General features: G+C 40.8%; 1 protein-coding gene and 1 long non-coding RNA gene across 5 annotated transcripts; one reads left to right on the plus strand and one right to left on the minus strand.

The window, feature by feature from the left end:
• Nucleotides 1–15,490: 15,490 nt before the first annotated feature.
• BTBD3 (BTB domain containing 3) lies at nucleotides 15,491–50,913 on the plus strand. 3 transcript variants are annotated; one of them, XM_042931621.1, is made up of 5 exons: nucleotides 15,491–15,646; nucleotides 42,272–42,557; nucleotides 43,049–43,139; nucleotides 43,731–43,849; nucleotides 46,905–50,913. In XM_042931621.1, the coding sequence occupies exons 2-5, from the start codon at nucleotides 42,415–42,417 to the stop codon at nucleotides 47,935–47,937; spliced, it is 1,386 nt and encodes a 461-aa protein (XP_042787555.1). In that variant the 5' UTR covers nucleotides 15,491–15,646; nucleotides 42,272–42,414; the 3' UTR covers nucleotides 47,938–50,913. The 3 variants fall into 3 exon arrangements, with proteins under 3 accessions (XP_042787555.1, XP_042787554.1, XP_042787553.1); XM_042931620.1 differs by lacking the exon at nucleotides 15,491–15,646 and adding an exon at nucleotides 26,238–26,517; XM_042931619.1 differs by lacking the exon at nucleotides 15,491–15,646 and having other exon boundaries at nucleotides 41,601–42,557.
• Nucleotides 50,914–66,884: 15,971 nt separating this feature from the next.
• On the minus strand, nucleotides 66,885–113,668 carry LOC122214963. Of its 2 annotated transcripts, XR_006200169.1 has the most exons (5): nucleotides 113,481–113,668; nucleotides 110,926–111,065; nucleotides 77,191–77,291; nucleotides 73,758–73,885; nucleotides 66,885–66,935 (listed from the first exon to the last, which is right to left on the minus strand). It is a non-coding gene; the product is annotated as an uncharacterized LOC122214963 (long non-coding RNA). The 2 variants fall into 2 exon arrangements; XR_006200168.1 differs by lacking the exon at nucleotides 66,885–66,935 and having other exon boundaries at nucleotides 73,492–73,885.
• Between the last annotated feature and the right edge of the window lie 22,805 nt (nucleotides 113,669–136,473).

The raw sequence follows: 136,473 nt of genomic DNA on the forward strand, positions 1-136,473 counted from the left end.
GCGAAATATTCCGCTGACTGGCTGTTGCAACATTTGTACAATAATTCTCCTATAAAGAACATTTAAACTATAGCTTTTGCCTTAATGATTATGAACAGTCTATACTGTACTTCTTCAAGGTAGAATTGCTAAACCTAAGCAAGGGTAGGTGTCCGTATTTTTTAATTGGATAACATTATTGAACTGAGTTTCTGCAAGTTACACAAATTTATACTTCCTCTTTCAGGACAGAGAACCCATACTCCGAATTCACATCAAAGATGGGTATTTTCAATCTTCCTAACCTTTCCTAATCCAATAAGTAAAATGCTCTGTTGCATTTTTTTTTTTTATTGAATTCAATTTGTATTGTAGCAAAATAAGAAATCATGGCAAATTTCTATTTTACGTTAGGAAGTATACGTTTCTTAGGTCAGATAATTTAGAGACAGCCATATTCAAAGAGCCTTTTTTGGAGTTCTCCAAAGACTTTAACCATTGTATAACAATGTTACCTCCATCTTCAAAGACTAGAAAACAGAGGTTGCACAGATAGAGTACATGCTCTAGAGTCTGTTTTATTGCTCTTTTCATTGGTTTTCTGGCCACAGATGTTTAGATATTCATAACGGTCTTTGTGTGGACATCTTTGCATGCTAGAGATGCTTCTAACATTGGAATCCCCAGAAAATGAATTTTCAAATATTGGTTAAGGGATTGGTTTTATATCAGGAATTAACAAATATTGGTTAAGGGATTGGTTTTATATAAAAAATATAAACATAACACTCAAAATGAACAGGCATGAGAAAAAAATCAGCATTAAGTTAAAACTAAGCAAGAAATCAAATTTTTCTTTCTTTCCTTCTTTCTTTCTTTCTTTCTTTCTTTCTTTCTTTCTTTCTTTCTTTCTTTCTTTCTTAAGATTTTATTTTTAAGTAATCTGCACACCCAACATGGGGCTGGAACTCACAACCCGGAGATCAAGTTTCATGCTTCACCAACTAAGCCAGCCTGGCACCCCTCAAACTTATTTCAATATCAGAACGTTAAATTATAAACTTTAATATAATAATAACTGCAAAGTTAAGCAATAAGTTCATAGTTTATTCTGTTGTGAAATGATGTCCTTGCTATCTATGAAGCTTGGCTAGCATAGTAGTTTCTTAATAATCGACAAAACTTTAATATAGAAGTGTTCATACTTCCAATTTTTTTCTGAATCCTCGGAAGGCCTGATAACTTGAGACCTCTCATTCCCACATAGCAACTATAGAAAAGGGCTGAAAAAGTAGCAGGTTCCTTTACAAAGGGGCAAATTTAATAGTCTCTAGCTCACCTTCTTTATTCATTTATATTGCCTGCCTACCTTTGCTCAAGAAAGTAAATCAATCTTGAACTTCCTTATAAATTTATATTACTAGAGGAAAAGAAATGAAAACTTATTATGGATATGATTAGCATATCCATTATACTTGAAAGGGACAGCAAATAATTTTATCACTCTCTTCAGACATTTTATTCCAGGAAATTATTTTTTTCCTTAATATTGTTCTGTTAAGTTCTTTTGGACTACCTGTCCAAATAGATAACCTAATGCTGAAACACTGTGTGAGTTAATGCACCATTTAGGGGTTACATAGATTTCCACTGAATTTTCCACGGTCCTAATGGAAGCACTTATCAGACTTGGTGCCAGTGTGATCTTCTTTGTAGCTAAGAAATCTAGTGCTTTCATTTATCATCCCCACTAATTCCAAGCCACTTTTCTCTAAGAAAAGTGTATAATCTGTCTGAAGTCAGTCTCTGTTATTTTGTGGGCACATTTCAATGTCCTCTGAGAAGGGTTATATTCTTCTACTCTAACTGTAAATGATTTGCTTCAGGACAGATTTGGCTAACAACAAAATTCTCAAAATATATGTTTTAGATAAGCAAGTGAATTTACTTACTTACATGTCCTTCAAAACAACCGTCACCTAGCAAAGATGGGCACTGTGTTGGCTCAGCCACTTTTGTAAAGATCCTAAAAGAACTTTTTTGAGTCTTATTCATTTTCAAACATTAGAAAGAGAGAATGAAAGACATTTAGCTGGTTTCCCATTAAAGGAATAGGATCTATTATGGCAAAGAATAGAGACATGAACAATCCAAGCCTAGAATGATAATTGCCAGCTCCCTAAAATAAAAGCTGACTAATCAGGGTCATTCATCCTTATCTTGAGGGTATCATAGCACATTGACCTTTCCTTGATAGAAGTCTTTTTTTTTAAATTATTACTATTCTGTGACTTAATACAGCTATTTGGTCACTAATTGCCAGAGGTCTATATCTTCCTCATCTTTATAGATACACCACAGTGACTAGCTCCTTCATCTGCCCAAAGTAAGGGCTCAGTAAATGCCAATCTGTTGACTTACTCACACAGTGCCTGACTGAACACTTTTCATGCTCCTACTGTAGGTGGGTATATCCCTTTCACTCATCAAGTCAATCACAATATCCCATTAGCATTAGTTATTTTCTGTCATTTCCATCCTTCTCTTCATTCCTTCCTCTACAGACCAGGATCAGGGGCCGGTCATCTCTCACCTGGACTCTTGCAATATCATCCTTATTGTCCTCCCTGCCACTGTGGTCTTTCTAACACTAAATTCTGAATATATCGCTCCCCTTTAAACTCTTCAGTGCCATACTCTCCCTACAAAATTAAAATATTTGGGATAATATAAAAGGCCCTGCAGGAATGCTCTAATACCTGCCCACCTTCATTTCCCACTACACCTATGATCCTATTATAAATTCCAGTATTACTGGACTGTGTCCAAACATGCCATCTCTTTCAGACTCTTTCTTTACATAAACTGTTCCCTTGGCTTGGAATGTGTACCTTTTGCCTGTGGGCCTGGGCAACTCCCACTCATTCCTCTCAGATCCAAGGGCCTTCTCTGAAACTGGCTCTCACTTCTCTAAAAAGACTTCACCTCATTGGGCACATAACCCCCAATACAGTATTCCCCACATGGTAATAAAACTTATTTGGAAGGGTTTCTTACCCCTAAACTGTGAATTCCTCCAAGGAGGCAGCTGTCTCTATTCTTATTTGCATCCTGGTACTTGTTACTGACTAGTCATGGGAGGTGTACACAGAGAAGACACTCAATTCATTTTGATTGAATGCAAGAAAGGACAAGGTTGACTAGTCATTTCCTTGAAAACTTCATTCATTCATTCATTGGGTACTTCCTAAAAATGGATAGGCTATTGTAATGGAAACCCCTGGGAGGCTTAATAAAAAACAAGGCCAGGGGCACCTGGGTGGCTCAGTCAATTAAACTTCTGATTTTGGCTCAGGTCATGATCTTATGGTTCATGAGTTTGAGCTGCACATCGGGCTCCATGCTGACAGTTCAGAGCCTGGAGCCTGCTTCGGATTCTGTGTGTCTTTCTCTCTCTCTCACCCTCCCCTGCTCGCACTCTGTCTCTCAAAAATAAATAATAAACATTAAAAAAAAAAAGAAGGCCACTCCATTCATCAGGGCCAGAAGCATTGAAAGCCAAGTCAGAATTCTGCTAAGGGCCAACATATGCCAATGATTAGGGCCAACATGTAAACATAATAAAGAGAATAATGTCCACAATAATTATGTCTTCTTATATGTATACATCACTGAACAGTTTGTGAAGCACTTAGGTGTTTGCAAGCTATTTATCACATTTTAAATCATTACAAGTATTTGAGAGGAGGGTTCTGGGTTATAATCATCTCTAATTTATTGAGAAGGGAACTGAGGCTTAGAAAGATTAAGTGACTATCCACCCTGAGTAGTTCTGTGACTTCTCAGGGAGAGTGTAGAGATACTTCTTTTTATCATGAATGGCTCATGATTTTCTGACTTCCAAAGTGTCTTTCTTATGAAAAAAAATATTTTTATAGCACATTATCCAAGACCAAGCTAAACTGTGATGTGGAGACCAGTTGTGACTGGTCATGAGGGCACCCATTCATGGGAGGCAGGGGATTATGTTAGATTGAAATTGTTTGTGAGTTCCTGGGTCAGAAATGGGAAAGATGAAGAGATGTGTAGAAAGGTCAATGGGGGGATGTTTTTTCCAAGCTCTCTCTAGCAATCAAGTATAATGACCCCGAAGAGAAAGAGAGGAAAGCCATGAGACATGAGCTGGAATGTGGGATTGGGATGGGGATTGGCCAACTGGATCAAGGTAAGGGGATAGAAGCTGAGGCAGAGACAACGCTGTGAAGACCAGATAACAAAGACTTTTCTAGTGGAACGTGGAATAGTACTCCCATACAGGAAAAACAGAATGGAACGTAGCACATGCTCTTCAGCCGCACTGAACTTTCTGGCATCTGACATGCTGGGCAAAATCTCTCTCGGTGGAGACACAGCACTTACCTAAAGGGCTTGGTATCCATGGTACTGGTTAAACCATTTGCCACACACCTTGTGGGCACCAAACACTAATGAGTGGTCAGAGACAAAATCCAGAAGAAAGTCCCTCTGGGCTAAATGGACAGTTGGAAATAATTGGGTTGTTGTGAAGTGTGCTTAGGCCCTGCATTTATGTAGTTGGGGACACGGGAAAACAAAGCAAATTTCAGTGTTAAAATCAGTGTTTAGGGGCGCCTGGGTGGCTTAGTCGGTTAAGCGTCCAACTTCAGCTCAGGTCACGATCTCGCGGTCCGTGAGTTCGAGCCCTGCGTCGGGCTCTGGACTGATGGCTCAGAGCCTGGAGCCTGCTTCCGATTCTGTGTCTCCCTCTCTCTCTGCCCCTCCCCCGTTCATGCTCTGTCTCTCTCTGTCTCAAAAATAAATAAAAAACCTTCAAAAAAAATTAAAAAAAAAAAATCAGTGTTTAACCTACAGGTTAGTGATACCAAGAGGCTCAGGTTCCAACTATTAAAATTAAAATTGAGGGGCACCTGGGTGGCTCATTTGGTTAAGCATCCGACTTCGGCTCAGGTCATGATCCTACAATTTGAGAGATGGAGTCTCGCATTCGACCCTCTGCTGTCAGCACAGAGCCCGCTTCTGATCCTCTGTCCCTCTTTCTCTCTGCCCCTCCCCAGCTCGTCCTCCCTCTCCCTGCCCCCTCAAAATAAATAAAACTTTAAAAGAAATAAAATTAAAATTGAAATCTAGTATCTCGATGACATAATACCATACCTAAAAGAATGAGTAAGATGGAAAAGACAGCGTGAAGCTTTGGTGAGGATGAGAAATGACAACTCACATGATGCTGGTGGGATTGTAGATGTATACAACCACTGTTCGGAGATGTGTACCAGAGCAGAGTATATGCATATCCTCTGACCCAACAATCCTACATGTAGGTTTAAGTCCAACAGCAATATGTACCTGTGGCCATCAAAAGACATGTATAAGTAAATTCAGAGCACCACTGTTTGTAATAGGAAAAAAAAACTAGAAAGGACCAAAATGCCCATCAATGATCATATGGATGAATAAACTTTGAAACAGTCACACACAGGATACTATACAATGATGAGAAAGAACAACTTAACAACCACACTGAATAATCTGGATGGAGCTCACAAACTTAACATTGAGCAAAAGAAGACACAAAAGATACATACCATGATTTCACTTACACAAAGTTCAAAACAGGCAAAAATGAATGAATGCTGTCAGAATAAAGAATAGTGTTATCCTGGGTGAAATGGTTAGTAGTGTTCACAAGGTGCATGAAGTAAACTTTTGGGAAGAGGGAGGGTCTGAGTGCTGGTTACCTGGATGTTTTAAAATTGGGAAAATTCATTGAGTTGAATACTAATAATTTGCATGCTTTCTTACGTGTATGTTTTACTTTGATAAAACATTTAAATCTTGATATTAAACATCAAGTCAAAGTAATATAAAGTGATATATATATATATAATACAAATAGTGGATATTCTGTCTTCATAACTGAATCAATAAATTATGATCTCTGAGTTTTACCTTCCTCATTTTAAAAATAGGGAAAATGCTACCTGTTCATAGGGTTGATTTGAACATCAAGTGAGTTAGTGGGCATGAAAAGTAACTTTGTAAACTGTGAAAATGTATACACATGGAAGGTATTCTTGTTGGAACAAAGCAAAAGGAGGTTTTAATTCTAATTTTTAAATGATTTTGCACTGTTAAAGAATAACTCCCTTTGACAAATGATAGTAATTTTAAGTGTTTTGGGTCAAGTTTTAAAAAGCAGGTTTGTCAATTATATAATGGTCTTTAATGTACCCAGATTGTTGCTTTTGTTTCAGAAAACAGAAAATTACATGATAGCTTGTAAATGGCACATTCAATTTCACACACTGAGAATGTTTGAAAAGCAAAAGGTCCACGTATAATGCAGGAACTCAAATTTAATGGCATCAAATGATACATAATTTGATTCGTTCAACACATTCCCAGAAATTAATCACTGAGTGTCAGTATCTTTCCGTCCTTCATGACTTGGTTTGTCAAAAGAAAACTGCCCTTTTTGCCACAGCACTACTAATCAGTAGTAGTTGGTTCTCTGGGTTTAGCATTTCAATCTGTGGCTTAGCATCTGGAAACATTTTAAAAGGTCAGATTGCTACTCCCTTATTCAATTTAGCAAAATTTCAGGAAGCATAATGAGCTTCCTTTCTGTGCCTCCCAACATGCTTAGCAACACCTTTACAAATCAATGGAAACTTTGTCAGAGTAAAAATGGGGAGTAAAGATTAGGAAAGGAAATTGGAAAGCATGACCTATAGCGTCTTCCTTTCCCACTGATGTTTCTCTAGATCAAGTGTCTGAACAGCATCACAACAGAACTCTTAGGATAGCTAATTCCTTGTTGGGTGGAAGGGGTTATTTAGCAGCGTGGCTGACCTCCAACCACCTGAGGCCAACAGTACCCTCCCCCAAAGTGGTGACAAGCAAAAATGTCTCCAGCCACTGCCAAACATTTCCGAGGAGGGAAGTGGGTGGGGGGGTAAGATTAACTCCAGTTGAGAACTGAGCTTCAGATGGAATAGCTGCTAATGCTTCAGTCTTTGGGTCTTCTCCAAGATGTCTATGCCTTTATACAAGTTCTTCCAAACTTTCTAGATACAGTTTGGATGTAAGGTGCACCAAGGATGTGAAAATAGCCTGTGGGGTTGACAAACCCTATTGTCCTGCGGGCACAGTGGGTCACTGTGTGGTATGCATTTCTTTAGAGCATACCATTATTGAAGGTATTGAATTCTGAGAGGATCAGAGAGGACAAGAAAACAGAAAACATGGAAAAAGAGGTAATCGTTGAAGAGGATGGAGAGGATATTCAGGTCTGCCTGGGAAGGCATGATGCCACTTTGTGTCCCCCTGTACCTGGTGCATACTGGTGCTGCCATGCTCATATTTCTTTACATTCACTGGTGCAAGATGCCTTACAACTGGTAGCACTTGACATTCTTTGCCTTTTTTTCTGGCCACAAAACCACCTTCAGCTTATGAGCAAGGGCTAAATCAAAGTGCAGGGAAGGGTTTCCTTGGGAGCAGCCCTCAGTCTCTGATAGACTAGATGGGTAAATAATGATTCCAGCTCTCTCATCCCTTGATGAACGGGGGTTAGTAGATAATGATCCTAGCTCCCTGGTCCCTTGACTGGAATATCTCTGAGGTACGTGTTCCATGCTGGCTCCGAGTTTTCCCTGCGTGACTGAACTCCAGCCTGTACCTTGGCTGCCTCCCCTTCATTGTTTTCCTTTCCTACTTCACAACCAGTGCTTCCCTGGATCACCTCCAAGTAAACTACTTGTACCAAATCCTGTTTGGAAGTTTGATTCTAAGGAAAATCAGTGCAAGAGAGTCTGGTAAGATACAGCTTAATGCTGTCACATTAGGTTTCAGAATATTCCAAACCCACAAAGCCAACCTTGGGAAAATTAGAATCCATAAGGCTTCCCCTGGTCCAAGAAAGAATATATTCTCCAGCTTTATGAGGAGTTACATAGTAATCATCCTTTTTAAAAGGGCAAACAGCACAACATAAGTATGTGGTGTTTTCTTAGTCTATTTTTTGTCATTTACTCATGTAGGCACAAAATGTTGCATGGTAATTCAAAGCTCTATCAACTGTAATTTACTCTTACAAGGTTATAATCTAGTAACAAACAATTTATAATGCTTGTTTATAGGGAAAAATAAAAAAAAGGTTTCTATCGGACTCTGAACCTCCACCAAATAAGTAACCCCAGAGACAGAAATGTACTTGTTTTATTTCTTAAAACATAGCTTAGTCACATCCCCAACTGACAAAATATGATGGCTTTTATTTAATGTCTGGGTTTACGAAGCTCTCCATATATAACCCTTTAGTATATTTTCCTCAAAATTCAATCAGAATGGTTTTACATGATGAATTAAACCATCTATTGTAAAGAAATGCAGTGAAAAATGCATGCTGAAATACAAGTGTTAAGTCGACAATGGACAAGCAGGAAGTGAGCATCAATATTTTATTCATATGAACATTTTTTCACTTATTTAATTGTTCTGAAATCAGGTTTAGAACTTTGGCAAAATATAAAGCATTTAAAACTTTTTTTGATCTCAAGATAATGCATGAAGTCTTTTAAACACATTGTATCTATTTATTGATTGTCTACTTGATCAAAGATCATACTTATTTTCATTATTTATCTACACAATCAAATTTAAAAAGAGGCTTTAAAAGCATAAAAATGACTAAACCACAAAGGAAAGTTCCTAAAGGCAGATACTAAGTAAACTTTGAGAGAAAGATTTCATTTATAACAAGTAGAAATATTCAACACTGCAGCTAAGATAGTTTAAAAAAAACCAAAAAAACATTGCAGAGTAAGAACAACTGGCAATGAACAGAATAAACATGATAGGACGAATCAAATCAAACACCAGACATGGCAGACTGACTGCACTAATGCCTGTGCCCTTTGGTAGTACCCTCCTGCACTGACTCTGGGTTTGCCCCTGTGGCTTGCTTTGGCCAGTGAAACAGTGTCAACTTGATACAGAGGCTTGAAAATATGCTTGTGTAGTTTTACACCATCTCTGCAGGGCCACCACTGCTCTCAGAACAAACCTGTACTAGCCTGCTAGAGGATAAGAGACCACAAAGAGCAGAGCTGAACTGTTCTAGCTGAGACCATCCTAGATCGACCAGCCTCTAGGTACCCCACTAGCTAAATGTGGATGCTTGAGAGCTCAGAGAAGTTAGCCAAGCCTGGCCCAGACACAGAATGGCACAGTGGACCCACAGACTTAATGGAAGTAATAAAGGTTGTTATTTTATTTTTTTTTTTGCTGTTTAAAAAAATTTAACGTTTATTTTTGAGAGAGAGAGAGAGAGAGAGAGAGAGAGAGACAACGGCACAAGCAGGGGAGGGGCAGAGAGATAGAGGGATACACAGAATCCAAAGTAGACTCCAGGCTCTGAGCTCTCAGCAGAGAGCCTGACCCGGGGCTCAAACCCAAAGACTGCAAGATCATGCATGACCTGAGCCGAAGTTGGATATTTAACTGACTGAGCCACCCAGGCGCCCCTAAAGGTTGTTGTTTTAAAGCCACTAAGTCTTAGGATGGTTTGTCACTGAGAAATACTAATTGTACCAATATATTAAGTACAGATGGACAAAGACTGCTAGAATAGAAAACAAGAGGAGAAATATTTGTCATGGGTGTGGGTTAGCTCTTATACTAACAATAGGATACTGGACACAAGAGTTAAACATATGAAACAAATGTAGCCATTACAGAAAGTTTTTATGACCCCATTGTCAGAGGTGATTTCTCTATTAGGACATTTGCTAAACAAACACAAAGTAAAAAATTCAGAGAAGACATACAGAAATGCCACTATTCAACAAATCTCACTCAGTACTGAGATTAAATCCTCACCTGGAATCTTCATGTTAGATTTGAACTCCTGGCCAAATTAATCAAAGCTTTGGAATTTTACTAGCAATTATTAATTATATTTAGAAATAGTAGTAATGTAAATATGTCATCTATGCTATTATATATGTTACACCGTTAGTATGTTTCAGCATGATTTTTAAATGCTATTGATTTCAAGTAAAGTACAATTGCCATTGCTTTCATAATATTGTTTTGGTAATACTTAAAAAAAAATAAACAAGACTAGTAAATCTCAAACTTTGCTGTGTATTAGAATCACCTGAAGAGTTTTTTTTTTTTTTTAAATCCCAATGCCGAAGTGACACCCCAGAGCAAATACACTAGGATCATGGGACTGTGACCCAGACATCAAAAGTTTTTTCAGGCTTCTCAGGTGATTCCCATGTGGAGCCACGTTTGAGAACCAGTGACCTTAGTCCTAGATCCACGCTGTCCAATATGATAGCCACTAGTCACATGTGGCTACTAATTATTTGAAATTTGACTAGTTTAAATAGAGGTGAGCTGAAAGTGGAAAATACACACCAGATTTTGAAGACATAGTATTAAAACAAATGTAAAATATGTCATAAACAATTTTTATAGTTATTACATGCTGAAATGATAATATTTTGAACATGTGGATTAAGTAAAATATACTATTAAAGTTAATTTCACCTGTTTGGTTTTACTTTTTAAAATGCGACTACCAGGAAACTTAGTATTACATATGTATTTGCATTTGTGGCTTTTTTTTTCTGTTAGATAGCACTGACCTAGACTGTCCCACTAAACTAGACTATAAGGTATGGAAATAATTATTTTAATATTCATATGACTTTACAAAACCTTCCCTAATGAAGAATAGGTTTACATTTCACAAAACTGGATATAATGTTCTGTAGGAGTTTCATTTTTAAAGAAAAAAATCCTCTTTAACCCAATATTGCATTTATTACAGTGTTTTTATAATTGCTTATGCAAAATCATTTATATGCATTTAATTTTTATGATTATACTCAATTTTATATTAAATTTTTTTATGTTTTATTTATTTTTCAGAGAGAGAGAAAGAGAGACAGTGTGAGCAGGGGAGATACAGAGAGAGAGGGAGACACAGAATCTGAAGCAGGCTGTAGGCTCTGACCTGTCAGCACACAGCCCTATGTGGGGCTTGAATCCACAAACCACGAGATCATGACCTAAGCCAAACTCAGATGCTTAACCAACTAAGCCACCAAGGTGCCCCTCAATTTAATATTTTAAAGGGCATGCTGATATAAAGTTTATTAATATTCAAAAATAAACGTATAATTAAAATGTGCAAAAGTCAGCATATTGAAAAGTGTCAATTGATCACATTTTATCAGTGGCATAAAATATTAAAGAGGGAGGTAAAGCCTGTAAAGAATAACCAATATTGTGCCACATTATTAAATTCTGATTTCTCATGATCAAATATGCTTATAGGAAGAAACATTTATACTGCCATTCTCTCTACTGGGTGATCGACATTCTACTTGTGATACTGATCAAAATTGAATTCATTTGAATAGCGTTACTAAAAAATCGCATGGTGAGTGCTACATATGAATAGCACAGAGCTCATTGTGTTTTAAGTCTAATTTTAAACCATTTAATGCTAGCACACTGGTTAAATTTATAAGGCAACATTCCAGGGTTTGTAATTTAAAAAAAAAAAAATCTGGCCCAGGATGTATTTTAACTTATTTCACATCTCCTATTATCATCATTATTATTCATCAGATGATAATTAACATCCATGGCTGGAGGCCATTCCTTTCGATTTTATTAAAACTCTTCCTTTTCTAGTATAGGGTTTTCTTTAATCCCAGATTAATTTATTTCGCATTCACCGTGGCAAAGCTCCTGAAATGAATATATTCACAAACTCTCAAAATAAAATATCCTGAGTATTTAAATTTTTCTTTTTTAACATTTATTCATTTTTGAGAGGCACAGCATGAGCAGGGGAGAGGCAGAGAGGGAGGGAGACACAGAATCTGAAACAGGCTCCAGGCTCTAGCTGTCAGCACAGAGCCCGATGTGAGGCTCGAACCCACGAACCATGAGATCAAGACCTGACTCTTAACCCACTGAGCCACCCAGGCACTCCATCCTCAGTATTTAATGATTACTAAAATGCTAGGTAGTTTCCCCAGAATCATTACATTTTGTAAATCCTGGAGTTAGTTTACTCTCACCCATGGTGGAATATTTCATTTATAGCCAAAAGGAAAAAGGAGGTCACATTATGACAGGACTGTTATCGGACAAACAGTAGGGTCATCTTTGTCAACCTGTGTAATAGTTTCCAACTCAATCATTCCTTATCTTTTTATGAACCCAAACCCCACCTTTTGTTATTTTCATTTTAGGTTGTTTTTGTTTTTGTTTTTCCTCATAAATCTCCATTAGGCCAGGAAAAATTTATGTTTTTTTTTTTTAACTCCAAAGTTAAATTCTCACTTAAAGTTAAATTCTCCTTTAAACAAAATAACAGCCACAACAATACAGAGAAAACAAAGAGAACAGGAGCTCTCACAACCTGAATGAGTGATAATGTCTCTTCAACCCTACCACCTCTGACAGCTCAGAAGCAAGTGAGTCAGTGGAATGTGGAATGTTATTTTATTTGATATTTATCAACTTTGCTCAAAACAATTTTAAAAGATGCTTGCTGCTGTGCCCCTCTGGCTTGCGCCACAGGGAACAGCACAAAGCTGGGGGCCACAACGGAGGCAGGTTTAGGAGAGAGAGCCCCCAGCATCAATCTCTTGAACAAGGTAAGATTGACCCATTCATTTATGTTCCTCCTAAAGAATTTGCCACATTCGGCCTTTTAGTTATGATTATTCATTTTTTTCTGGGCTGTTTGATAAATTCCCTGAGGGCAGAGATGTTGCCTAGTACATAATAAGTGGCAATATTTGTAGATTAAATGGAATATTTTATCCATTTTTGCAAGCTCGCAACAGCTATGGGCCTGCCCCAAAAGGAATTCAATAATACACTCAATACTGTATCATGCACTACTCTGGGACTGGGAATTATTTCAAAAGTAAACTTTTCTTAGATTTCTCCTACCAAAGTAGCAAGTAGAGTGAATTGAACTGACACTTAAATTGGAATAAAATATTCAGATGTGAATTCATATCTCTGCTTTGCATGTCCAGTGTTTTAAAAGTATAACTAAAGTCTATCTTAATAGCTCATTTGGCATTTACTTGCAAATAATTAAAATATTCATATGTATCACTTTTTTAGCAGGTCAGAGTTAGGAAGACCAAAATTTTCTGTCATCTCTAAAGTCCGTTTATTAAATTTAAAATTATTACTCAGTGAACTGAGGAAATGCTATCACAGTGCCAATATCTACCTTTTCTCCTCTTTTGGTTTTGCCTCTGCTATTCATTTATAAGTAATTCAGACCCTAATATATGCTGCATGCTTTACCTATTTTCATTTAATTTTTCATAACCTCACAAATTAAAGATTATAATCTCTTTTTTTCAGATTCAGATGGTAATTAACTTACGTAATCTTTAGAGACTTGCAAGGGATATTAGTCAGGTTTCTGCAGAAAAACAGAACCAACATGGCTGTCTACCTATCTACCTGCCTACCTACCTATCAAAAGAGAGAGAGAGAGAGACTTATACTCACATGATTGTGGAGGTTGGCAAGTCCAAAATCTGGAGGGTGGGCTGGCAGACTGGACACCCAAGGGAAAGATTGCAGCTCACATCCACAGGCACTCTGCTGGCAGAATTCCTTCTTATTCAGGGGATGTCTGTCTTTTTCTATTAGGTCCTTCAACTGATTGTATGAGCCCTACCCACATCATGGAGAGCAATCTACCTCACTTGAAGTCCACTGATTTAAATGTTAATCTTACCTTGAAAAAATACCTGTTCACAGAAACATCTAGAATATACTTGACCGACTATCTGAGTACTGTGGCAGAGCCCAAGTAACACATTAAAATTAATGTGTTCCATTATTCCATTTAATTCCATATCCATCATAATTCCATTTTACAGATGAGCACAGTAAGACTCAGAGACACTAGTAATTTGCACAGTATCAGCAGTTTGTTATGAAACATTTGGGCTTTAGAAAAAGGGGTTTTTTTTCCCAAAGCCTATATATATATATATATATATATATATATATATATACCCACGTATATATACATATATATATATATATATATATACCCACGTATATATACACATATATGTATATATACACATACATATATGTATATACAATATGTATGTATACACATATGTATACATATATATACACAATATGTATGTATACACATATGTATACATATATACACATATATGCATACATGTGTGTGTGTGTATACACACACACACACACACACACATATGTTTTTCAACTGAGTAGAACTAAGTTTTTCCAGGGCTCAACTCATGTTAAAAGAAACATTTAGTAACTGTGGCTGTATATCTTAGAGGTCTAATTTATCCACTAATAAATACCTACCAAAGATGATGATCTAATTGAATGAAGTAGGTGTCTGTCATTATAAACAGCTCCGTATCCCCGAAAAGGCAGTGACAAAAGCTAGGGAATCTTGTTCTTCACAATCTCTGAAAACTTTTCCACGCTTTCCATTCCTGGTGCCAACACTAGAATTTAGGACACTACCACTTCGTACCAGAATATATACTACATTGTAGGTCTCCAGTCTTTATATATTTAAGTTAATCAGACCACCGCCTCCCCTCTCCCCCCATTTTTAACATTTTTCAAGTACTCACGAAAAAAAGCAAAATTTTGAGGTTAAGCGTTAAAAATGATTTCCAGAGGAGCTTCAACTACTCTTCCACCCATCGTTTCGGCTCTATGAATGATACATTCAGGTTTTAACCCCCAACAGGGTGTGCACGGTGTGTATGTGTGTGTGTGTGTATATACATATACACGTATATATATGTGTATACATATACATGTATACACATGTATACACACATATATAATTTTTTTCCACTTATTCCTTTGTATTCATTCACCTTTCTCTCCAGGTGAACTTCTGACTCCAGCTCTTATTCTTTCAGGCTTCTCAGTGAAGTTTTGTCATCACCCCGATCCAGCAGCAACTCTGCTTCCCCAAACTGCCGAAGAGTGTAGTGCACTTGCCTTATCTGTTCAAAGGGAAGGATGCAATCACTGCAGGAAAAGCAATCTCAAGCCAATGGTTCCCCCATTAATGGAGACCGCCCTAGTCCTGCACAAAGGGTCTGCCAAAGTAGGTGCTCAATAAATGTTTAACACATTTGATGAAGGCACCCGAGAAAAACACCTGCAGTCTGTGGGACAAGGGCGAATGCGCCTCACAGTGAGGAGGTCTCCTGGCCTTCTTCGCCTCTTCTCCCTTTCACTGGTCCAGGGTCACCAGTCTCCCAGAAACAGGACCCCAGGAAGGGACAGGCAGTGCGCATGCCCCTTATTTATCCAGGGCTGCCTCCAGGCGCGTGGCCAGCTTGGCCCCACCCCCTCCCGGCTCCCGGGCGCGCGCGCGCGGCCCCGCGGAGCGTGCCCTGCGTGCGGGTGCCCGCCAAGCCCTCCGGGCGCTGGATCCCCGAGTGCCCGGGCCGGGGCCTGAGGAGTGGGCACCGGGCCGGGGTGGCGAGCGGCGAGCAGCAAGCACCGCAGGCGGCGGCGACGCCAGAGGTGACGAAGAGCGCGGACGGTGAGTGAGGGCGCCGCGGGTGAGCGGGCGGGCGCCTCCGCGCGTGCGCACCACCGGACCGCCTGGCCAGGGGCGCGCTCCCGGCCCCGGGCCGAAGGGGCCGTGCGCTGCTGGGCTGGGACGGGTCCTCCGGTCGGCGTCGGGCTCCGGGATGCGGGGTGCCCGGATACCCCGCCTTCGCTCGGGAAACGCTGGCCGCGCGGCAAGCCTTCCCGGGGGGTTCCAGGCGGGATGGTGCCGGGCCCGAGAAGAGGTCCTGGCGCCGTGGCCCGAGGGGCTGGGCCAGCTGCAGCCGAGGGACGCGGGGGTTGGGGGGGCGAAGCGAGCCCACCCGGGCACCAGCCGGTCACACGGGAGCCCGCAGTGTGCGCGACCCGCGGAGGTGGCGGAGGTCCAGGGAGGGGGCGCGGCCGGAGAGCTTTGGCGCCGAGCAGGTGGCGGGGGCCGCGCCCCTGGCCCGGGGAGGCGCCTGCTTGGAAACGCGAACAAACTTCCCTGAGAAACTTTATTGAGGCGCTGCCAGCGGGGCCCGGATTGGGGGCTTCAGGGACCCACACCCCGTCCTTGCCCAGCCCTGGTCGCCGCAGAACCCCAGCGAATGATGGTGGGCTACTGGGGGTCTGGTTTTCTTCTGGTGCTGGAGCTCGTACTCCCAAGTTGTGAGCGTCATTCATGGCCGATTCGCTCTTAAAATAGGTGTATAAGTTTGGTGTTTGGGTAAGAACGGTGTTTGCTGTCTTGGGAAGAAACAGATTATGCTGCCTAGTCTTTTTATCTCAAAGAAAGTATTGTTAGAGCATTCTGGGGATTCCTATTTATCAAGAAACCTATTGTCCTGTGTGTGCTTGGGGAAAGCCAGTAATTCTATTATTAGCCTTAAAAAGACAAAGGGAGATAATTGTGCTTTCTTTTTCTTTTTTTCCCCTCTTTTAAAAATACTCTTTACCACCTACCTCACCAAATCACGGAGTACAGTAGTTCCCAAAATTGGCTGAAGAAGAGAACCACTGGAGAGTTTTAAAACTATGCTCAAGTAGCACACCCAAGACCAATTAAAACAACGTATATTTTAAAAGTCCCTAGGTGATTCCAATGTGCAAGCATAGTTTGGGAACCGGTGGTTTAATATAAGAAAGTCAAGATTTCAATTTTACGAAGTAGCATTCAGTTTGTAATGGAGGAGATTAAAGTCTAGCTTCATTTTCCAAACAGAGGAATCGACAAAGGGTGGTTTGTTTGCCACCGGGGAGGGAGGGAAGTGTCTCTAATGGTTCAAACTTAAACTTAACTATAATGTGACTGTAGCGTCCAGGACATTGTTCTAACTGATGTTTTGAGTTTCCTTTGGGGCTCCTCAGCCCTCCTTCTCAGACCCTGTCATACCCAAGGGGTTTCATTGTCTTTTAACCTCTCAACCCCCCCCCCCCCCATCTTTACCCTTTCTCCGTTCCCTTTTTTTTTAACCATCCCCCAATCCCTGGGAGGATCCCCCTCCCCCGGACTGTTCTGGCTCTGAAGGGTTACTGCGGGTTCCTATAGCAACGAGTCCTCCAGGGGAAGTGGGCGGGTCCTCCTACCTTTGGGTTTCAGAATAGGACTCTTCCTTTTCTGAAGAATTTGAATCACTCTTTCAGTTCTTGGCCTCAGCGCAGGTAAGGGTGAGCTCATACAGTTCCAGTTTTTCTTTCTAAGTAATTACATAACTATTAATGCTGTTGCTTGGCATTAATACTGCTAGCAGCTATGAGGAATATTCATTTTTCCCTGTTTTTGCGCTGAGAACTTGTTTAAGAAAGTCCCAAAATGAGGTGGAAACGATGTTTTCTGAAACAGTTTTTTCCTTTGGGGCACACAGACCTAAGAATTGCATACATCATTTCTCCAAAGTCCTAAGACATCTTACATTTAAGAAATTTTAAAAGTGAAATATAATCCTACAGTCATGCAAAAAATCTCTGGTAATTTGTGGCAAAAAAAAAAAAAAAAGTCATTATCAGCCTTTAAACAGTTTGGTTCCTAGAAAGTGCTTTGCCTAGATTCTTTACATAAATTAAACCAATTGTAGTGTTATACTTTAACAAAGGAAAGACACAGTTTGTTTACAAATTTGCCCACTGTTTTCCCTTCCCCAACACAGAAAACACATCCAAACAGATAATTTTATGCTCAAAACAGGTATCCTATAGCCATCGAATTCCAGTTTGCCTTTCAAGGAACTGTTAAAACAGTTCTGAACAAAAAAATATGGAAATAATATCATTTACATATCTTAGGCTTTTTGCTTTTTGAAACCTTTCAAACTTTACTGTGTAAATATCAGAATTCAATCCCATCAATTCCAAAATGCTTTTAGTAGGCCAGTGATTCTGAGCATGCGTTGAGAGTTGAAGAGGTTTTCTCTTGCAACTATCCCCTGTTCTATGTGGTAATTAAACTGTTAACTGGACTATCAAGCAGATTCTGAAAGGCTGATTTTTCCCATTTTACTCTGAGAAAATAATGATGGAAATCCCTCTCATTTGATGGACCTTGTAGTTCAACAGTAATGCTCTGCTAAGATAGTAACTTGTCACCTAATCTTTCCTTTTTGCATCACATGCTTCAAAATTGAGGGCTTCTAAGCAACTCCCATTTGAGAGGATCTATTGTTTCTATGGCTTTTAAACATTTTAAAATAAATTATTCTTGCTGTAGACATTTAGGGAATTAAAAAAAAAAAAAAAAACCAAAGAAAATAAAACTCAAAATCACATCATCCAGAAATAAAACTGTTCATGTGATGGTATGTTTCCATTTGTCCCTTTTTCTTTGTCTGCATATTTAAAAAAAAAAAGGCATTTCAGTTTCATCTGTAGTTTAAAATATGACCTTTTCGCTTAACCTTTTCTGTGCCTTTAAATCTTTGAACATAAGTTTTAAAAATATTTTTTTGTTTACTTATTTTGGAGAGAGAGGGCACCAGTGGGGGAGGGGCAGAGAGAGAGGGGGTCAGAGTATTGGAAGCTCTGCCCTGATAGCAGTGAGCCCTGTGCGGGGCTCAAACTCAGGAACCACGACATGATGACCTGATCCAAAGTCGAATGCTCAATCAACCGAGCCACCCAGGTGCCCCTGAACGTAAGATTTTCTAATGATGGATATGCCAAAGTTTATTTAATGAGTTTTCTGTTGTTTGACATATTTCCATTTTAGTGGTTGAAAATTTGGTATGAAATACTGGTTGCAAATCTGACCTTGATCACTTTGGGTTGGAGTGAACTTTATTAATTACCCAATTCTACCTAATAATGCCTACAGCATAGAGATTTGGAGAGATGGAATGAATCATAGAGGAAGGCCTTCAACAGAGTCTGTCTGGCAAAGGAAGTAGGCTCAGAAAGTAAGAACAGACTTGGAGGCAGAGCTGGGATAAAATGCCTATGCCTGAAAGTCTTGGGGTCTCTGACTTGCTTGGACTGGATTTATAGCAGAATTCCTGAGGCAGAGGTGAACTCTTTTATGACTCTTGAGGCACAGTGCCAAACTGCTTATGCTAAGACACATTGATTCCCTTATGCACCTAATGGTCTCCCACTGTGTCAGCATTCCAGTGCTTAATCTTTCCTAATTTTCTATAAAAATGTGATCTTATTTTAACTTATATTCTTTGGTAAGTAGTGAACTTGGTGATTTGCTTCTTGTTTACCTTTTCAAAGCTGTCTGTTCAGGTACTTTGCCCTCTTCACTCTTAGTTGTTGATTTAAAAAAATAATTTTGAATACCTGTTTTATATAGTATTCTGCCTTTATCATATTTGCAGTGATTTTTTTCCCCCCACAGCTCATTGTTTGTCTCTTAATTTACTTAATGGTGTTTTCCAAACAGCAAAATAGTTTTACTTTAATGTAGTCAAGCTTTGTCTTGTCTTTTATGATTTTTCTTTTACACATTTATGTTTGAAAAACCCAGAAGTGAGGTAAATGTAACTGAAATTTTGGAAATATATTAGATTTTTAGGTTTAATTCTGTATTAATGTATGTATATGAATTGTCTTATACCACCTCCTCCTTACCAGTTAGTTCTACCAACACCATTTTTTTTTATTTTTTTAAGGTTTTTTTTAAAATTTATTTTTGAGAGACCAGAGAGGCAGAGCATGAGTGGGGGAGGGGCAGAGAGCAAGGGAGACAGATTCCAAAGCAGGCTCCAGGCTCAGAGCTGTCAGCACAGAGCCCCAAGCTGGGCTTGAACTTAGTAACTACTAACTGCAAGATCATGACCTGAGCCAAAGTTGGATGCTTAACTGACTGAGCCACCCAGGCACCCCCCAACACCAATTCTTAAAAGTCCATCCTTTCCTCATTGGTTATGGTCTTTCCTTTAAGATCTTGACTTAATCTTGGGTCTGCTTCTGTTTTAGGTCTTACTCATCTATGCACTGATCTCTAAACTTAATGCCAAATATTTTGTACTGTGGATTTAGCATACATGAAAATACCTGGTAGAGCAAGTCACAATATTCTTTTAAAAATCAGAAGTACGGGGCGCTTGGGTGGCTCAGTCGGTTGGGCGGCCGACTTCGGCTCAGGTCATGATCTCGCGGTCCGTGAGTTCTAGCCCCGCGTCGGGCTCTGTGCTGACAGCTCAGAGCCTGGAGCCTGCTTCATATTCTGTGTCTCCCTCTCTCTGACCCTCCCCTGTTCATGCTCTGTCTCTCCCTATCTCAAAAATAAATAAACATTAAAAAAAAAATTTAAAAAAAAATCAGAAGTACATTCATCTGTCCTTTCAGATAAAGATTATCATCTTGCTGTCTTTAAGCTAATACAGGCACATAGTTTAAATCCAAAAGGCTTACTGTAAAATAAATGGTCCCTTGCCCCTCTCCCCAGCAGCCCCAATCCCCTGAGTCTTCCTCCCCAGTGGCAGCCTTTTGACTGTTTACTGTTTCTTCTGAGTTGTTCACTGGGGCCTACTGTAGGGTTTTTCCTCTGTAGGGTTTTTCCTCTTGGTCTGGTCAGAGGATTGTCTTCCAGCATCCTGAGCTGAGGAAAGGATCTAGCTGCTAGTGTTCCCAGAGGGATCTGTCAGAGGTTTCAGAATCCTCTTTGCATAGAGGTCACTTTGGGGAAGGTTCCTGTGGGTTTACAACCCAAAGACTTAACTGTTTCATCTACTTTGTCAGGAATCCATCTCCATTCTTGATGGGTTCTGGGACTGTCAGCCAGACCTTTGCAGCAAGTTAGGTTGGAAGGGCATCCGGGGATGTAGAGCTTCCTAAACAAACTTTATTAACCTAATTTTAGCTTGCCACCCTATGTCACTCTTCTAGGTCAGGTAAGTTGCTACTTGTCTTTCTGCTATCCACATTTGTGATTTTGTTGCAGTTTTCCACTACAGTTAGGTGCATTTTTGATTTTTGGTAAGGACTCTCATCTACATGTACAGTAGTCAGTGTCTCTGTTAAGGGACCTGAAAAGTTGTTATTCAGACCTTCTAGCTGTCCTAACAGGGTTTTTCTTTGTTTGTTTGTTTTTCACTGAAGTCCTGATATTTCTTGTTAATGTTTTTCTTCAGTATTTATCTTTCTGTTGCCACTGTGATGGATTCTTCAAATTGGTTATTGTTAGTATAAGATAGTTGTTGATTTTTGTGTATTTATTTATAGCTGGCTATTCTAAGAGCTTTTCATCTAAGAGCAGTTTATTCTCTTGGGTTTCCTCGTTATATAATCAGTTACCGATAATGATACGTGAGTCTACTTCTTTCTAATAATTATACCTTATATTTTGGTTTTATGGCATGCTGACTAATGTTAACATTCTGGAACATTATAAAATGCTTCTGGAGCATTCGTTATCAATAGTAATGGTGGTAATGTGCAAACCTGTGTTCTTTAATAGGAAAAACAGTAGTAAAATACTGGTTTTTGGTTTATCATAATTCCTCATCAGTAGAAATGAAATATATATCCTATTTCCAATTTGCCTAGAGGTTGCTTTCTTTTGTCTTGTTTTGTGAAGGGATAGGAATTATATATTAACAAATTACTGTTAGTAGTTAAAGATTATCACTGGTAGTTCTTTTTGTTTTTAATGTTTATTTTTGAGAGAGAGTGTGAGCAGGGAGGGGCAGAGAGAGAATCCTAAGCAGGCTCTGCACTGTCAGTACAGAGCCAGATGTGGGCTTGAATTCACAAGCCATGAGATCTTGGCCTTAGGCGAAATGAAGAGGTGGACTCTTAACCTGCTGAGCCACCCAGGTGCCCGTATCACTGGTATTTCTTAATGGATCAAGTGATTTGAGTCCCAAATATTAAATTGCAGTAAGTCCTTTTTTTTGGATAATTTTTTTGTTGTCGTTTATTTATTTTGTGGGAAAGAGACAGAGTGTGAGCGGGCGAGGGTCAGAGAGAGAGGGAGACACAGAATCCGAAGCAGGCTCCAGGCTCTGAGCTGTCAGCACAGAGCCCCATGCGGGACTCAAACCCACAAACCATGAGATCATGACCTGAGCTGAAGTCGGAGGCTCAACTGACTGAGCCCCCCAGGCTCCCCTCCTTTGGATAATTCTTTAGAAAAACAAATTCAATTCATGAGCAAATTGAACTATAACATCATATTCAATCTGTAATTGTCCTCTGGGGTGAGGGAGGATAGAGTCACTAGGACTTTTTCTAAAGAAACTATTCCAAGTTGCTAAATCCAGCAGTCAGTTCTCATCTTTACCTATTGCCTGCATTGATACAATTGGTCATCCCCTCTCTTTTGACATATGCCATCTGATTTTAAAGATTCCACATGCAGCTACTTTTCCTCTTTAAACTACTAGACCACTAGTTTCACTTTTTCTGTCATTTTTTAAAAGTTGCACTGGGTTTTCCTCACCAACCTATTAATTTGGAATGCTTCAGGGCTCAGTTCCTGTAGGACTCTTGTCATAAACAGTTGGGAGACTTCAATAAAATACCACGTAGCTGTTTAAGACTCCCCAGTGGATATCTCCAGCAGGGATAGTGCTCTGAAACTTCTGGAGCACATATCAACTACCTTTTTGACTTCTTAACTTGAATACATAAAAGGTACTTCTGTTTTAACAGGATTAAAACTGATTTTTTGTTTTTCTCTACACACCTACTCTCCTTGCAGCCTGCCCCATTTTGGTGGGTGGTAGGTACAGTTTTCAGATTATTCAAGCCAAAAACTTTGGAATCATCCTGACTCTTCTCTTTCTTTCCACATCAAGACTACCAGCAAATTCTACTTATCTTCAAATGTATCTAGAATGCTGTTTTCCAAGTAAATCCAGGATTTCAGCCCCTTTCCTCACCTTTATTGTTCGCATCTTTGTCTAAGTTTCCAGGCCTCTTGACTAGATTATTACAGTGACCTCTCTTTTCTCCTTCCCTGGCTTCCTTTGAACAAGTTATCCGAATAACAACCAGAGTGATCTTTTTTTTTTTTTTTTTAAGTTTATTTTATTTTGAGAGAGAGAGAGAGAGAGAGAATGAATGGGGGTTGGTGGAGAGAGAATCCCAAGCAGGCTCTGTGCTGTCAGTGCAGAGCCTGACATGGGGCTTAATCCCACAAACTGTGAGATCATGACCTGAGCCGAAGTCAAGAGTGTTTAACTGACTGAGCCACCCAGAGTGATTTTTTTTTTTTTAGCGTTTATTTATTTTGAGAGAGAGTGAGAGGGTGGCGAGTGCTAGTGAGGGAGGAGCAGAAAAGACAGAGAATCCCAAACAGGCTCTGTGCTGCCAGTGCAGAGCCAGACACAGGGCTCCATTTCACAGACCAGGAGATCATGTCAGGTGAACGTGATAACCTCTACACTTCGGAAACACACAGAAACCAGGAGATCATGACCTGAGCTGAAATTTTTAAGAGTCAGGTGCTTAACCGACTGAGCCACCCAGGCTCCCCCAGAGCGATCTTTTTAAAACAGAAGTCAGGTTACACTTAAAACCGTTCCATGGCATTCCATCTTACTTAGAATAAAAGATTTCCTCATAATGATTCACAAAGCCCAGTACAATCTGGCTAGCCCTAACTCTGACCTCTTCCCCACTTCCCTCCCTCTCTTGCTTTCCATGCTAGTCATCTTCACCTCCTTGCTGATCCTGAAACACATCCCACTTTCAAGTCTTTGTGTTGGGTTTTTCCTGTGCCAGTAATATTTTCTCCCCAGATACATTCATGGCCAGTTTCCTCACCTCCTTTGAGTGAGTCTTCACTAAAATATCACTTTAGCAGTGAGGTCTACCTTATATATAATTGCAAGTTATGGCCTGGATCCCTCTTACAGTGCTCTGCATTTCCTTTTTCTGTAGCATCTATTACCTTCTAAAATACAACCTGACTGACTGACTGATGATGAATTGTCTTTCCCCACTCCTGCTAGGCTGTAAGTTCTGTGTGGGCAAATATTTTATGTCTGTTCATTAAGGTGCCACACGCGTCCAGTACATGGAAGGTGTTCAGTAAATATTTTTGTATGAATGAATGCAGTCTGCCTTCTGGTTTGTTTTGTTTTTTTCTTTTTCAGTGATTTTCTTATAAAGTAGCATAGTCCTTGGCATTATTGGGTCCAACATTAATGATTTAACACCCTACCGGCAATGGAGAAGTTCCAGAACATGTATAATTTACAATGGATATAATACTACACTGGTTATGAGGATTAAGTAGGATACTGCCTGTTAAGTGCTAAATTGTGCCAATGTGTAGGGACAAGTCTCGTAATTGTCAGAAAAGCCTAGCCAACAGCCTTTATTCATTTTTGAATCAGGTGAATTATATTCTAGAACCTGCTCTCGGATTTCAGCTCTTAACCAAGGGTGGGCAGCAGCCTCACTTTTGGAACTTTTCAAATTACCTGTCTGAACTCCCTGGTAAATATCAGTGATTAACTGTTACTATATTTGTTTTTTAACCAATCTGTTAAAATGGAATGTAGCCATTTTTTGTTTTCTCCTTTTGTGCCTTCTTGCTGTTCAGGACATCTATCTCTTATGTCCCCTTTAAACTTTATTCCTTAAGGTTGAAATAAATTCTTTTATAAAGTGATTTTGAAACCACTCAGAGCCGCAGAGAAGCACATAATTGAACATGATATTGAATCCACAGAATCAAAGCATCTCAAGTCCTTTACCTTCAGCTTCCCGGACTACAATCCCCACAGCAATCATTATAGCAGTCATTTTAGAGTTTTGCTTACGGTGTTTCTAGAGCCTCCTTTTATGTCCTTCCAATTCCATAGTATCTCAAAAACGTCAGACTCCCTTCCCTTCTCTTTCGATAGAGCAGGAAGTGTTTGTATGGTTTATCCTGTTACATTTGCTGTGCAAATAAATGTCATGTGCAGGAAAAAGATGATTTTTTAGAGATCATATAAGCAACCAAAGAATAGACAGTAAACCAAAATGTATCTCCAGAAATGCATAAACCCAATAGCTGTTACCTAAATACAAAAATGTGCAATGTTTCTTCAGTCTTTACTTTCTTTTTCCCTAGGCATATCTAGTTCCTTGTATTTTATCTACCTAATTTTTCTGTAGTTATATGAGCAAGAGCAATCCCCATATTCAGTTAGAGGGCGTAAACGTTTTAGCCATGATTATCTTTACACATTAGAAATAAAATTTCTGAAGCAACACTGTTCTGAATGCATCTGCCTGATAAATTTGCTCTGCCTTTGAAACTCATATTAGCATCTGGGTTTTATTACAATTATTTTATTTTGAACCCCAAACAAGGTCTTATTGGCCAAGTCTGAATGGAGAGCATTGACCTGCCTTTCTGTTGCTGAATCACAAAATAACCCTAAATTTAGGCTATTTATTAATTGATAGCCCAGTTAGAAAACATGCCATGTTTTTAAAGTTCTACACTTGGTTTGAGAACATATGTAAACATTTGTTTTCTTTCTAAAGATTTTTTTTTTAATTGCCACCTTTTATATGCATTCAGTTTTGTTTTGTTTTGTTTTGTTTGGAAGTGGTGCTCTTGCCTACTCAGCACCAGCAAACATACCTACTCTATAGTGAGGGACTAATTATTTTACTTTAGGTCTCTGGACAGATAAGAGATTACCAAGACTCCCACCTATTTTCATATCCTTGTTCATGGAAAATGTAGTAAAAAGTCAAGTGTAATAGTCAAACTACATTTAGATGTCTTATTTGGGGAATGATCTATATTCCTGGAAAGTCTAGAAGATTTTCTAATATTTTAAGTTAGACCTACAGCAGGCTTCTTTTCCCAAAATCTTATTGTCAACATTAAAAATGGCGAGAATCTACCCAGAAGTACCTCCTGCTCAAGATTCAGGTTCAGGCTCCAAACAGCTATTGCTGAATGTTGCTATTTCTTGCATATAGCCTTACCCCCACCTCCCACGTGGGACATCCATTCTCCATGGGTGCATCCCAGAGTGCTCCCTCCCTTCCCATGATTTCTTCTGGGATCTTAGGAGACAGGGTAAGTAAGTGCTAGAAGCTAGCACATCTGTTGGAGAGCAGGCAATCAGCACTGGAGGGATAGTGTGCAGTGTGCAGTCAGTCACTTCCAGTCCCTGCTGGTCATTTCTTATGGTGGACTCCCCACCCTGTCCCCCACATGGCTTCACATCTTTCAGTAAGTGTTGTGGAACTTCTTTATGTGAATTAGTAGATTTTCTAGTTAACTTAATACTATTCAACAGTATTTCTCTGGGACCTACAAGATCAGCCCATGCTTACCTGAAATTCTAGGTTACTTTATTATCTACTTTCTCTTGTCAGTGCCATGAAAGACTCCTCAAAATGCCAAATTTGATCCTGAGTTCTTGCTAGCATACAGCTGCCGGCAGGTACTTAAAATCATCACCAGGCAGTGATATATTCTACCAGGTGAGTATTGGTTGGGGATGTTAATATATAATGGTATCTGTCTTAAGTTATAGGAAAAATCAGATGCTCAAGTTCAGGACAACCTGTATTCTGATTTTACAGTCTGTAATAACATATAATTGTTGGGTATAGAGTAATTATGAGGATCACAATTCTACCAACATACACAACCCCTGAAATCCTTTTATGAGTGAAGCTAAGAAGGTGTTTGAACACCAGCTCTTTAGTAAAAGGCTGGGTTTTTTTAAAGATTTTATTTTTAAGTAAGGTCTGCACCCAGCGTGGGGCTCGAACTCATAACCCTGAGATCAAGAGTCGCGTGCTTCACCAACTGAGCCAGCCAGGTGCCCTAGAAAAGGCTATTTTTAAATGAAAAGTTACTGATGGTAGATTACATATTTCCTTTTGACTTCATCAAAGTCCTAACCTAAATTTTATTTCCAACAACTTTTCTACTACTTAATACGTATACAGATTTTGATATTCTATAACCTCAAATACTGTAGTATATAGGAAGGTATTAAATTAATGTGAGAGAGGCATGTTGTAACTTAATGTGTCTGTCTTTAAATGAAGGTCAAAAGTGAACGGGGGGGCTCCTGTGTGGCCCACTTGGTTGAGTGGTGGACTTCAGCTCCGGTCATGATTTCATGGTTCGGTTTCTAAGTTCAAGCCCCGTATAGACCTGCTGCTGTCAGCATGAAGCCTGCTTCAGAGCCTCTGTCCCCTTCTCTCTGCCTCTCTTCCACTCCCCCTGTCTCCCAAAAATAAAATAAACATGGTTTAAAAAGTTGAACAGCAAATTCTCTTAACGTTGGCAGCCATGCTTCCCATCGGGAAACAGCAGAGGTTGCTACTTCTAATTCTCCTAAGGGAATGTAATATAGGAGAAAGTAGATTATTGGGGAGACATATCTGCATCTTTCTTACTGCTTTATGTGAAGTTTCTAGGGACAGTTGTCTGCTCAAAATCTATTTTTATTAGAAGATCTCAATTAATATCATGAAGGTGTCAATTAATAAATCATGCACTTCATGTTCTGTGAATTTTGGGAGGCTGGAGCAAAGCTAAGTTGCCAAACTGTCATAGAAAAAATAGAATAATAGTTCTTCGCTGTTAATTTTTGTGGCAGAGATTGTCATGTTATTCTTGCGTCCTCTATCTACAAAAAAATTTTTTTGGGGAGTGAGCAGTTGAGAATTCTGTTTCGAGGATTATTGTTTTCTAGAAGAGTAAAACCAAAAGATGGTATGTATAAACACCTTTTTAAAAGACTCTCTGTTAAAAACCTCTAATGACTGACCACATTATATGCTTACAGTAAAATCCAAATTCCTTAGGATGCTAGGCAGGCATCCATAGTTCTCATACTTTTTGGTCTCAGGATTCTTTTACTCTTATTTTGAGAAATCAGAGAACTTTTGTTTATAGGGGTTATATCTGTTGTTATTTATTGGTGCAGAAATGAAAGCAAAGATAAATTTTATATATTTACTTACATGTTTAAAAATAAATATTTTCTGGCACCTAGGTGGCTCAGTTGGTTAAGCATCCAGCTTTGGCTCAGGTCATGATCTCACAATTCATGGGTTCGGGCCCTGTGTCAGGCTCCTTTCTGACAACCTGGAGCCTACTTCAGAGTCTATGTCTCACTCTCTGCCCTTCCCGCATTCATGTGTGTGTGTGCTCTCTCTCTGTCTCTCTCTCCCTCCCTCAAAAATAAATAAACATTAAAAAAATAAAAATAAATATTTTGGTTTGAATCCTATGACAAAAATCTGGTCTTATAGATAGGTAACTGGAAAAGAAAAGACATTTTAATACCCTTTTCAGATTATTGTGAATGTTTGATACCTCATCAAAATTTGAATGGTAGATTTTTATTTTTATTTAAAAAAAGTTTTTTAAGTTTATTTACTTTGAGAGAGAGAGCATGAGTGGGGAAGAGGCAGAGAGAGAGAGAATTCTAAGCAGGCTCCGTGCTGTCAGCACAGAGCCTTATGGCAGGCTTGAACTCATAAACTGGGAGATCATGACCTGGACCAAGATCAAGAGTCAGACCCTCAACAAACTGACCCACTCAGGCCTCCCTGAATGGTAGTTTTAAAGGTTAATTGCCATGTGAAATGTAAAACCATCAGTGTACTCTTGTTATACTGAAATTCATTGGTCTTTTACTTTGAATGGACCATTTCCCCCCTGTGCATGATTCTTTACTGTAATTGCATTATTATTAGAAAACATTGGATCAGTGTGTTATGCAAATCCTTCAAATGTTATGTTTCATAATACAATATAAAAAAATTACATTCATTTAACAGCATCACCAATCTCATTAGAAACAATCTTTAAGTATTGGGAAGCTATCAAACTCAAACTCACCGTGGTGTAATCAAGATTTCCAAAATTTTAACTTTTGCTCAAACGTTTGAATTTTATCATTGGCAATAATTTTGTTTTGTTTGAAGTGACAGTCTCACTTCATTTTTGAGAAAATGTCTGCTAGATATTTAAATGTGAATAAGCATATTTGGCAAATTTTCTCAAGTTCATTGGTGTTCCATGGAAGAAGTGGTTGGTTCAGCTCTAACACAAACAATTGCAGGAGTATTTTTTTTTTTTTTCCTCAAGGCAACCATTCTATTTCAGTTTCACTAGAAATGCTTTAAGCATACTTCCCATTTCATCACACAGAATATTAAAAAGATGTGTGCTCAAGGGTTAAGGCGTAATTAAATCAACAGTTTTTACTGCTGCATCTCCCAGAGATTCCCCATGAAACTGCATTGATTAAGGCAAAGGTATGCACAGTAGCTAATCTGCATTTGCCCAAGCTGTTTCACCACTATTCCTAAATACTCCCATTCCCCAGGTTTGGGCAGGGAAGAATGGGGAAAGAAGGGTGATTTGACTTGTCCTTTGGCTGCTCAGGATTCACTGGACTGATCTTTAGGTGGCTTCAGAACTAACAGCATCAGTAGTGAAAAGAGTCACACAGCCAGGCTATGGACCAGTTCTTTGGAGCTTCTGGACAGAACCTTCCCTTTTCTAATTGGAGCAGATGGCTCCTCTCATGAGGGTTCTTGGTTATGCATCGCCACTACCAGATGTTTCTAGGGGGGTTCTGAGGGCTTCAGTCACTTGTACCTACTTCAAATACTTTCTTCACCAGTACATTTCAAAACCGCTTACAATGCTATTTAATACTTTAAAATCATGCATACTTACACAGCAGGCACAAAACAATATATTTACCTTATCCCACCTTCCAAAAAATACATTTTTATAACAAATTTAACTTATTTAGAAATCCACGTTGTTTTTTATTTTTTGCCAACACACAATTCAAGCCATTGGTTTATAACAGTTTTTTAATGTTGTCAACCCTACTAATGATTTTTAAAATCCTTGCTGGTGGTAAAAGTGTCCTTTATAAACATGCAGGAGCTTTTGCAGCCACAGTTAATATATTCAGTTGTTCCACTATTGATATTACTATCTCCATTTATTCTTACTCCAATATTGTAAGAGAATATATAGACGGAAGTTGAGAATTCTTTATTTTTTTGGGAAAAAAAACAAATACTTTTTTACCTAACACTTTGGTTCTTCTTTGTAAAGCATGGTGTGGAGACATGTGTAAGAAGTGTACTTTCCTACTTGTGCTCATGCTCCGCAGTAATCTTAATGTGACATTGCCCATCCCTGGCACTGTGTTTGTTTGCCATGTAGGCGTGAGTTTCCAGACTGTTCATATACCGAGCCCTGTACACACAAGCCTGTTTTATTACTTTGTTTGGAGATTGGGTGTGTCTAATGTAGTGGAAATTTATCCATTCAATGTTAAATATAGACGAAATACATTTCAAAGGAAAAGTCTCTTTAATTATCTGTTTTTTTAGATTATTCATATGACTGCTTTCTTCCTTTCATGTGAATTGCCGAGAATTTATTATCCTTTCCAGTTCATTAAATCACTAAAATTCTCTACTGGTGCTATAAATAAATATGCCAGACCATGAATTGAGACTAGTTGATAAAGGCAGCTTTGTCCTAGTAACTGGGTCTTGCCGTGGTTAACTCACACTTTGAATATGTGAATATCCTTACTGCAGTAAGTTTCACACTTCTGGTAAAGTAAAGCCTTGCTTTTTAAGCACATGTGGGGACATGCTTTAAGTTGAACTTTAGTATTGTCAGTTGGCCTAGCTGCAAGATGAATGTGATATTACAAAACCACATTTATGCTTAGACATGTTCAGGAGAGCCTGGGGACACATTTAATAGATGTCTAGGTTCTTTACCACTGTACCTAGCATAAGCCTGCAGCTCAGGCAGCTAGAAACATCATAGACCTTAGTTTCAGACCATTTTAAGCCCAGGACCAGTTGTACTCCACAAATGCCATCTAGGGTTCTAGATGGACTTGGATGTGTTGGACTAGGTCCTTCCTGTTACAAAGTGATTGAAAGCCTGGTGTGGGTGTGGTGCTGTTAGCTCTCTTTGGGAGGTGCAGAGATGCAGCCCTCAGAGAACGTCTTCTAATCAGACACCATAAGGCAAAATGGAATGTGAGAAAGTACAGCATGGATAGTCTCTAAGCACCAGAAAATCTGCCTTGTTGAGGTGTCTTTGGACTACATTGAAGGATAGATAGTCTTCTGATGGGTAGATTTGTAGGGAAGAAAGAGCAGTGAGGATGGCAGGAGACAATTAGTTCATCTGCAGTGTGGGAATAGTCTTGTTTGCAAAGTGAGCTCATGAAGAGGACAAGTTAGCTCACAGCCATGTCATGGCGATTCAGAATGCATTGCAAAACATGAGGCTTCCTCTCTCTGAGAAGACAGAATTTCTTCATTTCTTTCTGGAGAGATATTTGGTCTGCAGTCCTGACATGCACTTGGCCACATGCCACCTAATATTCCTTTTTGTTTCCTGTTTGATGCTATATTTTAAACTTTATGAGAGAATGTTACCTTAAATAGTGATATCAACCACGTTTCCTATTCTAAAGTCTTAGTGGATCACGGCTTCCCTATAGCTGGCTATTAGAATGCGTATGCAGAGACCTAACTCCTATAAATTGTGATCACCATTTTCAGAGACGGTCTGAAACCCATGTATGGGTCCATGTACCTCTGAATGATGGTGAACTGGCTGTTTCTCTGTTATTGAAACAACAACAACAGAACTAAACAGTTGAATTGCCACTTGTTGAGGATATATTTGGATTTGAATGTTCATTAATCTTTAATTGCACTATAGTTAACGTACACATGTAAACACTGTCTACCTGTTGTTTTGTGATGCAGAGATTCAGGAAACCCAAATTTAAAAACATATTCTTATGAATACTTTTGACTTTCTAAGTGAGACTCATTTGAGCATTATTTTATGAGAAATTAACTTCTTTTATTCTGTACCTCTGGGCAGTTCAAGTACTGACCTACTTATATAGTAGCTCTTAATTAAAAAAAGAAATGCTTGCTGAATATATATTACAATTGAATTTTTCTTTGAAATACCTTATTTTTCTACTTCTGGTGCATGCAGTGAAACTAAGTACAGAACCCTCTCAACTTTATTCCAATTACAGCAGCATGAGGGATGGAAACAACAAGGGAATACTTTATCAGTGCCAAATTATTATTTTCTGCAGCAAATGGGGGCAATTTCTGAATGTTACTTGGTGTTGATATAGTGAGGGTTTTGCCAACCTTTATAGGACAGTGTCCTTCACAACAGTCATGGAGAATTGTGTACTTAACAGCTAATTAAAAGTAGCATAAAACCTATTTTTTAAATTTGGGTTTAGGATAGATTTTACTGTGAGTTTTTGCCAGAAGCTGGTTTCAATAATCATCCTCTGTCACAGGCTTCTAATTCTACTTGAATTTTTTGTTAGGAAACATTTTTGTGGCTTAGTTTAGAATGTATGTGCCTTTTTCATTTTCATTTGGTGGTCCCTACTCTAGAAAAGATAGGTTAGAAATTGGGTGTGAAGATGCCTTGTGTAACTTCACATATGTTTGTATTTTCCCGTGACACAATTTATCTCAGTGGAGCAGATTTCTTATTTTTAGATCTTGCACTGTTTGCTTAAAATAACTATATTTCATTTCAGCCACATACATTGTAAAAGTGAAGGAAGGCATTTCATTAAATAGTAATTAATTGAGACCCTTGTCGATGTATTTATTATGATGACATAATCACCACATTGGTAACTAGTCTTTTTCTATGTGATTTTGTTAAAATAAGAAATAAAAGTCACGCTCACTTGCCAACCTCGGCCTTGCCTTTACCAAACCTAATTCTGTTCACTTTAGAGTGATAACAATTTTAAACCTAATATCATGTATATCATTACTTCAGGTGTTTTAGGAGGTAGTGGTAAATTGAATGATAGGAGAGCAGTGTTCATTTCTAAGCACCTTTTAGTGACTAAGGGCACAACACCTATTTAGATGACTGGTATTTGGTAATCTTTTTTTTTTTCATCTTGTAGAGCTTTTTTTACCAGTAGAATTGTGAATGTTAGGGAAATTGGTCTGCGATATTTACCCCATTAATAACCAGTATTGATATACAGTATCTGATGATTAGAGCATTGTCCCATTCCATGTGCTTATTGGAAAAGTGACTTTCCCAAATACAGCAAGACATTCTTTGGTTAAGTTTAGGTTAGGCCTTAATGAAGAAGGGCTTTGGATTTTATTTTAATGATCTGACTATGGAAATGTTTTTAGTTATTCCTAATATCAGGGAAAAAAAATCACCCACTGAAGTTAAAAAAAAAAAAACAACTAAGAAAAAATGTTTTTCTTTGACCAGCACATGATTTTCTTCCTGTGAGCCAACAACCAACCTACAGAAGGTCACAGCAAGATTGTTCCATTCCAGCATTTCTAGTAGGATTAATGTCCCCTGTTGGATCACTGTAGTCTTCTTTCTGGCCTTCTCAGAAGAGACTTCTTGAGGCCTGATTTTACTTTTCTTTGGATAAATTGTTTTTAGGTACCTAGGTGAAAGTAACACATAGAATAGAATCATTGTATTATAGTAACAATATGTCTCCCTCTTTAACATTTTAATGTAGATTCTATTTGTTTGAAAATAATGATTTCTAAGGACTCCTTTAGCTCCAGGTTTAATCTATGTGTAATGATGTTGTAAGTTAATCTTACATTGATTGGTAAAATATCTTTAGTAAACATTACCCAAAGAATTAATAGGCTTCTATTAACGAGGTTTGTGTACATGTATAGTTGTTGTGCCCTGAGAAAATAGGAGAAATGCATTGCATTAATGCTGGATCTCTTACCGATGGAAATTCTCATTTTGGAATTTCCATCTATACTCTCTGCATATTATCGGTTGTCAAAGTAGCAAACTCAATTGAGAATTGTGATTATAAACTTTAACAAAGGATTTCTTGATGAAAGCTCAGTTATTCTAGTGTAGTTGAGCCAGAATTTTGAGAGGCCATCTTGCCTGGTTGGGAGAATGATTAACCAGTCTAAAGAGAATCCTTTCTTTCCATTGACTTGTGTATCTTTTACCTTATTTCACTGATTATAAGGTGTCATCAGCCGTAAGACATGGTATTATTTTATGTACATATAAGAAAGGGAAGAAAAAGTCCTACTAGTTGTACTGTTAGCTGCCATCAATTATAAGATAAATTCAATTTCAGAGATGTTAAAACAGGGGAGGTCTTAATAATTAAACAATGGCACATTCAGTTGGGCGTCTGACTCAGGTCATGATCTCAAGTTTTGTGAGATCAAGCCCCGCATTGAGCTCTGTACTGACAGTAAGTGCAAAGCCTGGTTGGGATTCTCTCTCTCTCTCTCTCTCTCTCTCTCTCTCTCTCTCTAATAATAATGACATATGTATGTGCATAGTTTTTGTTGGGTACTGGTCATAATCATAATATTAAAATGTAAAGAAAATATATTAAATAAATCAGTATTTCTGCTAAACATACAGATTCTTTAATCCTAGAAATCTAGAATTGGGAAAAAATAAGAGATTAGGTAGTGAACACTTTTACACATGAGGAAATTTACTAGATCATCCAGAGTATATAAAAATAAGGAATTGATTACCTTGTTTACCAAAGTATCTTAAACTTACAAAAGAATTCATGATAGTAGTCCTTTAAATAGTTATCTTTAGGGGTGCCTGGGTGGCTCAGCTGGTTAAGCATCCGATTTCGGCTCAGGTCGTGATCTTACAGTCTGTGAGTTTGAGCCCTGCGTCGGGCTCTGTGCTGACAGCTCAGAACCTGGAGCCTGCTTTGGATTCTGTATCAACCTCTTTCTCTGCCCCTCCCCTGCTCATGCTCTGTCTCTCTCTGTCTCAAAAATAAATAAAAAAATTAAAAAAAAATAGTTATCTTTAGAGTATCTCATATGATAAATTTTATATACTGTTTCTTCTCAAGATCACCTCATTTAACATGATAGAGAATGACTTGGGATTTCAGTGAGGTGTTTAGTATTCCAAACAAGTGTATACAGACATAGCTTATATAAGCATCAAATATCATGTTAAATATCATAACAAAATTTTAAAAAGAAATCATTGTTCCTGCCTTCAGAGATAGTCACATTCTACCTTTGGGCATATTTTCTAAGTTTAAAGAACAAGTGAAGGTTAACTGGAGCTCTGTGGTGAGAAGGAAATAACTTAATGAAACTGTCCACGAGCCTTATCCTTCCAGCCACACTGAGGTATGCTTCGCCCAAATGCTTGTGTTCTCACCCTTGGTGCTATAATTCAAACTAGGTCATGGCTGAGAGAGGTCAAGTCGAGTTGCTAGTTCATACATGGGTAAGTTGTAGCTTTGGGCCCTCTCAGAAAAGGGGTCCAGCAGGGCATCTGCCAACAGGCGGTCTCACAGGCATGAACTCCAGGGGACATCTAGCCTGGAGTATGGGTTCCAGGTGTAGATTTAGGCATCAGGTGGGGACCTAATCACAGTGTACAACACAACCTCACCTGCAAAATCCCCACAAGAGCCTCAGCAACCCAGGACCTCTTGGCCTGTGAGTGAGGCTAGAGCAAGCCTGCAGATGGGGATGGAATGTCATTAGTTGTGAGGCCTGGAAGATTATAAGGGCAGGGAGCCAGATTAATTTTTGGGTTTTTGTTGTTTTGGAAGATTGTATCACAAATATTTCCTGCTTTGGGTACAGTTGTTACTAATAGTGAAAGCTTACCTTTTGGGAAGCGTTTTAGACTTTTATCAAAACGCTTTCACAAACATGTAATCTTGCCTTCACAGTAAACCTGAGAGGGCTGAATGGGTATAATTACCCCATTTAGCAGATGAATAAAATGAGACTTAAGGATATTCAGTACCTTAAGGTCACTTCTTGATGGCTCTTGCTTTTTTCACTATACCATGCTGACAATGCTTGGCTCCATATTTATTTCTAAATTTAGAAAGTATATCGTCTATTTTCCAGCAGCTGTTGCTATTTTTAGGAACTGCCAACATTTTGCTGCTTATCTTTTTTATCTCTTATATCACAAGCGTATTTTTTGCTCAGTATTGAAAAGTAAGCAAAAACAATACCCTGTTCCATTGTGACTTAATCAGGTTAGATTGAAATTTCTCTCCTCTGTGATGGTCTATCAGTAATTTTTAGAAGTGATCCTTTCCACAGTTTACCATGTTAACTTCACTTGTAGCTGTTCAGGTATCTTGTGGTAAACCAAATGCAAGTTCAGACAAGGAGTCCAGAGTTAGAGCAAGTTAAACAAGAGTTGCCAGCATTCTTGGTTGTTGACATAGGATTTGTTGGGGTAGACCACGAGTGCCTGGTTTTTCCAACTTTCGTTTTACCTGGAGAGCCTCTTCTGTGTGTTTCAGCAGCTTCCTCATGGCTGTTAGGCATTTATGTTCCTTCCTGTTAGAGTTCCTCTCCATTTTTTTCCAGAAAATGCCCTAGAATTCTTTCTGCAGGGTACGGAGTGTGTGTGTGTGTATGTATGTGTGTGTGTGTATGTGTGTGTGTATGTGTGTGTGTGTGTGGTGTATATATATATATAAAACCATGTTCATGGTTTTCATATCTGTAATTTTTGCATATATTTTTTCTTTCAAAGTAGATAAAAATATGAAAATAAAGCATTATGTAAAAATGTGGGGATAATTAACTGTGGATGGAAATTAGAGCGGAACAGACAACATTAGGCAAGCAGTCTGGAAATCTTTATTCTAGTCCAGACATTGCCCCCCCTCCCTAACTATTCACAACTCCCTTAATCTTCTGGACACCTAGTCACTTTATCTGTGGACAGAGTTGCATTAAATGTATTAATTTGTATTGTCCCTTTCTGTTCCAAATCTCATTCAGGTCCCAAACTGAATATACAGGTTTCTACTAAATAAAGAGGGATGTCTGGCAAACCTTCCAGTGGTGAAGAGGATGATCTAAGTGAACTTAAATTCTGTTGATAATTTTGTTATTATTGGGAATTGAATGAAAAGAGAGAAAGATGATTGAACTTTCTGACAATTGTAAAAATTATCTAAAATCCACTTTTACTAGCTAACTTGTTTGGTTCGTAATCCTGCTCACTATCGTATGCCAGTCATTTAACATGTTACATGATTAGCATGTTGTATTTTAAGAGCACATGTTTCCCCTACTATCCAGAAGTACAGTGTACCTGTGAAACCTTTCGTAGGCCAAAATGGCACAAAGAAGAAGCAATTACCATTAGTTTATTTGGAAAAAGTCTTGAGTGTTCCCAGACCCCCAAAAATAACCTCTCTTTGGCTTTTCTGATACTTTAGGACACATGTTGCTAATGGATGCACAAAATAAATCAAGGTGTAAAGCACAGATGCTCATAGAGTTCAGAGCTATGGAGCTTGATGCTGAGTAGAGTTCCTGGGGAGGCGGAGTGGTGGTGCCACTTTTCTCAAAATGTGTGCTGCCTCTGGAATGGCTCACTGCAAAACAAATGCTGAAGGCCTGTTGTGCTTTTTTTCATAAAAGCAAAATTTCTCTTCGTATTCCCTCTGGCTAGTGAAAACATGTATTAATGTAGGTCCTTCATAAGAGCGAAGTCCATAATGTGAACTTTTGAAAAGTGGGAGATACCTGCGTATACTTCATAAAAGATTGGTGGCTCCTTGACCAATATATTAGGGCGGATTAACCATGTCTCATAACAGCTTTAAAATTCAGGAGGTGTAACGCTAGTTGTTGTAAGGAAATTTTAGAGGTGGAATATGACCATAGATTTCGAGCTGATATCCTTGATTTATTCACTCTTCAACATAGTGGGTAATGTTTCTGGGTTGTAGATTCAACAGATGGAGTTTGAACTCTTTACATTTAATTTCAAGGGAGAAAAAGAAGCTATAATTTGTGTTTAATGAACTAGACTGTAGAAAAGAAAGCAGAGAGGAAAGTGATATAAATACTTTGTATATTCACATCAGTCTTAGATTTTCATAATATTTTATTGTGTTCTGGATCATGGATTACTCTGAAGGACAGATGATAACTATGGCTTCTCTTTCTAGAAAAATACATGCACACTCCCAGTTGTGCATGTTATTTGTTGAGCTGCCATATCCTCCTTCAAGTCCAAGCTCTTGATAGAAAAGAACCCTAGAATATGAAACCTTGAAAGCTATTAAAAATAAAGCTAGACCATTATTACTTAAACTGTGGTCATGAAATCAATGGAATGAATCAAGACCAACAATAAAAATAAAAGAGAAAAATAAGATAATATCTATACTGTCGTAACATGCTAAGAGTTTTTGTTTTGTGAACGGTCTTTCCATTTTTGTGTGTGTTTTCACACTTGTGCTAATACTGAGTCTGAATATAAAATGCATTTCTTACTAAAGTGGATTGAAGGTACAGATTGAAAAACAGTCATCTATTCTAGAGAACCTCTTCATATTGTAGCTGAGGAATTTGAGGCCCTTTAAGGCTAAATGATTTGTTCAGGCACCCCTCACCTTCAGCACACATACACACAGTCTTTTGTGGCTGCACCAGGACTGAACCACATTATTTGATTACTAGTTTTGCTGTGTCACAACACTAATTTTTTGAAACAGAATTATGAAGTAGATTATTGTATAAATATTAAGTCGTTCATCTTGGCATTCTTTAATCCTTAATGTTTCTGACTAAAATGGTCTCTGTCGTTGTCCTGTAAAATAATCGGGACATGAGCTTTTCCAGAGCATTGAAAAATATTTTGAAGCCTCTCAGTTGGCTGTGCACACACGTGAATCCTAGAATTTTGACATTTTGGGCCTAATCAGAAGAATTTCAGAGTAAGACATGAAGGTTAAGTTTTATGACCAACCCAAATTAAATCATTTTGTATTTTTTCTCCATTTACTTGATAATGGAATGCAAAACATGGCACCAGGTGTTGATACTGGATCTTTGGGAGACCCTGTAACCCTCTTATTTTAATCTTACATGAGGTGTTGTCAAACTTGAACATCATACTTATTACCTGGAGGGTCTTATTAAAATGCAGACTCTGGATTTCTAACAGGCTCCCAGGAGATGGTGTTGCTGCTGATGCTGCTGTTCTGTGGACCACACTTGTAGTAGCAAGGACTTTATACTACCTGTCTTTTAAACCGTGGTAGGAAAATGAAGCTCTTAAGAAGTTTTCCATGTCTTGATTTTATTATCATTTTCATGCTTTTCAGATTGGCCACAAAAATTGAAATGGCATTTTTATTTTTTAATTGGATTACTTTTTTGTAGTGAAGAACACATCTTTCACAGCCATGCTCATCAGCCCCCACACCTCATGAGGGGCAGCACCCTCTTTGCAGCACGGTTTTAGGGGACTCCAGTTTAGGACTGCTTCTTGTAACTAGTATATTCACAAAATATTTCCACGGAACTTAATTGTCCAAATACCTGAAGCCTTTAATTTCAGAAAGAGCAGTTTTTAAAATATTCTGTAATTTTCGCTCAAACTATTAGGTGCACTTTTTATTTTAGTGGTGTAAGAGCAGTGTTTGTTTGAGGCTTTCTTGGTAAAAGGTGTTGAACAACATGTGAAATGAGTAAAAACCACGAAGTCTTCTACTTTTTATGCTTTTCCTGTTTTTTTTTTTTTTTAAGTTTATTTATGTATTTTGAGAGAGAACATGCACAAGCAGGGCAGGGGCAGAGAGAAAGAGGGAGGGAGAGAGAGAATCCCAAGCAGACTCCACACTAGCAGCTTGGAGCCCACAAACCGTGAGATCATGAGTTGAGCCAAAAACCAAGAGTCAAATGCTTAACCAACTGAGCCACCCAGGTGCCCCTGTGCTTTTTCTATTTTGTCTGTCCAGTTAACAATTATTAGTCTGTCTTGTAACAGCTCGTTTCCCTTTCCATTCTAATTGGTTACTGTCAGACCTGAAAGCCAGGTATGTGTGGGACTATCCTGGTCAGAAGGACCAAGGACCTTCCTGTCATCCCGTCATGGGGGTTTTCCTAGGAGGTTGTTGTCAGGAAGTTCTGTAGCCGACCAGCAAGGAGAGAAATCCTTTGATTTTAACGTCAGTCTGGGAGTTAGTTCAAATAGGAGCTCATTTGTTCCTTCTTTATACCTTTCACCATGGGCTTTAAAAATGAGTCTCTAGAGCTCTCTTCCTGTAACGTTGTGTGATTTGAAAGTATGTGAAGTATGTGTGTATGTATATATATATATATATATATATATATATATATATGTATATATGTATGCTTGTGGTAGCCCTGTGATCGGGAACACAATAATTGTAATAAATAAGCAGCACTTCAGGGTCCATCTAAAATGGGGGTGAATAACCTGTGGTAAAGGCTGTGGTCCTACATACACAGTCTGCCTTGCACTGGCTTTGCAATAATGATGTAAGGGTTTTAAGGGTAATAATGATGACAGTACAGAGGATATTCCTTGGCTCAGTCTCATGACCGAGGGTCCCAGGGATTAAAGTTTGATTTCGGTGTGTTATCTGCAGCAGATTACTAGTTATAATCATCATCATAGCTCCATTCGTTGAGCCCTCACTCTGTCAGGTACTCATTATTCAGATGAATGCTGTGCAACAAGCAGGACCATGGCCATGAAGTCTGCGTTCTGGGGTCGAGGAGGCAGGGGGGGGTGGGGGGGGGGGGGAGTAGCAAATAGCAGCTGTACCTGGAACAAATGAGAGTAGTCCAGATAGCTAGGGGTGAGATTAAGTCTCCTCATTAGTCCCTCTTTAAAAATAAACAAACGTGTGGATCTTACAGCAGGTGTTTTGTTTTTTCTTGTTCAACAAAGCTAGAAATTGTTGAGGGGTTCACATCTATGAAAACCATATAGGTAGTAGTTTATGTTCTTCTGATTCCAGGCAGAGAGAACCTGTTTGCATTTTAACTAGGCGGCATCAGAACATGTATCATCTTGAATGGCCTTATTATTGTTTTGTGTTAGAAGATGTGGATTATATTCTTCAAAATTATGACAAATTAAATGTAGCCATAACATTTAGGCTGGATTTTGAGGTCCTGAACAGGGCCCCCCATCTGACATATTTTTAGTGAATTACAGCCTTTAAAAACTGATTAGCAGACTTGTCTCATTTGAATCTTATTTTTATTTGTCTGTAGTTTCAGTGCTGCTAAACCTACTGGTATAATCTTAGACTAATTTAAAAGTATTTTCTGACCTGAAACTCCTGTCAAAGATCATTATAGGAACTAGAAAATGTTGGGAGGTAAAATGAACACATGACCTCATCTCTCTTATTTTGCACTAGACTATAACTTGCATTCAAAGAGACTGGAAAAAGAAAAACAACATTCCTTTCCATTAAGCTGTAATAAATGTGTTGTTTAGTATGGTTTTGCTATTAATAATCCATTTTAGCTGGAAGAATGGAGGATTTTGTTTGAAGTATTTGAAACTAAGTGCTGCCGGGATGAAGATTTTACTAGAAATACAGAGTACATATCAGTCCCTACCCTTTGTTAATTGATCCTGCTTATTTAGCTAGGGAAATTAAAATGTATGTCTACTGAAGGGAAATCCGTGGGCACAAACTGTTCCTTTCCGGTTTGCAGCTATATTTCATAGGTTGTTTATCTTATTTAAATATGCAATAATACAGGAGGCAACAGAATGCAACTGCTGTTCCTTTAATATGAGAGCTATGCACGTTACAATAGGTGTCACTGTTTTGCTTGGTCCAATCATGATTGGTGACTTCAGCTATTGGCTCGGAGCACTGGCTGTCTGACTCCATCTGCAGGGCTGTAATACCTACTCTCCTCCGATCCATTCACCACACAACTTCAGCCGGCTGAACAGACTCGCGCGGCTCCAGCACATCTTGCTAACCTAATTCAGAGAACAAGCAGTGCGGCTCTCTGCCTGTCATCTTCGCTCACTGTAGCATTCGCAGGTGATCTAGGAAACTGGGTTATTTTTATGAGCAAATAAGAGAAATAGGAATCATGATGGAGATGTATTTAGCAGACCCAGTACTGGATAAAACTTAAAGGCAGTTTCTATTCAACATAGTGAAAAGGTCACCTTGTCCGGCTGAGAAAAGAAGCAAAGCATCAGCTTGTTGGTTTCTGTTAACATCTTGGCTCGTGCTAGCCTCCTTTCCTTGATGTTTACACCAATTTGGGATCTCTAGCCGTAAAGAGAGACACACTGTACTCATGGTAGATGACAAGGAAAAGAACATGAAATGTCTCACCTTCTTCTTGATGCTTCCAGAGACGGTAAAGAATAGGTCCAAGAAAAGCTCGAAGAAAACAAATAGCAGCAGCAGCAGTGGCAACAGCAGCGGCGGCAGCAACAGCAAGTTGCCCCCAGTTTGTTATGAAATAATTACCTTGAAGACTAAAAAGAAGAAGAAGATGGCTGCTGATATATTCCCTCGTAAAAAACCAGCCAGCTCCAGCAGCACCACTGTCCAGCAGTACCACCAGCAGAACCTCAGTAACAACAACCTTATTCCGGCCCCAAACTGGCAGGGTCTTTATCCTACCATTCGAGAAAGGTAAGTGCCGGGCCAGCACATTTACTTGCAAAGTTTTCCTGTGTTGAAGTTCCTGCTTTTGCACAACCTGTAATGGATTTTAACGTAAATCTGTGTTTCCTCTTTTCCCAGAAGCTTTACGGGTAATGGAAAACTGCCTTGTATCTTTTCCAAAACAGTACAGCTGTTTTCCTCTTAGATAAAAATGTTTTTGCAAGCTGTAACATTTAAGTGACAGGATTGTGTCTGTGGACCACAGAAGGTTTGAAGATAGAAACCTTTTATTTGTCCTTAGCCTGATGAAAAGTTTGTGTAACTTTTTTTTGTTGTTGTTACTTCCCATGTGTTTGCAATGATCACAGAGTTGTTTAGTTGGAATCTTTATTTGTAGTTTTACCCCGAAGTTACTAAACTGTTGCTTTAGCTTGTGACTCTTTTGTGGGCTTTGTATGTTGGGGAGGGGTTTTAAAAATGCCGGCTGCTGTGAATTAATGAATTGCCTCTGTTTATAGAAATGCAGTGATGTTCAATAATGATTTGATGGCAGATGTACATTTTGTGGTTGGGCCACCAGGTGGGACTCAGCGGTTGCCAGGACACAAAGTAAGCAACAGCTGCATTACTGGTTTAGTCCTGAGGTTTACAAAGAGGGACCCTTTCCATGAGCCTGAAATGAAACTTGGTTGGGGTGGGCAGCTTGCCGATGGCAGGCAGTGCGTGTTTCACCCATCACAGAGAAGGCACAGCCTCTCCAAAGGGTCTTGGCCACGCTTAATTTTTTTCTTTGTTTCTCTCTACCCTGCTTTACGTCCCACACAAAAACATGCCCTCTTAACTCTCCAGTCATGGAAAGTTGTTGGGACAGGTTAGGGAAGTCATGTTTATTACTCTTCCCTTAGAAATTGGTTAGATACGTTTTTATTTTATTTATGCATTTATTTATTTATTTTGTAATGAGGGAACTTGTCCATTAATCTCTTAAAGCCTTGAGGTAATTAGCAGCGTAAAGACTGGCTTGCGTGAACATCTATCATGCTTTCACGGCAAGATACACTGTACCTTGGCTTTGAAAAAAGAGCAGGTGTAGGTGCTCTATGTCCACTGAACCTGATTGCTTAGAGTTGTTTTTCTGGATTGATTTACTGAAAATGCTTGTAGTTTAGTGCATGAAATAAGATTTCCCTTTCTCCACAGTATGTTTTAGCTGTTGGGAGCTCTGTGTTCCATGCAATGTTCTACGGAGAACTTGCTGAGGACAAAGATGAAATCCGTATACCAGATGTCGAGCCTGCTGCTTTTCTCGCTATGCTGAAGTAAGCACCGTTCGTTTGTTTAGAGTTTGTTTATGCCATGTCTGTACTCCGCTGGTTTCACAGTTAAATGTAAGTTCTGTGTAACAGAAAGGGAGAATGATGAAGAAAGAGGGAGCTGCTTACCTTGTAAATGTTTTTGGAGAAAACTGCTGTGCATCTTTCGGTGGAAAGCATGTGGAATGGTGCAGGCATTTATAATAACACTTTGGCGTGAGATTTTTGGGAGCAAGTGGCATGTACAGTGATTTCATTTTTAATGACTTAAAGAAAAATAACTTCCTAGAGTAGGCATTGTCTAATAGAGCATATTATCTCTGACAGCATCATGTATGAAGAAGTCTTTAGAGACATATATTATATTTTTGTTTCACAGTTCCAGAAATTGTATACCTCATTTAAGTACCACCAGTTAGGAGATTTTTGAGTTTTCCAGGAGTTACTGTTTTCTGTCAACAAATGTAAAACTTACTGTGTTGAAATAATCTGATCTTTATATATACATGCATATACATACTCTTACATAAAATCACATACCATTTCTCAAGGATAAGAAGCATTTGCTTTTGGTAGCAGAGGAGACATTTTTGAGACAGATGAATAGTTTTCTATAGTTTTACATGTATTTAATGGGTAATATAAAAATGTAAAGCTGTAAGGTACATACTTCTTTAAAAAATAGTTTTTTTATGTCTCATGGTGCTTTTCAGAATCCAGTACATGTTCATCAGCTAAATAGAATCCGCTTCTTTGATGTGTATTGGCGCTAGACAGTGTGATTAAAATCTGATGATAATTTTAAATAATACTTAATGATTTGTGTTAAATCCTTATTCTAGCACACCAAGTATATCAGGAATTCAAGGATATCTGCTGCTGTAGGGATTTTGGTTCACTGGAATAAATAGGTTTGTTGAAAAAAAATATTCTGTGTGTCAACAAGTTGGACAATAATCCCACAAATAGTTAAAATGTTGCAATATATTTATTGTCTGCTTCTACTGAAAAATAAGTACTATAGTTCTAGCACTTGAAGTATTCAATTCTCTATTTATGTTGTAGTTTTGAAATCTAATTTCTTCTAACTGAAACTTTGACAATGGGAAATAGGGAAATTAAAGATAAGTGAGCATATGAAGTACCTACCAAAAGGTGAAACTAATTCACCACTTTTTAACAACCAACAGTTAGTGACGAGGGATGTGTACAGAAACCAGTTTTACCTGGAAAGGGTTTTGTTCTGTTTTGTTTTGTTTTGTTTTGTTTTTCCCCGTAAAGTCAGCTTTGTATATTTGACATTGTCTCTGGCGGAGGAGAACGGCAACACGAGTTCAGCGTTTTGACTGCACTGCAGTCCAGTAGTGTTGTGTTGTTGATTCAGCCACATGTATACATAATTAGGAAACATGAATAAGAAATTACAAAATTACATTTTACCTAAGTCATTTGCTAAGCATCTTTTCTTACAGATGTATTACCTAGAATATATCTCAATACAGCTTTTTAAAATTATACATGCAGTCCACCAAAAGTGGTAAGAATAAGAAATGTAGTAGGGTGCTGTTTGCCCTTGGGCCACTGTTGGATCAGTACTGCACTGTCTCCAGAGTAGTGGAGGCCAGGTCTTCCAGACAAGTGCACTGTGTGGCTGAGTAGCCAGTATTCCTAGAAAGGGAATTGTCAAGAAAAAGGGAACACTGCTTACTGCTCAGTGTTCAGGGTAAGAACTACAAAGTGCTGACTGTGTTCCAGATTCCTCCCCAAGGTCCTGGTTCTCAGGTCAGAGCATCACTAAGCTGCCGGTATTTTGTGAAATCTGTCTTGCCAGTGGTGGTACATGGCTTAGCCTGTCGGAAGAAAAAGAGCTTCCTGGGAGCAAAACTGGAGGTTTCATTTGTGGTTGTGGGCATTTTACTTATTGTCATTATTGTGGGTTTTTTTTTACTTTGTTCACAGAAGCCATTGCTAATCTTTTGTTAAAAGTGTTTCATGAAGTTAAAATATAGTAACGAAAGGAAAACTTCACAGCAAGTAGCTAAACACCTTAGCTAGAAAAATTTTAAAATTTAAGTGTTATCAGTTTGTATTTTTCACCCATACCTACTTCTCACTGACTCTTGTACTCAACCATAGCAATCTAAGAGAAGCAGATGATTTTTTTTTTTTACCTTTACATACCATTTAGAGAGACTGCCACCATCCCCCCCAAATCACCAAGAAGTGTTTTATCTCCTGACATAAGGATGCTTCACAGAATCCTAAAAATAGTGCATATTTGGGCCTTCTTGCTTTTGTCTTTTAATTAAATATATCTGGAAACAATATATTCTTTAATTCTGAAGGTAGAAGAAATGCGTGGGGGAGAGAGGAAAGAATTCAGGGTTTAAAAAAAGAAAAGCCAGATACAAAGTGTATGTTGGATTCTATGTAAAGGCAACTGGAAGATATTGTTGAAATCCATGTTTGATAATCTTTTGAGGTTAGAACTACTTGCAAAATATCTTGTTTAATTTCAGGTCTTATTTTGTGTTTAGGAAAAATTCAAGTCATACTTTGTTAATAGCATTAAGATGCAGTCATTGCCAACATTATAGTATTGAAGGCATTTGTTTCTATATGAATGCAGAAAATTATAAAATAAAACTATATATATAGCATCTAGAACATAGGGAGATTATTCTTTGATTAAATATAATATGATGTATATAACAGAAACTTTGCTGTTTTTCGCTAATATTAACTCTGACATGCAGTTCTTTTTCAAACAGTTCTAATATCTTCTATTTTTTTTTTTGAAGACATTGAATGCAGGTTATAAAATAGAGGCTAGAATGGTAACACAAAGTTAATGTCTTTAATTATACAAAGTTACTCCTGAGTTGAAACATTAATAATTTATGAACATATTTCAGAGGTTTCTTTAATCCCTAATCATTTTTGTAATAACGATCACATAAGACAATTTTCTTGGAACTAACTTGAAAGTAGTTGCATCTTTTCTTGCTGGACATGCTCATTTTGTGAAAATTCCATTTATCTGCTGTGCGCTGTCTTTCAGATATATCTATTGTGATGAAATTGACTTGGCTGCTGACACAGTGCTGGCCACTCTTTATGCTGCCAAAAAGTACATTGTCCCTCACCTCGCCAGAGCCTGCGTTAATTTCCTGGAGACCAGCCTGAGCGCCAAGAACGCCTGTGTGCTCCTCTCCCAGAGCTGCCTGTTTGAGGAGCCAGACCTGACCCAGCGTTGCTGGGAGGTGATCGATGCCCAGGCTGAGTTAGCTCTCAAGTCTGAGGGATTCTGCGATATTGACTTCCAAACTCTAGAAAGTATCCTCCGCAGGGAAACTCTGAATGCCAAAGAAATTGTGGTTTTTGAGGCAGCTCTCAACTGGGCTGAAGTGGAATGCCAGCGACAAGATCTAGCTTTGAGCATTGAAAATAAACGCAAGGTCCTCGGAAAGGCGCTTTACTTGATCCGCATACCCACGATGGCCCTGGATGATTTTGCAAATGGTGCTGCACAGTCTGGAGTTTTAACTCTCAATGAGACCAATGACATCTTCCTCTGGTACACTGCAGCCAAAAAGCCTGAGTTGCAGTTTGTGAGTAAAGCCCGCAAGGGCCTCGTGCCCCAGCGCTGTCACCGCTTCCAGTCATGTGCCTATCGGAGCAACCAGTGGCGTTACCGGGGCCGCTGCGACAGCATCCAGTTTGCAGTTGACAAGAGAGTGTTCATCGCCGGCTTTGGGCTGTACGGCTCCAGCTGTGGCTCTGCAGAGTACAGTGCCAAGATTGAACTCAAGCGGCAGGGCGTTGTTCTGGGGCAGAACTTGAGCAAGTACTTCTCAGATGGCTCCAGCAATACCTTCCCCGTGTGGTTTGAGTACCCAGTGCAGATTGAGCCAGACACCTTCTACACGGCCAGCGTGATACTGGATGGCAATGAACTCAGCTACTTCGGACAAGAAGGCATGACGGAAGTTCAGTGTGGCAAGGTGACTGTCCAGTTCCAGTGCTCCTCAGATAGCACCAATGGCACTGGGGTGCAGGGAGGGCAGATCCCTGAACTTATATTCTATGCTTGAAAACACCTCCTGAAGCAGTGTGAGCTCTGAGGTGCACATCTGGTTCCTACTTGCTTGATGCTTAGCTCATCTGCAGATACATGATCCACGCAGGTAGTTCATAATGAATGAAGCTGTAGGCAGTTTCTAATTTCTTTCAACCTTTTAATTATGTACAGGCAAAAATGCAGCATTCAGCTTTTAACTATATGCTTAAAAGAGCCAAGTTCTTATTAAGCCTTTGTGGTTTTTAGAGTTGCATCTATACACCTGGGGAGAATTTGTGCTCTTTTCCAGCTGCCCACTGACCTCCCAGCTTTGTCCCACTTAAAACGTTTGGATCACCTTGAATTTCCTCTAGGGCTTTATTTTGACAAATAGAAATAAATAGTCCAGAACAACAATGATAAGAGTTATTTTTAAGAGAACTCCCTCTCCCCCCCCCCCCGCAAAAATTATAGGTAAATCTCAGTGTACAATTTCTGAAAGAAGTTTTGCTTCATAATAAGTAACATTTAGAAAGTGGACAGTCATGTTTAGCTCTTATTTCATTTTAAATATTTTACTCTGGGCATTATTTTTTCTCAAATCCTAAATTCATAAGATTGTTAAATGTTAAACACTGCAAAGGAAATTGGATGTTTGCTTGGGCCATGACTTCTACAAGCAGTTTTTTATTCTTTTAGTTTAGGAGATAAACTATTATTTCTTTTAGAACTAACTAAATTACAAATTTTTATTGTCAGTAGGGAAGAAATCACAGGCCTATTAATTTAAACTAAAACAGCTTATAAAGTAAACCTAAAAAAGTCCCGTTCTACAGATAGTTTATTTGACGGCATGGTAGTCTGCACCATTTGAAAAAAGCCAGTCTTCTCCCCACTTTGCTTCTGATCGTCACCATATGCTTGTTTTTATAAATCACACTGTATAGAATCTTATTCCCCTTTTCCCATGAAAAGAGGACCAAAAGTTCTTCAAACGTATGGAGTAACAATTAGTTTTGTAGCACTACGTGTTAATGTAATAAGATACTTTTATTTGTTGATTTTCTTTTTTTTAATCTGAAATACATTTTATCTGATCTACTTTGACCACATACATACTATCTTCTTAGTTAGTTATAATTATGTCCTGTTCCTAGACTGCTAGAATTTGGCCTTTGGCCATCTTAAAGTGCCAATATATGCCTGCAGGGTTTTAAAAAAAAGGTTTGGAGTGATATACTTGATTGTACCTAATATTCATTGTATCAGCATCCCATCCAGCCCTCTTATTTGTACGTGGCTAATGTAAACAAAGGAGGGGAAAGCTCATCCAAAAATTCTCCTTCAGTGACGGCTTGTGATGGTTTAGTGCCTGTGACCCTGGGAGTGTCCAGTGTGTTCACTTCCAGCTAAAGTATCCATGTGTTTCTGAGCAGCTTTTCTGCTCAGTGTGATCCTGAGATGGCTTCCCCCACCACCCAGAGTGTGGTCCCTGGCCGCCTCCTTCTCCTGCTCTGTGAGCCCCATGCTGGCTTGTCTGGAGCCAGGGGTTAGTCCTGGGGTGGGTGGGCGTGTGCGCGTTGTGGGCGTCGGTGCGCGTCCGTGTGCATGCAGGTATGTCTGCCGACTCAGGAATTGTCTCCTCCCTGCCTGGCCAGTAAGAGGTGAGACACAAATGGTCCCCCTGCTGGCCTGAGGAAGGCCCCAGTGAGTGACTACCCTGATCTTATTCACTGTGCTTCTGGGCCACTTTTTCCCCTGTAGACGTGGGCTTGTTGCTTTTGGCCGGCTTCCCTGACGGAGGAGAACACTGGATTATGGGAAATGTTTTAATCATGTTTGCCATTACCTATGCCTGTTAGCATAGATGATCAGAAGCTGTTACTGGTGATTATAGATGAGTATTCCCAGGACAACTTTCCAAAATTATCTAACAATTATTTCTTATTAGGGAGATGACACACAGTAGTTTTGGCAAAGTATCTATGAAACAAAGGTATGTTTTCAATTTAAAAAATACTTCTATAAAGGACTTTGCTTTTAAATTATGGTTAAACATTTCAGTAACTCATAGCTACCATGCAAATTGGTAGACTATATGTACCTGTTTAGAAGGCACTCATTTTTAAGCCAGAGGAGAAAAAACTTGATTTAGCACTAATTTCATCATCTCAGATTGTTGAGGTGGGTGTGATAACCTCAGAGTGAAGATTGCTCATTTGGTAACGCTCACTGTCAGTGCTCCTGTTAGCAAGATGCCCTCCACGTGGCTAGGGAACAGCTGGTAGAGAGCAGAGGGAGATCCTGTACACTGGGGGTGTCAGCGCTTAATTTTATGTTAATTACTATTACTTAAAAAGAAAAGACACATCCACCACCTGATTGGCTGGTGTCAAGAGCTGTGGGTTAAATTTGAAAATTGTATTTAGACTGAGAAATTTTGTATTTTAAATCCTGTTCTCCCTTTTGCATTTTCAACAACATGGAATGAAAGCTAACGTGCTTGCTTTATTTTCTTTGGTAATCTCAAATTTTGTAGCTTTTACTGTTCTGACAAGGCAGGCAACTCTAGTGTATAAACACAACTTTATTAAACAGAATACTCTGTAGATGCTTTTCCCAATGTATCTGGCAGTCTTTGTTGTTGTTCATACTGGGGATAAAGGGGAACTAGGCTAGCAGTTCTAATGTAACATTCTTTAAGCATATCTTAATATAGTATTTAAGTAAATGGTCTAATTTCTACATAATTATTGCACTGAACTGTCTTTTTTGTTTTTTAAGGTGTTTAAATAAGCTCAGCTAATTCAAGACACTAGCCACTTGTGCATCAGAGTGCTTGAATTTAGTAGCTTACAGCATTATTTATGAAGGAAAAATATATAAATATGAAGTACCTCATGTTGAATGTTATTGTACTGTATTTTTAATGTAACAGTGCAGATCTTGTTAGACACATGAATGTGTATAATCATGTTAAATGCAAATAAAAATAAAATTGGTTCATAGATTTGTTTTCCTTAGCATTTTTGTAGGTCCCTTGAAACAGTAAAAAATCCATTCTGGCACTTTTGGTGCCACTCCATTTTACAGAGCTGGTTTTGCTGGGTCATTTGTTTGCTAAGTATTCAGATATCTTTGATCCCTAAAGAAGTAAGAATTTGAGGCAAAAGCGTAGGAGAACAATGGATATGTTAATCAATCTCATTGTTCAAAGCCTGACTGTTAAGTTAATGAGAGGAAGTGAATGGATGCATTTATATTCCCTATATGGAATTTGTGGTTTGCTGGCATTCTGATGCTATAGTTGCTCAAATGTCTGTGGGTCTGGCTATACTAAGGGGGTGTTGATACTGAATCACATCTAGCTTTAGATGTAACCAGTGCTGCTTGTTCTTGCTGCGTTATAATAGCTTAAGTCTCTGAATGAAAAAAATAAATGTCATGTGAGAATTTTGAATATAATTTTTACATGCTCAACTAGTTTTCAATTATATTTGTCCATATCAAGTAATATACACACACACACACATTCACACATAATTATATACACGTGTACTATATTTTTTCTCTGCAGCCTTCTTTTGCTCTTCTACTATAGTTGATTGTGAAATCCTATATATTTGCTTAATCACTTCATCTACTCAGGGTTCAATTGCTAAAGCATACCTCTTAAAAAATTTTTGGAATTATTCCAGAGAATAAAGAAACTGGAAATATTTGTTCTAATCAGATTTAATTACAGATACAACCTAAATTGCAAAGGTCTCTAATCCGGGAAAGTCATCTGTTTTCTCTGTCGCTATTTAAACATCCATATGGTTGTTTTCAATATCCCAAAACAATGGAAATGAGCTCCTTTGCTGGCACCCAGGATCAACATGTCACTGAAATTACACATTCTTCTCAGTGGACTCTATGGCTTGCCTACAAAAGGGAAGAAATAGGAAGGGAGAAAGCATTCTTGAGGACCTAAATCATGCCATGTAGAGGCTGAAACAAGCAAATGGCCCTGAAAATGTGTGGTTACCCTAAGTCTTTGTTAGAGGAGCACTTTGGGTGTCCTTGAGATGCCTCAATGGAAGTTGAGTGCACTTTTGATTTCTAATTAATACATTTCAGCCTTTTATTTCTGAGCCATTTACATTTATTGACCAGGTATTCCCTTTGTTCAGCATTTCCTCTTATTCTTCATTCATCTTCACTTTTAAAAATACAACAAAACTGAAACTGGGGAGATATTTCAAAAGAAATTCCGCATGTATTTCTATAAGCAATATAGACACTGGTGAGAAGACCTTCTCAAGATATGGTCAGGTTGGTGAGATGGAAGTATTTGTGAGGAAGAGATGAAGACAGTGGTTGACTCTGCCAAATACCAAGCAGCATAAGACACTAACCAGCAGCATAGATCAGTTGCTGAAGAACCTTTGGGTACATTTCCAACTTGGGCATCTCTCTCTTTTGCCTCTCTTGAGCCTTTTTTGAGGGAGAGTGGTGGGAGAGGTGTAATTCCCATCTATGCCAACCCTAACTGTCCTTATGACCCTTGTTTTCTATTTGCCTGTTTACTTAAATGTCCAATGGACAGCAGTTTCACTAGCAGATGCTGTTGTTTTATACTCTGTCTATAAAGTTCTTAACCTCAAGATAAATAGTTAAACAAAACATCTGCTCTTTACTTTGTCAAAGCTGTGCTTTAAACAGTTCTGTATACAGGGCACAATTATAGTTACCCATTCGACTACCAGAACTTCAATGTCCATTTACTCCAACTGATTTTCCTTTAAGCTGGCTTCGGTAGTAACCAGTCAGAGGCTATGAAGGAGGGGGAGGGGCTGTATTAGACTTCAAGAATGGTGTCCTTTTCCACTTTGTGGAGCAATAGTACAGAAAATTATTTCAAAATTTAAGGTACTTTTTTGTGTTTATGATGTTGGCAAGCAGTTCATATTTAATAGACCATCTCTTACATCGGTTTGTTTTAGAGGAGTGATATTGTACCCGAAAAACGTTTAAAAATAAGTCCTATTAGTGGCCTTCCTAATTTTAACATTAAGTGCTGCAGTAAAGCTTTCTGAGCACAGATAGCATAAGGACTGTTGTGAGAAACCAGAAGAGTCTATGAGATATTTTGATATGTAGCAGTCTTTACTGTAGCTGTACAATTTGCATTTTCCTTCCTAAACTATATTCAAAAAATAGTCTAAAGAAAGATGACTATTTAAGGAAAGCTGCAAATAATCTTTTAAAGCTTGAAGCAGAGGGGACCACCTTCTGCTGTACAGTAGAATACATAAAAATGTACTTTTGAGAGAGATTCTATACATTTTTGTGCTTGTCTTAACCAGCTCTAAAGTTTATTTCAGTGTCCTGTATAATAGTGCCAAAACAAACAATACACCTGAGCCTTAACCAATTTGAAATTAAAGACAAATTCCAACTCTAAGAACATTTGGCGGCATCAAGGGACTATTCAGTGTTTCTTAGATGAAAGACATAAGGTTTAATTAGTGAAAGGATTAGCCCAATGTTCATTCACTCATTGGTCATTTATTGATCCTTTGCTTCATCCCAGTCAGTAGAGAGACCCATTAAGACACGGTGTGTGCTCTCAAAAGGTCCAGGGCAGTGCTGCTCCGCCCTTAGCATGCACAAGAATTATCATGAATTGCCAGGCTCTGTCCCCAGAAGTTCTGATTTGCTAGGTCTTAAGTGGGGCCTAAGAAATTGCACATCCAACAGGCTTCCATATCTGCTGCTGCTGCTTCTGCTGCTGCTATCTGCAGTTCACACTTGGAGAGGCCTGTGCAGGGCAGGAGAGAAATGCCTTGGCTACGACAGGAGCACTGCAAAGGGCATCCACATCAGTGGAAGAAGAGGTGATGCTTGAGCTGGGTTTTGAAGGATGCATTAGAATTATCTAGTGAAGCTTGGTGTGATGCAAGTTGGAGGGAGCAGGGAGGGGGGGAGGGAATTCTAGAAAAACAGCAGAGCAGATAGAAGGGCAGACAGCTCCACGTGGCTTAAGAAAAGAGACATGTGGGAGAACGAAGCCACCTAACTGTGTGCCACGTATGGAGCCAGCTAATGAACTGGACCTGAACACACACTTCCATCTGCTAGGCTAAATTACCTGGCTTTTATCACAGAATGAAGCAGTGACATTAAAAAGATTTGAAATAGACCAGAACACAATTTTGTGTTTTCGAAACATCTTTCTGAGCTCTGGGAAGTACAGGCTAGCTCAGAATGAAAACAGAAGTACTTAGGGCTAGGCTGTGAGTAATGCAAATGAGGACCGAAGGGGGCCAGGGACTGGAGAGAATGACAAAGATTCTGGAAAGTGGAAGGGTGATCACCAGCGTGTGGTGGTTGTGACATCCACTTAAACGAGGGCTTGGTGAAGATGTCTTGCCTTACATTTATCCTAAAGGAGAAGAAGTGTTTGTTTTTTTTTGTTTTGACTCCACCATCCTGTGTAGATAATTGATTTATAGATACCCACTCTTGATTCTAAGATTCTTTTAGAAAGAGGGGAAAAGGAGGGCGCCTGGGTGGCTCAGTCGGTTAAATATCCGACATCAGCTCAGGTCATGATCTCACAGCTTGTGAGTTTGAGCCCCGCGTCGGGCTCTGTGCTGACAGCTCAGAGCCTGGAGCCTGCTTCGGATTCTGTGTCTCCTTCTCTCTCTGCCCCTCCCCTGCTCACACTGTCTCTCTCTCTCAAAAATAAAATAAACATTTAAAAAAAACAAAAGGAAGGGAAAAAAGTCAACAGACTGTACTGGTTAATAACACGCTGGAGCCAAGACTACCACGACTGTAAGCTGCATGTGACTCCAAGCCAGGCACTTAACCTCTTTGAACCTGTTTGCTCAAGAAAGATGGCGATAATAATAGTGCCTTCTTTAGATAATTATTATGATGATTAAGTAAATTAAAATTTCTAAAGCACTTATAACAGTACCTGGCATACAGGAAGTGTCATATGTTGATTAAGTAAAACAAAGTCTAAAGGGCCACAAATTAAACCTATGCATTTTCCTCATATGTGCCCTTATGAGAACCAGTTTACTTTCATTTTACACACACATAAGTTGTCAGTGCAGACAATTAAAAAAGCATCATTTTGGGGGTACCCGGCTGGCTCAGTCAGTTAAGCGTCTGACTCGGTTTTGGCTCAGGTCATGCATGATCTCGCAGTTTCATGGGTTCGAGCCCTGCTTCAGGTTCCGTGCTGACAGTGTAGAGCCCGCTTGGTATTCTCTGTCTCCCGCTCTCTCTGCTCCTCCCCCACTTGCACTGTCTCTGTCTCTTTCAAAATAAATTAAAAAAAATAATTTTGTTGTTCTTTCAAGTCATTGGTCAATAGATAAGGAGTATTTAGAGCTACAAAGAGCTGTATTGTTGAGGAATTCTCTTACTTTAACCAAATTTCTAATAAGTATTTCAACTTTGTCATGCTAATGAGAGACAAATGATGTAGATGGATTCTAGCACACCAGTTAGAATTACTCAAAACTGCTGTGTAAAAGCAGACTGGGAGTACATAACAGGTGTGTGAGAGACCCTTTGAAAACATTTTCCAAGAGGAGTCTGTTTGCTGGTAAAAAAAAAAAAAAAAAATCCCCTGTATTTGTTCTGCTAGAGTCAAAATATGCTCTTTATTCTTGGCTTACAATCTTAGACAATTTTGGATATCACCCCTTCTTCAAATATTTGGGGATTAAAATCATTTTTAGCATTGAAATTATTTGTCGCATGTTGAAAGGAGGTTTGACCTGATGAGTGATGTGAATGTCACAAGGAGTCACTAATTGTCTTTCTTCAGGTAAACACAGGTGTGCCAGGAGAATTTGAGTTTGCCTGCCTCCCCCCACAGTCTTGCTGGCACTTTACCTCCTTTCTACTGCCCTCCCTGTGAATGTCCCCCGTTCTGTGGGCTCACCTCCTGAGGCAGTGCTGGGGCCTCATTTGACAAGGGCCCTGACATCAGCTAATTTTTGGTCCCTGGTTTAGGGCTGGATTCTCTGTTTTGCAAAATATGCTTTTAGGAACCTCACCCTCCAGAGATTCTCATTCAGGGACCAGTCACTTTTATCTGAAGCTCAGAGCAGGTGTGTGGGGATCCTGATGCGCATGAAAATTTGGGAACCACTGGTATAAACAAGCCTCTTGGAACCTTTTCTTACACCCACATGGACATTTAGCTTCAGCACCCTGCTCTTTGCTGGGGACCCTGGCACCACAGACTCTCAGAAATCAGTCTCATGCATATGCCCTGAACTCAATGAATCTTGGAACTGGCCCCAAGCAAGGCCACAGTCAGCATTAGTGGATAAAGTAAACCAGGGGAATCGGAAGGCCTATTCTCTGACTGCTTGACACTGACCTCCGCTTGTTATTCTTGCTCTCATCAGTCTCCCTATGCCCCCCCAGCCCTCCATTTGCACCTCAAAAGCTCAAAGATCCAGTTTTTTCAGCAATGTCCTGGTCCCATCTCTAGTCCACTTGACCATGCCCCCTGCTTAAGTTCTAATCACCTTTATTAAGTGGTCTTGGTGCCCGCCCATGTTTGGAATCCCACTTCTGAGTCCTGTCTCTGTAACCATTCCACTTCCTTCAGGCATGTGCCAGCCTGTTCATTCAGCGTGCAGCGTCTCCTCTTCCAGGCTGATATTCCTAGCCACTGGTCCTGACAGAGCCCTGTGCCCAGCCTCTTCTGTAGTCCTCACTCTCTGTTCTCTTCTTCTCATCTTCCACCAGACCCCCACAATGGCATACTTAAAATAGATTTTTGGCAGCTTTGTGTTGCACAAGTGTCACATAACAAACACAAAACCTCAGGAGTGCACGGCAATACATTTATGCTCTGGTGCCTAAGAACGGCTGTGGGTTGTCTTGGCAGCGACACGTACTTGATTGGGTTCATTCACATTTGGGTACTGGCTGTCTTCCCTGGGGCAACTTTGCTCCGATTGTCTCTTATCCTCCAGCAAGCTGGTCTGGGTGGTTTCAGGCCAGTGGCCAAGGCACAAGAGAATTACCTACAACAGGAAGGAACGTGCCTGGCCTCTGGGGGCTTGGGCTCAGAATTTGTGCACCATCACTTCTGCGTTGTGTTGGCCAGAAGATGTCACAAGGCCACCCAGAAGCAAGGGGTGGTGAATTAGACTCTACTCTTTACTGAGAAGACCTGCAGAGTCATGTAGCAAGGGCTGTGGATAAAAAGATGAGTATCGTATTGGGCCATTTATGCCATCAGTGTTGGAGGTACCTACATGCAGACCCTGTGCTCCTTTCTAACCAGGACCTCAGAGTCAGTGCCACTTGAAGTTACCCACAGAGAATCCACAATCCCCAAAGGCATTAAGTGAACATGAGGATTTCATAGGGGAGAGGAGGAGGAATCTTTCTCATACTCATAGCATATACTTCCCAAATATCCATTTGGCAAGGGTCCTCACCACGTAGTTGGTTCTTCTAACGAGTTGCTTCTTGGCCTCAATTCCCCAGGCAAAACTGTCTTCTCATCAGACCACATCTCATCCCCTAGCTCCAGCTCCTCAAACTGGAGCCTTCAACACCTTGTTAGATGTAATATTGTCACTGAAATCACTTCCACTCTTGTATACTTCCCCATTAGCATTGCTGTACGATTTAACTCCGAAAACCAGGCCCTAGTAAAGCAAAAAAAGGTTGTGGAGGTGGAGAGGAAGGAGCCTTTCTCTTGTGTGTTTCTTCATTATCATTAACAGCAACACCCCTAGGAAACTTTAGATGGTTCATGAGCTTCTTCCAGGTACAGGTGGATGGAGAGAGACTGGGTAGGCCCTCAGGGTCAGGAAGAAAAGAGGAAGTCGTAGGTTGATACAACAGCTCAGCCATCCCTTGGGGCCAGAAGGAACTGGAGGGAGAGGGTTGGTTGGAGCAGGGAGCAAGGATGGGGTCTCACTCAGGTGAGCAGGAAACCTCACACAGCTTTTCTACCTGGAGCCTCTCTCCCATTTCTCAACTCTTTGGGAATCCCTGACCTGGGACCACACAGTGTTTGATCTGGGGAAGTTCAGCAGAAAGGACTGTTTAGGGTGAATCCACCAGCTGGTGGGATGGGCATATCACTTGTATTCCTCTAAGGTCTGTTTGCCAAGGGCTTGCTTAATCTTCTCTGCATATTGTGACCATATCACCAAGGCCTCATCAACAGAACATTTGCTTATCTTATCTTTCCAGCAGTGCTTTGTCACCTCACGTGAACATTCATAAGCCAGCTGTGTACTCTCTGGTCTTTGGGGGAATATGACAGTGCCCTTGACCCTACTTCCATTCCTTTCTTCTCTGAAGAACCCCTCCCTCACCAGTGCTCTTGGAGGAAAGCCCTGGCCACTTTGTATCTGTTTTTCTTTTGCAGGACAGAAAATTTTAACTACTGGAGTGTCCCAGATCTTTCATTCCCTACAGAGACAGTATACTTGGTTACTGCTAGTAACCAAAGTCTTGATTGCTGAAAGAGTTGCTAAATCGGTCCACTCCTTCCTCAAATTTCAGATTTACTTGACAAATAGGTTTATCAGAAACCTCATGCCATTCCTTTTGTTTAGGCTTATTTGCCTTAGATAAAGAAAGAATTACAGAAATAGAACAATTGTGATAGACTTTAAATATTTTCACATTCACCCAGTAAGAGTGTCATTACCCCTTGTAAAAATTCCAGACTATAGGCATAATTTGGGTTGGAGGTAACATTCAGTGTGAGTGGGAATCATGTCACCTGGTGGCTTCCCAGAGACTGACTCTGTCATTCACCCCAATCACAAAACTGGCTGAATTTGAGCACCTCTTGGGACAAACTTCTTCATGTTAAAGTATCTCATCCCCCTTTCCTCCCTTCTCAACTGCATTCAGGAAGAATGTACCTTCCAAGGGAGTATAGTCAAGCAGATTGAACTACTGCCATTTCCAGTAAGATTACAGTGCACAGACCAATGTGGTGTGCAAAAACACTCTGTTTGGGGTGTTTTGTAGATGTTCGTGGTAGGTTTTATTGCCATTCTTTAATGTTTCATTTATTCAGAGTTCAGAAGTCATGTGGGAAATGAACTAAGCCCTTCCTTACAAGGGCAAAGAAACACCTACCTACCTTTTCAGGTAAACAGTTGTTGGATTGATAACACCAAATCCTCCATATATGCAAGTCACCTTGGCCTCCAAGAAAGCTTCAGAAGTGAGCATGAATGGGACTAGAAACAAGATAGTACAGGGTCAGAATGGGGGGTGGGGGTGAGAGAAAGTACACTGGTGCCTCCCCATTTTCTCTGAGATGCAAACAAAGCCTTTGGATGAAGAAGGAAAGGAGTTCTTTGGGTGGAGTGAGTGAGTGATGTCCAGTAGTGACAGGTGGCCAGAGGGAGAGGAGGTGGCTCTGTTAGACCCCCCTCGTCTACCACCCACACTCTGTAACGAGTCTTTGTGGGTTTGCTAAGCTTTCTGTGAGAGCCCCATGGGTGACTTTCTCAGGTCTGTTTCTTAGAGGCTTTTTAGCTTCTGGGCCTCCAAATCGAGCCCAGAGTGCAGGCCAGACCCACCAACCATTCAGAGTAGAGGAGTGAGGCCAGAAACTAGGGCTTCCTTTGCATCACGTATTGCCCTCAGGCCATGTAGCAGCTGGAAAGATGTACAAGCTTTGTCCTTCACCAGGAAGAGCCACGTCTGGTTCATGGCAGCTTCAGACATACTTGGAATCCAGAAGATGGTGTTGAAGTTTCCTTACTGCTCTGCTGTGCCCAACCCTCAGGCTGGGTGGAGTCTGCCCTGCATGGGGAGCCAGAGGTCTTCTTGGCATGCATGTGTTCATCCTTCCTTTTCTATCCTTCTTGCCTCAAAGGCACCGTTCCTCTGCTGCTCACGGACTCCACCTATAGCTTTTGAACTTGAACAATCCATCTCATTTCCTGCCTGCTATCCCCACATTCATTCATGAAGATGTTAAAGGTGAGGGAGTTCTTTGCTACCAGAACTGTGTTCACCTCTCACAGCTAAAAGACCACTTAACAGGCGGTGGGGGAATAGGGAGGGACAAAGCAGGTGGAAGAGCCCAGAGGTGCCATGTTGTCACAGTAATGAAGATAGGTCGGAACAAAGAGGTGAATGTCACCAGACACCTAATCCCTGACCCATAGACAAGAAAAGACGAGTGGCTTCTTACAGCCTACATGTGCCAGTTGTCAGGCTTTGCCATGTGACTGCCATTTACACAAGGGCTGTGCAGTCTTCCCAAACTCCCACTAAGATTCCCTGGTTAGAAAAACAAATTACTGCATGCGTCCAGAATGCAGTCTTTCATAGGTCATTATCAGAGTGGGTCTCTTGTCAATACCATGCCTGATTGGGAGAGGCTCTCAGAATCATTTAGTTTCTGTCTCTTGTCAGGGGAAGCTTTTTAACTGCTTCCTGCTGTCCTGTCATTCTGTGCTAACCCCAAAAGGCAGTGTTAAATTGATGTCATCTTTCCAATTTCTTCCCAGAAGCATTTTCCTTTCTGGTTAACAATGGAAACATTTGTGCAATAATCAAGGGAGAAAAGTGGCCAAACACAAATGCTGTGAAAACCCCTCAGTGGGATGAATGCATTTATTTATCTGCGTATCCCATCATTCTGGATGACACAAAGAAGGATGAATCTCATTCAGGTACTAAGATAAGGAAAGAAAAATAAAGAAATAAAATGAAAAGCAAGTCCAAACCAAGAAGAAACCCATTGCCTTCAGTCAAAGAAAAGGATTTGATTTGAGGCTATTAGAGAATTACCACCAAACAAAAAACTGAAGAGAATGTTGATTATCATTGAACGAGGTGAGGAACACTTGGCTTTCATTGTGTTGTACAGTCTACATTTGTGTATGTTTGAGAATTCCCACAAGAAAAAATTATTTTAATTCAGGTAGGAATAGATCAATGAGCTCATACCTGTCAGGTAGGTCCTAGGCAGAGGCCCCTTTCCCCCTACATTTAAATCTGCAGTGCCAGCGGGACCCATTCCAATAACATACAGCTGAAAGCATGTTTGAAAGTCAACTTAGTTTGTTTTAGACATACATGTAGACAAAGGCTTCTCTGTGATCAGCCCACCTCTGGAGTCGTATAAACACAGACTAAGGTTTTCACAAATGCTGGATGTCCGAATTTTAAAACTTAAATTATGCATCTTCTTAGATGCAGGGATTGACAGTTATGTTTAGTTGCTTAAATGAAGACTCCTACTTCATAAGATTCCTAATTAAATGGGAAAGGCATTCTAAATTCTTGATCTTTGCTAATCATATCTGGGAGAAGCCTGGAAGTTTAGATCATGATTTAATTAGGGCATTCTTACAGTTCCCCTGGTGGCAACATGATCTAATTTTAGCAAATTTTAATTGCAAGTGCAGAAAGGATTTATGTGGATTGGAGTTGAGTATGAGATATTCTAGCTTCCTTAAGTAGCACCACTGTCCCCTACACCTCAGATCCTCCATTTAGCCATGCCTGACCGTAACAGTTATAGGGCCCAGGGCAATTGAAACAAAGTTACCTATGTATTCTATGTCTAAATATTAAAAGTTACGTATCAAACTAACACATGCTAAATAAGCATTCTATCTTGACAAATAGGACTTCATAGCAACCTGGAAGGCCAGGTTCAAATTTTAAATTCTTGGCCCCTCAGGGTACTGTACTGGGGAATGTGGTTATTAAGAGCTTATGGGTCCCTTCCCATAGTGTATTTCTTTTCTCTTATAAACCTTGATTGTATGTCTCCTCAGGCCCATACATGCAATGTTGTCTATCCCAATCCAACAGCAAAGAGCCACCCCTGGGGGCTAAAGGTACACATAATGGTGGTATATCTATCCTTGTGAGGAAGTGGCTTTGAGGCTGTGAAGACAGAGAATTCTAGGCTCCCAGGTACTGCATGATGCAGAGATTGAGGCATGGGTTTTAGGTAAGCATGTCCCCTGGATTGATTTGCAAAGAGTTAATGAAATCTATGGCAAAGAACTTTGTCTGCTTCTCCTCCATCAGGTCCTAAATGTTGGCTCCATAATCTTTCCTCTCATACCCAGGGCTCGGTAATCTTTCCTCTCATCCTTTATTCCTCAGTGATCTAATCTGGTTCCATGGCTTTATATTCCTCATTCATTCATCCAACAAATATTCATATTTCTAGGTACTGGGGATACAGTAGAATACAAAACAGAAGACAAAAATCTATGTCACAGAGCTCATTTTCTCATGAGTAAACAGTTGATAAGGAAGATGTGGCCATTTTAACCATGATCCTAAATTCTTTGGTATTCCATCCAATGCAAGGTAGAGTCAAATTCTGATCTCTTGAACTTGGGTGGTCCATAGAGCCTAATGAAAGGGATGCTGGGTGACTTCCGAGGATAGGTCATCCAAGGCCATGACACTGGTCACTGGAAATGCTCACTCCTGGAGCTCTGCATGGTCACATAAGAAATAGACCACCATGCTGGAGAGCCACATGTTGGTGTTCTGGTTGACATTCCCTGCTGAGTGAGTCCTTTAGCCCAGGCACGACACAGGAGTGGGAAAAGCTACCTTGGAAGTGGATCCTCCTGGTCCAGCTGTTTCAGCCTCAGCCACTTATGTCACTCCCAACGGAGGCCTGGACTTTAGGGAACAGCGAGGTTCTGTCCTCACTGTGCATTTTCCAGTACTGACCCACAATATCTGTGAGCGGAATGAAGTGGTTTTTGTTACTCCACTAAGATTTGGGTCAAGACATACAGTGACTTCTAAATGTATATCCCCAGTCCAGACCTGAGTTCCAGGTTTGTGTGTTCAGCTGCCTTCTCATAACTCCACTGGGATTTCTTTCCTTTCTTTTTTTTAAATTTTTTTTTAATGTTTATTTTTTGAAAGAGAGAAAAAGAGAGAGAGAGAGACAGAGTGTGAGTGGGGGAGGGGCAGAGACAGAGGGAGACGCAGAATCCGAAGCAGGCTCCAGGCTCCGAAGCAGGCTCCAGGCTCTGAGCTGTCAGCACAGAGCCCAACGCGGGGCTTGAACCCACGAACCGTGAGATCACGACCTGAGCCGAAGTCGGACGCTGAACCGACTGAGCCACCCAGGCGTCCCTCCACTGGGATTTCTAAGTGAGCATCTGAAAATGTCCACTTCCAAAATGAAAGTCTCGATTGTCACCACTGCCTCCCAGCAACAAACAAAAACAACTTGTCCATCTTCCCAGTATTAGTACAGGTCACGAGCTCCCATCTAAATACTTAAGACACAGTCATCCTAGATTCTTTTTGCATCATTTCCCACATCTAATCTGTTAAGAAATCTCGCTGTTTTGACATTGAAAATAGACCTCTCATCTAGTTTGCCTCAACTCCACTGCCCATAGGCTAGCCCTAATCACCACTGTCTTTCACCTGAAACAGCCCCCTAACACGTTCCTGGTATCCAAACCTAGCCACTCTAGAATGTTTTCCCAACAGCAACGAGGAACTTCTTTCAAAAACATAAATCAGGATTTCCAGGCAAAGGATGGTGTAGTAAGTGAAGACTTCAGTGCTTCCCAACCACCACTCTCTCCCCAACTACCCAATTCTCTAAACAAATAGTAATGAACGTATATATTACATGTGAAAAATTGAACAGCAAAGCTGGGATTAAATACAGAATAAACAAGTCCAGGAAAAGGAAATGGAATGAAACACACACTCACACACATGCACACGCACAGAGTGAATGGGATGTCAGCTCCAGTCTTGCAGTCAAAGCAAGCAGTAAGTAGGTCCTGGAAAGGCATATGGGCTCCATGAGCTATTTCTTCTGAGGAGACCCCTGCTTGAAGTATATAGACTGGGGGTTGTCTTCAGAGTCATAAAATGAGGTGGAAAAAGACCATCCCACTACTGCCACTGATTATAGCTCCTGCCAAGTAAAGGCATGGGAAAGTGGATGATACAGGCACATCCTTGAGACCAAAAGCTGAGCCAAGCCGCCACTGGCTCTGCACCACCATCTGAGATCTAGTTCTAACTGGTGGCAGTGGAGGTCCAGGTGCAGGCAACTGTAATAGTATTAGACAATGAGAGAGATACACAGAAGGAAAGAGGTGTGTACCGGGGGAGGATCTCCCATTAAAATAAACCTGTAAACTAAAAGTCCTATACATGTGAAATAATCTAGTGCTAAGAGAGACAATAAGGTAAAACATTAGAATGTAAATTCACTCTTAGAAGATTTGTGTATCAGTTAGTTATTGCTGTGTAATAACATGTCACCCCAAAACTCAGTTGCTTTAAACAATTTTATAAAATATTCCCACAAAAACTTTCAGTACTAAGATCTATCTGTCCAGTAGATAGATCTGTTTGCACTAGAAAGAGAGTAAGAATTTATGGACCACAATCAAGTTTCAAATACACAGAGACACATTTGATAGACTTGAAAGGTGGGACAGTTGAAGCCAGATTGCAGGAAGTGGCATTGGGGTCAGGAGTGGAAAACAAAATCACCATAAGTAAGGAAGGTTACTGTTCACTCTCAGTAATGGGACTGGGCTGGGAGAGGAGACCAGAAGTGTTAGGTTAGTATGAAAGCTCCAATAGGTGGGGTGTCCTCTGCACCATGGTTAGGAGCAAGATGTAGCTTAAAATGGGAAAATGTATTTCACTAAGGGACTGTGCAGTTTTTTCCAAATGCAAGTGTGGATACATGCATACACACACACACACACACACACACACACACACACACACGTGAGCAGAAGGAAAGTTCCTTCCAATCTGCCAGAGAGATGAACACACGAGTTTATGGATTGCCTGGTGCCTCTGATAACATGACCCACTGGAAGGCTTTTCAACACCAGGGCACCTGGGGGTATCTGGGGGTGGAAGTTCAGGTAGCAGTGACAGCAACAGCAGTAGCATCAGAGAGAAAAGGTGCCCAGGAGAGGTTCCTGCAGATACAGCTATGTGGACCAGTAAAGTAGGAGAGGCGTCTACAGATGTCTTCCATAACGGAAGAGGAGGTTACAACAAATTAAACATGAGACAAAGAAAACTAGCCTCTACCAACTCTGTTGACTGTTGGAGAGATATAAGGAAAGGGGTGGGATGAGATGCTACCCTTTGGCTGTGGTAGCCAATGAGTCCACGGATATTAGGAGAAACCACTGAAGTAGTATTCCCTTGGTGCTGCAAGCTGGGGAGGCCAAGAGGAAATTCAGGTAATACGAGAGACTGATCTGGAAAAAAATACACAGGTCTTTGAACACTAAATTGTAAATCTAATTCTGTAAAACCATTATGGCAGTCAGCCTCCAAGACGGCCTCCAATGATCCCCACATCTGGGTATTCAAACCGTTGTGGGATTCAGCACACACTGGATAGGCTGACCTGGGAAACCAGTAAGCTATCACACAAATAACGGTGTGTGATTTTAGCTGCTAGGCCGTAAAATACATCATAGCCTCTGAGCTACTCTTTTGGATCACTCAGTCTGTGGGCAGCCAGCAGTCATGTGGTAAGGACCCTCAGGCTATCCTACGGGAAGTTCCAAGTGGTGTGGAATTGAAGTTTCTTGGCAATAGCCTTGTACATGTGCCATCTTGGAAGCATATATTCCAGCCTCAGTCAAGTTTTCAGCTGACTATAGCTTCAGTCCACATCGTGACTTCAACCTCTTTGGAGACCCCAAACCAGAACTACCCTGTTAAGCTGCACCAAGGTTTCCGACCCACACAAAAACTGCATCGAATAATAAATATTCATTATTTTTAAGCCCTTACATGTTAGGTTACTTTGTTATGCCCCAAGAGATAGCTAGTACAGATTTTGGCACCAGAAATGAAGTCGGACAACAGATCCTTTAAGGATTTTAAGAATGAGTCTGTCTTCTCCTTGATTCTATGAGTATAATATTCTCATGGGTTCAAACCCCTCTAGGCTGCATTGACTCAGCCAGCTTCACATGGCTGCAGCAGGCTGGCCTGGACTTGCAAACATGAGGGTGACAGGAATCCAAGAGAGGAAGAGAAAATACACAAGCATTTTTCAAGCCTCTACTTGAGTGAAATTTGCTACTGTCCTGTTGGCCAAAGAATCACATGTCCAAGCACAGAGTCGCCTGGGAGGGTGGTACTCAAGGGCATGGATGAGGCAGTTGTTATAAACTGGGGCTGTTAATACAGTTAATGTACCACCACAATCCACTAAGGTTGCTTTAAATATGTCAAGTTATAGGAATATTTTCAAGATGGCAAACCCCTCATTCATGTGTCCCTGTTTTCTACAGCTCTTTAATCCAACCCAATTTTCCTTAAGTTTTAACAAATGATTTCTTAAATGTACACAGAATTGTTCTTGTTAAATCCTTTCCAGCATATTTGGACAGTTTCACACCAAAATCTCTTGGAGTTACCTTCTTTTGTTGGTTGCCAGAGGCTTCCCCTAAGCTTTAGTATGCTATCTAGTAATAAAAACCTGACTACTTCCAAATACTATTTTTAAAATGTCAATAAAATTGGTGTTTTGTTTTGTTTTTTTTAGAACTGTAGATGACTTTCCTCCTCACATACATTCCTTGGCTCTTTATCTTACAAAAGTAAAAGGGAGATTCAAAAAAGAAAATGCAGAGCATGGGATGTTTGTTACCAGAGACCCATGATTATCTTTACCCCTGATTGAAAAGGAAACACTACTCACTTTCCCTTTAGTAGTAGCTCTTTGCTCTTTGAAGTCCTACTGCCATTACTGATTTTGTATTAGATGATTCTTTTGCAACATTTATACCCATTGCTTAGTATCCTTCTATTGCATATGGTTTTTCTTTTTCTTTCTTTAAGGATGATTTTAATCCCTTTCCAGTTGCATTTCAAAAAGACTTAGAACATGGCATTTTAAAAGCATATTTAAGTAAAACCTGGTGTTGTAACTTACCTCCAAACAGAGTTACAAAGTGGCTCCATTGCACTAGATGTATTGCAGGAGGGATCCCTTGTTGCAAAGGGCACCTGGAGAAAATGATGTGTGAGTTATGGGCCTACAGTAGATACTCGTGGGGAAATGTGCCCTACTTAGTGCATCAGCTGTCTTCTTTGAAGGATTTCTGAGCTTAAAACCATGGGATTTGATCTATTTATATATTTTATGTGGAGTGGGAGAAACCATTAGTACTTAAAACATTGGCTTTGGTGGATTTGACGTGGTTTTAAAAATGTTCAAGAAATTTCAGGGAAGTTAGTGACTTGTAATTTTGCTGAAGCAGGCCATTTACTCTGAATGTGCTGTGAAGGGGAAGAGTGTGCACCCAGTGGGCCACCTCATCGCCCTTGCCTCATTCCATCATCACCCACCTGGGAATTCTTTTGCAGCGATGGTCGCAGTTGTTTGCTCATAATGCATTCATCCCCACCTTTCTCCTCTCTGCCTCCTGATCATTTTTATGTTCCTTCAGGTTTCCACTTCTACTTCCCCATTACAGGTTAAGGTGGGCCTTGATTGGATGAGAGCCAACCATCGTCATTGGTTTGGGAGTGACCATGTGGCTTAAAACAATGTAATTAATCAAGGCAACCTTAGAAAATCTGGGTATCATTTAGCTATTGCTGTGTAACACACCACCCAAAAACTCAGAGTTGCTTCCAACAATTTGTCATAGCTCTCCAAGTCAGCTGTGTGGTTCTGATCTCAGCTGAGCTTCTCTATGTGTCTGTAGTTAGCTGCAGGTCTGCGCGTGGCTCTGCTGTCCAGGTTAGGCTCTCCCATGTGTACGGAGGTCAGCTGGCTGGAGATTAGCATAGGTCGGGCTCAACTGAGATAGATTGCTTCTGCCTCATGTGGTCTTTCATTGCCCAGAAGGGCAGCCGAGGTTTGTTCTTTTAGCGGAGCCAGGCTTCCAAGTGAGAGTGAAAGGTGACCCTCTTCTGAGGCCCAGGCTCAGAACTGGCACCTTGTTACTTCCACCTTATTCCGTTGGCAAAAGAGGCGTGAGGCCAGCCCACATTCATGGGGTGGAGAAACAGACTCCACTTCATGATGAGGGGAACTACAAGCTCACATTGCCAAGGGCATGGTTTCTGGGATGTGGAGGTAAAGAATTGGAGCCATTTTTATAATCAGTCTACCAGGGTCAGAGTGAAATGTCTTTGCTCACTTCTGGATATGAATAAGGAAGTGGACGGAAGTCCCCAGAGCTCCTTGCAGCCTTCTTGCTATACAGGGGAAGCCAGCCTGAGGACAAGGACAGTATACAAGGGAAGACAGAACCAAAAGAATTGCAGAAGAACCATGTCACGGCTCTCAGGATCCTGAAGACATCTGCATCAAGCCAGCACCCCCGGACTTTAGAGACACATAAGCCAGTGAATTCTGATGTCATTCCAGCCTGTGTGATTGGAGTTTTCTCTCTGGAGAAACTCAACTGAGATTCAACAGAACAGTGCTTTGCTTCTCCCTTAAAATTGCACCTCATCCCAAAAATTCAGCTACTAGTGCTTCTAGGAAAAGAATGCATAGATATGTAGGAGACAGTTCTTAGTCAGAAAGTCAAAGTTTCCTATAAATTAAAGAGTGAAATGTCTTACTCAGCAGAAGTTTGCATCTGTGACTTTAATCCTATATTTATGGAATATTCAGGAGTCTGAATGGGTCACTTAAAATTTCCAGTTATAATTTACTGTCTCTTATGGAAAAAAAATTACATGTTTTAGTAGACAGTTACTCAGTCTGTTTTTTTTTAATTATATCTTTTGAAATACTCTCTCAGTTTACTTTCTATTTCTACCACAGTTTTATTGACCTTTGCACTCTATGGCTTATGTTAAAAATACTATCTATCGGTATGTTGAATTTGCTTTTCCTAAACTGTACACAATCCTTCATGATTCCAACAAAAAAATTTAATGGGGGGTATTGAGTTCATACCCTCCTTAGCCAGTTTGAGAATTATAGCTTTAATAGCATTTGAAGATTTGTAGATTTACGAAGGACCTTGGGACATAATCTTCCCCAAGTGTCGAATGTCTATTCTATTCATTCATTTAAACAGTTAAGTGAATATATGAAGCTTAATGTAGTCACCATTTGCTAGGTGATGTATCAATACTTTCAAATTCCAGTGGAAAGAACCCTGGGAAGAAGTCCAGGGATATAGCTTCTGGACCCAGTTATATTCCTGAATGGCTGTGAAGTACAGAAGTTTAGAGTACCAACAGAAGCAGTAAAGTCATGTGATCCAACTTGGAAGGTGCAGGGTGTCACTCCACTGTCATGGGAAATCAAACATTGATGGAAACACTCTCAAAAAGCATGGGAAATCATGTAGAAACTCAAATCTGCCCTAATTCTCAGGAAGAAAAAATGTTGCATCACATTTGTGTAAGGCCTAGTCTAGAGAAAGTTGCCACTGTTCCAAAGACAAAGGAATAAGATCTGAGAATTTCCACATTAGCTTAATAAGTTACAAGTTTCCACCTAAGCAGAGTCACATGTACAGCTGTGCAACTTGTACACTGCACAACATCAAAGATTGCTGTTCACAGTCTGTGGTATCAATAGCTCCTTCAGGCCTTATCCTCTGACATAATATACACTTTTGTATGTGACATCCCTGCACTCAAATCCCTTGTGTCATTTATTAATTGGGTTGATACAAGTCCGGTCTAATTTCAGAAGCTGTATATCTATTTTCTCTGGCTGTTTAGTGTTCCAGTGTAAGCTTTTCCCTATTAAGGAAAAAGTGGTCCTGGAATATCATTACCCCTTGGTTGCTCTGAGCCTAAGGACCCAATCCCTAAGTCTTTTCCTATTGGACCTCTCCTGGGAGCACGACAGTACAAAGGGAAAGAGCGGCCTCCATTTCAAATCAACCAGTCAGCTCATCAGCCAAATGCAGGCAGTTCTCCTTCTTGAGAGTGTTTCTTCATCCTAGTAAAGACTGTTGGCTTAAATATTCATCAAGTCCTTCCCACTGTCAATGAATCAGTTCCATTAAAACTTGTCACTGCTAATGAGGTGTCCTTGCCCCACTCTCTTTTCATTCCATCCACTCTTAAGGAACACTAGTTTTGTCTTCCCAGATAATAATGTGATCATTTACCTAGCACATACTCTGTGCCTGCCATTGTGCTTTTCTTCCCTCTTTTGTAATATGAGAGAATTGAACTTGAAGACACTGAGTAGGTTGGGTCAGAGCTGGCATAGGACCCATGTGGCCCTACCTTTCTTGAGGCTTTTCCTTGTTGAGTCTAGGACAGTATTTGCTTCTTAGGCTCCTGACAGTTGACTGGTATTTGCTGCCCTCTTGGCATAGGATTAAGGTTGTGCCTTGGAGCAAAGGTAAGCATCTTTGCTGAGGCACTCACTTTTGCTCCCTGCCTTGCCTCCAAGAACATATCTGTTCACCTGTGGACAAAGCCTCTGCCATGGTGAAGTCTTGTGAAACTGGCACTTTAGGCTTAAAGCCACCTGCCTGGGTCATGGCACTTAGGGCCCAATCACAGAATAGTAAAACCAAGCCCCAGGGCTAACATAAGCATCTGTAATTTGCTGGGTTCGCAACCCCACACTGTATCACAGACCCATCCTAAGCATCTCCATTTGTTATTGTGACCCACCAATCACACACCCTTGACATGCTTCCAGGTTCCTGGACCAGTTGCCCAGTTGCTGCAGGTTATTAGGGGGTGGAGGGTGCCAATAAAGGCTATCTCCCCACCTACATTCTGAACCAACTGAAAAGACTAAATAGATGGCAGATGGAGGTAAATGTTCTAAAATGCAGTTGGTGATGGAGACTTTGGCTTATACCTATGAGAAGGTGGGTTTCTGAACACTGAGCCTCACACTCAGGCAGGCTCAGTGCCCCTGATGTGGTAGAATGCACTGGGTAGGCTCCCTACTCAGGGGGCTGGACATTTCCTGTGTCTGGAAGGCATTTCTCCCATAACTGTTGTATGGATGGCTTTCTTGTCACTTACATCTTAGCCCCAAACTGACCTTCTGAGGGTGGTCTTCTCTGACTCCTTGGCCACTCTCTATCATCTCTGGCAGCTCTATGACATGTCTACACATTCTTAGACACTGCTTTCATCTGAGATGGGGCTTAAATCCCCACCCCTTGAATCTGAGCCAGTCTCAAAGACTCTGTTAAAACCAACAAACATAGCAGAAATGACACTGCATAACTCACAGTAATTTCTGGGGTCAAGTTATTAAAGGTGATAGAATTTACACAGTGTCTGCTGGGACACTTGCTTTTGGAGCTCTAAGCCAGCAGGAATAAAGGCCAGCTATCCTGAGGCTGCCGCCATGGTGGGAGGAAGCCCAAACCACATAGAAAGGCTATGGGCCAGGGTTCCAGTTGGCACTCACAGCCCATATCCTTGGTGACAACCAGCCTCAGCCACCAGACGTGCACAAGGTGCCTTCAGAGGGTTTAGCCTGCAGCAGCCAAGCACCCCAGTCTTAGAATCTTCCCAGATGAGGAGATATCATGACAGAAACAATCTATCTATATTGTGCCCTGTTAAATTCCTGAACTACCGAATCCACGAGCATACTCAAATGGTTTGTTTATTGCCATTTACTTTTGGGGGTGGTTTGTTATGATGAAGTAGTAACTGGAACACCCTGTTTAATATCTTTTCCATAGCAGTACTTATCATGGTTAGAAATTATATTGTTTACTTATGATTTATTTACCGATAGCCTATCATTCCTACAGAGTTGCAAGTTAGCTCTGTTAGTGCAAGGGCTTATCTGTCTTAGACCTAAAACAGTTGTGGCACATAGCAGGCCGTCAATAAATATTTGCTGAATGAGTGAATGAATAAAGATCTTTTCCCTTGTAGAACAGAAATAAGAGTTCCTGGGAGAGTATTTCAATCCTTTTATTCTTCATCTCCAGGCCCTGGGCAACAAAACCAAGGCTGTTAGTGTGAAATACAAAGTAGACTTCTTGTTATAACATTCAGGCAAACTACCCTGTCGAACACTCAATTATTCCTTCAATGCCATGGGCTGAGCACCTGCCCTCACCCTACAAACCTGCCACTGTAATTCTGACTGGGGACAGTGAGGTAGACACAACCTAGACAGTGTTCAAGGAGTCATTGTTTAGAGGGCACTGACAAATTAAATAATGGAGAAGCGTCATTAGCAGAACACAGCCTCAGTGGCAAGCCCCTTAAAAGTCAGGGGCAGTGACTGCCGTCTGCACACCACCCTATCCCCAGAGCCCTGCTCAGAGCCTGGCATGAAACAGGTGCTCAGAAGTATTTGTTGAGTAGAGGAAACAGAGATTGTTCTGAGCCAGGGCAAAAGTAAAGGCGTGGATCAGAAGAGAAGGAAAACTATGAGTAAAGGAACTATGAGTAAAGGAACTCTTGTGAAATGTTGAGGGAGCATTTCGTTCCCCAAACAGCATATTCTGCCATCATAAAGCATCCTTACAGAAGCCAATTTAAAATACCAAGGACCCTGGCACAAACACGCCACTGTTTTCTTAAAGCAAGTCTATTAAGATGACATGAAAAAATAATGGCATCTGCCTCAGGTTTCTGCTTGGAGATGGATTCATGCAATCTCAGCATTTTATCCTGAGCAGCTCCCCTGAGAAGATGCACTGGGGAAGCAATTTGTATATCTTTTAACTAAGACAGGAAGCCTTGAAGTCTGTGGGTTGTCCACTTCCGTAAGACTCCAAACCAGTCGCAGGGAAAGGTGTCAGATCTGAAGATCTTGTGTGCTGTTAACTGCATGCGGTTCCCCCTTTCCCCACCGCACCCCCGCCCCCCTGGTATTTACATCTAAGGCAATGCAAAGCCTTCGATTTTACAGCCAAGTTAGGATGCTGAGAATGTTCCTGAGTGGAATATGCCTGAAATTAATTAAGATATGTAGAAAATTTGGGCACATCACCAGGGACAGGGGATGTATTGAATTATTATTTGTTGAATGAATGAATGGATGGGATAACTGCTAAGATTGCTTTATGCTGTCGATGGTTTTACTAAACATATCAAATGCAGTCTCACCCAGACAGGTTTTACCAAGACAATTTCATGGAGGAGTAAAGGGAGTGTTTAAAAAATGCAACACCAAGAGCAGTCGCTCAGTGCAGAGGGATGCAGCACTTATTGACTCATTGAGTCCTTACACTTGGTGCTTTTTTGGCACATTGCACTTTGGTGGCTGCGTGGACCTTTCTCCACCTCTTTGTCCCCCTAAGCATCGCCATCAGAGAAGTCAAGGATGGGGCTCAGTCACAACACAGACAGAAGAAGACTCATTAGTGGGCAGCCTCGCCAGGAGAAAGTGTGAATATCAAAGTAATTAGTGATTGCTGAATATTGTCAGCATTTCAGCATTGCCCTCTCGTGCCATTGAATCCTCAAGCACTTGCCTAAAGTTCCTATGAGCACGCCTCATGTCCCTTCTAGGAAGTGGAATGATGTCTTGGGAAAAACACAGGTGTTTAACTCAGGAAGTTCTATGTTCCCAGACTCTGTAAGCCTCAGGTAACTGAGACTATTATGCCTATATTGTAATAAGTGTGAAGATCACATGTTATAATGTCTTATACATGGTCTGCCACATAGTGAGGCAAGCAAGCATTAGTAGCCTGTCCTTATTTTTAAGCCAGCGTATAAAATCCTTGAAGTCAGAAAGCTGGCACAGTGCCTTGCATATGAGAAGATTTTATGAATATTTATTGTATGAGTGAATGCATGAATAACCATGGGATGAAATAGTGTATTAATCAGGGTAACTCTAGCAGCAGAAATAAATATATTTCAGTGGCTTATCAGAATAGAATGCTATTGCTTACTCACCAAAGACTCCAATTTGGGTGTTCTAATCAGCAAATGGCTTTCGACCACATGTTGACTCATGGGCCCAGGCTCTGTCCAGCCGATATATGGCTTGGGCCTTGGCGTCTATGTAAATCAGCCCCAACTGCCTGAAAGGGAAGGGACATTCACCAACTTCCACTCACGTTCAGCTGGAGAGACCTGGTCATATGGCCACACTTCGACCCAAGGGAGGCCAGAAAGTAAGATCCCTCATTAGGCCCGGTGTGCCTTTCAACTCTACACACTTGCGTGAGGGGACTGATTGTTACTGTCAAAATAGTTTAAAAAAAAAAAAAAGAAGAAGAAGAAGAAGCCAGAAACTTAGAGATGAGTGAACACATAATGATAATTTGAGTAAAAGGTATTCCTATAATATTCTTTATAAGAGATAATAATTTAATAATTATTAAATTGTTATTAATAATAGTTGGCAAATGCAGGTGCCTATAGGAAACAGGCAAGAAATATAATGACTCAAGTAGGGCAACAGGATAAAGGGGGAACTGTGCTAATTTGGATTTTCTTAACTCTCTGAGGCTTCCAAAACAGGGAGTTAAATTCATTGCCTCCCTCTGTTCATGTTGTAGGCCTGGACTAAATGAGAGTGCTATTTTACCTTATTTCATTTTATTTCGACTTTTTTTTTAAAGTTTATTTATTTTGAGAGAGAGAGAGAGAGAGAGAGTGAGTGAGCAGGGGAGGGGCAGAGAGAGAGGGAGAGAGAGAGAAGAATCCCAAGTAGGACCCGCGCTGTTAGCACAGAACCTGATGTGGGGCTCAATCTCACGAACTGTGAGATCATGACCTGATCCGAGATCAAGAGTTGGACGCTTAACCAACTGAGCCACCCAGGTCCCCCCTTTATTTTGATTTTTAATTAAAGTTTAACAAATCTACAGAAAAGAGCAATATCTAAGTGTACAGCTTGATGAGTTTTTACAAACGAAACACCTGCAACCAGCACCCAGATCAAGAAACAGAATGTCCTCAGTGTTCCAGAAGGCCTCCTCATGCTCCCTTCCAGACTTCTCTTATAATATTTCCAAATAAGCCAGAAGTATGAAATTTAAAGTAAATTTTCTTCTGATTTTTACTGTATTGTGTGGTGGCCATGTAAGAGACATTTGCAAGGTGGACTTGGTTGAAAGTAACCAGAATGTAACCACCCTCCCTCCTCTCAGGATGGGTGTCTGTTGTCCACTGAGTCTAACAAACCACCCTAAAATGTACTGCCTGAACACAACAAACATTGATTATTTCTCATAAGTCTGGTTAGGCTCACACAAGCATTTACAGATATCTTGAAGGTCATCTGGAGGCTAACTGGTCTAGGATGACATCAGATGGCATGGCTCATTTCTACTCCTTGTGGCATCCCATCCTCCAGCAGGCTAGCCCAGAATTGTTCACATGGTGGCTAGGCAGAGTTTGAAGAGAGAGCGTGAGGCAGGAGTGAGGTGGTAGGGTCAGATGGGTTGTGAGATGTGATGATGGAAGCAGAGATCCGATTAATATGGCCATGGATGGAGGAATATGGGCAGCATTTGGAATCTGGAAAGGCAAGGAGTGGATCTCCCCTAGAGCTTCCTGAAAGGACACAGCATTTGACTTTAGCTGCCTAAGACACATTTCAGACTCAGGACCTCCAGAACTGTAATATCAATTTGTGTTGTATTAAGCTGCTAAATTTGTGGTCTCTTGTTACAGCAGCAATAGGGAACGGTTACACCAAGCTTTTGCCATGCTGCAGACTCTGCCTTTCATAAGTCCCTGAATGGCTGTGGACGTTCTTGCATGGCCAAGAACATTATCACTCAAGAGCCAGAAACCAGGCCTTGCTTTGGACTCTGTACTGCAGACACAGCCCCTTTCTGGCCACCCCCCACCTGTGCCCATCCCCATGGAGCCAGGAGTCTTGCAGGCCCATGCTACTCCAACTGGGTCTACACCACAGCAGTGGCAGCCTCACCTAGGCATTTGTTAGGTGTGCCAATTCATGACTCTCAGACCTATTGGATCAGAACCCCTGGGAGTGAGACACAGGAATTTGTTTTGTTTTAATTTTTTTAATGTTTATTTTTTTTTGAGAGAGAGAGAGAGAGCATGGGGGAGGGGCAGAGAAAGAGGGAGACACAGAATCCGAAGCAGGCTTCAGGCTCCAAGCTGTGAGCACAGAACACAACATGGGGCTTGAACTCATGAGCCACCAGATCATGACCTGAGCCAAAGTCAGACACTTAATCTACTGAGCCACCCAGGCGCCCCAGGAATTTGTATTTTAACAAGCCCTCCAGGGATTGTGAAGTAGGCTTATGACTGAGAACCATTGCTACCCAGGGTATGTGTGGGAGTCTTTTCCCAGGGTCTGTCCTTCTCAGCGTAGGCCATCCTAACATGAATGTAGTCTGGGGCCCAGGAGATGGTGGTTTGGAAGAGGGTTGAGAGGCTTCAGTTTAGTCTTATGGTCTGAGGTGTCTGTATTATTGCACAGGAAGTCCTGGTTTTGCTGGAAGTAGCCAGGGGAGGGGAGAGAAGAGGGGATGGACTGGTGTTTTCATTTAATATCTTGTTCCCAGAAGCATCTGGTCGTAACAATTAATGGAAACAGGGAAAAAGCAAAGTGCTTTGAAAGTGCTGATTTCTGTATACTTAGAGAAATGATGAGTATCACCTTATATAGAATCAAAATCACTTTGTATGGCATGACTGCAATAATAAAAATAGTAACAATAAAAATAAATCATCACCATCATCATTGTTACTGTCTTAGGTCTGATTCCCTGGAAGCAGAACCTGAAAGGATTCGTGAGTGAGTGATTTATTGGGGAGGTGCTCTCAGGAGGAACCTAGGAGTAGGGGAAGCAGGACAGAATAGTGGAGGAAGCCAAGGAAGGCAAAGCCCCAGGCTCAACCTGATCCTGAGTAAGGGCAGCTTTGGAGTGTGAGTTGCAACTCATCTTGTATCTGCCCAAAGGCAAGGGAACTGAGGCTTCTGAGTGTGGCCCCTGTGTAACTGTCTGCTTTGGACAACACCTGGCATGCAGGCTCCCTGCTTGTGCAGGGAAAGTGGCTCCAGGGCAAAGCATACAGGAGCTAGTGGGCAGGCACTGGAACCAGTACCCTGGTCCCTGAGCACTGGCGTGTCCAGTTCGGCTACCCTGAGCTCTTGTTTCATGCTGGGCACTGTTTTCAGGGCTTCTCTTGAATTCAGTCATCAAACCCTTACCAGGGAAGAACAGTTGCCATCCCCATTTTGCAAATGTAAACCTGAGGCACAGGAAGATTAAGTAATTAGACCAAGGATCCACCTGAGGTAGGAGGTAGCTGAACTGGGATTCAAACCCAGGCAGTGCAGTCCCCAAACATCCCTACTAATGGCCCCCTTTTGCCACCATTCTCCCATGGGCCTCACCTGCCCGCCCTGCTTCCAACTCCTTGCAGGGACAATACTTCATCGAGGGGGAGCAAGTAGGTGGTTTTCCAAGTCTCCTTCATCCAGGAATCAGAGTGAGGCTTGAGAAGAAAAGGGAATTTTTTATCAACCACAAGAGAAAATCTTAATCTATATGCTTAATTAGGTCAGATACCCATTTTCCTCTGAGTCTTTTCTAGTTCTTTGAAGTCAGAGGAAGCCCTGGGCGTTGGAGGGGGGAAAAAGTAGAAAGAGAATTGGGAGGAAACCTCCCACATACACACAGAGGAAAAAAAAAATCAATCGTCAATCTTTTTTAAGGATTGAATGCAGATAAAGTCGGCTATCAGCCCTATCAACATGGAAAAAAAAATGCTTAAAATAAAAACTAGGGCAATCCCCTGAAGGAGGAAAAGCTTGGCATCCATCTGAAGACTCTTCTACCTTGTCAAGAGCCCCCCTCCCCTTCTCTCTCACTAAGATACTGGAATTGTTTACAGTCAATCCAAGGACTCCTTGATGGTTTCGATGTTCCAGGTAAAACAGAAAACTCCAAACATAGATCTGAAATTTTCAGAGGGTATGTGAGGGGCATTTGCTATGGAGCAAGGTGTGCTGGGGGAGCAAGTGTAGACAAGGTGGGTCAAGAGGTCTGGTGCTACCATGGATGGCAGCATCTGATGCATACGTCTATGATTCTGGAAATGTTCTGTGCCTGTGCTGCCCCAGATGGTGGCCACTACCCACACGTGACTAGTGAGCACTTGAAATGTGGCTTGTGCAACTAAACAACTGAATTTTACTTTTATTTAATTTTATTTATTTTTTTAAATTTTTTTTAACGTTTTATTTATTTTTGAGACAGTGAGAGACAGAGCATGAACAGGGGAGGGTCAGAGAGAGGGAGACACAGAATCGGAAGCAGGCTCCAGGCTCTGAGCGGTCAGCACAGAGCCCGACGCGGGGCTCGAACTCACAGACTGTGAGATCATGACCTGAGCCGAAGTTGGCCGCTTAACCGACTGAGCCACCCAGGCGCCCCTATTTAATTTTAATTAATTGTTTAAATTTAAATAGCCATATGGGCCTAGTGGTTACCCTAATAGACAGATTAGTTCTAGGTGTTAACCTTTTATGGATTTGGTATTTCCAAAATCACCTAAAAAAAGAGCGATCTTTTTGTTCCAGCCTTTTTGTGCATTTGTGCAGATGAAGAAATCAAATACATCAGTTAACTTCTGCTGCATAACGAGACAGTGGCTTGAAATAACAGCCATTTATTTATTTCATGATACCCTCGGTCACAAATTGGGGATGGGCATAGTTGGATAGTTGTTATGGTCTCCTGATGCTAAATTTGTACATTTGTGGGCAGCTCCAGCTCAGCTGAGAACTGGCTGGTCTAGGATGGCCTAAGTTGGGGGCTCATTTAGCCTCCATGTGGTCTCTCATGCTCTCAAAGGCTAGCCTGAGATCTTGCACATGATGGCTGGATAGGGTTCCAAGAAAGGGAACCATAGTGTGCAGGGCCCCTGAGGCTTAGTCTTAGAACTTCTGTGACATTCTGTCGGCCAAAACAAATCACACGGCCAGCCCAGATTAAGGTGCCAGGAAATAGACTCCTCCTCTCGATGGGAGATACAGTAGAGTCACATGCAAAGAGTGTGGATATGGGGAAGCATAAATAATTGTGGCCATTTTTTAAATCAACCACACTAAGGCCCCAGGGGCACAGTGATTGGCCTGAGGTCACAAAAGGGAAACTTTGAGTAGGGCTGGGATTCAGGCCTGGGGCTCTTGACTCTCAGACCCCAGGGCTGACCTTAGTTTGGTTCTTGGAATCTCTGTATAACCCTTGCCTTTTTGGACCTCAGTTTCTGCATCTACAGAAAGATGGAGACAGGCAATGATTTCTCTGACTTCCCCAGGCTCATTTCCTATGTTGGACTTGGTGGATGCCCAGGGTGAGGCTCTGGGGTGGGGCGGAAGCCTGGGTGTGGGCAGATCTGGGGGAGCCCATGTGGAAATCCTGATGGCTGCCTCTTTTGCAGAGGGGCTCTTTGCAAGCCAGAAATTGTCACACTCCACAAACGTAAATTTACCGATGGGCTGGCTCAGCCTTTTGGAAAGAAGTTGGTAAAAGACTGAGTTTGGAAAGGATAGCATTTCTTTTTCCAGGTTTTTCTCATTTATAATCCACCCACTTCCTTTTTCTTTCATAAATATGATGTACGTGAGTGGAGCGATCTAAATATCTTCCCAGTTCCAGAAGCTTGACAGTATTTTCACATCGATCTCCCATTCCATACATCACGCCCTGCAGATCTGTGAACTGCAAGGCCAATAAAATGCCTCCGGTAAGAAAGAAGCCACGTGTGTGCTTCCACTTGGGGCCCTGAGTCTCCCAGGGCTTTGCTGCCCACTGCAGCGCCCAGGAGCAGCCACCTCACTATACAGGCAGTCCAGATTTGCGTGTTGTGCCGAATGTCTGGCCCACAGGGCTTTACTGGTGAAAACAGACAGACATTAGAAGGGCAGTTTTTCAGAGGGAAGGGATCATGGAGAAGCTGGCAGTCTTCTGAATATGATAGTGAAAATGGTGAGCTGGAGAGAGCAGGAGGGACGGGGGAGGGGAAGAGGGAAGGGGAGAAGAGGAGGAAGACAGAGAGGAAGCAGGAGGAAGGGCAGAAGGCAAGTAAAGAGAAAGAAAGAGGAGGAGAAGGGTAGGGATGGAAGGGGGTGAAGGAGGGGAGGGGCTGTGGGGTGGGAGGATCACAAGGGCAGGGCCACTTCTGAAGCCCCAGTTTCCCAGGATGCAGACATTTTTCTTTCTTGTTCTTCCTTCCTTCCTTCCTTCCTTCCTTCCTTCCTTCCTTCCTTCCTTCCATTCTTTCATTAGTTCTTAACTTCGTTCTTGCTCTCTTTCTCTTTCTCCTTTTTTAAAAAAATTTAAATATCTAATGGCTTTACTAAGTGACTTATGAACCAGAGAGCACCCCATCTTGCTAAGGTGCCCCTGTGGCTCTTCCCTGTGCACAATTATCTTCCCTTTCTCAAGGGGCCTGGACTCTCAGTGAATCCAGTGGGAGTCCCCAGTTTAGTATCATAAGAGAATGTGACTCAGGTCCAAGGAGCACTGAATTTCTTCTCTACCCCCAGGCTGTGTGCCTTCCAGCCAGTTGCTTCACTTCTTTGCCTGTTTGTCTTTTCACCTACATAAAAGGCTGGGCTGTTTGAGGTGGTTTTTATTTTAAACTCTCTTTGGCTGGGAAAATCTATCTTCTAGTGAACTTTTGTGAAGAAACACATACATTTCCCACAGATGTACAGGGCTGCTCTATGTTCAGTTTGAAGATGGTTGGGTCAGACCAGCTTTCTTAGGTTGGGATCTCTAGAAACACACCCTGAGACAAGCCAATGATCTCTCTCTCTCTCTCTCTCTCTCTCAAGTTTATTTATTTATTTATTTTGACAGAGACAGAGAGAGTTGGGGGGGAGGGTGTGGTGCGTGTGCGCAGAGGGAAAGGGAGAGAGAGAATCCCAAGCAGGCTCCACACTGCCAGTGCACAGCCCAATATGGGGCTCAAAACCACGAACCATGAGTTCATGACCCAAGCTGAGATAAAACATCAGACCCTCAACCCACTGAACCACTCAGGTGCCCCCAAGCGAATGATCTCATAAAGGAAGTGCTCCCATGAGGGAGTTTGGAAAGCAGGACAAGGGTAGGGAAGAGGATGAGAAAAGGTGCAGTTTCAGGCAAATTACCAGCCTCAGCCTGATCCTGTGAGGTTTCTAGAACATCGGTTAGGCCTCAAAGTTTATCTCCTTTGAAGTAAGGAGCTGGTTTTCATCCTCTGGACTAGAGGCTGGTCAGGAGGATATACCTCTCAGCAACTCCCAGCTCTCAGTGCTGGTAAGGAAGCAATAACCTAAGGACAACCCTCTGAAAGGGGTCACAGGGGCCACTCCTTAGCAGCAAAGCACTGCCAACCTGGGGGACAGGCACAAGGAACCAACAGAAGGGATCCTAGGGAATTTGGGCAGGGCACCAACAGTGTCTACCATGCCATCTTCATGAGCTTCTCCAAAAGCTAGTGGTCCACAGAAAGTGAGGCCAACCTAGACCAGTAAGCCCTTAGGCAACCTGCCTTCTGACCACATGGTAAAGTCACATGGTGGAGCCCAGCCCATGTCAGCAGAACCGTGGGGTCGGCCCAAAGAATTCTTGGCTAAATTAATGGTTGTCTTCTAAGCCATTAAGTGTTGGCATGCTTTGTATGCAGCAATAGCTTTCTGACACAGGGGGAAGGAAATTATCCGAATCCAGAGTCTAATTTCTATCCCAACAAATATCTGTAAGTAGAAACTAAAGGTGGGGTCAGTATTGGAGTCAGAATTGACCTATATACAATTTTTTATTTTACTTTACCTTACAGTGGCATTGAACTTCATGAGACACCAGATAGTTCTGCCTGGAAGGAGGCAATAAGAATAATGTCTCTCCAGTTATTACTGAATTAATACTAGACAATTGACCCTTTCTTTCAAATCATCCCCAGCATTTCAAGCTACTACTGAGTTTTAATCTACTGCCTTAAAATCCTCACGGTCACTGCTACAATGGAATTTGTTCTTGAAAGATAACTCTGCTTCTTTAAGAAGAAGGCAGCAAATAATATAAAGAAGGAAAGAATAAAATAAGATTACATGGCTAAGCAAAAAAATGAGGGGGAATAAAAGAATAATGAAGGAGAAATTAATTGAACTGTGCTTTGAATGATTGGCTTGGTGACCAGCTTCTTAAACAGTTAAGATTACAGTAGGGAGGTTAGGTTATATATATATATACACATATATACACATATATGTATATATATATGTATATATGTGTATATATATACACATATATACATATATATACGTATACATATATATACATATATATACATATATATATATAACATAATATATATACATATATACATATATATTTTTTTTAATGGCATCTCCCATGACTTTAATTGAAGTTATTTTTAAGCATCATAGAAGCCCAAATACAAAAGCTTGCTTCAACATGACCTTTCTGGAGATTTTGCAGATTGCACTTTACAGGTGTATCTTATTCTGGCTCAAGTGAGGTACCTATCACTTTGCTTGACATCATTCCTCCCTAAAATCACCACATTTGCATAAAAAATTAATATGAAAAGTGTGGTGAGCCACTAGGCAGATGGAAGCCTTTGACTAATTAGTTGAGAATGGTGACAACTTCAGAGACACGCTTCAGAACAGATTTAGCACTGACACTGCTCTGCAGATATGGGAACACAGTGTCACTTGCCCGGGAGATGGGGGAGGACGAGGTGCCAGCCTCAGAGAGCCTGGTGTCTTGGCTTTGGAGGAGGAGCAACCAAGAGTCTGTTCACAGGTGACAGTCCTGTTTGTGGAGCTCCACAATGCCTTATTGGGTCACATCCTTTGTCACACCCTTCCCTTTCCTCTTCCTCTTCCTGACCCAGAGGGCTGGATCCTTTCCGCAGCATCAGCCCCAGACCCTGTCCTTGACTCCTTGCACATACCTTGCACATCTGGTACTTGCTGCTTCTGGACCACTCATATCTTGATTCGTAAAAGAATCACCTGAAAGCCTTGTTAAACCCAGATACCTGGGTCATACTCCCAGAGATTTGGATTTAGGAATCTGGGGTGGGGCCAGAGATCTTGCATTTTCAACCATTTCCCACGTGATGTTGATGTCACTGGTGCAGGGACCACACTTGGAGTAGTTGTGCCTTAAGGAAATGATAACATTGATCTTAGCACAGTGTTGCAAACTAGCCTCCTGCAGACCAATTTCAGCCAAGAATCAGTTTTTCCTTCATAATATTTTAAAAGGAAATCACCCCCAAATATCTAAAGGTTTTGTCTTCTTTTGTAAAATAAAAGCATCCGTCACTGTCAACAATTGCCTTGATGTTAGTAGTAGTGTGTCCATTTAGAAGGGACATGTACTCTTCAATTTGCTATAGCCCTCAGCATCTGCTCTCACATGACACCAGGCTCACTCCATCATTTCCTTTATGTGTCTGGTCTCTGTTGGTCCCTAAGTTTGTGTCCCTTACTTTAAATTTGCATAATACAAATTAATTCATATTAACTTTCACAGGTAGTTTATCTGCATTTTTGCAAGGGCCTTCTGGCAATAGTGCCTTAGTTCAGAGGTGTGATACTGATGCTGGAAATCTTAGACTGGAGTGGTCATCTTTGTGGAGAATTGTGGGGGTTCTCCGAGGCCCTGGTAGAACAGTCCCCTTGCATGTCTCCGTGAGAAGATTAACCTGGTTTCCCAAAGGTTGCTGTCTAATAATGTGGCAATAGATGAGAGAAGACTATACATGCCCTCTTAGAAATGAAGATCATTTATAAAGCAGAATTTTGACTCAATGAGGCTGGGGTAATACAGCCTTAAGTTCAGAGAACAAAACGTTTACTAGGGTTCTGCTTATGAAAAATCCCATTTTCTCCTTCCATTTCTCCTTAATCAGTTCCTTGAAAGATGGCATGTATAGTTGACCACGGTTTCTGGAGTTTTGCCTGGATTCAAATTCTGGCCTGGCCATTTACTTTCTGCATTACCATGGTTACACTACTGATCACTGGGAGTGCCTTGGCTTCCCCATGCATAAATCACACCAACTTCACAGGGCTATATATGATGGTTAAATGGGCTTTAAAGGTCTTATAATAGCCAATGCCTAGTGAACGGTTGATAAATGTCATTAACACCTGCTTCCTGTTGTAGAAAGTACACAGGCAGAAGAATCAACCTAAACTCGAATTCCTGTCCTACTAGGTATTGGTCATGTGGCCTTGAGAAATGTTGCCCATTTCTTTTATTCATTCATTCAACAGATATTTATTAAACTTATATGACCTCACTGGTAAAATGGAGATAGGAGGTAATCTACTTCATAGAATTGTTGTAAAGATTAAATGAGATAATTCATATAAAATAATGCTAGACATGTGAGAAGTACTTAACAGTATTAGGTCGGCCCACATGAAATTGCTATTATTGTAAGTTAAAAATGATTGAATCCTAACAGTTTTCTGCAGTTCAAACCATACGAGTAGTACTCTTCTTGCTTTTAGTATGGTGGTTGTTGCAATTTTATTCCTACCAACTCTATAGGGAGTGCATCAGTTAGCTCTTGCTGTGAAAAAAAAAAAAAAAAAAAAAAAAAAAAAACAGCTCCAAACCCAGAGGGATGAAAGTATGAACCCTATTTTCATGAGTCTCATGAGCCTCTGGACCAGCTGGATGGTACTGCTTCTCTGGACCAGACCTGACTGATCTTGCCTGGACTCACTGAGGAGTCTTTGCCTCATTATGTGTATTATTTCTTTAACTTAAAGAATGATGTTTCCCAAGCAGTAAAATGTTCCTCTTCCTTTGATGATTAAGTATCTTTATCTTCCCATCCTTTGGTTTTCCTGGAGTTTTTGGAGGCTCTGACTAGGACACACACGGGCAGTCTTCTTTAGCACCATGAAGACTCTATTTCTCTACCTTAAAATACAAGAAGCAGAATCACCTCTGCAAGAAAACAAAGTAACTACGTACCAACTTGGTTGGTTTAACTCAGGTTTCTTGCTGATGAAATGCACAGTTGCTCTTGATATTCTTTTTTTTAAGCATCTTCTAAAATTTATTTTTGAGAGAGAGAGAGAGAGAGCAAGCAGGGGAGCAGCAGAGAGAGAGGGAGACAAAATTCCAAGCAGGCTTTGCGCGGTCAGCACAGAGCCCAATGTGGGGTTCAAACTCACAAACTACAAGAACATGACCTGAGACAAAATCAAGAGTTGGATGCTTAACCAAATGAGCCAGCCGGGTGCCCCATATTCTTTTTATCCAGCACCTCTAATCACCAGCGGCAAATTCAAAGATACTGCTAAATGAACTCTAGTCATATCATAAGGAGGTGAAAAAACTCTGACCTCTCCAATTTTGAAGACCTCAGTTACAAAGGACTTTATGAAGCCTTTACAAAGTCTTTATGTATTGAAATAATAAAAGCTAAAACTTCCATGTCACTCTGTACATGCATTAAATTGTTTTCTCCACTCACTATTCTGATAAATACTGATGGTACAAATACTATTCCCATTTTACAGATTTAGGAAAATCGAGGCACAAGTTAGTTAGAAGTTTGCTCAAAGTCACCCAGATAAGAAGTGGGGGAGTCAGGATTTGAACATAGAAACCCTTGGTTGGGACCTACACACTTAAGCATGATCAAATGTGCGCTAAAGGTAATGGTTGTCCTCTCTCTACCCAAATAATATTAAGAATATTAAGTCCTTTCCAATTCAACTGAAGATCCAGAAACTGTGACTAGGACCAGTGAATCGACAGAGGCAGATTGTAGCTCAGTATGAAAACAAAACCATAGTCTGATTTTTAAGAGCTGCTTAACAATAAAGTGCAATGTAAGGTATGGATTCCCAGATACAACTGAACATCACTGACACAAGAACTCAGGGACTGGGTTCAAATCCTGGCTCTTCGTTTTCTTCCTGTTAAAGTGTCCAAGGCACCTAAGTTATCTTAGCCTCAGCTTCATCATCTTGAGAAACAAAACAAAACAAAATAACAACGAAACAACTCTAAGTCACTCCATAAGTTATTGTGAGGATAAGGTAATATATTTAAAGCTTGTGATTCATTAGAGTTCACCAGCAAGGACTCATTTCCTTTCTTCTACCATCGTAGGACTTGCCCAATGGAGCTTCCAAGGAATCTTACAGGAATAGGAGACATGGGGCTACATCTTGTATCAGAAAAAGGGTTAGTCTAGCTACTCTGTACTAATAGCATCACCTGGGGCTTGTTAGACATGCAGATTCATGAGCTGTACCCCAACCTTCTGAGTCCAATTATCTTGAGGTGAAGCCCAGCAGTCTGTGCTCCCAGGTGATTCTCATGCTCCATAAAGTTTGCAATGCCCTGGCCCAGGTGACCTCTACAGACTCTTCCAGCTTTAATTCTATGGTTCCAGTTTATCCCTCCCTCTCCACCACCCATGTAGTAATTGCTACCTTGTGTTGAATACCTCGTCTGCTCAAACATGTGAGTAAATACTTGGCATGCATTTATTTAATCTTTGCACCAGTGAGGTTGCTGATATTATCTATCATCCACACTGTACAGATGAGGAAACTAAGAAGGAACCAGCATACTAAGATTCCCATCTGAATGCATTTGGAGCTCTGACTACTACTAAGCACTCTGCTTAACTAATCACACAGGGTCTGTTAATCTCCAAGAAGGACCTAGAGGGGAGTTATTTGTCTTTCAAATCCATTCATCCAATAATGCCATGGAATAAAGAAATTAATCTAATGATCCCAGACAAGTCCTAGAGAGTGCCTCTGTGGAAGGTCGTTGGCTGATCACCTGAGTTTTCTTAAGACTAGAAAATGCTGGGAGGTCACAGGGTTGTGTAGAAAGGGGTCAGGAGGTTCCCCCCAGGGATGTGCTCAGCAAGCAGGGACCTGGTGGGTAGAAGTGCTGCCTTAAGTGCCCTGCAACTGAGAAACACAGCTGTAGGTAATTATTTTTTTTCCTAGCTATAAATAAAATAATCCTAAGGAGAACGAGGTGGGGGAAGAGCAATCGGGGGAGCTTCACTTATGCTCTCCCCCGCGGTTGGCTGCTCTGGATGATAAAGCAATGAGTTGTTTTTAACCACTTACTGCCACCTGCTACCTTTTTTTGCTGGTGATGTCTCTCCAGGGAACAGGTCTTAAAGCAGAATTTATGGTCAGCCGAGCCTACACAAGAGGTGACCATGCCTATCTTTCTGTTCTGTGGTCCTGCCTGACACAGAAGAAACTAGCAGCAGAGGTCAGGTAGTTTATTGTGTGGAGGAAGAGAGACCTTGTGTCCTGTCATGCTGGGGCCCTTACCTCCCCTTTGCATCTGCTTCAGCCACACAGATAGCACTGGTTAGGCTAGGCTACACACTGCTCCCTACGGGGGCGCCTCAGGGTACAGACAATAGTCAGGATTTCTGATGATTTGAGCAGGGTGCCCTGCGCTTAACTCAGACCCGCTAGCACTAGAATTCCACAAGAATACTGTCACTTCTTTGGCAAAGTATTCTCAGTCCTCTAAAATGGAAAATGCTCCTGGGGATGGAAACACACCAAGGCTCCCCTCTCATTTGAACCTTCATGGTCCAAAGTCACTTCCAATGGTTAGATTTTGGTGGCTTGGAGGAGGCTTCTAGAAAGGTCTAGATAGTCGCTGTTGGACATGTAATTCTGGGTCCGTAGCACTTCACTCCCTGGGTGCCTGTTGGAAATGCAAAGTCTTAGCACTGTCTCAGAAATCCTGAATCAGATTCTGCATTTTAAAACACATCCAGGTGATTTGTGTGCATTTTAACATTTGAGAAGCACTGATCCAGATGTCTGAGACTCAAATGGGGCCACACAGCCGCCGTGTTGGGGGAGGGAAGAGGACCAGAAAGAGATAGTTTAGCCTGATGAGCAAAGCATACATATTCTGGAAGTGTATCAAATTGCTTAAAATGTGCATGGAGCAGAAAGCAGGTGAACGATGTAGGACTGATCTCTGACCACGAGTCAACTTTTAGATCAATAACAACATCTCTTGGTGGCCACATGGGGACAGAACCTTGGACCTCCAGTGGACAATAATGAGGGTAAGGATGATATTGCCTGGCTGGCACCTGCTAGGCAGTCTTCTACAACAAAATGCTGGTTAACAGAAAACTTCAAACTGTGATGCTCTGACAAATTGTCAGCCATCTACCCAGGGTACACTTTGGTTTGCAGCCCCTGTTGAATGTTGCTCACAAGGAGCTTGCTTTAGGTAGAGTCAACCTGTGAACTTCCTGGAACCTTGCTTTGATACATGAGGGTCAGGGGATCTCCAGGTTCTTGAATCTGAAGGTGAAGAATGATCACTGTTCTGGGTACCACATGCAGTGGAGGCATAGGAGGCCAGGACCTGTCCTGAGGCCTGGGGACCCGCTGTGAAGTTTCTTCTGATTAGTTCAGTCAAGCCTGTGCCCAACCCTTGAGAAAGCATACCATTGAGAAGTCTATATGGGCCATATTGCCTCTTGTGATGATGAACTGGAGATAAATGTTCAAATTAAATCACATTCTTGTTCCTAAAACATTGTGAATTATATTTTAGTAATTTCAGTGATATCTCATAGACTTAGACACTCTGAGAGCCTTTGTTATGTTCAGTGGACCTTAGGCTGACTCAGGTTCTCTGTCTCAGCTTCTCAGTCAGTGACTTTACAGCCATGATCTGGAATGTGCAGGGACAGGACCACGAGTCTGCAGGAATCCACAGTGCATTTGTACACGTACACGTATAGGGAGGCGACTTTGTAATCCATGCCGCCCTTAGGGTGGCTTGGCATTCCAGGTTAGGAAGCATCATCTTTCATGAAATGGAACACAGCTCTAGCATGATTAGCATAAATGGAAATGTCAAATCCTAATGAGATACACAGAGACTGGCCCAGTCCCTAGGACATCTTATTGCTAACCTGTGCCATGCTATCCTAGTATAAGATATAAAAATCATCACTAGCTTTGATTTGGTCCTCATGTATTTCATCTTGTTTAAAATTCTTGAAGATTATCCTCATATCCACATAGTGAGAACTGAGGACCCTGGTCAGGGTGGGGGGGCAGACAACAATTTATGAAATGAAAATAGATAAGCTTTAGATTAAATAAAATAGATATCAACTACTGAAATGAAATGAGAAAATTCAAATGAGGTAATTATCTGGAGTTCATTTCATCAGCTCTAGATTTTCAGGAGAGGCCACTTCTCTTGTTTACGGGCAAGGTTCTTATTGCACAAGATTTAATTGGGGATACTAACATGTGTACCTCTTTCCAACTGCAATGTCTCACCCACAGTAAACCCAAAGGTTGTATTTGAATCATGAGTATTTTGGAGCATGTGGAAGGGTCTGTCAAAAGGTGTGGAGGTCTTTCCTTTAATGCCTGCTTTTCACGTTTCCAGCAAATTAGATCTACCCCAGTGTTCACATTCCTTCATGCACTCATTTACTCAGGTGCTGTTCTAGAAATAGGGCAGATCCTGCTCTTCCTGGATTTACATTGTAGTGGAGGAGACAACAAAAATATATTCTATAAATACACAGTGTGTATATGAGAATAAAAAGGGTCCTAAGATGAAGTGTAATTAGGATAGATGGGCTACCTATTGTCGATGAGGGCCAGGGAGGGTGAACTCCAGACAGAACAGCAAGAGCAAAGGCCCTGAGGTAGAAATGAGCTCACATGTGTATTTTTCTTTTTAACAGACTTTTATAGCTCTTAGCATATACCAGGAATTGATCTACATTGCAAATAATACATTGTAAATAATACATCATTTAATCCTCATAGAAACCCTGTGAGGTAAATGCTAGTATTATTTGTAAAATACTACATTTTACAAATGAGACAGTCGAAACACGGAGAGTGTAAGTAGCTTTGCCAAAGTCACACAGCTGGTAAGTTGGGGAACAAAGATTCAAACTCAGATCTGACCCCAGGGTCTGTGCTTATAAGCACTTTGCTGGCAGTTCCCAAATTGCTGCACATGGGAACATTTAGGGGATCTTTAAAAACTACTCATGCCTGGCCCCCTCCTTCAGCTATTTGAATATAATTGGGATGAGCTGAGAGTTGGACACTGGGATTCTTGAGAGATCCCAGATGACTGGGATATGCAGCAGATTTGGAGACCAAAGGCACTGTGCCATGGCTTTTAGCATTTGTGTGTTTGAGAGCCAGAAAGAACACCAGCATGTTTAGGCTTAAACAAGGGAAGGAGTGGACTTCCCTCTTGTCTGTCCCCTGTTGGTTGACGTTTGCCTATTTACACATTTGCCAAAATCAACGGCATCCACATCAAAAGGAAATGGTCTAGTCTTGAATCAAGAGCACCCTGATCACACTAGTGGTACCATTCTCATCAGCAGTGCATACTCTGCTCTTCCTTCCTACAGAGTGCACAGCCACATTATCGCCTGACCTCAGAAGAGCACCCCACATAGGCCAGAGGCCAGCTCTGCTGAGGCAGGAGCAGGTCAAGCTGAGCTAAGCCCTGAACCCAATAATATCGTCCCATTATCTTTGAATGATACCATTTTATATTTTCTACGTACGTTGATGCTCAAAGTGGACCCTAGTTCTCATTCCCCATACTAATGGACTGGTTCACACTTGTGCTACAAATTGCTCTTCCATTCACCAGGAAGTCGGGTGAAGCCAGCTAGTGATTGACTCTAGGCAGGGAGGGAAAGTCTGCATTATATCTACATTGGGGTCACATTCAGCATGGACACTTAGGGAGGCACTAGATAATTTATTTTGTCTATAGGCCCTATGGAACTGGAAAGGGACAAGAATCATGTCATTGATTCCAATATTTGGTTCAGACACATTCCTAATATCTTACCAAGACAGGAACTAGGACTGTTTTCCTGGTGCCAAGGTCTGCTTGATAGAACTCAGAGCAGGTTAAGTGGTCACTATGTGACTTTGGCTTGAGTGTTGACTGGTGTGTGGGTCAGTTATTTTGAGCATCTATAATAGGCCTTCCAGAATATCCCATACCTGAAAGAGGGAAATGACTGCTCTAGAGATTGAGAGGAAATGCCTATTAAAAAAGAGCACAGGGAAGTTAAGAGAACTTCCTGAAACCACCTTTGGTGAGTTGTTGAACTGGAATTGGAACTGGAATTGGAAATGAGGGTGTCTTTGCCAGTCGTGACTGATTAAACTCCACACCCCTATTCATATGAAAGGAAGCCTTCCAAAGACTCCTAAGTGGGCAGTGAAGTGATGAGAAGAGATGATTATGGTACAGATGCCAAGAGCAGGCTCCATATTACATACAATCCTACAGCACATTTTACGTGATTATAATGTTTCACGAGGGTAGCAAAGGCTGTGCTGTAAAATGCCCCATCAAAGTCCCAGCTGGCAAGCGAGGGATTATGAAACAAAGCTGCAAGTTAGGAAGCCAGTGTCATCCACATTCTCCATTAATGTTGTGTACAATTAGCATTCACAAGTAAAGGTTCAGAGCTGACTGCCAGCGTAAGGATTTATGGGGCTTTCTACAGAACAGAGCGAAAAGTCAGATATGTGTTGAAGACACTTGATTAGAGTCTATCCCTCCAAGAGTCCTAAAATTATGACACACTGAGGACTACAATGAGTTGTATTTGCTCCTAATATCAAACACTTTAGAGATTTCATGAAAAGCAATATGCCAAGGTAAAGTTTTAAAATGTTGGTGATATGTGATTAAGTATTAACTAAATTAATTAAGTGACAGATGTCTATGGATTTCTGCATGTGGGTTGTGGAGAAAGGATTATGGTGAAGGGGCCGTGGGAGGACTCAAACTCTTGGCAGGATTGGAGAAGCAAGGCATCTAGTACTGGGAGTCTGTGTGTGTATGTGTATAAAGACTTGCATACAGACTCTAATACATATATTTTTTAATTGAATGTAGATGCTAGTCATTAAATATAAAGTTTACTTATTTCATATTAGCTTCGTGCCATTTCAATTTTCTTAATCAGCAAAGACTAGAATGTCAATAATAACTGCCCCACTCCTTTTCCTTGAAATATTAGGAGTTAATTCCTTGGGTTAATGATGTGGTTGTGCTGATGAATGCGTCAAGACAATATGAGAGAATGTACACCTGCCCTCTCTTCATCCTGGGTGGTAAATTTCCAAGTGGAAGAATTCTAGATCTGCCTCAAGATACTGGACCAAATCAGGCTATTGGGCAGAACAACAGGGCTGACAGGGCCAGGTCATGATGGGCTGATGCTGGAGAGATTGGAAAAAACTATTGTCATAAGACTTTGGAAGAACAAATCCAGAGAGGAAGAACGTTGCTAATGAAGGGTCGATGTCCAATGGGTCTGGCTAGGTGGGGAGTTAGCAGAGTTCAGAGAGGCAGGAGAGAGAAGACATTCAGGCAGATACTTTTTTTAATGCTAATTTATTTATTTTGAGAGAGAGAGAGGAGAAGGCGAAGAAGAAGAAAAAGAGAGAGAGAGAGAGAGAAGGAGAAGACGAAGAAGAGAGAGAGAGAGAGGGAGAGAGAGAGAATTTCAAGCAGGTTCCATTCTGCCAGCACAGAGCCTGATGCGGGGCTTGAACTCACAAACTGCGAGATCACAACCTGAGCAGAAACCAAGAGTCGGATGATCAACTGACTGAGCCACCCAGGCACTCCCAGGCAGTTACTTTAGATGTGAAATATTAAGAAGGACAAAAAACAGGAAATGGGACTTTAAATTTTCCTTAAAGTTAAAATGAACTAATGGAATCCACTTTCAAAAGATTTCAGGAAAGATTCAACTTCCATTATAGATACAGTTTGGCTGATGGATCATATTTCTTTGAATATAATGCCGTACAAGAATGAATTTTAGGGCTGCAACCATGGAAGGCCTTATCTTATATAGGTTGTAATGGTTCTGCAATATTCATACCTTTTCTCTTTTCCTTGTCTAACTGATACCCCATGAGACTGGGAAGGATAACTTGGCAGCTAAAAAAAGCTTTCTAAGCCTAAGGAGGCCAGAATCTCTGATATGGCAACTAGATTTGGACTTTGTCATTCCTTTTTTTTTTTTTTTTAATTTATTTTTGAGGGAGAGAGACAGACAGAGTGTGAGCCAGGGAGGGGCAGAGAGAGAGGGAGACTCAGAATCCGAAGCAGGCTCCAGGCTCTGGGCTGTCAGCACAGAGCCCAACGCAGGGCTTGAACTCACGAACCATGAGATCATGACCTGAGTCGAAGTCGAAAGCTTAACCAACTGAGCCACCCAGGCTCCCCTGGACTTTGTCGTTCTTAATGAATAAATACTAAAGGCCTTGGTGTTAATCAGGGTAATTTGCTGGTATAGCCAAGTCATAGTTCTAGGTAGCAGATCAACAAAAGAGGTCACAGGAGGAAGAAATTAGAGTATTATACTTGCTGTCATTTTTGAGCAAGGAGGAGAGTTGACTAGAATTTGGGAGGGAACAGCTTGCCATTGCAGATGGCCAGCACCATTATCAAGGGGAGCCAAGGGGCAAGAATGACATGAGGCAATCCAATATTAATTTGGAGTTATGGAAGTCCAGGACATGCTTGCCAACCATAAGCTCCATGCCATGCTCATCTTCCTGCCAAAGGAGCATGTGGCCATGAAACACCCAAGTGCACAGTAGTGGCCATGGTCAAGAGGAAGGCAAAGGACCATGAAGGAAACTTTTAATCCTCTTCCTCATCACAGACAAGGTTGAGTTTATATGAAACTAGAGGAAGTCACACAAAGTGCAGACCCCAATAGCCCAAGAGACTTGATTAGATTTTCCCCATTATTTGCTCTCAGACATCCTGTAATTTCCATTCTTAGCACTCCTGGCAATTATAACTAATTGTTAACTAGTTATTTATTAATGTCTTTCTCTTTAGAGTAGAAGTTTCATGTGAGCAGGGATGATCTTATTTGTGGATGTATCCCTAGTGCCCAGCATGATGTCTAGCTCACGGTAGGTGCTTAATGATTACTGGTTCATTGAATGAATAAAGTTAGTGTGCTCAAGGGTAGAACAAGAATGAATACCAATGTCTAGGGTATTGATGGTGAAGGAATGTGATCCAAAGGAGAGAGGTAAGAAGAAACAGTACATAAGTAGAGTTCTAGGAAAACAGTAAGCTCCTCCCATAGAGGGTTAGACTAGGTCTTGGAGAACATTGATAGGTAAAGTGTGGCATGGACCAGAAGCATCAACATCACCTGAGAGCTTGATGGGACTGGAGGATCTTGGCCCCACTTGCTGAAATAGAATCTGCATTTAAACAGATGCCCAGGTGATTTGTGTGCACACTGAAGTGTGAGAAGCATTGTTCTATGGCAGGAACAAATATCCTACTCTGAGGGTACTCAGAGCAACAGTGGCTAAGGAGAATGGAGGTAAGGGGGAAATCTGCCCCACTGAAACCATGACACAATAGGTGTGATGTTTGATCTTCAGATAGGGAAGTCTCTTGCTATTAACACAAGGACAAAGATGAAGCAACTTAATGTAGACTTACCATTGTTAGTCCTGAAGTTGGTCTCTGTGAGGTGACTAAAAGACAGCAAATCATGCCAAGTTCTTGTGCTTTAAAAATTATTGACTCACATGGGAAAAAGTCACACCATCCAAACAGGGAAATGGACGGGTTATAGTGTAGGGACTGTTTGTCCACAATATATTCTTACCAGCTGGCTGAATTTGAGTGACAGTAAAGAGAAAATGAGCATGAAGGAATGAGCCCTGGAGGTAAAGAGTTGATTATACCAATGGTATATGTCAGTGGTAGTCAGACTGTGTCTTATGGAATTTGCAGTTCTTGAGGGGTCCCTCATGGGATGACATAAGTGTAAGAAGGTGTTGAGGAGACAGAACAAGAGGCCATATTTAGCTATTTAGCTAGAAGAGCTGTTTTATATCTCTGGGTTATACCAAGTCCTGAGTGATACAGTGGGGACATGGATTGGCTTGCATGCCATGTCAGATAGATAACTAAAAGAGAGTTTGGGAGCGCCTGGGTGGCTCAGTCAGTTGAGCATCCAACTTCGGCTCAGGTCACGATCTCGTGGCCCATGGGTTCGAGCCCCGCGTCAGGCTCTGTGCTGACAGCTCGGAGCCTGGAGCCTGCTTCAGATTCTGTGTCTCCCTCTCTCTCTCTGCTCCTCCCCCATTCATGCTCTGTCTCTCTCTGTCTCAAAAATAAATAAACATTTAAAAAATTTTTTTAAAAATAAATAAAAGAGAGTTTGGTCAGTGTGAACGGCTTTAATCTAAACAATTGTAAAAGGTCATGGAGTATTTTCAGACCCTCCCCTCAGGAAAGGAGAGAAAACATAGAGACCTATTTTTGTAGGTACCTATTATTTAACTCAAATATGTAGCACACAGTGGCATCATAACAACCTGATCCCAGATCTCTTTCCAACTGAGCCTAGAATTCCTCTTAGCATGTAACTCTAGGCAGTCATTAACACTTGCCTGGAAATGGTACTGGAGATGAAATTCTTTTACCAATTTGAGTTTCAGGTATTAGGGAGACATGTCAGTAGTTTCTCTAATCATCTATATTTTAGTAATGTAATGATGATTTTATATGGGACAAGAAGTGAGCATTTGTCAGTTTTCCTAGCTGCTCAGCACCATTTGGACACCCTTCCTATTTCTGGGGTATTTCCTATCTTATAAATAACACCTCCCCAAGAATGGAGCCCACAACTCATTTTTTCCCATCTTCCCTTGCAGATAGACTCCAATAATTATATGCACCTGTATAAGACCTCTGACTGGAAGAAAGCAGAAAGATGAAGCTGGCATTTCACAGATTCCATTTTTTGGTGGGTGGGAAGCATGAAGGCATCCAGCTTTCCAGGATATTAATGGTGGAGATTCTGGTACCTGGCTACCAACTTCAATGTTGCAAGCTGAGATATCTTAATCCAGCTTCAGAGGAATGGGGTTCTGGCTGGAGCATGGGTACCCTATGCTCTGGGCATTGTTGTTACCTTTTTAGCTCTAGACCTGATACTCGGGCCCTCCTGTAGATACTTCAGTACCCTTTAATATGTTTCTTTTCTGCATAAACTAGCTAGAGTAGATTCTGTTTTTTGCACCTAGAATCCTGAACTGTGGTTAAAAATAAAAGCTCTAATTCTTCATCATTCCTTGTATTAGTTACTGATATGTGCAATGAACTATACCATAACTTGGTGGCTTACAACAGCAATAGAACTTTATTATCTATCACAATTCCTGTGGGTGAGAAATATTCAGGAATATCTTAGTTTTGCACTTGAGATGTGGGGTGGGACAGCAGTCATCTGAAAACTTGACTAGGGCCAGAGGATCCACCTTTAACATGATGGCAAGTTGGTTCTGATTGTTGGTAGTTCTTTTCCATGTAGATTTATCTACAGATCTGCTTGACTATCTTCATTACATTTGGTTGGCTTTTGCCAAAGTAAGAAATCCATGAAAAAGAAGGAGGGTGGGGAGGAAGGAAAGAGGGAGGGAGGGTGAAGAGAGAGAGAGAAAGAGAGAGAGAGAGAGAGAGAGAGAGAGAGAGAGAGAGATTGAGAACCAGGAAGAAGCTGTCCTTTTTATGACCCAGCCAGTGCAGTTACATCACTTCCACCACATTTTATTCATTAGAAGTGAGTCAAAGTCTAGCCCACATTAAGGGGAGGGGAAATAGGCCCTTCCTTTTGAATAGGTCAGTGCCAAAAAATCTGGGTACACATTTTAAAGCCACCAACCATGTTCTTTGCCATATAAATTTGCAGTGCCTTCCCGCAGTAGGTGAGCTAACCTGCCCTGCCCTACACTCTGAGCTGAGTCATTTGACTTAATTTGGCCAAAGGGATCTTTGGAGACATGTCATGCAAGTAGAGATTTGAAAATGCTTGCATGTCTTCACCAGCTCTCTTGCATCCCTGCTGTCACCATGAGAATGTATCCAGGGTAGCTTACTGAGTGGTGAGAGCTACATGGTATAGAGTCATGTATATTTGTTATCTGTGACTGCATAACAAATTATCCCTAAACTTAGCAGCTAAAGACAATAAGCATTTATTATCCATCCGAGTTTCTGTGGTTTAGGAATTTAGGAGTGGTTTAGCTGGTTGGTTCTGGCTCAGGATTCTGGCTCAAAGGTTATGGTCATTGGAGGGCTTGGCTGGGACTGATGAATACATGTCCAAGATGGCTCATGCGTGTGTCTGGCAAGTTGATGCTGGATGTTAAGGCCTTGGTTCCTCACCATATGAATCTCTCCATAGGGCTGATTATGTGTCTTCACCAACATGGTGTCTGGCTTCCACTTAGCCGAGTGGTCCAAATGAGCAAGGTAGAAGCCACAGTGTCTTTGGAAACCAAGCCTTGGAATGACTGTCATCCCTGCAGTATTCTATCAGTTACACAGGACAGCTCTATTTTATGTGGGAGGTGATCACACAAGGACATGGATACCAGGAAGCAAGCATTACTGGGGACCATCTTGGAGGATCGTAACCACATCAAATTGCCATAGTCATTCCAGTTCAGGCCCACTTATGTCAGCCAATAGCTAGCCTAACCCTAGGCATGGGAGCAAGCTGTGGAAGATCAGCAGAGCTGCCCAGCCACCCCTGGCTGACTCTAAATGCGTGAGCAATAAATGAAGTTTTGTGGGTATTTGGCAGCATTATTGTGCACAGCCACAATAATGTGCCGATACAAGCACATTAGTGACACCGGGAGACATTCAGAGGATTATGAATTAGAACTGCAGTGAGAATCACTAGGCTTGGTTTTCCAATTGGCTGGTACAAGATTCATATATAAATAGGATCTCTGTCTTTGAGGACTTATATTTTGATAATTCATATACATTTGAGCATTTGAGCCATTGATTTACTTGTTTCTCCTGCAAAATGAAGGACAGGAATAAATGCAGGCAGTTGCTTTTATTATTCTGAATTTGTTCTCAAACTGCTTTTGTGTGTAGAGAGTAGGATTCTTTTTCCTAAACTTTTTAAACTTTCTAAAAAATTGGCTTTATTAGGTATAATTTACATATGATAAAATTCACCCAACTTTAAGTCTACAGTTTGGTGAGACATTTAATGAATATCTATGGTCACATGATCGCCATCACAACTGAAATACAATACAGTGCATTTTCATCATGCCCCAAAGTTTGTTCATACCACAGACACCTTAAGTAAACTTTTTTACTGAAGTAAAATACAAGCAAGTACAAGCTTGATGAATTTTCACGAAGTGTATCCATCATTCTCATCAAGAAAGAGAACATGACAGACACTCCAGGGGTTCCCAAATGTTCCCTTTCTCCAGTGGTAGCTACTAATCTGGCTTTCATCACCATAAATTAGTTGCCTGCTTTTGAATGTTAATGGAAATGGAATCATCTAATAAGTATTCTGTTGCATCTGTTTTCTTTTGTTAAACACCGTGCTTGTGAGATTTTCTCCTATTGCTGCCCCTAGTTGTCGTTTGTTTATTCTTATTGCCAGTATTCCAGTGTAAGACTATGCCACAATTTATTTATCCATTCTATTCCTGATGAACGTTTGGGCTGTCTCCAGGTTTAGGCTGCTCTGAAAAGACCTGCTGTGAATATTCGGTCCGTGTTTGCATGCATTTTTTGGATGGCTTTGTCTGTTTTTAGGGGATATTAGGAATATAATATAATCAAAAACTGCCCATTCGTTTTGATTAAATTAACTAATTTGGACCACTCACCAAAACAAAACAAAACAAAACAAAACAAAACAAAAAAGAAAAAGCAACAGACTTTTCAGAGGACATTTTACCTGCTAGAAGATGAGGCCTTGGGTTTGTGTTTGCTCCATTTTATGAGAAAAAGAAAATAGAGTGTGTTTTGAAATTGGAGAGGCAGGTACAGATATTGTCAAATTGTACTTCATGTTCCAGGCTCTGTGTACCAAACTTTTCCCCCCTCCCTCCTTCCTATTTTCTTTTCCTTCTTCTCTCTACCTCCTTCCTTCTCTCCAGTCATTTTTAAGTAAAGAGGAATTTCAAAGATGGAGTTGAATTTCCCTCAGATGGGGATTTTTTTTTCCATGAAAGTGAAGATGAAGTCAACTGATTTTCAATTTACTCCAATGGCTTCTTTTTCTGGGAAATAGTTTTGGGCTTCCATAAACATTGAAACATTTTTGTTGTATCAGATTTTGTTCTGCTTATTACATCCTGCCAGACAGGTCTCAATAAGCCATGATGAAGGCCACGACAGACATCATAACCTGCATCCTCTCCATCACTGAGACCCTGGTAGTCCTGCCATTAGAGGCAACCTAACATTTCCATCTGCCATTGTTGATGGGCAAGTTTCAATTTGGGCTGGCCAGGCCCCAAAATGATCTACAAATGGCAGGTTGCAAGCTGTTATTTCATAGACTATAGGCTAGTGTGAAAGTCCTGTTCCTTTTAAGGAAGCTCATCTATTCAAAGTTGAAATTACTTTTGTGCAAGGACTGTTGGAGGACAATTCTATGTTCCACAGGCCGCATGTGTTTTAAGGGAAAAATTGCAAATTCTAGTTGTTTCTAGTTCTTGGGCAAGCCACCAGTTAACCCATTTTTGAGAAGTCCTTTCTACGCATGTGAGCATGTAGCAGATGTGTGGTTTCGGCATCCACTCCCCATTGATCCTTTCACAAGAACACTTAATGACCCCATTGATTGGATTGATCCCTACCCTGACTTCAGAGTGAGCTCTGATGGGCTAAGTCAACTGCACTTGAGCCTCTGATCTGGTCATCATTAGCCATACGTTATAAGTTAGGCCTTTGGTTTGTGCTATTAGGACAGCATACTGTCTCATTTTGTAGGATTTGAAACTGGAGATTGGGGTGCAGCTATCTTCTCTGCAAGGCTAGGGCCTGTTGTGAATGGAAGCAACACCAAAGAAGCAGTATTTGCCATATTTAGGCTCTATCATTGGTTCACTCTTAGTGAAGCTGGAAAAATGAGTTTTTTCTCCCTTCCTCCCAGTTGTGATCATTTCAGTAAACACAGACCCATTTTTGCCAACTGCACTAAGGACCTGTGAGTGGCCATAGAAGCTGAATATGCTTTCATTTAGGATAACTTCAAATTGAGTTTGAGAAAGAAGCCTCCCAGTAGAGACAAGGCTGGGGTTCGTGTGTCTCCCCCTTAATGCAGATTGGACTCTGACGTACACATGTGAGAGAGAAGGCATTCTTTTTTGAGGCAGAAAACTCACTCAATAGAAGTCGTTTGCATTTCTATTTGAGCAGCCTGGAGACAAATATAGTGAAATGAATAGCCTTTTAATTTAATTGGCTTCCCAGTGTGAATCCAAAAATAGAAGACACAATCCATCTTGGAGTTACTGTAGAAATCACTGAGATCCAAAGCCCAGCACATAACCGCCCCCCTCCCCACAGAGTGTAAGCATCTTTCCCACTGATGCCAGACCTCCCACAGAAACTGAGGCAAAGTGGGGGTTTTGTGGGGAGGAGTGTCTAGTCCCAAACAGACAATTGGGTCTATTTATTGGTGATTAGCTGCCATTGTCTTCTGTTCCTAAAATATAAACTACGCATTAAAGGAATGAGAAAAAGAAGTGCTATTACATGTTTGTGTACTTTTCAAAATCAAAATAGAGCCAATGAAGAGGAACAATGTAATACATTGTGACTTTTTAAAATGAAAATAGAAGAGGGTATCATAGCATGGCTAGAAGTAAAAGCCTGGTGTAAAGCTGTCGGAAAGTCCTTCTGACATCTCAGTCTTCTGCCTCTCAGAGGTAAGATCCTATTGGAAAGTCCTAGGGTGAATTTTGCCTTTGGGTTGAAAGTGAGGAAAAGGGGAGAGGTATATGCTGTCTGGGTTTCAGGCCAACGTTCTAAATTGTTTAGACAGTTGAAACGCGTTTAAGCAGAATATCGGCACCTCGTGGTCCCCCAGAGCAGGATTTGGATGAGAAGGCACATAGGAGGTGGCGCCTGATGCAGAGGGAAGGAGAAGCTGATGGGGAAGAACATTAACCTCTGAGGAGAGCAGGTGTTTTCTCCAAAAGGCCTTTCCCATGCTGTCTAACTAAAAGAGCCACTTGTGTCTGGCTTCTCTAAAACTTCAATTTTTCCGCTCTCAACTGACACGTGTGCTTTGGATTGACTATCACGTTCTTTGCTAGATGTCTGGTGGAATTCAAATGCTGAGGGAAAAAAAAATGATGGAAGCACCATCAAAATATATCCTTTTGTTGGAAATAAGAGAATAGATAGCATGATTTGGTGAACCAGAGGGTCCCAGGAAGAGAATAATCAGTGTCCTCTTCGTAGTTGTGAGCTGCCCACCTGATTCAACAACTCTCGTTGCAGTAGGAAATGTAGCAGAGCCCACCTCCACCTGACAGACCCGCCTGCACCTGTCCTCACTTGGGGCAGAGCGGGAACAGTTCCCACCAGGGAAGGATCGTTTTTTAACCCAGGTTGTATTAACCCCAACCTGGTCCTAGGCAAAACTGTATAGGAGTTTACAACCAAGGCAAATTTTGGTTTTGTAGCACACCTCCTTTCCCTCCCCAAGCTTCTTGGGTGTCTCTCTTTCCCCTTGGTCTCTCATCTGGTTCCTGGCCATCCTCACCTAACCCTCTACCTGTGTTCAGGTCATTAGTGCATCATCTAACTCTCACAACAACCTGATGAGGCAGGCCATACCATTGGCCGGCCCGATTTTGAGACTCACAAAAGTAACTGCCCCAAGGTCCTGCAGGGTTTACATTGTAGTTGGGATTTTCTGAAGACGGGCAACCTTTACACCTCTAAGGATTATATCTCCCGTTAGAGGAATTCTGGGGGCTGGGAGAGGCTGTGGACATTGATGTTCTTCAGGTACATCACTTAATGGCCCCGCCTGTGCATGCTTATTCTGCACTAGGTGTCTCTGGGTGATTCTATTTGCATTGGAAAAGTGGCAGGGAGCTTTGGAACACTAAAATGAAGGCTGATTCTTAGGCTTTGCAAACAATGAATCCCTTTATTTTAGAAAACACTTGTCCTCCCTGATGTCAAGTGTGACATTGATAGAGGCAGAGTTAGAGAACAGGACAGCAATAAAAAGAAGTATGTTTCACTGCTTTATCGTAACTCAAGGCAGGCAGTGTTTTGGGCTTCAGGTTTTGTCCATCTGTGGTATGAGGGCTTTTCATTAGATGATTGCCAAGGCCTCTATTTTAGCTAAACTTCTCCTGGCTCTTTGAGAAGAGGAATTAAATTCATTTAATATGCAACTTTTTTTTTTTCCCCACTAGTGCCTTTATCTCTCTCACCTTTGGGATCATTCCTGACTTCCTTCTTGGGCTGTTAATAATTAATAGCACTGGCGTTTATAAGCCAGTGGTAATATGTTTTGATTTTATCATTTCTTTTCATGAATTATGGATATTATTAAAAAGCAATTTTTTAAAAGTCCAGAAAGGGAATGGAAATTGAAGGGGGGGGCGGTCAGAGGCGATGAGAGGGCATACTATCCTGCTCCTCGTCGTCTGTCAGGTTTAATAAGTAGCTTACAACTTGAAGGAGCTCCTGCTCTTTCTCCACATCTCCCTTCGTGGGTGGGAAGACACAGCTGTAGCAGGAATATAAATTTATACTAGAGCCTTGAAATCTTCCACCTGCCAGATCACTACATAAAGCAGGTTTCTCTTAGATGCCATTCAAGATGGGAAACCCCTGAATTGCTGTGTGAACACACACAAATTCTGTACAGATCTAGAATCAGAAAACTGAAGGTTTCGTATTGACATTGTCTTTGATTGACCAGCTGTGTGACTTTGAACCCGGCAATGAAACTATGGGGCCTCTTATCTCTAAAATGTTAAAACAATACCAGGCTCACCTAGGTGATAAGACTCTTTGCGAGTAAGATGAAATTGTAAATGTTAAAAATAAAGTAAAGCAAAATGGCTGTTCCTTGAAAGACACCATTAAGATAATGAAAAGGCAAGCCACAAACTGGGGGAAAATATTTAAATATTTGCTAAACATATCTCTAACAAAAGATCTGTACCTAGACTATATAGAGAACTCTTACTGCTCAAAAAGAAGAGACAATTAGTAATTTTTAAATGGGTAAAAATATTTGAATAGATACTTTAAAAAAGAATATGTATGACTGGCCAATAAGCACATGAAAAGATGCTCAACATTTTTAGTCATCACAAAAATGCAAATTAAATCCATGAGGAACTATGACAGGATCATTAGAATGTCTAAAATTTTAAAAATGGGAAAGAAAGAAAGAAAGAAAGAAAGAAAGAAAGAAAGAAAGAAAGAAAGAAAGAAAGAAAGAAAGACTGATGATACCAAGTGCTGGCAGTGGTGTGAAATAGCTGCAGCTCTCATACATCCTGATAAGTATATAAAAGAGAATAGCCACTTTGGAAAACAGCTTGACAGTTTCTTATTAATATACACTGACTGTTGGACCTAACCATTGCATTCCTAGCTATTTACCCCCCAAAAGGGAAACTTTTTGACACAAGACCTGTATGTGAATGTTCAGAGCAACTTTATTCAAAATTATTCAAAACTGGAAACAACTCACGGGGCACCTGGGTGGCTCAGTGGGTTAAGCATCCGACTTCAGCTCAGGTCATGGTCTCATGGTTCATGAGTTCAAGCCCCATGTCAGGCTCTGTGTTGACAGGTCAGAGCCTGGAGCCTGCTTCGGATTCCGTGTCTCCCTCTCTCTCTGCCCCTTCCCCATCCATGCTCTGTCTCTCTGTCTCTCTCTTAATAATAAATAAACATTAAAAAAAAAAGTGGAAACAACCCAAATGTTCATCAGCTGGTGAATGGATAAACTAATAATGGCACATCCATACAGTTGTATACTACTCAGCCATAAAAAGGGGTATGCTTAAATAAAAGGGGCCAAACTCAGAGTACTTACTATATTATCTCATTTATATAAAACATAAGATGAGACAAACCTAGTATATACTGGCACTAGCAAAAAGCAAGTTAGGAGTTGCCTAGAAACAGACACTGTTGGGTGGGGTTGGTGATTGCATGGGAACTTTTGGGGATGATGGAAGTGTTCTATATCTTGACTGCAGTACTGATTACACAGGTGTATACATTTGCACAGATGTGTCAAAATATGCACATAAAATGAATGTATTTTCTCTCTGGGTTTCATCTTGAACAATTTCTACTTCTAAGTCCTCAAGTTTACTTATCTTCTATAGTATTTTTGTTGTTGTTGTTGTTGTTGCAAACATTGTGTTGCATTGTGTTTTTCATCTCTGGAGGCTCATTTGGGTCTTCTATTACCTCTGTGTCTTTCCTTATGTTCATGCTTTCCTCTACCTTCTTGAATATGTGGGATGCATTTATGATCCCATGTATTACTTGTATAAGGTCCTCGTATATTTACTTTTATCGTTTGTGTCATTACTCTATGATTGATTCTTCTTTTTATTATGGGGTCTCTTTCCCTACTTCTTTGCGTGCCTGATAATTGTTGATTGGATATCAGGCATTTTAATGTTTGTATTGTTGGGTGCTGGATTTTTTTCTTCTGGTATTCTTTTAAATACACATGAGTTTTACACTAGGAAATAATTTGATTCATTTGAGGCTTGCTTGTGAGCTTTGTTCGGCAGGACCAAAGCCTTCATTCTATGGCTAATTTGGTCACACTGCAGAGGCACTATCTTTCTGAGTACTCAACCAGATCTCAAATAAGCATATGCAAACAGGTGGGTAATCAGTACTCAACCAAATGTATATTATGATGTTTCTCCATTCTGCTGTGGGAAATGGTAAGTATTTTTAATTCTGAATGAGCTCTGAGTAATTTTCTACCTGCTCTTTTCCTGTGGTTCTTTCCTTGGCCTTGCATAGTTTCCTCACATGAAGAGTCTTATCAGTGCTCCGCCATGGACTTGATGGGTACCACATGCAGAACTCTGCAGCTCCCTCTCTCTATGCTTCTGTCTCTTTTCTGGTTTTCTGCCCTGCAAACTCTAGCTTCCCTGACTACCCCATCCCCCCTCCGACTCTGTGAGAGTTCCTCCTCCCTGTGTTGAAGCCTGAAAACTCCCCAGTTGGTAAGCTGGACCAATCTCAGATTCATGTTGCTCGTTTCTCCTCTCTTGTGGACCACTGTCCTGCTATGTTTGTTGTCCAGTCCCTGAAAACCATTGTTTCATATATTTTGTCCACTTTTTTTTAAGTAATCTCTATATCCAACATGGGGCTTAAACTCATGACCCTCAGAACAAGAGTCACCCGCTCTATCAAGTGAGGCAGCCTGGTACCCCTATTCTGTCCAGTTTTCTTAGTTGTTAGGAGAGCATTTCTGGTTTTTGTTACTTCATCATGATTGGAAGTGGAAAGTTCAAATGGGTGCATTTTACTTCATGTGATTTATACTTCAGCAGATGTCATGATGCATTCTTCTCCTTGAGGCTGCACCATAGACTGGATGTTCAGAGTAGCTTTGTGAGACTTTGCCATATTGTATAGGGGCTAGAATGTGGCAGGAGAGTCTGACTAGAAACTGCAGAGCAGTTTATCATTGACCCACTTGGCCACACCACACATACATCACCTATAATGTTACTGCAGCCCTTCAGGCTCTTACCTTTTCAGAGTTTACTGGCTAGGCCTCACTCTGCCTGGCTATGCTCACAGCAGGTTGGGCATACAGGAGAATCAGATCCTCCCAGAGCAGCTTTCAACAATGTCTGGGAGCACTTCATGTGTAGACACTGTAGCTACCTTGCCCTTCAGGAAGGTAACTCTGGGGTGCGTCTTCCACACTGTTTGCAGACATACCCAGCAAGATCAATCTTCGGCTGCTCACAGTGGTAACTTATTTGATAGCATACTCTTTATTATCTACCTCTCATACCCTGTCTTACTTCTTCTTTCTTCCACCCATACCCTACAATTAGTATGTCCTGAGATTACCTCCCAAATTAACCATTTATAAATGAATCCTTGTGTTAGGGTCTGCTTCTGGAGTGGCCCTAACTCTGACAGGAACCAACTATACCTTAAACAGAACCAGGCTGCCCAGTGGCCAGCCATTCCCCAGTGGAGAAGGAGCAGGGACCTGCAAGCCCAGTCAGTCCTCAATTCTCTGCTTATTGTTGCCTGCGATCTCACACGAGTGATGTAGCCCAGGCCTTTGGTGCTGCAAGTATCAAACGATAATCCATTTCTAGAGGACAATTTTGGCAGTAAATATAGTTTTAAAGATGCCTATCATTTTTGGTTTAGTGGTTGTATTTCTAGAAATGTTCTTAAAGAAAATAAATGAAGGTCTGTGCAGTATTTGGCTCTGAGACTTTGCATTGAAGCTCCGTCTATAATACCAAAGAAATGGAAGCAACCTGGATATCAACAACAGGGTATGTGACAATGACAACTCATTCATATAATGATATACTTTGTAGTCATTACAAATACTGTAAAAGATTAATATATTTTGGTAGAAGACATCCTAGTGTATCGTGAGGTACAAAAGGCAGGTTATAAAGCAATACATATAGTATGATCTTATTTACTTCACTTTTGTCATAAAGGAAATTTCTTTCCTTTCTATTTAATTTTTTTAATATTTATTTTTGAGAGTGAGAGAGACACAGAGTGTGAGTGGAGGAGGGTCAGAGAGAGAGGGAGACATAAAATCTGAAGCAGGCTCCAGTCTCTGAGCTGTTAGCACAGAGCCTGACGTGGGGCTCAAACTCACAAACCGTGAGATCGTGACCTGAGCCGAAGTCAGCCACTTAACCAACTGACTCCCAGGCACCCCTCATAAAGGAAATTTATGTTTGAACCTTGACCATTCACAGAAAACTTGATCCTCGTATAACCCAAAGCCAGCCTGAACCTCCAAGAACTCATACTGGACTCAGTTGAGAACTACACTCCAGTATTAAACTGGAGAAGCAGATAACACCATGCAGATGACATCATACAGTGATAATGACCAATCCCAATGGCACTTTTAAGTCCCTTTCTGTAACAATTGCAAAGTGCCATTTGGATCCTTCCTAATTTTTTTTTTTTTTTTTTATTACAAATTTTTATTTAAGTCCTAGTTAGTTAACATACAATGCAATATTGGTTTCAGGAGTAGAAATCAGTGATTCATCCCTTACATACAACACCCACTGCTCATCATAACAAGTGTCCTCCTTAATACCCATACCCATCTATCCCATCATCCACCAACCTCCCTCCATCAATCCTCAGTTTGTTCTCTATCTTTAAGAGGCTCTTACAATTTATTTCTCTCTCTCTCATTTTTTTCTGCCTCCCATATGTTTATCTGTTTTGTTTCTTAAGTTCCACATATAAGTTAAATCATATGATATTTGTCTTTGACTGACTTATTTTGCTTAACATAATGCCCTCTAATTCTATCCATGTTGTTGCAGATGGCAAAATTTCATTAGTTTTGATGGCTGAATAATATTCCATTCCATATACATACCACATATTCTTTTTTTTTTTTTTTTAATATATGGAATTTACTGTCAAATTGGTTTCCATACAACACCCAGTGCTCATCCCAAAAGGTGCCCTCCTCAATACCCATCACCCACCCTGCCCTCCCTCCCACCCTGCCCTCCCTCCCACCCCCCATCAACCCTCAGTTTGTTCTCAGTTTTTAACAGTCTCTTATGCTTTGGCTCTCTCCCACTCTAACCTCTTTTTTTTTTTTTTTTCCTTCCCCTCCCCCATGGGTTTCTGTTATGTTTCTCAGGTGGATCCTTCCTAATTTAGAAAATACTTTCTCCTACTTGCCCTCTGTTTGACTCTTACTACTTATTAGGAGAGGCCTGCTTTAACTCCTCACAGAAGAATCTAGCTTTCCTCGTCTAGCATACTAAGTTTGTCTTCAACAGAGACCATTTTGGGTCTTTGGTTATTCTTGGACATATTTGAATGAAGTTGATCAAAAGTTGTATTCAAATAAATATCATCTACAAGTCTTTTCTGAATATCTTTTGTGTGCCTTATACCTGTTCAATGTAAAACATAATAACTTTGAGTGACTGACCCATGGGGATAGAGGACCTTGAAGAAATCTGAATCAGAAATGAAAATTCTTCTATCTTCTACCTGCTCTCCTCTTTCTTCCCTCTTTTAATTTTCTTTTGCTCGCATTAGGTGCCTATTGAGCCATAGGGATGAGTCAAGGAGATGGCTCATCCATCTTCAAGGAGAGAATTTTGGGTAAGAACTTGGATATCAATGAAAATAAATAGTCCCTTGGGGCACCTGGGTGGCTCAGTCGGTTAAGTGTCCGACTTTGTCTCAGGTCATGATCTCATGGTTCATGAGTTCAAGCTTCACGTCGGGCTCTGTGCAGACAGCTTGGAGCCCGAAGCCTGCTTCAGACTCTGTGTCTCTCTCTCTCTCTGCCCCTTCCCCAGCTCACACACACACACACACTCTCTCTCTCAAAAATAAATAAACATTAGAAAAAAGAAAGAAAAGAAAAGAAATAGTCCAGAGCTTATTCCTGACTTGGTGTATAAGAGAGATATATAGTCAGAGAAGTTCTACCTAAGTTGATGTTACCAATTAACAGCTGAGGGATAAAACTCAAGAGAGATTAAATGATTTTCTAAAGTCTAACAGGTAACAAGTAATGAATAAGGTCAATTGAGTATATTTGCATTAAGTAGAACTTCAAATTGTTTCTATTTATTTATTCAAAGGAGAACCTGCCTCTCCTTGCACCACTTTCATCTAGAGGAGGTAAGGGCAGGTAAGTTTGCATTAAAGTCACTCATGGGCTTGAGTGGAGGCCATGGAGTTGGACTGCCTGAAGGACGTTTGCAAAATATGAAGCCCCATGTTTCATCCTTTGCAAGACCTGATTCAACTAGTGTGGGGTGGGCATTAGGGAGATTAGTTTTCAACTGCTACCCAGCTAATTCTCAAGCCTGCCAAATGTTACACTCTGGGCTTGACCAAGCCTCTGGCAGTCCGGGACCAGAAGGCAATAAAAGGTGGGAAAAGAAAATAGGAAATTGACCCATAGGATTTGGACCATTTTTTTCACCCAGAGCAAATTCCTTTGTCTCCCCTGGTTGCTGTCTCCCCTCAAGTGAACAAATGGAATCGGCACATTTACAAGGATTTGCCATCTTGGGTAGAGATGGATTTTGGGGCCTGGTAAACAGTCTTCCAGCTCCTCCAATGCAAAAATGAAAATACAACTAAGGGCTAAACCTCGTTCAGTCTCCATAAGCAGTGTGTGTGACTCTGCTCTGTCTTACTGCAGAACAGGGCTTTCACACTACACCATTTTATTTAAAAGCCGTTTCCCTTCCCTTCTTTCTAACATGAGCTTCAATCACAATATTTTGTCTCCTTTTCTAATAAAAAATGGGGCTTCACTATTTGGGAGGACTGACAGATTTTCCTCACCCTTTGTTTGATTAAAGACTCCGGAAACTTGTAGGAACTCTGCTGATGGTTTCTTCGCACATTTGAATGAAATGCAAAAATGAAAGGCTGGAAGCCCAGGAGCCTGCAGGTGTGTTTATATTGATGCTATCTGCAGCTGCTGTTTAGTTTGCTGTTAGGGAATGGGTTTCTTCTTGCTGCAAACTTTAATATTAAGGAACTTTAGGCTAATGTTAGGTCAAAATGCTCTTTTACTCTCTTCTCATCGTTCAACTTTGTCCACTTTGAACCTTGAGCAGGTCACATTCATGCAGTTATGGCGAGCCTCTATTAGAGGTCCCACCAATAACATGCAAGAGACCCTATGTATCCTGGAGAGCTTGTGGTTACTAGCAGAAGAAGGAAGCCCTCTGGGCCAGGGATTGGCAAACTTTCCACAAAAGGCCAGGTAGTAAATATTTTCAGTTTTGTCAGCCTCTGTCACAGTTATCCAACTCTGCCATTGTGTGAAAGCAGCCATAACTCAATAAGTGTGGCTGGGTTCCAGGAAAACTTTATGTGCAAAAACAGGTGGGTGGGCTGAATTTGGCCTTTGGCCATAGTTTGCTGACCTAGACCTCTGGTCTTGGACATTAGGAATCTACAAGGGGCAGCATAGTAAGTGTGGTCACCAGACAGGTCTGAGTTTGAATCCTGGACTATCCACTAACTAACAGTGTCACCTTGGAGTAGTCACTGAGACTGAGCTTTGCTGACCTTCAACAGTAAAATGGGAATAAAATCAGGGTGCCTGGGTGGCTCAGTCAGTTAAGCATCCGACTTTGGCTCAGGGCATGATCTCGTGTGGTCTGTGAGTTGGAGCCTTGAGTCAGGCTCTGTGCTGACACCTCAGAGCCCGGAGCCTGCTTCAGACTCTGTGTCTCCCTCTCTCTCTGCCCCTCCCATGCTTGTGCTCTCTTTCTCTCAAAAATAAAGATTAAAAAAAATTAAAAACAATGGGACTAAAATCACTACCTTGTAGGTATCCTGGAAAGAGGGCTGGAATAATTCTGAGATTGATCTTCAACCAGGTAGGAACCCGGCCCAGACTATCACATCACTTAATCTAGAGACCAAACTAGAAATCAGACTTCAGATGATGGGGCCCCAGGGGATGTTTTTAAGCCAACCGAGGAGTTTTATTTGGATCACACAGTGTTTTAAAGACTTTTGCAGTGTGAATGCTTTTAGATAAGATTGTATGTTTTCGATTCATCTGTAACTACTACTTTGCTGTCTTATGGCTGGATCAATTCTTATTTATTTATTTATTTATTTATTTATTTATTTATTTATTTTTATTTATGGATCGGTTCACTTTTAAAAAATCCTTCCTGGGGTCTTAATTTTCTTCCCGGGAGCATTTAAGTTTGTGATCTCTTAATTGGAAGATCTGAAGACTCTTCCAACTCAGAAATACCATGACTCTGCCACTCTCCAAGATTGATACATTCACATTTAGGAACAAATCACCCAAAACAGTGTTTTCTTTTTTTTATTAAACAACAACAACAACAACAACAACAACCATGCTTTACTTCTCCTGAGTCTAGGAGCTGCCCAGGCTATTCTGCTGTCTTAGGCTAGGTACAACTCACCTCACTGGCCTCTCTCATGCATTTGCTGTCAGCTGGGGGCTCAGCTGGAGAATGGCTGCGTTGGTCTGCCTCATCTTAGATAATGCCACTCTCCTCCATGTGCCTCTCATAAGTCTCCAACAGGACAGCTAAGGCAGGTCCTCAGAAAAGCAAGAGGAAAAACAGATAATATGCTTCTACAAGTCTCTGCTTGCATCAAGTTTGCTACTCTCCTGTTGGTCAAAACGAGCACACAGCCAAGTCTAAAGTGTGGGAGGTCACTACCAAAGTCATAGGAAAGAGTAGAGAACTAGAGCTACTAATGCAAGAAATCTATCACAAACTTTAAAGTGATGGTTGTGTGAGGGTAATGGAGCCATTATTCCCTTTGTCATTGCTGAAAAATGTGGTAACTTTATGAAAACAAAGAATGGGATCATGGTGAGGTAATGGTGAGTGCAGGTGACTCTGAGTATGTGTGTCTGTGTGTGGAGGGGTGATGTTTCTCATTCTTTTCTCTTTTTCCACCAAACCAAGAGCAAAAAAAACCAAAAACCCAGAGTTTTGTAGGCCTTTGCAAACGCTTCTGTCAATCCTCTTGGGAACTATAAAGGAAGATTTTAAGGACACTGTCTAGTGGGAGATCTTTCCAAACAAACACTGCTCTCGCTTTTGACATCATGAGCTGCTTGCATTCTTAGCTTGGGATTCATCTCTGGAAAGATGGTTACTTTTTTCTGACACAAATCAAGAAAAAGTAATTATTTTAAAAGTGACAGTGAATAGAAATGACAACAACAGCAAAACCCACCACTACCATCAGCAACACAACACGGATAGGTTATTTTTGCAAAGTAAAAGTTATGAATTTTCACAGACCCATGTTTAGTGAAGATAGTAAAAGATATAAACCAATACTGATTTTGTAAATCTTTTCCTTTGCATATAGGTGTTGCCAATAAAGTCCTACAGGTAAGCATTTGAAATAAAATAAGGAAGGCTGAAATGTTGAGACTACATATTACTTACATTAATTTCTGTATATGGTAGCTTAGAGTTCAATAAGAAAATAACCCATGTTTTTCCAAAGCATTGTCTTCAGGTTTGTTTTTTGTTTTGTTAGACAGTGTGAGTGGGGGAGGGGCAGAGAGAGAGGGAGACACAGAATCTGAAGCAGGTTGCAAGCTCTGAGCTGTCAGCACAGAGCCTGACATGGGGCTCGAAGTCATGAATCAGAAGATCATGACCTGAACTGAAATCAAGAGTTGGATGCTTAACCAACTGAGCCACCCAAGCACCCCTCAGGTTTTTAATGGAGATGAATGATTCCAAAGCACAGAACTCTCAGTCCATTTCACACTCACTACATTTGCTAAGTGCTTAGTAACACAAGGAAATAATAAGAAAAAAGCTAGAGCTGAGTAAACTGAATCCACAGAGGTGAGGCTGAGTTCCTTGATGCCTGAAGTGTGGCCCATGGGTAGACAGCATCATATCACCAAGGAGTTTGTCTTCCCTGGGACCTGCTGAATCAGTCTCCATTTTATCAAGCCCCTGAGCATTTGTATGCACGTTAGCATTTGAGAAGCACTGGTTTCTAGTTAATTATGTTATAAATTAGAGGCTACATCTGGATTTAATAGAAACATTGTATTACAAAACATTTATTCAGAGACCACTTTAATAAAGACCCCAGATCTATTATGATCTTTGGGCCTCAGTGTTTATATCTGTCAAATGGGGACTCATAACTCTCTTTCATGATTTTCAAAGGAGTTGAAGCAATCAAGCTATAGATATAATAAAGTGCTCTGGAACAAATAAAGAGATATATAAATATGGGGTCTTAATTAACAAAGTGCTTTGATTTAAATCTTTCAGCTAAGTACAGCTAAAATTTACAGTAAGGAAATCTTTTCAGCTAAGTACTTTCAGCTAAGTACTTTCCTAAACACTGAGGAAACTCATGAGATCAAGAAAATGCTATTGTGCCTTCATGCTCTTATGAATATCCAACCATCCACCCTGGGTAGCTGGCGTTCTGGCACATTGTGACATCTATGAATCTGTTCCATTCTGTCAATGAAGACCCATCACTTCAATGGAAGGTCTTAACACCTGGCACTAGATTCTAAGATTTTGTTGCTAGAAATGTCCTCTGGCCAGCAGCATCAGCCTCACCTGGAAGCTTCTTGGAAGTGCAAAACCTCCAGTCTGAACTCCAATCTACCAAACCAGAACTTTTTTTTTGATGAGATCCTCCCAGATTCTTGTGCAAATTAATCTTAAAGAAGCACTGATCTAAGTGAATACTTCTCAATTGTCCAGAAGGAAGAACTTCCTCTGCCTTATGGTCCTTCTATCTGGACCAAATTGACATGAGACAGATTAACAGGAGAAAATCAAATTTAATAGGTGTATGTGCAGGGAATTCACACAGACAGGGAAATTCCAAAGACAATGAGGCAACCTGAAGCTTATATGAGCTAAAGAGAGTGGTAAGGCTCTGAAGATACAAAGGGGAGTCAGGACATTAGCAGCAAGGTGAAAGGAGATGTTTTGAAAAACAAGGTTACCTTAATATGCAGATAAGTTTCTTAGGTAAAGGGGAATCTCTGCTATAGCTTTCTTCCTGGTACAGGCTGTCCTTTCCAATACAAATTAGGCTCTTGAGGGAGAGACAGAGAGCTTTTCCTGAATTTGCTGGGTTTGGATGACTTTTCATTGGAAATAATCTTTCTGCCAAAGTGGCCCATCTTGGGGCAGCCTGCCCTGGGCCCCTACAGAAACTTGGCTACACATTAGAATTCCATGGAATTCCAATACCAATGCCCCGCCCTACCCCCAAGCAATTAAATTAGAATCTTTAGGAGTGAGCCCAGGCATCTGTATGTATTTAAAACGCCTAGATGACACTTCAATATACTATTTGGAGGGGTGCGACTTGATCCAGAAAGAGTCAAGGGACAGAGGTCTTAGAGATCCTTGGCACATGAGAAGAATTGGAGTTTGGGTGTGAGAAGAGTAAGAAAATAAAGAGTGAAGGTAGAGGAAGAAGCCATGTGAAACCTCAGGTGTGGAATTGGCTGAGGTGCTTTGGGGGGAAGCTGGACCCCACACTTAATGTTAAGTTATATGTACTTCTGTGACATAAAGACTTCTATCTTCCCAGAACTGTAGTAAAAGCTACACATGCTTGGCACCTCTTATGGAAAATAAGGAATAAGGGCTGAGCCCAATGCCTGAGTTTATATAGAAAATGTACATTCAGAGTGGGGTGATGATACAGGTTGCCAGGTAAAATATGGGACACCTGATTAAATTTTAATTTCAGCTAAACAATGAAAACCTTTTTAGTACAAGTATACACTATGTGATATTTGAAATATCTGAAATTTACATTTAACTGGGTACTCTGTATTTTTATTTGCTCAATCCAGCAACTTTATGATGAACCCTAAATTGGTTCATGAGAAGCAGGAGCTGAGGTTCTGAGCCCTCATAAAACACAGTTCGTATTGACTTGGCAGAAATCTTGGCAAGGACATTGTACTTAGAATGAACTGAGGCATCTTACCTACCTTTGGTTTAAATCAGAACCTTTCTCTTTACTCTCCCAGTTCCAATTTTCTTGGGTCTCCCCACTTCCCCTCCCCCATCCTCCTTTCCCTTACCTTTGCTTAGCTTTTAAAATGAACTTTTCCTTGACTTGGTGTTTATTGTTTTCCTGGTACCCTCCACTTCTGGTAAAAGAGAAGCTCTATTCTTAAAGCCAATTCAAATTCACTGATATTTTTGGAACAGCTCTTATTTATTTACCATATTCTAGTGTGGCCACATCTTTGGAGACAGGTCCATAAATTTACATTTCTAAAGTGCTTCATTCTGCTCTACTGTGTGGTGGACAATTTCCTGAGGCCAGAACCAGAGTCAGCTCAGGGTGTGGGAGAAACCGATGAGGGTGGAGCTGAAAAACAACAGCAAAATGAAAACAAGAATTTTGTCTGAAACCAGCCCCCACCAACAACCCTGCCTCCCTGTGCTGAGTACAAAGAGCTTTTTCAGATGGGGTGCTGAATGGGCAGGGGACCTCTTTCAAAACCACCAAGTCTGTTTACGTAGATATTATTTTCTTTTGAAAACTGCCTGAATTGGAGTCTTGTGAAGCATTTCTCAAGAGCCACCCTAAACCATTCCCAAGCTGGGGTGGTGATGTTGTAGGATTTTTTTTTTTTTACCTCAACACCCAGGTTCGTTGTCTCACTGCTTTGAAGAATGAAGAGGTGGACACAAAATGAGCAGCACCCAAAAGTTTATTAGAGTAGAAGATCAGAAAGGAAGAAAGTATGGAAGCTCTCTTTACAGAGAGCGGGGAATACCTATGACAACAGGCAAGGGTCTTTGTTTTATAAGGTTCTGGTCAGCCCCCCATCCCTTCCCCTTGTTTCTTCTCAGGTCCTACCCTTATTGGCTTGATAGCTCTAGGTGCTGGGTTGTCCATCCTGATCGGCTCAATTCCATTGTGTGAGGGGTGGGCTGTGGCCATATCCTTCCTTGTGGGTCATACACGTTATGGTCTACTACTTATTCTTAGTTAAGTCTTTTGTCAAATTCCCAACAGGACCCTGAGGGAGAGTAGGTGGTGTCTGTTACATTCTTAAGAGGGACCTTAAGCCTGAGGGGTTTGCTGTGGTCCTCTGCTGGCTCCCAGCATTGTTCCAAAATATGTGTCTTTCCCCACCCAGGAACCACAAGTCCTAACCTTTCCTTCTCTGCCTATCTTATCCTATCTTTCCCTATCATAGTAATGGAGGCACAGAAAGAAGGAGAGATAGGCACTTCTTGCTTGCCTGACAGAAAGGAATGGGATAGAGCAGTGGTTCTCAAAGTATGGGCTTTAGACGAGCAGCATTGGCACCACCTGGGGACTTACTAGAAATACAGAATCTCAGGGTTTACCCCACACTTGCTCACCCACAAACTCCAAGGGTGGGTCCAGCAATCTATGGTGTAAAAAGCCTTCCAGGGGACTCCAATGTACAGTAAAGTTTTTGAGGACTACTGGGACTGACAATTGTACTTCCTCACCGTCAGTAAGAAACCCTCATATCTGTTGCCAAGCACCACTGGTTAGGAGGATGTGGATTGCCCAGGTGTGCAGGGCTGGGCTTTCCAGACAATGTTTGTGTGTGTGGGTAGGAGGGTGGGGAGTAGGTTCTTTTTCATGTAAGGAATACTTTTCTTTAGTAGGATGACAAAAAAGGACCAGGATAGCTAAGGACAGAAGGAATAACAGCTAGAAATGAAACTTACAAAGCTGACAGGGTCCTCCACAAGGGAGAATAAACTTTATATCCAGAGCAGAAATTTGTTGAAACAGAGTTTTAAGTTTTTATTTAAATATCACATGAACCCATAATAGTATAGCTACTATATTTCTGTTTAACATATGACATGCATTGTACTAAACATGATTCTATGATAGGGAAAGATAGGATAAGATAGGCAGAGAGGGAAAGGTTAGGACCTGTGGTTTTCCCCTGGGTGGGGAAAGACACATATTTTGGAACAATGCTGGGAGCCAGCAGAGGACCACAGCAAACCCCTCAGGCTTAAGGTCCCTCTTAAGAATGTAACAGACACAACCTACTCTCCCTCAGGTTCCCATCAGGAATTTGACAAAAGACTTAACTAAGAATAAGTAGTAGACCATAATGTGTATGACCCACAAGGAAGGATATGGCCACAGCCCACCCCTCACACAATGGAATTGAGCCTATCAGGATGGACAACCCAGCACCTAGAGCTACCAAGCCAATAAGGGTAGGACCTGAGAAGAAACAAGGGGAAGGGATGGGAGGACTGACCAGAACCTTATAAAAAAAAAGACCCTTGTCTAGAGTCCTCAGACATTCACTTTCGAATGCCCCCTCTCTGTAAAGAGAGCTTCCATATTTTCTTCCTTTCTGACCTTCTACTCTAATATACTTTTGGGTGCTGCTGCTCATTTTGTGTCCACCTCTTCATTCTTCAAAGCGGTGAGACAACAAAACCCGGGTATTGAGGAAAAAAATCCTGCAACAGGTCAAACTGATGCTACAGTTGGCCACATAAAAGTGATGGGGTGAGGTCCTTGCCTGTGAGACCACAGCCCCAGAACCAGGCTTTGGATTGGCAGCTCTGCAGTGGTGAACTCTCAGCTGAGTGGTTCTGGGCCTTTGCTGCATCCTGGACGCACCCAGGAAGCTTTAAGAAATGTGGATACTTGAGTCCTAGCTTCAGAGATCCTGATATATTAGCTCTGGGGTATACCTGAGCATCAGGAGTTTTAAGGTCTCCTAGGATTCTAGTGGGGAGCCAGGAATGAGGGGCCACTGTCTTATTAAGTCTGTAGCTAAGTGGTTCTCAACCTGGATGCAAATGAGAAGTACCAGTTCTCTCTTTAAACCATACTGGTGGTTAGGGCCTATCTCCTGAGGTTCCGATTTAATTGATCTGGGGTGGGGCCCAAGCATCACATTGTTCCAGTATATCCAGGATGGGGATCACTGCTCTAATTCTTTTCAATGTGGGTTTTTTTTTTTTTGAAGTTTATTTATTTTTGAGAGAGAGAGAGAGAGACAGAGTGCAAGCGGGGAAGGGCAGAGAAAGAGGGAGACACATAATCTGAAGCAGTCTCCAGGCTCTGAGCTGTCAGCACAGAGCCCGACAAGGGGCTCACACTTGGGAACTGTGAGATCATGACCTGAGCCAAAGTCGGATGCTTAACTGACTAAGCCACCCAGGTGTCCCTGCTCTAATTCTTAATGCTGCTGAGAGCTCCAGGAGATAGACAGCAGGGTTTGCAATATGGCCTTGACCCTGACTTATCACTGCTGATAAAGTCCTCACCCAGAATGACTTTGGGTTGTCTCAGAACAGCAGGAGTCAGTTTAGTTCAGGATTATTGAGGATTCAAATAAGAGCTGTGTGTGAGTGTGTGCATGCATGTGCGTGCAGGTTAAGTGCAGCTTAAAGACAAATATGAATTAAGAATAAAAGGCGTATTTTCCCTGTTGAAAATAAGGGAAGATATTCCCGTTTTCCTTTTTGTCAGAACATTAACCTTAGAACATTTACCTTCAGAAACCAGCTTTATGACCCAGGAGTGTCTTTCTTAAGGACCTGGGAGCCATCTCCTTGAAAAGTAGACAGCATCCCCTACCCCCCGGGTCTCTGAGGGAGGTAGGAGCCTAACTTGGTGGGCACCTCCTTTTGAGTTGTAAAATTACCGCCTGTCACAGAGACAGGAGTTTATTTTTTTTTCCTTTGGATAAAGTCAATTAGCTAAGTTGCAAAGTTAGGGTGAACTATGTGTGACCCACAGTGCAGTCAAGTCCTCTCGTCTGAGGCCTTGTTAGTGTTTATCTTGAAACTGTGCTCGTAAACTGGTGGTCTCTGCTTGGCTATGCAAAGTGGTGGGTGCGATTTCTTTCCATCTTTGCAGTCTCTTAGCAGATTGCCTGTGACTGCACATCACATTCTAGTTTCATGCTTATCCAGGAGTAGAACTGTTTTCTTTCTCTACCGACTTTGTGGAGAGGGTTTCTGGATTGAGAGATTTGTTAAAAAATTTTACTTCCCCAATTATGTGTGTGGGTGTGTGAGAGTGTGTGTGTGTTCAGCACACACTCCCCCCCACCCCCACTCTACTTCTGTGCCTCATTTCTGCAGTTTTTATCACTTTTTTCAGTTTGGTTTTCCTTGCAAGGTTTACTTGAGAAGAGGCTTTGCTCTACTTAAGAAAAAGGTTTGGGTACCAGTGAACTTCGTTTCTTTGGGGTCCCCTCTAGCCCTGACATTCCAGGGACCTGAGGCTCATGCTGGCACTGCAACCTCCATCCTCCTGGAGTCCCCCGGTAATCAGAGCCCCACCTATGTGCAGAGGGGGCTGGGAAGAGGCCTTGTACCACCCCAAAGGGTTAAATTGCTCCTGGCAGTGGCTTGTCTACAGAGCAGGGTGCAGAGAGAAAGCAGAGATAAGAGAGTGGGGGTGGGCAGCAGAAAGGCAATGGTAAAAGTAGAGAACTGGAGAATGTTCTTCCACTAGGGAACAGCTAGAACTTCCAGAGCCTGTGACACATGATTCCAGCCTCATTTAGAGTAGTGTTTTCAGTAGTCCACGGGTAAACAGACTAGAATAATATTTGAGCTGATGAGAATGGATGGAGGTGGCCGAGTTTGACTTGTAACAAGATCGTTTGGCCGGGTACAGTGACCTGCGGAACTGCTTCCAATGACCCCAATAGAGGTCCAAGGTTATTAGGGGTGATGGGTGCTCTCTTTTCTCTTTTCACTCCCACCATTGCTACCACAATTTTAGTGACTCATTGGGGATGTGTGGTGGAGAGAGTGAACACCAGACCTCCCAGATTCTCTCTCTCCCCTTCCACCCACCCCCCAACAAAAAGCCTCATTGTGCTCACTGAACGCTGGTGCCATGAATGGAGCCTTTATTCCAGCCACATTTCTGAGTGTGCTGCAAACTTCCCTGAGTGCGATGGTTTTGACGTCAACTTATAAAATCATAAAACAGAAGGCCTGGAAAGAATTTCTAAAATGGTCTGATCCAACCTCATTCTTTTCCTTTCTTTTTCTTTTTTGTAACAGAAAAGAAGTGAAAGAAGATAGAAAAGTCAAGAGACTTGTCCAAGATAAAGCAGTTGGTTGGCCACAGAACCAATCTGCCAAAACTCTGCAGATAATTTTTTTTACAATTTTGTCCTGTTTACATTCCTATGGGAAAGATAATGGACACACAGTCCCATTAACTGATAAATGATTTCCCCCTGTTTACCAGTCAAGGAAAAGTTTAGAGCTGGAGTTCAGAGTCCCTCTCCAGTCCCCCGTCCCTCTCCATACCCTTAGTCTGGGGTGGGGTTTGCTCTAGAATTTGCTCAACACATGGATTTCCAGCTTGAAAGATTTCTGCCTCTTCATCACTGTCAGAGCAAATGGGGAGACATATGTGGGAATGAAATTGGAATCCTTGCTAGTTAGATGCACACATTTTACTTGAGTCTTAGAACTACAGATTTCTGTTGCCTTAGTCTCTAGACCTAAGTATAGGGCTCTTTGTATTTAATAGCTTTTCTTTTTAGGAAGGAAGCTGTTCTAATGTCTCCTTGTCTTTGGCCATCGGTTCCTCTACTTATCAGGCTCTTTCCTTATCCTAGTAGTTGATGCTTGCCATCCCCCTCCTCCTTTCCCTTCTTTTTCTCCTTCTTCTTCACAGTTTTTGAGAAATAACTAACACATATCATTGTATAAGTTTAAGGTGTACATCATGGTTCGATTTACGTATATTGTGAACTGATTACCACCATAGGTTCACTTAACATCCATCTTCTCATAAGGATACAACAACAAACAAAGAAGAAAAGAAAAAAGGAAAAAAAAAACTATCCTTGTGATGAGAACCCTTAGGACTTACTCTGTTTGCAACTTTCCTATATAGCAGATAGCAGTGTCAGCTACAGTCTTCATGTTGTAGGGTATATCCCTAGTGCTTATGTATCTTATAACTGGACATTGTACCTTTTGGCCACCTTCCTCCCATCCTCCCTACGCTACCCTCTCTACCTTCTTTTTTGACCTCAAATACTGAGAAGTTTTCTCTAAGCTCTCGGTAATGTTGGTGGGTGACTCTATGGCTTCCTGGATACACCTGAGTATAGCACTTGTCACACAGCCTGGCAACTGTTAGCTAGACTGTTAACAAGCTGAAATAGAACATTTCACTCTTAAGTGCATCATTCTAAGTGAAAGACATGGGACTAAAAAGGCTAGCTACTGTATGATTCCATTTATATGACATTGTGGGAAAGTCAGAACCATAGGGACAGAAAACAGATCAATGGATGCTTGGGGGTAGGTGGAGGGATTGACTACAAAGGACATGAGGGAATTTTTTGTTGTGATGGAACTGTTCTATATTTTGATTGTGGTGGTAGTTACAGGATCATATGTGTTTGTCAATAGTCATAGAATTGTATGCCAAAAAAAGGGGTGTTTTATTGTACGTAATTTATACCTTAATAAACATGACCACAGAGAAAAAAAAAAAGAACACAAAAATACCAGCTCTTTAAAAAAAAGTTCCAAACCAATCAAAATTGTAAATTCTCATTTAACAACTGAAGTAGAATAAATATAGCTTTCTTTATTCTGAAAGCCCAGCTATTATTCTTTATTAGAAATAAAACTCCACTTAGCCTCAAAAACTGAATTATTTTGAAAGTTAGCATGGAAGTCCCCCCAAGATAAGCATAGGATTCTCTTCCTGGTCCCAATTCTGTCACACTGGCCAAGAAGGGCATCTCAGGACTGCCTTCCTCTCTTTTCAGAAGGGTGACCCAGAGTTTCATTTGACCTTGAGAAAATGGGCATACTAAACACAAGTGGTATTTGGGTGGCCTCAGGACCTACAGAGTTTAGGTCTGGTGAGTGGGCCATGAATGCCCCTGCAATTCGCCAGGGGTTGTGGGTGCACACTTTGACAGAAGACCCTGCCAGAAGCTGAGCACGAGACATTATCATGGCTATAAAGTGCAGGCTGCTGCTCAAAGCTCCAGAACCATCAGAGACATGAAGACAAGGGATTTAGGTAGCACTTGCTCCCACAGTGAGTGTAAACATGGCAGGGATCAGATGGAGGTCACGGCTCAGTTAGTACCTGAAGGATCCTATGATTTGACAAGGCAGAGGATGGTATTTTCTGCCTTTGTCAAGATGGACTCAGAGTGGGACTACATTACATCCAAAGGCTGATTAAAGTAGGGGCGAGAGCTAGGAGAGATGAGTTCACCCCAGTGCCTGACCATTTCCTGGGACGCTGATTGGGGTGGCATGCTTACGTGGATGAGACTGGATTTCTCAGAAATCTAACAGCAATTTAGCATTCAAAGTGGACCCTTCGGGAACTCATAATCATGGATGTGTAGCGAAGGAGCCAAATAGAATAAGCTTAGCCACACCGAGAAACTACACTTTGTTCTATTAATTATCATCCGAACTTTATTACTTACATTCCCCCTGATTGCATGCTATTTCCCAGCTTCAAAGCACTAGAGGTGCATTGTCCAATACAATAGCCATGAGCCACACATGGTCATGTAAATTTAAACTCAGAGTAATTGAAATTAAGCCCCATTTAGAATTCAGTACCTGAGTTGCGTTAGTCAAGTGCTCAACAGCCCATGAGGTGGCTGCTGTGCATATGGTTAGAATGTGTTCATCTCTCCAGAAAGATCTATCAGACAACACTGCACTAGGGGCTATTCCCTCAGAAACCTAAAACGTAAAGTGGTTCCTACTTGTCAATTGAATAAAAACGTGTAATCTAAAAAGTCAAGTTCACCACATGCACCAGAGCACCAGAACTCACCTTTCTCAGCTCCCACAGTGATGCTACTGTCTCTGAGATGACAGAGATTTTGCTCTTAACTGAGTCTGTGTCTGGATTATTTCTGGTTCATGGACAATCGGGTTTGTTTCTGTCTCAACGATCATTTGGACTTTGCTGCTAGTAGCAAGTGTTAAGGGGCCACTGCCAGCCTGTTTTAGGCTGTATGTTTTTGGAAATCTGGGACTGAGTCCCCAAGAAAGGGGACCCAAACACAGGGACTGCAGACCACTATGGGCAGCACGGTTGAGAAGGTTGCCCTGGGTTCCATCTTATGCCTCTGGCCTTAGTGTTACCCTCAAGTTGTCTTGTCTGCATCTCTCTTTCCTGTTGGCTTTTTTCCACAGCTGTGTCCAAGCCTCTGTTTGCTTTGGGCCTGTGGCTCAAGCTATGTTGCTTACAGTTCTCTGGGAGAAAAGCCTCTTCCCCAATGCCATGCTGCTAAATGTTTAAAAATGGCTCTCTGGGCTAAAAATGCCTTGATTTGTAGCATTTCCTGAATATCATGGCATAAATTCTCTCACCATGGTCGATTTCAAGTTACCAACCTGATGTCAAGCAGCACAGGGCTGGGAAATATTCCCACCAGTCAGATATAATGGCTGTAAATAACCTCAAGAGCATGGTGATAATAAAAGAATTAGATGAGCTTTAAGTATTTGTTATTTTTGTTTTTATTATTATTTACTTAACTTTGAGTTTCTATAATTAAATTTTCATAATGGCTTTGTTTAACAACCGGCTCACAGAATTACTGAAAATTTCACAATCGGCTCTCCTGGGCTGCTGTGAGCTGGCTCCAGCCCACCACTGCCCCTCTCTTTTTACCAAGGAAGAAATAGAATTAGCCTTTACAATGAGTGGTCTGTTCCTAATTTAACCCCTTTATGTGTCTGACAGACACGGGGGGAATACCCCTGAAGATTCGTAGATTGTAGGAATCTTCCATCTGTGGGCACCATAGGGCTATCTAATTCAATCAGATCCACCATCAAAAGAAGTGAACAGGCACACGGAGTTAGAGAATTAAAAATGACCAAGAGCAGAAATCTCTGCTTCTCAAAGAACGTTGTCTGCATGACCATTGTAAAGATGAGCCAGAAAATGTGCTGGTTGGGGAGTGCAGGTAGATTAGAATGACTCCCGCTGGGGTGCCCTACTATTGCTTGAGAAATCTGAAGCATTTGCAGGTGTGCGCCATTTTCTGTTTTTATATGGGAAGCCCAGTTGTTCTGAAAGCTGGACTCTTGTGTTATACTTTATTGTATTTAGAAACACCAGTCAGTGCTTCTTGGTTGCCTGTTGAGTTTTTCTCCTGTAATTGAGAATCCCTGAAAGTGGGAATGAGTGTTTGGTGTGGTGGTTTCTCTAGTTCCTGGTACGATGTCTAGTTCGCAGAAGATACTTGATACATGTAGGTTGAATAAAGGCTGAGATTCCGGGTTATCCAGGTTCCAGTTAGGAGGGGAAAACTGTCCATATCATTAAAACTGTTAGGCACCAAAAGACATACCTGAAATGCTTTTCTACTGTGTTCCCCAGTCCTTATACCCTCGTGGACCAAGAGGGATCCAGGATGGCAGAATAAATAGAATAAGAGCCTGGGATCAGAGAGCTCTGTTGACAAACCCCAGGTCTTTTGTTTCCTGGCTGCATCACCCAAGATGAGTCCTGTTGATGGGGTTTGGAGTGGTGGGGTGTCCAGAGTGGTGGGGAGGTCCAGAGCCGACAGCCAAGAAAGAGTTCTTGAGACGTCTTTAGTGCAAAAAGATGATTTTATTGAAGCACAAGGATAGGACACTTGGGCAGAAAGAGCTGTGTTAAAATGTGAGAGATGACCATTTATATACTATGGAGTTGAGGGAGATCAAGACAAGAAGTTTCCAAAGGGATTCTCATATGCTACAAAGAAGACTCACATGATACTGGAGGCCTAGCTATTGTCAAGCTAAGGTTGTTTTCCCTCTAGCAAAGCATTAACATTAGGACAGTAGGGAGTTCCTGGAGAACTGTTACACTCTCCTGCCTCAAGTATTTGTCAATGGGCTACAGGTTATAAGGAAACCGAATTTTATCTGCCATTTCCTCCTGCCTTTGTTTCTCACATCACTATGGAAGGGAGGGAGATGTTGGGGCTCCAGGAAAGGAGTCTATAGGTTTCTGCAAACTAGGCTATTGATAAGATTGCCTTTTTCTTATAATTTACTAAGATATTTGTGAACTGATGGAGACTGTCAGTTTAACCATTTGTTTTCTTTCCTTTCCTTTGTCCTTGGGCAGCCAGGAGTGCCTGAGGAATGTCACACAGATCCCACCTGGGTGGATGGAGCGGGTGTTTTCAGGGTGTCAGCTTGCCTTATGCTCCCTCATCACTATCTCTAAGACTCAGTTTCTACATCTATAGCACGACAGTATCACTTCTGCTTCACTGAGTTGTCAGAACTGCATGAGCTGAAACATGCAAATTGCTGGCATGTGTCAGGCACTCAAAATATGAGGGTTATTAATATTATGAGTTTCCACTTTCTCATTCTCCTTCCTTCTCAGTTGCATTCATCAGACATAGAAATAGCTTAATATATGGATACTATCTTGACCCAGTGGAACCACAACATGAAGCGTTATTCACTCCCTCTGTGGTTTCAGGTGCTATAGTATAGACTAGGGACAAAGAAATTCGTCAGACATAGCTGCTACCTTCAAGGAATTTAGAGATCAGTCAGTGAGTGAAAAATATAGCCAGATTATTGTGATATGGTATAAACTAGGCATTTTGCTACTAGAAACAGAATTTGAAGGGAAATTGAACAAGAGAAACATTTTGACTCTTAACTTTGAACAAAAGGGGCCAAACATTTCCCAGACCTCTGTCCCATGACCTCTTTTGAGAGCTCTTGGCATTCAAAGTCAAATCCAGGTGCATTCCCAAGGTTAGTGGGCAGTCCTGTGGTCTTTCTCTGGGTCACCTGAAAGTAAACGATGAAGCCAGATATCACAGAGTTTTTACCCTTAAGGCTTAATATCTCTGCCTGCTAAAAAATAAAGCCAAGGTCTGACCCCTCAGGGTTGTTACAATTTTGATTATTTTTGGACAGAGGCAGCACTATCATTACCTCATATCTCTCAATTATGCCTAGTATCTCTCAACTATTCCAGAACCTTTCCTCTACAAAGCAAGAGATCTCCTGCTGAGGTTTTCACACATCTCTCTGGAGTCTTTTTGAATTTGGGCATTTCGAGGAAAATGCATTGAGTGTTCTTTCATATATTTGTACTTTCCTACTTCCCTTTGCCACCCTTACCCCCCTCCCCACCTTAAGACAGTTTCTCCTCTCCTTTATGAAATATGTATTATCAATTCTAAAGCCGGCAGCACATGAGTGCATACTTTCAAGAAGATGCCTCTTTAAGAAAAACTAATTAAGCACTCTCCATCTCCCCTTGCCTCTCCCTAGTATGCTGAACCCCTTCTGAAACAAAGGAGCCTCAGCTTGAATGGCATATCAGGTGTGCAGTCACCTTGGTCTCTCAGTCTGAGTGGTGCAGGACAGGTAGAATCTCCATTTATGCATACGTTTTCCCAGGGTTTTTTGTATTAGTTTTGAGCTCGTTGGTATTCAGGTATATCCTATTAAAATGAAAACACTCTGGAAAACGGTGCTACCTTCAGCAGTTCTCACTTCAGCCAGGAATTGTGAAGGGCTATTAAAAACTAGAAAGATTTCAGGGCTCAGAGATGGGGGAGGGAGAGGGACCGTATGAGAATAGAAAGAGCCTTGTAAGAGTCCACCTAGGAATTTCATCCCAATGCAGAATCTCCGGCCACCCCAGATCTGCTGAATCAGAATCTCTGGGAAAGGGGTCCAGAAAGCTGTGTTTCAGCAAGCCCCCCGGGTGGCCCTGATGTGCACTTAACTTTGGGAAGCACTGAACTAACCCGCTGGCTCAGATCCACTTTTCTTCAACTTCTCTGCATAAGTAGCAGTAGTGTGCTTTTATAAAATATTAGACTTCCTCCAGCATGAGAAGAATTTAATGATTGTGTACCCCATTAGCAACGACGATGTTTGTGCTGCAAACTTACATCGTGGAATGATGTCATTTCTCACTGGGCTGCACACCCCCCTTGTGTTTCTTCCCAGAAAAGAGCAACTTTTGATACAAATCTTATTAATGATAATTATAAATGATGCAGGAGATAATTTTTCACAATTTTCTTTGATCCAGAAGAAGTAAGAGAATCATGTGGACTCTTAAACCCCTCACAGGTTTGTGCATAGAGCTGAACACCTGTCTGAGTAGCAATACTGAATATGAAGAAAAAAAATATATGGCAGACTAAAAGGAGGAACAGCTATTGAATATCTGAGAATTCTATTTGCTTTTTTTATTTTTTTATTTTTTTGCTGCTAAGATAACAGGATAAGAGATTTTTACCGCTGGTGCCATATTTTTTGATGTGTTTGGGAACTGAGTAAAGCAAACTGCACTTTTGGAAAACCACTAGGGTAATGAAATTACTGGAGTAGGTGCCAGAACACTTGAACGCTTGTTCTGTTCTGTCCTGATGACTCACTAGCTATGAGAACTTGGATAAGTTGACCACTTCCTGAGCCTCTATGCTCTCCTCTGTAATATGGGGTGAAATATTCTCCCTCTCTATTTTGAAGGTTATCGTGAGGATAAAATGAGAAAAAATATATAAAAGTCATACAAATAGGTACTCTTGGGTGGCTTACTTGGTTAAGCGTCTGACTCTTGACTTTGGCCCAGGACATTATCTAACCGTTTGTGATTTCGAGCCCCATATCGGGCTCTGTGCTACCAGCACAGAGCCTGCTTGAGATTCTCCCTCTTTCTCTCTCTCCCTGTCTGTCTCCTCCTCCCCTGCTGGCTCTCTCTCTCTCAAAATAAATAAACTTAAAATAAAAAAGTCATACAAATATGCAGTATACAGGCATGATGATACCCTGGGGCATATATCAGAATTACTCTCTGGACCCCTACCCCTGTTGCTTCCTCTATGTAGAAAGAAAATAGTCTGAGAACTGGAAGGGAATATCTGAGGCCACACATGCTCCAGAACTTTCCAGGGAGCCAGTGGGAAGGAGAGCCCAGGACCCCACACAGAGGTGGCTGGCTCATTCTGGGAGGTCCACCTTGAAGTCCATAGATTTGCTGCTCTCTAGGGAGGCCCACCCAGCAGAAGCCTTGGAGGGAAGATGCACGTACATACTTGGAGCCTTTGGAGGTACTTTCTGGGCCTGTGACTCTGTCATTCTAGAGGAGAAGCACCAGTGGGCTGTGCTGTTGCTGGTCCTTGTATGGGGAAAGGGTTGGCACTTGCACCTGGAATGCTCAGCCCTGGACTTCTCATTAACAAGCAATTTAGAGAAAACTAGGGTTCTATGATCCTATACCTAGCCAAAATATCAAATGCCAGGGCATCTATTCTCAGAGTTGCAAAGTCCCAGAGAGAAGTGTAGAGAGAGTATTTCTAGAAAATAAAACTTCATGAACCTTGAGGAAAATATTTAAGGACACAGTCTAACAAATAAGAATTGATTCACAACATGGATCTCAAGATAGGAAATATGCAAAGTACAGAATGACAAGACCAGCAAAGCCCCCTGCTTTTATGCATGTATAGTTATAGGGAAAAAGAAAACACAACAGAGGGCAAAAATAAAATAATCTGGACAAATATACTATTAATAATAAATTTACAAAAACTTATTTTTATAGATTCATTTTATTATTATATTATTATTTTAAATAGATTTATTTGTATTTATTATGTAAATAATAAATTTATAAATTTATAAAAATAAATTTAATAAAATAAATTTAAATCAGCCAAATTCCCCTTTCAGAGTGGAAAGATGATCAGATTGCACACTTTGAAAATAATCAACTACACGCTATTTAGGACTATTATACATAAAACCAAGTGATAATAAAATACGGATGATAAAGGGCTTACCAAAAATATCCAGGAAATCAATTCAAAATGATGCAAACGGGAGACTCTTAATGTTTAACAAAATGAAATACAAGGACAAAGCATCAAATAGGGAAAAGGAGAAAAACAGATAATGGTAAAAATTTTATTCAGCAAAGAAGATATGATAGCTGTAAAAATGTACCCATCAAGCGTCACATCTGCCAAATACAGAATGAAACAAAACAAAGTAGATATTTAAGGAAACTGTGACAAAGTACAATTAGAATGCAGATGTTGATAAGTGGCTTCTGTGTTTCAACTATCAAATAAACAAAAAGTAAGAAACAATGTGTTGAAGAACATAATCGTTAAACTGGAGTAGAAGCATGGTAGGATATGGACGCTACAAACAGTAACTATAGACCTTTTTCTTTGTGATCTAGAAACAGTATACCTTCCTCCCTATTTTGATAGAGCAACTAGTGTCAATCATGTATTCAGCCACAAAGAAAATCTTAATAAAATATCCTAAATAGACACTTTATAGACTATATTCACTGATTAGTTGCAATTAAGCTAGAAATCAGTACTAAAAAGGCCAGAAAACACATTAACTAAATTGAAGTTAAAACTATTCTTCTAAATAATTACTGGATCAATAAGGAAATTGAACTGAAATTACACACTATTTGAGGTATTTGGAAAATAATGTAAAAAGAACACTTGTACAAAAGAAAAAAAAAACTATGGGATATAGTTAAAACTATATTAGGCAAAAATAGGTCTTTATTGCTTTTATTATTTACAAAGGATGACAAATAAGTGAACTTCATTTTCAAATTAAGAAATCTAAAGGACAAATAAAGTAAAAAAAAATAAGTGAAGAGGAAAGATGCAATTGATTTATTAAAGAAATAGAAAAAAATAATAGAAAGGAAACATCAAACAAAAAGCAATTTCACTGAAGAGATGAGTGAGATAGACTGGCAAGCATGAGTGGTGAGAAGAAAGGCAAAAATGTGCACTCTGTGGCACGAGGAAGGAGAGAAATCACTGATTTGTGAGAGATTTAAAAATGTATCGGAGAATATTATACATGAATATGTTGTAACAAATGTTATTGCTTGAAAAAGTATAATTGAATAAAATGGATTCAACAAGAATTAAAATATCTGGGTAGGCCAATAACCAGTAAATTGATGGTCAAATACTTAAGTATCTGACATTAAAAAAAAAATCACTAGGCCCAGATAGTTTTCTAGTAAATGTAAACTTAATCTAACTTCTAAAAATATGAAAATTTCTCTGTAATTTAAGTGATTAGAGACTGCAGTGAAGTGATAGAAAGCTATGCAGCTCAACTTATTAAATTTATGTAATCTTAATACCAAAATCTGATAAGGTTCAAAATAAAGCTCTTAATTAATTTACTCATGGGTATAGATGCAGATTTTCTGAAGCAAAGTGTTAATAAAGGGATTCCAATCAATAGTAGAATATTAATGCCACACCCAAATAGTATTTCTTCAAAGAATTCAGAGAGATTTCAAATTCTGAACTATATCAACCAAACTTTTTACCTCAAGAAATTAAAGAGAGGGAAAGCTATATGATTATAGCATATATACGATATAGCATATATACTGAAGGAGTATTTAAAATGTTCCAGCATCCATTCCTCTTAAAACTTCTAAGTAAAACTCGAACAGAAGGAAAGAAGTAGACATGATAAGGACTATTTACTTAATAGAAAACATGGGGGTGCCTGGGTGGCTCAGTCGGAGACTTCTGCTCAGGTCATGATCTCAGGGTTCCAGGGTTCCGGCCCTGCATTTGGACTCTGTGCTGACAGCTCAGAGCCTGGAGCCTGCTTTGGATTCTGTGTCTCCCTCTCTCTCAGCCCCTCCCCTGCTGGCACTCTGTCTCTCTCTCAAAAACATATAAATATTACAAGCAAATTAAAAAAAAAGAAATCATGGAAAAAAATGGTAAAACCCTGAAGCTAACTCCATTAAAATGTGGAAAAATTAGGGATAACTTCTATTACTATTAAAATTGAATAATGTTTGACAAATGCTAGTTGATGCAATAAAACTAGTAAATAAAAAAATCTGCATAAATACAGCATAGAAAGAGACTTAGTTATTGTATCCTTACCAAACTCAAAAGGTCTCAACTAAAATAACTACTAAAATAACTAAGATAACAGGGAAATTGAGATTGAGAGGGATAGGATGAATATACACGATCATTAGGTTTTCTCCATAACTGAAATATCAAGTTAGTAATAAGAAAGAACTATTATTCATAATAGTGACCAAAAAAGAAAATATTTATTAATGAATAAAATGAGAAAAAACATAGGTCAGATGGAAAAAAAACAATAACATCTTACCCAAGGATATAAAATAAGACAAAAATAAGTGAGGAAAATATCTTCCTGGATGTGAGGATGATTATAAAAATACTAATTCATTCCAATTTAATATATACAAATTTAATGCAATTTCAATCTGAATTGGACCTGGTCAAAATAATTAAATTCCGTTGGAAGACTAAATGATTAAGAAAACCAAGACAATTTTGGAGAAGAGTAATGTCTAGGAACTTGACTTAACATTTATTAAAAATGCAAAAATTACTATATTCATTTCCTGTATGGTGCCGTAACGAACTACTACAAACTTGGTGGGTTAAAACAACAGACATTTATTCTTTCACAATTCTGGAAGGCAGAAGTCTGAAATCATGATGTTATCAGGATCCTGCTCCCTCTGGAGGCTCAGGGGGGTGGGGGTGGGGTGCAGTGGGGCAGTGGTGGGGGTCAGAGTGCGGTGGGGAATCCTGTCCTTGCCTCTTTTAGCTTCTGCTGGCTGCCAGCAATCCTTGACTTGTGGCTGTACCATTCCTGTCTCTACCTTCCTGTTCACACTGCCTCCTTCCTCCTCTTCTGTCTTGGTAACTTCAGTCTCCTCTTATAAGAACACCTGTGATGGCATATAGGGTCCACAGTGAGAATCCAGGGTAATCTTCTCATCCCCCAATTTTTAACTGAATCATATCTGCAAAGACCCTTTTTCCAAAAAAAGAATATTAGCAAGTTCCAGGGATTAAAGTGTGGCTATTTCTGGAGGGCCATTTTTCAGCTCACTGTAATAATCAAAACCTGTTGGCTATGGGGCACCTGGGTGGCTCAGTGGGTTAAGTGTCCAAGTCTCGGTTTTGGCTCAGGTCATGATCTCACTGTTTCGTGAGTCAAAGCCCTGCATCGGGCTTTGTGCTGACAGTGCGGAGCCTGCTTGTGATTTTCTCTCTCTCCCTCTTTCTCGACTCCTCTCCCACTCACACTGTCTCTATTTCAAAATAAATAAATAAACTTCAAAAAATTTAAAAAAAAAACTTGCTACTAGAGCAGACAAATAGATGAATGTACAAAATGGTGGAGAATTAGAACTATCTACTAATAGGAACTAGACATATGGCAAAGGTGGAATTTCAATTCACTAAGAAAAGATGCTTTATTTGATCATTGGTTATCTATAGAAGAAAATAAAACTACATCTATGTCTCACTGCCATATAAAAATAACTCCCAAATGCATCAAATATGCAAATGTAGAAGCAGAAAAGTCAGCAGAAATTCTAGGGGAATATCTATATATATTTGACCAGTAAGAGACCCACCTATATGACTAGATAAAAATAAAGTCTTTAATATGACACAAATGCCTTTCAAAAGGTGAGGAGTCTAAAGTTAAACAATGATTATCTTATTTTTTATATGTCCTATTTTTTTTTTAATTTTTTAATGTTTACTTATTTTGAGAGAGAGAGCCAGAGACAGAGACAGAGTGTGAGTGGGGAAGGGGCAGAGAGAGAAGGAGACACAGAATCTGAAGCAGACTCCTAGCTGTCAGCATGGAGCCCGACGCGGGACCCGAACTCACAAACCATGAGATTATGACCTGAGCTGAAGTCGGGCGCCTAACCGACTCACCCACCCAGGTGCCCCTGTCCTTCTATTTTGCATGAGTATCATTTAGTGAGCATTATTATGTATGTAATAAGAAAAATAAAATGAGTAATATTCAAAGGAGAAAAATACTACCTGTGTTTTGGAGCCACAATGATATGGGTTAGAGTCTTAGCTACTATTATTCCTTAATATTTCTGAACCTTACTTTCTCCGCCTGTGAAAGGAGTATAGCATCTACTTCCGTAGGTTGGCATGATTATGTGTTCACAATTTTTACATGGAGTTGTAGGTATAGCAAACTGTGGAGAAACGGGTGGGGTAAGGGCTAGCATGTATATCTGTGGTTGATTTGAAAAGCAGTTTACATACAAATCAGAAATCTGAGAATGTGTGTATCCAACAGTAGAATGGGAAGCCAGAGATGGGCCCAAAGCCCCACATCTACCCCAAATCTCACTTGCTGCTACTACTGGTGGCTTGGGCACAAAAATATTAATTGTATATATTCCCAACTGACATGGTGATTAGAGTACACTTTTTGTCAAAATGTGTATTTCTAACTTTATCATCAAACTTCCTATCTCCTGTAAAGTCTTGAACATCTTTTCCTTTTACATTTCCTGTTCCCAGGTTCTGGATTTACCTTGCTGAAAGAGAGAGATTTTCTGAATTTCACCAGCAATGCTATTATGGGAATTTCTTAAAGACATTAGGTTTGGGTGCCTTTGAATGACAAAAGTCACAATTTCCTAAACTAATATTCATCAGTTAAGACACATTCAAGTCTAGGAGATTATCACACACACACACGCGCACACACACACACACACACACACACGCACACTTTTTCACAATTACATCACTTACTTGAATAATAAATTAAATCACTCTTAGAGAATAGAATTAAAGAGCTGAAGAATTCTTTAGTTTACTTCCTTTTATTTCAGAAAGGAAGGGTCCAAGGCCAAGAATGGATGAGTGGGCCCACAGATGTCACACAGCTTGTTCCTGCTGAGTGGGGATGAGACCTACACCTCCTAATCCCGGTCCAGTTTCCTTCCCACACACATGGCCCTGCCTAAGGAATATGTGGACAGGGTCTCCTCCAGTCTGCTAAAAACAATCTATTGTCTTTATCTCTTCGATCCTTGACTGGCTACTATTTCTTTCTTTGAAGGTGAATAGGAAGTGTCACCTCCAACACTCTGCTGTGATTCTTTCCATTCTGAATTCCACAGGCACCAAAGAGTTCCAGATACTTCCAAATACTAATGAAGGGTCTTAGATTGGAATCCACCAACTATCCTGATGGATGAAATGGGCACGTAGACCAGACAGGCTGGCTAATAGTGACAGAAATGGGAGAAAATGTCCTGACAGAGATATGCTATTTAAAAATTACTCTAAGAAGGGCTCCTGGCTGGCTCAGTTGGTAGAGCATTCAGCTCTTGATCTTGGGGTTGTGAGTCGGAGCCCTACGCTGGGTGTAGAGATTGCTTAAAATAACTAAATAAAATGTTTTTAAAAAGCAAAAAAATAAAAAATGAAAATTACTCCAAGAGGGCTAGGATGAACAATTGTCTTCCTGCTGGCATGCCATACCCCTGTTCTTGAGTAGGGTTAACACTATAGGGAAATGTTATTTTGGCTTACATAGTTGAGGAAAAATAATTTCCCTGATCTTTCTGAGTTTAATGTCAGACAACCAGACAGTCCCCCACTGTCTATAATTAGAAGTTCAGTCTGGATTTCTCCCATTTTGTTCTATCACAGGAGCAGTTGATACTTCAGAGAGAGAGAGATCAGTGAGGGAGCCTCTTTTTTACTTTTCTTGAATCGCTGAGAGCTTTTATCAAGATCTAGGCAGCTAGGCTGGGGTCTAACCAAAATCAGATAACCAAAACCCTGTTTATGGTTATCTAAGTGTGGATTCCCCAAGAAGCAGACTCTGAGACTAAGATTGGAGTGAAAGTCAATTATATGGGTTGTGATTGCAGGATGTACCCTACAGGGCAGTGAAGTGTTGGTACAGGGAAGGGAAGGAAGCCCAGGATGTGTTAATGACAAATTACAGCCTGGGCAACCATGGCTCAATACCACTTGGGATCTCTAGGGGGCAGTGTAGAGCACATCAAAGATGTTCCACCTAAATGGTGAGAAGCTTGGGGTAGGTCTTCACCAATTCTCGTTCCTTATCTATTGATGCTGGTTTCCGGAGGTATTAACTTTCCAGCAATTCTGACCAACCCTGTGGGGGGTGGGGAGCGGGGAGCAAAGAGAAAGTCTTTACACAGGAAGCTGGTAGATGCTTGCAGCAGGTCACCATTATTGGAGCACCAATACCATCTGCTACAGCGACCTACTAAAAAGAGTTCACATCTTAATTTAACACACTTTATTTCATAAATAGGTTAAGACTCATAACTTGACCTCATAAAGATAATTTAGCCTATATTCTTAAGCAGAGTGAAAACAGTAAATTCATTCATTGATTAGCATTCTGTTTTTAGTTCTCATATGAAGGAAAATAATATTTTTAATTAAGATTCTAAATCTTTTTGCTATTACCTGAAAATATTGAGAGTGGCTGGCTAGGTCCTGACCAGGAAGTTAAAGACCCATCCAGTTCTCTCTAATTATGACATTTAAGCCCATAATATGTCATTGGAAGGAAATGAGGCTCCCACAAACATTTTGCCTTTCAAACTGACGAGCAATTAGAGCTGAAAAAGATGTATAAATTAGAATATTCAGTGCATTTGTATTAAGACTATAAATCACCATAGTTATCCTACTCACAAAATCCAACCAATAGGGACAGACAGAATCCCTTGAGTATGTACTTCTCTGGATTTTTCTCTGTCTGTGCTTACTTTTCCAAGGGTAGACCTAAGCATGGAGGCATTAAAATCAATCCTGTTTTGCTTATATGAGAATATTCCCTGGCAACGACAGTGCTTCTTTCTTAAGTCGTGATGATTTTCTTCAAATCTGGACTTGCTCTTATATTATTAAGGCTGGTACCATTACATGTTTGCTGTATTGCCATCTGAGGCTTGTCTTATTGCTGGCAGCTCTCAAATTCTAGCTTTCTGTCTAAGATATAAGGGTGGAAATGCTACTTATGGGTAATTACAAAATCACCTTGCTCCAATTGATTTATTGGAGAAATTTCAATCAAGGCTTAATGCTTATCCCAAGCAGACAACAATGCTGATAGTATTTAATGATTTATTGAATGCTGCCAACTCTAGCTCTTTCTCTCGTTTTTTTTTGTTTTGTTTTGTTATGTTTTTTTTGTAGGTGGATTTGGGGACTGTTTCAGATGCACTCAGTGCTATGGAGATATTTGGTAGATCCTAAACCACAGCCCCTGGTCTCTTTCCTGTTCCTTATAGTTGATTTGATTGGGTGTGTTTCTGCTAGTGTGCACTGATAGGAAGGTCTGGGATGTCACCTAAGGTTCTCTAGCTACCAATTGTAGAATGTACTGTCAAGATGTTGGGATGTTTGTTTAGCCAGAAGTTACAAGGACACTCAGAAGGACTGAGTTAATGATGAACTGTTTAATAACACAAAGTGAACTTATTTGCATCAAGTGTATAAAACCCATCTGTGTCATGGAATATAGTTTCCAGATATGCCAATATTATGGTTTTGATTAAATCTTTTTTCATAATGGAGATATTGTTTGCAAGGAGTGAAATGCATGGATATTAATTTCATAGGTCAATGGATGTATATACATCCGTGTAACATACATCCCCATCAAGATACAAAACATTTGCATCACTCTAGAAACTCTCTCCTGTTTCCTGTCAGCTCCCCCCACCTTCAGTCAATCACTCCTCTTCATTCCATCATTACAGAATAGTTTTGTTTGTTCTTGAATTTCACTAGTTTCTTTCACCCAGTGTTACATTTGGTTTTCAAGATTAATTTGTAGAGTTGAGTAAATCAAGTTTGTTCCTTTTTAAAAAAATTTTTTTTTAATGTTTTATTTATTTTTGAGAGAGACAGAGACAGAGTGCGAGCAGGGGAGGGACAGAGAGAGAGGGAGTCACAGAATCCAAAGCAGGCTCCAGGCTCCATGCTGTCAGCACAGAGCCTGATGCAGGACTCGAACTCACAAACTGTGAGTTTATGACCTGAGCTGAAGTTGGATGCTTAACCAACGGAGCCACCCAGGCACCCTAAGTTTGTTTCT

Source organism: Panthera leo, chromosome A3, assembly GCF_018350215.1.
Source record: "Panthera leo isolate Ple1 chromosome A3, P.leo_Ple1_pat1.1, whole genome shotgun sequence".
In the NCBI taxonomy this organism is placed as follows: Eukaryota; Metazoa; Chordata; class Mammalia; order Carnivora; family Felidae; genus Panthera; species Panthera leo.

What these genes read in the sequence shown, in the direction of transcription:
- BTBD3 (XM_042931619.1), top strand. Translation starts at nt 42,214, where the DNA reads ATGGTAGATGACAAGGAAAAGAACATGAAATGTCTCACCTTCTTCTTG. An exon ending in AGCGGTTGCCAGGACACAAA is followed by an intron (nt 43,140 to 43,730) that starts GTAAGCAACAGC and finishes CTTTCTCCACAG; the next exon opens with TATGTTTTAGCTGTTGGGAG. An exon ending in GCTTTTCTCGCTATGCTGAA is followed by an intron (nt 43,850 to 46,904) that starts GTAAGCACCGTT and finishes GCTGTCTTTCAG; the next exon opens with ATATATCTATTGTGATGAAA.